A 144,179-nucleotide genomic window follows, 5' to 3' on the forward strand; every position below is an offset into this window, starting at 1 on the left:
ACCATGGGTTATTAATTGTTATTTGGGTAGTTGTCAGAGATCCTGAAAGCAGCACAGGCTATTGTTGCTCCTGTGGTGCAGTATGATGGCTCCCAATGATTGAAGCCATAAATCATTGTAGCAACATATGGGAAAATCAATTTGGACTTGAGCTGAAAATGTCTTAGCTTGTGGCTAATTTTTGTAGAGACTATGAATGCTACTGAAACTTTGTACCAAAGAGAAGCATCAATCAGTTTACTCAGATCTGAGAACTGAGACTCTCTTGACAAAAATCTAGGCAATATGTGTCAACTTGTGCTGTAGTACAAGGACCATTGTTTACATGAAAATACTTTCTCTGATTAAATATTAGGACAAATTCATAGGAGGGAATGCCTGTGTGGTCCTATAAATTCAGTCAAAATGTATTAGTTGGGAGTTAATAGACCCTATTGCAGAAGTTAGAACTTTTATTTAGCTAAATTAACAGAGCACCGACCTATCTTCTAGATATATATGCAAATATAAAGCCAGTCTCAGGATTATTTGCAAAAGCCTTTCATTGCAGTGAATAATTCCACTTAGAGAAAGAAGTCAGTTTATAGGATTGGGAGTAAGTAATTGTTGATGGCTCAGCCTGAAAGAAGACACTAATACCACCTCTTTTAACTTTCAGAGAATGTTGAATGATATGGAGTGAAAGAGTTTCAGAAACTAGGAAATAGAGATGAGAGTTTCAAAATTCCCATTTTGTCTTGAGTAGGAAAGTGGCAAAAGAAGACATAGATACTTGAACAACCTGTTTGAGGGCTGGCAGGATATTGTGTTTACATTTGTGTTCTGACATTACTCAGTTGATTAAAGCCCACTGATGAGCAATTAGTATTTTGGGCTATCTTAACAATGTATAATTCTGAGGCTGAAATATGGGGACTATTCCATGTATCTCTGGGGTTTTCTAGTTTCTGTTAACTTGACACAAAACTTATGGCTCTTAGAACAAGTCTATACTAAGGAATAAATTTAATCAGTGTGGCCTATTAGAATATCTGTAGGGATATTCTCTTGACTGTTAATTGATGAAGTACGGACTAGATTATCAAGGATTGTAATATGTTTTGGCAATAGCCCATGGATATCTAAGAAATGTAGGAAGGAAGGCAACAGAAGCAAATGATTACAAAATTGTCCCCCATCTTCAGCTCTTGCCTTGGCTTCCCTAAGTGATAGAATATAACCTCTGTAATAATTTGAATGCAAACAGTCCCATAGGCTCTTATGTTTGAAGTCTTTTTTTAAAATTTTAACTATTTATTTTTCCCTCTTTATTAAATTGGGTATTTATTATTTACATCTCAAATGTTATTCCCTTTCCCGGTTTACAGGTCAACATTCCCCTAGCCCCTCCCTCTCCCCTTCTATATGGGTGTTCCCCTCCCAAACCTCCCGCCATTACCGCCCTTCCCCCAAGAAACCCGTTTACTGGGGGTCCAGCCTTGGCAGGACCAAGGACTTCTCCCGTCCACTGATGCCCTTACTAGGCTATTCATTGTTACCTATGCAGTTGGAGCCGAGGGTCAAGTCTTATTTACCAGATGTGGACTTATTTGAAAGGAACAGAATTGTTACATTGTATGGTCTTGTTGGTTTAGCTGTGTCTTCTTCCAGGATATGTATAATTTGTAGTGGTCTTGACCAGTTTTCTTTCACTGCTGAGGATCAGGTGTAGCATTTAAGCTACTGCTCCAGCTCCAGTGTGAATGCTGACATGTTCCCCATTACAATGTTAATGGAAAAAGCCTTTGAAGCTGTAAACAAGACAACAATTAAATGTTATTATTTATAAGTGTTCTCTTGGTTATAGAGTCACTTTGCAATAACATAACTTTGACTAAAATGTAGTTGGTCTCAGCGGTTGGCATAGTGATATGTTAGGTATGATCATGATATTGTGTGGAGGAACAGAGAAAACTTTTGAGTATTTGGTGGCTTGAAAATTGTTTGAATGTTTGAATGGGGCTTATGGAGCTATATTAGTAGGAGAATAGAATATGAATATGCTGAGGGTGAGGTGTACTGTCAGGTGTTTTGGAAGGGAAGAATATTAACAAATGTCCTAGACACTTCTTTTTTATTTTAATGATTTAAGTGTCAAATGGCATCCCACTTCCTATATCCCCTCCGCAACCCCCCTTTCCCATCCCACCTCCTCCCTGCTTCTAAAAGGTTGCTCCTCATCACCCACTCACTCCCACCTCACCACTATAGCATTCCCCTACCTAGGGGAATCAAGCTTTTGAATGACCAAGGGCCTCCCCTCAAACTGATTCCAGATTAGGCAATCCTCTGCTATATACGCAGCTGAAGCCATGTGTAATCTTTTGTTGGTGATTTAGTCCCTGGGAGATGTGGGTGGTGTCGTTGGTTGATATGGTTATTCCTATGGGACCACAAAACACTTCAACTCTTTTATTCCTTCCCTTAACTCCTTCATTGGGGTCCCTGTGCTCAGCTTGATGGTTGGCTGCAAGCACCCACATCTGTAGTGGTCTGAGAGGATCTAGCAGAGCCTCTGAGAAGATAGCTATATTAGGCTCCTGTCAGCAGACGCTTCTTGGCATCAACAATAGTGACTTGATTTGGTGGCTGCATATGGGATGGATCCCAGGTGGGGCAGTCTCTGGATGGCCTTTCTTTCAGTCTCGACTCCACTCTTTGTCCCTGTATTTCCATTAGACAGGAGCAACTCTGGGTTAAAATTTTTGAGATGGGTAAGTGGACCCATGCCTCAACCAAGGGACTTGCCTCACCTCTGGATATGGTCTCTACAGGTTTTCTCTCCCCTTTGCTGGATATTTCAGCTAATGTCATCCCTGTGGGGTCCTGTGAGCATCTTGCTTTCCTGGGATCTAGGACTTTCTGCTAGCTACCCCCAGGCCCCCATCCCCTTTGCTACACACTTCTGCTCAATTTCCTGATCCACTGAAGATCTTCTCCATCTCCTACCATGCCTGGTATTGCCCCCCTTTTCCATCCCTTTCTTCTCTTCCTCCCTATTGTCTCCCACACTCTGCCTCCCATGGTTATTTTGTTTCCCCTTCTAAGTGGGACTGATACATCCCCACTTTGGTCTTTTTCCTGAACTTCATATGGTCTGTGAGATGTATCATAGGTGTTCTGAATTTTTTCCCCTAATATAGACTTAACAGTGGGTAACTATCATGTGTGCTCTTTTGTGACTGGCTTACTAAACTGAGGATGGAATTTTCTAGGTACATCCATTTGTTTCTGAATTTCATGTAGTCTTTGCTTTTAATTTCTGAGTAGTATTCCAATGTATAAATGTATCACATTTTCTGTATCACTTCCTCTGTTGAAGGACACCGGGGTTATTTCCAGCTTCTGTCTCTTATGAATAAGGCTGTTATGAACATAGTGAAGAATGCTTTTTTGTTATATTTTGAAGCATCTTTTGGGAATAAGCCCAGAAGGGGAATAGCTGGATCCTCTGGTAGTAATATGTCCACTTTTCTGAGGAACTGCCAGACTGATTTCCAGAGTGGTTGCATAAGCTTGCAATCCCACTAGCAAGAGAAGAGTGTTCCTCTTTCTCCACAACCTTGCCTGCATCTGTTGCCACTTGAGCATTTGATCTTTGCCATTCTGATGGGTGTGAGGTGGAATCTCAGGGTTGTTTTGATTTGCATTTCCCTGATGTCTAAGGATGTTGAACATTTCTTTAAGATCTTCTCAGCCATTCTAGATTCCTAAGTTGAGCATTCTTTTTTTTTAATTAACTTGAGTATTTTATATTTAAATTTCGAATGTTAGTCCCTTTCCCAGTTTCCGAGCCAAAATCCCCCTAACCCGCCCACTCCCCTTCTATATGGGTGTTCCCCAACCCATCCTCCCCCCAATACCGCCCTCCCCCAAACAATCATGTTCACTTGGAGTTCAGTCTTAGCAGGACCAACCGCTTCCCCTTCCACTGGTGCTCTTACTAGGCTATTGATTGCTACCTATGAGGTTAGAGTCCAGGGTCAGTCCACGTGTAGTCTTTGGGTAGTGGCTTAGTCCCTGCAAGCTCTGGTTGCTTGGCATTGTTGTTCATATGGGGTCTCAAACTCCTTCAAGCTCTTCCAGTTCTTTCTCTGTTTCCTTCAACAGGGGTCCCGTTCTCAGTTCAGTGGTTTGCTGCTGGCATTCGCCTCTGTATTTTCTGTATTCTGGCTGTGTCTCTCAGGAGAGATCTACATCCGATTCCTGTTGGCCTGCACTTCTTTGCTTCAACCATCTTGTCTGATTGGGTGGCTGTATATGTATGAGCCACATGTGGGGCAGGCTCTGAATGGGTGTTCCTTCTGCCTCTGTTTTAATCTTTGCCTCCCTATTCCCTGCCAAGGGTATTCTTGTTCCCCTTTTAAAGAACGAGTGAAGCATTCACATTTTGATCATCCGTCTTGAGTTTCCTTTGTTCTAGGCATCTAGGGTAATTCAAGCATTTGGGCTAATAGCCACTTATCAATGAGTGCATACCATGTGTGCTTTTCTGTGATTGGGTTACCTCACTCAGGATGATATTTTCCAGTTCCATCCTTTTGCCTATGAATTTCATAAAGTCATTGTTTTTTGATAGCTGAATAATATTCCATTGTGTAGATGTACCGCATTTTCTGTATCCATTCCTCTGTTGAAGTGCACCTGGGTTCTTTCCACCTTCTGGCTATTATAAATAAGGCTGCTATGAACATAGTGGAGCACATGTCTTTGTTATATGTTGGAGCATTTTTGGGTATATGCCTAAGAGAGGTATAGCTGGATCCTCAGGTAGTTCAATGTCCAATTTTCTGAGGAACCTCCAGACTGATTTACAGAATGGTTGTACCAGTTCTCAATCCCCCCAACAATGGGGGAGTGTTCCTCTTTCTCCACATCCTCGCCACCATTTGCTGTCACCTGAGTTTTTGATCTTAGCCATTCTCACTGGTGTGAGGTGAAATCTCATGGTTATTTTGATTTGCATTTCCCTTATGATTAAAGATGTTGAACATTTCTTTAGGTGTTTCTCAGCCATTCGGCATTCCTCAGCTGTGAATTCTTTGTTTAGCTCTGAACCCCATTTTTTAATAGGGTTATTTGTCTCCCTGTGGTCTAACTTCTTGAGTTCTTTGTATATTTTGGATATAAGCCATCTATCTGTTGTGGGATTGGTAAAAATATTTTCCCAATCTGTTGGTTGCCATTTTGTCCTAACCACAGTATCCTTTGCCTTACAGAAGCTTTGCAGTTTTATGAGATTCCATTTGTCCATTCTTCATTTTAGAGCATAAGCCATTGGTGTTTTATTCAGGAAATTTTCTCCAGTGCCCATGTGTTCAAGATGCTTCTCCACTTTTTCTTCTATTAGTTTGAGTGTACCTGATTTGATGTGGAGGTCCTTGATCCACTTGGACTTAAGCTTTGTACAGGATAATAAGCATGGATCAATCTGCATTCTTGTACATGTTGACCTCCAGTTGAATCAGCACCATTTGCTGAAAATGCTCTTTTTCCATTGGATGCTTTTGGCTCCTTTGTCAAAAATCAAGTGACCATAGGTGTGTGGGTTCATTTCTGGGTCTTCAATTCTATTCCATTTTTATATCTGTCTGTCTCTGTACCAATACCATGCAGACTTTTATCACTATTGCTCTGTAATACTGCTTGAGTTCACAGATAGTGATTCCCCCTGAAGTCCTTTTGTTGTTGAGGATATTCTTAGCTATCTTGGATTTTTGTTATTCCAGATGAATTTGCAAATTGTTCTGTCTACCTCTTTGAAGAATTGGATTGGTAATTTGATGGGGATTTCATTGAATCTGTAGATTGTTTTTGGTAAAATGGCCATTTTTACTGTATTAATCCTGCCAATCCATGAGCATAGGAGATCTTTCCATCTTCTGAGGTCTTCTTAAATTTCTTTCTTCAGAGGCTTGAAGTTCTTATTGTACAGATCTTTTACTTGCTTGGTGAAAGTCACACCGAGGTACTTTATATTATTTGGGACTATTATGAAGGGTGTCGTTTCCCTAATTTCTTTCTTGGCTTGTTTCTCTTTTTGTAGAGGAAGGCAACTGATTTATTTGAGTTAATTTTATACCCAGCCACTTTGCTGAAGTTGTTTATCAGCTTTAGTAGTTCTCTGGTGGAACTTTTGGGATCACTTAAATATACTATCATATCGTCTGCAAAAAGTGATATTTTGACTTTTTCTTTTCCGATCTGTATCCCCTTGACCTCCTTTTGTTGTCTGATTGCTCTGGCTAGAACTTCAAGAACTATATTGAATAAGTAGGGAGAGAGTGGGCAACCTTGTCTAGTCCCTGATTTTAGTGGGATTGCTTCAAGTTCCTCTCCATTTAGTTTAATGTTAGCAACTGGTTTGCTGTATATGGCTTTTACTATGTTTAGGTATGGGCCTTGAATTCCTATTCTTTCCAGGACTTTTATCGTGAAGGGGTGTTGAATTTTGTCAAATGCTTTCTCAGTATCTAATGAAATGATCATGTGGTTTTGTTCTTTCAGTTTGTTTATATAATGGACCACTTTGATGGTTTTCTGTATATTATACCATCCCTGCATGCCTTGGATGTAGCCTATCGATGAATCCTACTTGATCATGGTGGATGATTGTTTTGATGTGCTCTTGGATTTGTTTTGCCAGAATTTTATTGAGTATTTTTGTGTCGATATTCATAAGGGCAATTGGTCTGATGTTCTCTTTCTTTGCTGGGTCTGTGTGCGGTTTAGGTATAAGTGTAATTGTGGCTTCATAGAAGGAATTCGGTAGTGCTCCATCTGTTTCAATTTTGTGGAATAGTTTGGATAATATTGGTATGAGGTCTTCTATGAACGTCTGATAGAATTCTTCACTAAACCCCTCTGGACTTGGACTCTTTGTGGTTGGGAGACCTTTAATTACTTCTTCTATTTTTAGGAGCTATGGGGTTGTTTAACTGGTTTATCTGTTCCTGATTTAACTTCGGTACCTGATATCAGTCTAGGAAATTGTCCATTTCCTGCAGATTTTCATGTTTTGTTGAATATAGGCTTTTGTATTAGGATCTGATGATTTTTTGAATTTCCTCCGATTCTGTAATTATGTCTCCCATTTCATTTCTGATTTTGTTAATTTGGACACACTCTCTGTGTCTTCTTGCTTCTTCCGACCATTTGCTTGGAAAGTTGTTTTCCAGCCTTTCACTCTGAGGTAGTGTCTGTCTTTGTCTCTGAGGTGTGTTTCCTGTAGGCAGCAGAATGCAGGGTCCTCATTGTGTATCCAGTTTGTTAATCTATGTCTTTTTATTGGAGAGTCGAGACCATTGATGTTGAGAGATATTAAGGAATAGTGATTATTGCTTCCTCTTATATTCATATTTGGATGTGAAGTTATGTTCGTTTGCTTTTCTTCGCTTTAGTTTGTTGCCAAGATTATTAGTTTCTTGCTTTTTCTAGAGTATACCTCGACTCTTTATGTTGGGCTTTACCATTTATTATCCTTTGTAGTGCTGGATTTGTAGAAAGATATTGTGTAAATTTGGTTTTGTCTTGGAATATCTTGGTTTCTCCAAATACGTTAATTGAGAGTTTTGCGGGACACAGTAACCTGGGCTGGCATTTGTGTTCTATTTGGGTCTGTATGACATCTGTCCAGATCTTCTGGCTTTTTAGTCTCTGGCGAGAAGTCTGGTATGATTCTGATAGATCTGCCTTTATATGTTACTTGACCTTTTTCCCTTACTGCTTTCAATATTCTTTCTTTATTTTGTGCATTTTGTGTTTTGACTATTATGTGACAGGAGGCGTTTCTTTTCTGGTCCAATGTATTTGGAGTTTTGTAGGTTTCTTGTATGCTTATGGGCATCTCTTTAAGTTAGGGAAGTTTTCTTCTATGATTTTGCTGAAGATATTTACTGGTCCTTTGAGTTGGGAGTCTTCACTCTCTTCTATACCTATTATCCTTAGTTTTGGTCTTCTCATTGAGTCCTGGATTTCCTGTATGTTTTGGACCAGTAGCTTTTTCTGTTTTGCATTATCTTTGACTGTTGTGTTGATGATTTCTATGGAATCTTCTGCTCCTGAGATTCTCTCTTCTATCTCTTGTATTCTGTTTATGATACTTGTATCTACGGCTCCTTGTCTCTTCCTGTGTTTTCTGTATCCAGGGTTGTTTCCCTGTGTTCTTTCTTCATTGCTTCTATTTCCATTTTTAATTCCTTCAACTGTTTGATTGTGTTTTCCTGGAATTCTTTCAGGGATTTTTGTGATTCCTCTCTATAGGCTTCTACTTGTTTATGTATGTTTCTCTAACGAAGTTCTTCATGTCTTTCTTGAAGTCCTCCAGCATCATGATCAAATATGATTTTAAATCTAGATCTTGCTTTTCTGGTGTGTTTGGATATTCAGTGTTTGCTTTGGTGGGAGAATTGGGCTCTGATGATGCCTTGTAGTCTTGGTTTCTGTTGCTTGGGTTTCCTTGCTTGCCTCTCGCCATGAGATTATCTCTGGTGTTAATTTGTTTTGCTATTTTTTACAGTGGCTAGACTGTCCTATAGACCTGTGTGTCAGGATTGCTGTAGACCTGTTTTCCTGTTTTCTTTCAGCCAGTTATGGGAACAGAGTGTTCTGCTTTCGGTTGTGTAGATTTTTCTGTCTACAGGTCTTCAGCTGTTCCTGTGGGCCTGTGTCCTGAGTTCACCAGGCAGGTCACTTGGAGCAGAAAAGTTGGTCTTACTTGTGGTACTGAGGCTCAAATTTGCTCATGGGGTGTTACTTATGAGCTCTCCGCGAGGGCAGCAACCAGGAGGACCTGCGCCGCCTTTTCTGTGTGCCCCCATGCACCAGGGTCTCAGATGGCTTTTGGTGTTTTCCTCTGGAATCAGAAATGTGGGCAAAGTATAGTCACTTCTGGCTTCCCATGTGTGTCTGCCTCTCTGAATGTTAAGCTCTCCCTCCCACAGGATTTGGGTCCAGAGAACTGTTGAACCCTTCAGGTTCTGGTGATGTCTTGGCACAGGGGACCTGCAGCTCCAGTGCCCCTATCTTCCGGTTCCCAGAGGCCGTATACAGTTTCCTCTTGGGCCAGGGATCTGGGCATGGGTGGGCAGTATTGGTGGTCTCTACTGATCTGCAGTCTCAGGGGTGCCCACCTGTCTGGATGTGAGCTCTCTCTCCTACGGGGTTTGGGAGCAGTGAGCTGCGGGCGGGGATTAGCAAGGTTGGGAATCCAGCTAAAAACCTGAAGTGTCCGGTCCTATAGGAATTTTGCCTCTGTGTGTACTAAGACCACCAGTCAGGTCGATTGGAGCAGAAAATTTGGTCTTACCTGCAGTCATGCAGCTCAAGTTTGCTCGTGGGTGTTGCTTTTGAGCTCTCTGCGAGGGCAGCAACCAGGAGGACCTGCGCTGCCTTTTCCGGGAGTCCCCGTGCACCAGGGTCCCAGATGACGTTTGGTGTTTTCCTCTGGAGTCAGAGATGTGGGCAGAGTGTAGTCTCTTCTGGCTTCTTAGGCGTGTCTGCCTCTCAGAAGGTTTAGCTCACCCTCCCACAGGATTTGGGTGCAGAGAACTGTTGATCTGGTCCCTTCAGGTTCCAGCAATGTCTGGGGCACAGAGGACCTGCAGCTCCAGTGCCCCATTCACCGGTTCCAATGTATCCTTTCTTATCTCTCTTGATATCTTTTTGTTTGATTTTTTTCAATATTAGAATGGCTACTCCAGCTTGTTTCATGGGACCATTCACTTGGAATTTTTTTCCAGCCTTTTAATCTGAGGTGGTATCTGTCACTGAGGTGTGTTTGTTGTATGCAGCAAATTTTGGGTCCTGTTTATATATCCAGTTTGTTAGTCTATATCTTTTTGTGGGGTTTGATACCATTGATGATAAGAGATATTAAGGAAGAGTCATTTTTAATTTCTGTTATTTTTGTTGTTAGAGATGGAATTATGTTTGTCTGGCTATCTTCTTTTGTGTTTTCTCTAAAAGGATTACTGTGCTGCTTTTTCTACGATGTTGTTTTCCTAGTGTTGGAATTTTCCATCTATTATTCTTGTAGAGCTGAATTTTTGGAAAGATATTGTGTAAATTTGTTTTTTATGGAATATCTTGATTTCTCCAGCTGTGTGAATTGAGAGTTTTTCTGGATATAGTAGCTTGGGCTGACATTCGTGTTCTCTTAGTGTCTGTATGACATCTGCCCAGAATCTTCTGACTCTCATAGTCTCTGGTGAGAAGTCTGGTGTGATTGTGACTTTGAAGTGTCATGTGATTTTGTGCATTTGGATCTTCTGATTATTATCTGACTCGGTGTGTGATTTGTATTCTGTCCCAATGTAGTTTGGGTTCTTTTGGCTTACTGCATATTTATGGACATCACTTTCTTGAACTTAGGGAAGATTTCTTCTATTATTTTGTTGACTATATATACTTTCTTTTTAAGTTGGTACTCTTTCCTTCTTTTATATTTATTATACTAATGTTTGTTCCTCTCATTGTATCCTAGATTTCCTCAATGTTTTCATTTAGTGTTTAGCATTTAGCATTTTGCATTTTCTTTGATGGTTGTGTCAATGTGTTCTATGATATTTTCTGCACCTGAGATTCTCTGTTCTTTCTCCTGCATTCTGGTGGTGATGCTTGCATCTTTGGCTCATGATCTCTTTCCTTGCTTTTCTATCTCCAGGGTTGTCTACCTTTGTGATTTCCTTATGATTTCTATTTGTTTTTAGATCCTGGATGGTTTTGTTCTATTCTTTCACCTGTTTGGTTGTGTTTTTCTGTAAATTTTTAATGGATATTTGTGTTTCCTCTTTAAGGGCTTCTACCTGTTTATCTGCGTTCTCCTGTATTTCTTTAAGAGAGTTATTAATATACCACTCATAGAGCTTTATCATCAACATCAGATATGATTTTTAAATCTTATCCTGCTTTTCCTGTGTGTTGGAGTATTCAGGAATTCTTGTAGTGGCAGAACTGGGTTCTGATGATGCTAAGTAGCATTGATTTCTGTTGCTTAGGTTCTTGTGCTTACTGTTTACCATCTGGTTATCTCTGATGTTAGTTGGTCTTTCTATCTCTGACTGCTGCCTGTCCCTCCTGTGAGCTTGTGAATCTGTGATCTTAGGTATGTCATCACTCTTGGGATACCAGTTCCCTCTGAGTGGGATTTGAGTGTGGACGGCTGTGTCACAGGGTTTGCTATGGGGTGCCGAATGAAGCCAGAAGGATCCTGTCCCCAGCTGTTCTGAGTTTCCTGTGCTCTGTGGGCTATTGTTGGGTCCCCCTTTGGCCATTTATTGAGGAAAGGTGGTGAACTTGTGATCTTAGGAGGGACAGCATTCCTGGGGTTCCAGCTCTCTACAAGTGGGAATTGGGTAAAGAGAACTGTGCCACTGGATTATCCCTACAGCCCAGATAGAGATATGAGGGATTCTGAAATGTTTTATATTGTGTGGATATTAGCCCAAAAGCTCAGAGTGCCCATGGTGCAACCCATAAACGGTTTGGAGCTTAAGAATAAGGAAGACCATAGTGTGGATGCTTCAATCCTACATAGAAAGGGGAACCAAATACTCAAAAGAGATAGAGGTCAGGAGGGCCCTGTGAAGGAGAGAGGAGGGGGAGTGAAGAGAAGGAGGGGCATCATCAGGTATTGGAAGGGACAGGAAAGAAGTACAAAAGGTTAGGGAATCTGATAGAAATACGAAGCAGTGGTTGATGGGGAACTGGGGGTAGATGCCAGAAAGTCCTAGACACCAGGGAAGCAAGAGGATACCAGGATCCAACGGGTATGGCTTTAGCTGAAATACACAACAGATGTGAAATAGATCCTATAGAGATTACTCATCCCCACTAGACATGAATGGCCCCCAGTTGAGGGATGGGCTTCACACTCAACTCAAAATATTTAATCCAGAAATGTTCCTGTCCAAAGTAAAGTCCAGGACAAAAAATGAACAGAGACTAAACCACTAACCAAAGAGTATACATGGAGATTCCATGGCTCCAGATGCATATGTAACAAGGATGGCCTTATCTGATATCAAAGGAAGGGGAAACCTTTGGTCCTGTGCAGGTTTGATGCCCCAGCATAGAGAGAAGCTATAACAGTGAATCAGGAGTTGGATAGTGGGCAGACAAGCACCTTCATATAGGCAAAGAGGAAGGGGGAGATGTAATATGGAGGGTTGTGGTTGGGTAACCAAGAAGGGGATATCATTTGAAATTTAAACAAAAAATTATCAATAATAAAACAAAACAGTTGCCTTGGTCTTGGTGATCGAATGATCACAGCAGTTAAACCTCAACTAAGACAGAAAATGTTATCAGGATTTGCTGTGATAGGCCTGACCATGCTTTTGTCTAGAAGAATGTCTATTTTGGGAGTTAGAATTTGGAAAGAAGTGGAATGCTTTAAGCTGTATTAATGGGTTATCCAAGTAAAAATATGAAAGACTTTGTTGCTGAGATTGATTTGAAATGTGCAGACTTGGCCCAAGAGGGTTCAGGTGAGAAGAATTTTGGTATATGGCCTAGAGACTGTTTATGGTATTTTGTTGAAGAATGTGGCTGCTTTCTGCCCAGGTCTGAAGAGATTACTGAGACAAAAGTATATTAATTGCATTGACAAAGAAAATCTCAAAAAGTCCTAGCAGAACTTTGTTCCCTGGTTCAGTCTCAGGAAGAGCATTGTGAACAAGCATAGCAAGATTCAAAAGGAAAAACATAAAATATATGGTTCAAGTATTAAAAGGGTGCCAGGAAGTGAAATGGAGCCAAATCTTATGTTCAAGGATATTGAATTGAATTAAAGGAATGGTGACCTTGGGTAAAGATTCCACTCATTTATGTTTAGGAGCAGGCATTGTAGTATATGCCTTTAATTCTAGGGTACTTGGGAAAGCAGATCTGAGTTAAAGGTCTGCCTGGGATAAAGGAAGTCTTAGATCCAGGTGTAGTGGTACGCATCTTTAATCACAGCACTTAGAAGGCAGTGGTTAGGGGTTGGGGATTTAGCTCAGTGGTAGAGCGCTTGCCTAGGAAGTGCAAGGCCCTGGGTTCGGTCCCCAGCTCCGAAAAAAAGAACCAAAAAAAAAAAAAAAGAAGGCAGTGGTTAGTTCAAAGTCAGTCTACAAAGCAAATTCCAGGAAAGCTAAGCTGAAGCAGTGAAGAAGTTGGAAAACAGAAAGCTAATGATAATGTAATATAACAAGGTGTTCCAGCACCAGGAAGCAGCAGAACTCAGCAGCTTTGTTCATTTGGCTCTGGCTTTATAGTCAAGAGGAGACTACTGGGACATTGATGCTGGTGAACTGGAGCTAAGAAATTAGTAATGATTAAGAAGAGACCAGCATCACTAATGTATGTGGATCCCATAAGTTGAAACTAGAAGCTTTAACTTTGTAGTTGCATTGGAGAATTCAAGACATTAGAGATGCCAGAGATCTGGGGTATCTTCTGAAGAAAATTGTTAACAGGGAATGGAACCATCCAAGGAGAAAGACGTTTGTTGCAGTCAACAAAAATGAAAAAGGAGTTGGAGTCTTGAAGACTGCTTTGACAAAAGATATAGAGATGCAGAGTTTGGAGTTAACACAGATTGTTTTTTGTCTTGATTTGGAGATTACAGTGAATGGATGAATCTCAGAAGAGACTTTGAACTTTGGACTTTTAACATCGTTGAGACTGCTTAAGGCTATGGTTACTTTTGAAGATAGACTAAATGTATTTTGCATTATGCTATATTTATGTATGGGCTCCATAGACTCATATGTTTGAATAAGTCAATGGGGTCAGGGTGTAGAATATTATGGCTTATACATGCTTGGACCAGTGGGTGGCACTATTAAGTTTGGTGGCTTTGTTGGAGTAGGTGTGCCACTGTAGGTTTGGGCTTTAATATCACAGTCCTAACTGCCTGGAAAGCAATATTTTGCTAGCAAGCTTCAGATGAAAATGTAGAACTCTAAGCTTTGCCTGCGCCATGCCTTCCTAGATGCTGCCATGCCCCTGCGTTAATGATAATGGACTGAACCTCTGAACTGTAATCCAGCACCTGTCAAATGTTGTTATAAGAGTTGCATTGGACTTGGTGTCTGTTTACAGCAGTGTAACTGAAACTTAGACAATAACACTTATCAAATTTAAATCAGGATCAGATAAACCATCTAAATATACTCATAACTTGTAAGAAAATTGGAGCATTCATCAAGGTCATATACTCAAGAAAATCACAGGGCATATGGTTTTAGCACAAAATGCCACAAGACTTTCAAGGAAACCCTAATACTGTACTCCACAAATGAGTTCATAAAATAGAAATCAAAGGATTGTTGCCAAAATAATTTTATGAGAGCATCATTACCCTGATAACTAAATAACGCAACAACTCAAGAATAAAAGGAGGATTTCAGATCAATTTTACTCATGAATATTGATGTAAAATACTCAATAAAAATTGACAAACTGAATCTACGAACATCACACCAGAGATGCAGGTTAAAAAATTCTTTCAATGTAATCCACCATATAAACAATCTGGAGAATATTACTATCACTTTAGATTCTGAAAAAGATTTTGAGAAAATTAAATCCACTTAATGATACATTTCATGGAGATATCAGGGATAAAACATACAAACCTAATCTGAGTAAAGGCAATATAAACAAGTCAATAGCTAATATCAAATAAAAGGGAGAAAAACTTAAAGGAACTCCATCAAAATTAGGGATAAGCCAAGATACTTTTTTACTCTATGTGTATTCAGTATAGAACTTAGGTTGTAGTTACAGCCATACAGCAAGGAGGATACAAATTGGAATAAAATCGGTCAAGGTATAGCAATTTTCAGATGTTATAATAATATAAATAAGCAAAACCTAAAATTCAACCAGTGACCTCCCACATCTGAAAAACATTTTCAGTGTAGTATACTGATAAAAGTTATCTCCAAATTATTAGTAGCCCTCCTTTGTACAAATGATTAATGTGCTATAAAAGAAATCAATGATACAACACAATTTACAGTAGCCAAAAATAATATAAAAAATATATTCTTGTAACTTTAACCAAGGAAGTGTAAGTCCAGTGTGACAAGATCTCAAGTCACTGAAGAAAGTAAACATATCAGATGATGGAAAGGTCCTCCTGTTATTGTTTGACAGGATTAACAGTAACAATTGCCATCCTACTAAAAGCAATCTACATAGTCAAACCAATTATCATGAAAATTCCAGCAGAATTTATTATATACCTTGAAAAAAATCTCAGTGTCATATTTAAAAACAAATAACTCAGAACAGCTACAATAATCATGCATAATAAGAAAACTTCTAGAGAGATCACCTTGCTGATATCAAGGTGTTCTACAGAGCAATAATAAAAAATTATATGGTATTGCTATAGAAATAGATGTACTGATCAATGACATCTAATCGAAGATCCAGAAATAAACCCATATACCTAGGGATACTTGATTTTTGTCAAAGAAGCCGTAAATATACAATGAAGAAAAGAAAGCATCTATAACAAATGGTGTTGGTCTAATTGGATCTCTGCATGTTGGAGAATGAATAGAGATCCATATTCATCACCCTGCAAAAAACAAGTCCAAGTGGATCAAAAACATCAAGATAAAATATGATAAAATAAATCTGATTGAAGAGAAATTGGAGAACAACCATGTTGGTATGGGAGACAACTTCCTAACAAAACATAAACAGCTCAGTCTGAAAGATTAACAATTAATAAATAGGACCACATAAACTCAAAATATTTTATAAGGCAAGATACAATGTCAACAGTCCAACAAGCAAACTATATAATGGGAAAAGTTATTCCTTTTTTTCTTGTTTTATTTATTTATGCATTTGTTTGTTTAAATTATTCAATTTACATTCCACTCAGTGTCCCTTCCAGGTAACCTCCTCTGACAATCCTCCCCATGACAAATTTTTCTTCTCTTCTGAGCATGAGTTGGCTTCTCTTGGTATTCCACAACCCTAGCATATCAAGTCTGCGAGGTTATATCCATCTTCTATTCTGTAGACCAGACAATTTAGCCTAGTTAGAAGAACATATTTTACAATAGACCAAAGCTTTTGGGATATCCCTTCCTCCGATTATTCAGGATAGATAAGAAGACTGCACATGTACTATAAATATGCAGAGAGGCCAAGGTCTGGACCATGTATCCTCTTTCCTTGGTGGTTCAGTCTCTGAGCACTCCAAGGGACCAAGTTATTTGACTTTATTGGTCTTCCTATGGAGTTCCTATCTTTTTGGAGGCCTCCAATCCTTCCTCCTCTTCATCTATAAGCATTCCCAAACTCCATCTACTGTTTGTCTGTGGGTTTCTGCATCTGTCTGACTCAGCTTCTGTGTGGAGACTCTTACATGACAGTGAAGCTAGACTTTTGTCTACAAACAGCAGAGTGTCATTAACAGTATCATCTATTTGTGCTTGCCTATAGGATAGGGGTATCAATTTGGGCAGGTTATTGATTCACTGTTCCTTAATTCTCTGCACCACTCCCCATCTCTGTATTTCTTGCAGACAGAATATATTTAGGGACAAAATTTTGCATGTTATATATGATGAAAAGACCTAATCTATGAGTATTAGGAATAGATGAAGAGTCCAAGCTCCAAGGCCCAAAATATTAAAAAAAAAGTCAGTGAAGAAAACTTCTCCAACCTACAGAAAAAAAAATTCTATAGACATTGTCTTCTAGAAGACCAATTAGGTTGGACTAGAAAGACAATCTCCTACAACATAAAAATTACAACACCAAATCTAATGAGCAAAAAAATATTAAAAGAGGCATGGGAAAAAGTTTAGGTAACATACAAAGTCAGATTTATCAGAATTACACATGAATTTTCAACAGACTCCAAAATTTAGAAGGACCCGAATAGATACCTTGAAACCTCTAATAAACCACATGTGTTATACTACACTACTATACCCAGAAAAATTCTCAATCAACAAAGATGGAGAAAACATGATATTTCAAGACAAATCCAAATTCAAACAATATCTATCAATTTTGGCACCGCAGAAATACTCAAAGGAAAACTCCAAACCAACAAGGAAAACTACATCTATGAAAATACATGAGATAAGTAAATCCATACCAGCAAAATCAAGGGAAACATGCCTGGTCATATGCACACACACACACACACACACACACACACACTTGAATAGATAGTAGCTGCTCGTTAATATCTCTGAACATCAATGGAGTCTATTCCCCGCAGCATGTGTGTCTGGACACAGCCACGTTCCCACTTTGGTGCTAATGAACAGAACCTCTGAAACAGTATGCTTGCCCCAATCAAATCTTCTCATTAGAAATGTTTGCTCATGATGTCTGTTCATATCCACATAAGATATCCACATTGCAGAAGTTATAAAACAGTTTTTCATTTACTGTCCAACAGTATATATCTATAGATATCTCTATGTTTTATTTTTCCATAGTACCTAAGGATAATATTAACTCTAATGATAATTCAAAGAGAAGGTTTCCTGAAATATGTAAGAAACATGGAAAAGGCACCATGAATGTAGTTCATCAGAGAAATATGAGGAAATTTCTTACCATTACAGACCAGACTGGGGGCCTTTATCTGGATCTTGCAAATATGAAATTAGCTATTTGTTTCCATGACAGACATGGGTAGATTATTCTAGAGAACTAATTGAAAAATTAATTCCTGATATGACATACTAACTTGCTTTATACTTAACTACACTTAACCCCTTTAACAGGGGTAGAACAAAACTAATGAGTAGAAAAAGAGATTTTAAAGTATTGGTAAGAACTTACTTTGGCAAACTATAAATGCTGTAGCTGCTATAAATGATCTGGGTCCAAAGTTAATATTATAATTAGATGCAATTTGTATTGATGGCCTAGTAAATACCAGGTCAGACGTAGTGATAGTTTCACAAGACACTTGGAATTCAACTTGGCCACCTCAAAAAGTATTTATACTTCTGCTGGGAACTGGTACATTGTCTCAGATTTAAAAAATGGATGACTAAATGGAGAGACTAAAATGGATGAAATGTATTGTATCAAAAGGCCAGATATTGAAATGAAAGCTATATGTGGGATATATGGCCTTGGGATCATGTGGAATGAATCTATTATAATAGTGAAAAATACAGACAAATATTTCTTCAAATTCATGAAGAAGCTACAAAGTAGGACATGGTCTGGGGCCACCAGGCCTGCTTATGCTTTTCTTTGCCTGAGCTAGGTGTTTTTCACTTCAAGGGCCCTTGTTTTCAAGTAGCATACACGGCGGTTACCACCAGTCAAGAATACTGGAGACTTCCTGGTAGCTTGTTTCTGCACAAGAATGAGTTTCACTCTATTGTTAGATAGAAACTTTAGGAAATTGAAACTTATTGTAAGTAAGAAGTTTTTGGGAAATCAAATCTTATGCCATTGGTTTCTGATGCGACATATATTTATTGTTACCCTGACTACCAGTTTGTATTGTGGGATTTTTCTGCTTATAAGCAAGGGCTTTTTGCTAGATTAAATGAGACTTGATCAGAATACTTTCTTGTCTCCATTTCTCACGCCTCTTGTCCCATCCATCCCACTCCTCTCTCCAGAGTCTCCACTGATTTTCCAGCAGGCTGGGAAAGGGCATGCTCCTAAAAATGATTGAAAAATGTTATAAAAAACAATTTAATACAGACCACTAGCAGGAAAATAGCATGTATTCACTCTCTTAAATGCATAAAGTGTGTCACTGCCCTCTGCCATTAAAATGGTTGTGTAGAGGATCCTCCTGGTTTCTTCTTGAACATGGAGTTGACCCAGTCCCACAACTCTCTGTACCCAAATCTTATGGGTGAGGTAGTTGGACTCTGTGAAGTGCTGACAATCCTGAGAGCTCAGGGAGACCAATACTCCTGCTCATATACCAGGCCCAAGAGGAAACTGACTAGAGCCCTTTGTACACAGGAACCCAGGAGCAGTCAAGGAGAGGATCCTTCCAGTCTTTGCCTGTGCACAGAGCTGAAAGTCAGTTGCCAGGAGCACTGACACACTTGAGAGCAGATGCAAGACCAAGTCTTCAGCTTCAGCCAACATGCCTGGAGCCCTTAGTGACATACAAACCCAGGGGCAGTCTGGAACCAGATCCTTCCAGTTTCTGAATGTGCCCAGAGCTGACGAGGTCTCACAGTTCTCTGTACTCAGATCCCACTGGGAGAAAACAGTTCTATAGCAGTGCTGACACACAGGCTTACAGGAGGGTCAAGATACTGTCAGAGTCAGAAAGAATAGCTAACACCAAAGACAAGCTGATGGCCAGAAGCAAGCAGAGGAATCTAAGCAACAGAAACGAAGACTACTTGGCATCATCAGAGCTCAGTTTTCACAGCAAATCAAGTACTGGATATTGCAACACACCAGAAAAATAAGATTGGACTTAAAATTACATATCATGGTTATGATAGAGGACTTTAAGAAGGGCATAAATACCTCCCTTAAAAAATACAGGACAACACAGGTAAAAAAAAGTAGACGTCATTAAAGAGGAAACACAAAAAGTCCATTAAAGAATTATAGGAAAACACAACCAAAAAGGTGAAGGTATTGTACAAAACCATTCAGGATCTAAAAATTGAAACAGAAACAGTAAATAATCACAGAGGGAGACAACCCTGGAGATAGAAAACCTAAGAAAGAGATCAAGAGTCATAGTTGCAAGCATTACCAACAGAATACAATAGATAGAAGAGAGAATGCCAAGGCAAAAGATACCATGGAAAACATTGACACAGCCATCAAAGAAAATGTAAAATGCGAAAAGCTCCTAATACAAAGCATCCTGGAAATCCAGGACTCAATGAGAAGATCAAACCTAAGGATAATAGATATAGAAGAAAGCAAAGACTCCCAACTTAAAGGGCCAGTAAATATATTTGACAAAATTATAGAAGAAAACTTCCCTAACCTAAAGAAAGAGATGCCCACAAACAAACAAGAAGCCTACAGAACTCCAAATAGTTTGAACCAGAAAAGAGATTCCTCCCATCACATAATAGTCAAAACACAAAATGCACAGAACAAAGAATATTAAAAGCAGTAAGGTAAACAGGTAAAGTAACAGATGAAAGCAGACCTATCAGAATCACACAAGACTTCTCACCAGAGACTATGAAAGCCAGAAGATCCTGGGCAGATGTCGTGCAGACCCTAAGAGAACACAAACTGCAGCCTAGGCTACTATGTTCAGCAAAACTCTCAATTAACATAGACGGAGAAAAAAAGACATTCCATGACAAAATCCAATTTACACAGCATATTTCTACAAACCCAGCCCTACAAAGGATAATAGATGGAAAACCCCAACACAAAGAGGGAAACAAGAAAAAGCAAGAAAGTAATCTTCGTGCAACAATCCCAAAAGAAGAGAGCCACAAAAGCATAATTCTACCTCTAACAACAAAATAACAGAAATAGCAACAATCATCAATATTCCTTAATATCTCCTAACATCGATCAACTTAATTCCCCAATTAAAAGACATAAACTAACAGACTAGATATGTAAAGAGGACCGAGTATTTTGCTGCTTATAGGAAACGTACCTCAGTGACCAAAACAGACACTAACTCAGAGTAAAAGACTGGAAAACAATTTTTCAAGCAATAGTCCCAAGAAACAAGCTGGAGTAGCCACTCTACTATTTAATAAAATCAACTTTCAACCAAAAATTATCAAAAAAAGTAAGGAAGGACACTTCAAATTCATCTAAGGAAAAATCCACCAATATGATCTCTCAATCCTGAATATCTATGCTCCCAATGCAAGGGTACCTACATTCACAAAAGAAACTTTACTAAAGCTCAACACACACATTACAAACTCAAACAATAATAGTGGGGGATTTCAACAAACCACTCTTGTCAGTGGACAGATCATAGAAACAGAAACTAAACAGAGACATAGAGAAACTAACAGCAGTTATGAACCAAATGGATTTAACAGATATTTATAGAACATTTCATCCTAAAACAAAAGAATATACCTTCTTCTCAGAGTCTCATGGTACTTTCTTCAAAACTGACCATATATAATCAGTCACAAAACAGGCATCAACAGATACTAGAGGATTGAAATAATCCCATGCATCCTATCAAATCACCTTGTACTAAGACTGGTCTTCAATAACAACAAAAACAGCAGAAAGCCCACAAACACATGGAAGTTGAAGAATGCTAGACTAAATGATATCTTGGTTAAAGGAAAAGAAAGAAAGAAAGTTAAGACTTTTTAGAATTTAATAGAAATGAAGGCACAACATACCCAAATTTATGGGACACAATGAAAGCAGTGCTAAGAAGAAAACTCATAGCTCTGAGTGTTTCCAAAAACAAACAAACAAAAAAAAAGCAGTGAACGTACATTAGAACTTGACAGATCATCTAAAAGCTCTAGAACAAAAGGAAGCAAGCACACACAAGAGGAGGAAAGGGCAGGAAACAATTAAATTCAGGTCTGAAATCAACTTAGAAGAAACAGAAAGAACTGTAGAAAGAATCAACAAAACCAGAAGGTGGTTCTTTAGGAAAAATCAAGGAGATAGAAAAACCCTTAGTCAGACAAACCAGAGGGCACACATTTAGTATCCAAGCTAACAAAATCAGAAAGAAAAGAGATACATAACAAAAGAATTTGAGGAAAATAAAAAACTTTGCAGATATTTCCACAAAAGCCTATATTCAACAAAAGTGGAAAATCTGGATGAAATGAAAATTTTCTAGACAGATACTAGGAAACAAAGCTCAATCAGGATCAGACAAAACATTTAAATAGTTCCATAACTCCTAAAGAAAAAGAAGTATAGAAATAGTCATTAATAATCTCCCAACCAAAAAAAATAATAATACAGAATAAAAAAGCCCAGGACTAGATGATTTCAGTGCAGAATTCTATCAGTCAAAGAAGACCTAATACCAATACTCTTCAAATTATTCTTCAAAATAAAACAGAAGGATCACTAATGAAATTATTCTTTGAAGCCACAATTATGCTTATAAGTAATCCACACAAAGACCCTACAAAGAAAGAGAACTTCAACCTGAATTCCCTTATGAATATGCACAAATACTCATAAAATTAAAAAAAACTGAATCTAAGAACTCATCAAACAAGTGATCATCAATCATAATCAAAAAGGTTTTATCCCAGGGATGCAGGGATGGTTCAATATTCAGAAATCCGTCAATGTAATTCACTACATAAACTCAAAGAAGAAAACCACTTGATCATCTAACTGGATGCTAAAAAAACATTTGTCAAAATTCAACCATTCATGGTAAAATTCTTGGAAAGATCAGGAATCTTAGTCCCATACCTAAACATAGCAAAAGCAATATACATCAAACCAGTAGCCAACATCAAACTAAATGGATGGAAACTTGAAGCAATCTCACTAAAATCAGGGACTAGACAAGGCTGCCCACTCTCTCCATACCTTTGAATATACACTTGAAGTCCTAGACAGAGAAATCAGACAACAAAAGGAGGTCAAAATATCTGGAAAGGAAGAAGTCAAAATATCACTATTGGCAGATAATGTGATAGTATACTTAAGTGACTTAAATAAAAATTCCTGGAGACAATTCCTTCAGTCACAACTTCAGGAAAGTGGTTGGATACAAAATAGTCACATTTGGATGTATGGAGACAAAAGTGTGGAGCATAGACTGAAGTAAAGTTCATCCAGAGATTGCCACATATGAGGATCCATCCCATATACATTCACCAAGTCCTTACTGACAGGAGCCTGATATACCTTATCTGCTTTCTGTGAGGCTCTGCCAGAGCCTGAGAAATACAGAGGCAGATGCTAGCAGCCAAGCATTGGAATGAGCACGGGGTTCCCAATTGAGGAGATAGAGAAAGGACTGATGTAACTGAGGGGTTTTGCAACTACATAGGGAAGAACAACAACATCAACCAACCAGATAACCTAGAGCTTCCAGGAACCAAACCTCCAACCAATGAGTTTACATGGAGAGACCCATGGTTCCAGCCGCATATGTAGCAGAGAATGGGCCTTGTTGGGCATTAATATGAGGAAGGCAATTGGCCTTAGAAGGCTTCATGCCCAATGTAGGGGAATGCCAGGGCAGGGAGGTGAGAGGGAGTAGGTGGATGAGCACGCTCATGGAGACAGGGCATGAGGGGATGGAATGGGAGGTTTCCAGAAAAGAAAGTGGGAGAGGGGATAGCATTTGAAATGTAAATAAAAATATTTTGTAAATTCTGTAACAATTATAGAGGTGGGTTTTCCTCAGGGTTGGGTAATGCCAGAATGCTGAGGTAGGAGTTGGAGTGCCTTCACAGAAGCAGGGGTGGGCTGGAGGGGAAATAGAAGATGGGGGTAAAGGAGATAAAAATTTTCAATTTAAATACATAAAGTATCTTATATATAAAAATAAAATTTTATATAAAAATAAAAAGTTAAAAAAGAGAAAAACAGGAAAAACAACCAACAACTAATGGTTCTAAACCATTTTGTCTTCATGCAATTAAAGGATAAACCATTCCTAGAAGAAGCATACAGATACCTACATTGGAAATGGAAAGGCAGGAGGTCACCCACTGCAATGCTTCAAAGGACCCTGCACTGAAAACTGCCCTCCTCCAAAGTATATTGTAAATAAAGAAAATATCTAAGAAAAGAAAAGAAAAATAGAAAAAAGAAAAGAACTCTTTGCTGGGCCCGCATGCAACAATAAAATATCCTCCAGGGGTTGGGGATTTAGCTCAGTGGTAGAGCGCTTGCCTAGGAAGCGCAAGGCCCTGGGTTCGGTCCCCAGCTCCGAAAAAAAGAACCAAAAAAAAATCCTCCAAAAAGATATCAATGAAATGATATGCATAAGGAATTTTAAAGAGCCTCTCATTTTTCAATAATTTTTAAAACAGACATCCGTAAAAATAGTAAAGTTTTTCTGATCTATAACATGTCATGAAATGGATGTTATACTATTGACTAATCCCAGTACTGACACTTTAAAATAATTGCTAATTGAAATAAAACAATTTTGCCTTTCTTGAGGTTACAAATGATTTCTGAAAAAATACAAAGAGAAGATTTTATTAACTTTTTAGGATTTAAAATAGGTATGTGGAAAACTCAGTAACATAGAGTACAGATTAGAAGAGATCAGTTACAAACTGTTAATTATTTTACAAAATTACTGGTAGATATTAATTGGTTTTGGCTTACCACTGATTTAAATCCTCAAGATTTGTTGACAGCTATAATGGGAATACATTTACACATTAAAACTGATAATACTCTGGCTATGAATATAGTAAAATGAAACAATTTTTACATATTATAACATAAAACATGCTCTGTGTATTCTGTACAATCCTACAGATCAAACAATTGTGGAAAAATCAAACTGTACTATAAACAATATAATAAAACTGAAGGAGAATATGAGATCTCCTAGAGATGGATTACATTAATGCTTTACTAACTTAAAAATTTTTGAAAGTGAGTGAGTCAGTCTTAAAAATCTTGACTCCTGACAAGAAGCGTACAAAGAAGGAGACCCTGAAGACAGCAAAGCAGATGAAAATGTGAAAGTTGATCTCCTCACATGGGAACAACTGAAAAGAAAGAAAGGTGAAAAACCTGAGTGCTTAAAACCTCTTCCTTGTTATGGCATTATGGTTCCTATCCATGTAACAATGGTCAACCTTTTTTCCTGAACACTTGTGACTATCAGTGGGACAGGGGGAAGAGACATAAATGTCTCTATAGTAGCTAATGAATCTTTCTAGCAATCCGAGTTTTCTTGATTTATTGCTACATGTCATCCATTCATATAGCATAATTGGGGATATGACCCACTGTTATGGTTTCTTTATGCAGTGCAACGGGGCTTACAAAGATGGGTTGATACCATTCACCTACTCATACATAGAGCAGAGCCTACATTAGCAGCTTGGTGCACATCACACCATTAATCCATACAATATTAATACAAAAATGTTTGTATGATGTTACTTTTAAATGTTTGAGCATTTTTAGAGCAAAACTACTAGAAACCAACAAAGTTAATATCAACCTGACAACATTCACCTTGAAGATTGAAAAATCAGCATCTCTTCCAGAGTCTTCCCTGGTAGAGGTGTTTCATCAAAATCTGCATTCAAGCATCTTCCAAGAGGCTAGCTCAATGTGTTCCAGCCTCACAGATTGCATCAGGTCGATCTGCAGTTCCCTATTCATGTGTGGTCCCAAAGAGTGAAAGAGCCAGGTCTCCTAGGATGTGGCCAGGATTTTCACTAGGTCTCCAACCATGTTATTGCCCCCACACAAAAGAAAACTTTCTATAGAGAACAAGTCTCTCTTTCCTTTGAGAGGTGGGGTTCCTGTTGTCAGTTTTGGTAATACAGAGAGGTTGGTTGCAGTTTGCTAATGGTCAAGGATGAAAGAAAAATATATATTCTCGGATCTCTTTCTCTCTCTGTCCTCTATCATTTCTCTTCTGTTTAGTGTTAGGGTGTGAAACTGGGGATAAATATATAGTGAAGAGGAAAAGAAGGGTAGAATATTTTATCTCCTCTTAGAATAAGAAAATAGCAAAACTCTGAAATATCTTAGATTGGTAAGGATTTTGGGAAGATGTTTGAAAAATTTAATGTTATAATGATATAATTAGATCAACAATAATTAAGATGTATGTCTAAATAATTATGTCTTTGCTGTTTATTCCCAAGCTACTGAATACTTTAGATAAGTAACAACATGTTTGTTGGTCCTCTAAGAAATTCTTCTCACAAGGTCAGTGTCTTAGACAATAGCCCCAATCCATCAGAAGGTTGAAGAATGGTCTGCTTGCTAAAAAGTGGAGTAATTCTCCTTATCTCTGAGAAGAGGAACTTGTGTCCCTTCCATTAATATAGGACTGGTACCTATTGCCATGTAAAAGTTAATGCTGGATACTAGTAGTTCTCCATGATTTTCTAGAAGACAGTTTTATCAAATTATAATTACCCTTTTCTATTTAACCCATGGAGTTTCTTTGGTTTCTTCATTGTGCCTACTCTTATGGTCAGTTAAGTGGCCTGTCTCCGTATGGACTACGTCCCTGATTAAACATTTAATTTGTTAATGAAAGTACTTTAATTTAAAAATCATATTTTAAATTTCTTGACATATAAAAGCTACTCTTGTTAACTGTTAGTAATAAGAAATTTATGTTGGAAATCAGTAACTATAAATTATCAAAAACTTCAATGCATTTAGAATAGTTATTAGTTATACTCAGAATTGATGTACATAATTATATGACTAAGCCTAATATTGTGAGCTGTATGTGTTTTGCAGCTTAAGTTTCAAACATTTAACAAGAAACAAGAAGCACACTTTTTCTATTTATATAAACTTTAGATAGGTAGTTCTTACCCGCTTCAGAGATTTTCATAATGTACATTTAGAATAATTTAATGAAAAATAAAGCATTTTGTGGTAGAGTGATACATCAAGTAAAGGCAGCACTCTGAATTTCCTTAAAGAAGATGATTGGCAAAAAATCAATCTTCACTTTGAGTTTGTTATAAATGTGTCAAAACTGGCCACTAGGCTATTAAGTGTCCTTTGCCTTGACTAATGACAGTGCAAAGCCCAAACATTTGACAGACAAGTTACTGCATAGTCAATTGCCCGATGTTTCCTAGACAAGGTAGGACATTCCTCCAAACTTTCTGCTTCAAATCAGGTCTCTCAGAACTCCTGGGCCTTACTCACAAAGATGGATGTTCCCACTGCTATAGACAAACTGTCTAATAGCTAGTAAATCTCTGCCATTTTATTTAACACAGAAGCTCCTTGGTCTACATATCATCTTGCTTACTCAGGTGAAATTTATCACTCTCAGGTCTTTGATGCATTTGAGAACTAGACTAATGATAGAGTTCATAAGTCCAGAACTTAATATTAATCAGTGAAGCTCTTTAGATATCATCATAGTCTCAAGCACCAAAACTGAAACTTCATTTGGCTTCTAATTATAAACTTTCAATGTACTTTTCCTTGTGTTCATTGAAGATAACCAATCTATAGAACTTTGGACTCAACAAGATATGATAGAGTTTAGAAGTCCTTTGTTGAAAAGTTTTTAAATACAAATGAAGTGGACATTGTAACAATAATTCTAACCCTGAAAGTTTTCATAATTTTTGTATTGTATAAAATTTACAGATATTAGCGTTAAAGCCTCTTTCTTAGACTCTAAGTAGGAAATGTTGGGATATCCTACAACCATGCATATTGTATAAAATGCCTTGGAAGTTGTTACCCCTAATTCACACTTTGTAGTTGTCACCAAAAGCTCTTCAATATATTAATTTGAGTGGATATACCCACAATGCATTCTTTTTAATCTTTTCCTCTTTCACTTAGTTGATCTCTTCTGGTGTAACCTGTGGGGATCAGCCTAAACTGTTGTTTTATATTAAAAGTTTCTTGCTTCATATGGTTAGCCAATTTATGCCAGGAGAATATCAACACTGAGCTCTTGCTGATTGTAATCTTTGCTGAAGTCATAGTGCCATTGGCTAGTGAAGAATATGAACAAACATATTTCCCAATTTGTTTTTCACTTGAACAGAGGGTATCAGCAGCAGAGTCTAAGGGAAGGGATAGGTTCAAAATTCCCAATGGCATTTTTAATCCCTTGGAATAATTGGTGTGACAGACTGAGTCATCAACAAATTCAAAACATACATGGTCACAAAAACATAAACCTAGCATATATGTACTGGATACTGTGTGTTCTTCATCAAGCAGACCTATGTACTAATATGATGTTCTCCTGGATTTTTATCTTCTGGCTCTTGCAGATTCTCAAATTTGTCTCTGCTATTGTCTTTAATATCAGTAGGTGTTATTACATAATCACTGAAGAATTTCACCATGAAGGAGATATTGTGATTGGTGCATTTTTCCCACTTCATACTTTCTATACTGGGAAGAAAATGCCAGACCCAACTCTACCATATCAATATTTGGACAACTACATACAGTGAGTACAATTATTTATTTTTTGAGTTCGGAATTCTTATGGTTTAGATGGTGTAGTCATTAAAATTTACATATTGTTTATTTTTTATTTTAACAGATTTACTCTTAGAGATTCTAAAATCTTTTCATCAATTTTATTTTCCTTTTAGATTATTTTCCTTACTCAGGGGGAAATTAAATAGTAACTTTGACTGCATTCACTTTAGTTTCCTCATTTGACTGATAACCATAACCTCTTATTTGCAATTCTTGTTATGCCACAATGTCTGAATAGTTTTTCCTGTCATGATTTCAAGGAACGATGATTTATCCCAAACCTGACCTTGTTGTTCATAGCATTTAAATGTTCTGATGGTGCCTGTGATATTAGAGGATGTACAAAGTGCAGTAGCCTGTGAGTGAGTGTTTTAATGGTTGAGTGAAGAGCCCGTGTGTGCTAAATGCAGCTGATTTGATTCCAGAGTTAAGAATGTCACAAATAGAAGTTGTGAACACTTCTCTGTGCTCCAAAGATATTTCATCTATCTCATACTTTATTATGTGTTTGTTTGATAATTTAGTTTTTATTCTCAGACAGCTTTCTTGTATTTATCTCTTCACTTCATTGGTTTGCAATATTTAATCTTGTTTTTATATATGTGTCTACCAAGACATAGTGACTATGAAAGTTTCATGATGGTGCTGTTTCTTAGCTTGTCTTAAATAATCCCGGTTAATGGATAGTGTCTGACAGGTATTGCTGAGTTAGACAGAAATATTCATGTGTTTTTCTTAGTAAAGGAAATAATATGTTTTAATTTCAATTAGATCTTCCTATCCCAAGATGACCTTCTTATATCTGTATGAAAATAGGCAGTATGGCAAGAAAGTAGAACAATAACATGTGAACTTTATGTGAATACATGAAGAACTGTGTTGGAAACCAACAATTGGAAACTAGACACAAGGAAATCCATGAAAGATTTTAGAATCTCTAAAACTGAAATTGTCAAAATTATAATTAAATCAAAACAAAAAAGGTGTCAAGGTGAATTATGTTCTATGAGACAATATTCTGTGCTTGGTAAAATCTTTTGAAGTATTAAGACATTAAAGAAAGACAGTGGAGGAGAAAGATGTTTAGATATAAATTAATACTTCATGCTTTATTTCTTTGACAAATACAATTTTGAATTTTAAAAACACATCAAATATGGGTATATAAAATTTGTTGTTTGTATAAAATATTTCACAGTATTTCTAATTTTTAGGGAATCATATTTTGACTCAAAGTTAAATACTTTCTCATATGCATAGTAAATGGGGTAATATTTGGTTGTTGGGTGGGGCCTATTCTATTTCATTACATTTATAAACCAACTTTTCTGGTGGTTTTTCCTCTCAGCAGTTGAGGTACCAATGTGTACGGGTATGTGTTTCTCTTTTTTTAAGCAGCAACAAGCTCTTCACTGCAAAGACTCTATTTCCAGATATGTGAGCAATTAATTTCTGGTCCGTTCATTACAAATAACAGGACTGATTCCTGAAAAAAACATTGAACTTGCATGAAATCAGAAAAAATAAGCTAAGTTAATGACAAAATTCAGTTACTTTTACTATAATATATTAAGAATATTTGTTATATATAATTATCCTTATGATTGTGGAATAAATTTAAGAGAAAAGTGGCTTGTTTTATTGTTATATTCATGGTACAGTCTTTTCAACTTTGTTATCAAATTTATTATTTGTATGTGTTTACATACTTTTGATGTAGCCCACATTTTCTGGTGAAGGCAAAACTGTTCAAGCAAATGTTCTCCTCGTCCAATGTGTGTGCTAAGATCAAGCTCAAGTCCTCAAGTCCAGCACTAGGATCCTGCCATGAATAAACTGTATTATTGTCCAATATGTTCAATCCTTTGGTTGACTTATCTTGAATCTTTCCAAGTCAGACTAAGAATTTTCTCTAGGGGTTTATGATAGTGAATTATTTTTCTTCACATCAAGTAAAATATGTGTTTAAGCATATATATCAAATTTAATTTCATCAAATATATATATATGCATTTTTGCTCTTCATAGTTGATGAATCACAAGAATTAAACTTTATGCAATTTCGTTTTTAATAGACTTTATCATTTTACTGAAGTTATGCACCATTGTGTATACTTTTATATATTAAAAGACAAGCCATTTGTCTAGGACATTTTTCAAGTAGATAGTGCCGTTTTGATCCTTTGTACCAAGTTTTCCCTTATTTATATTAGCAGTGAATATGGCTCCATTCCTAACTATATTATGATTCTGAATTGGCTTTATAATTGATCTCACTTTCTTGTAATTTTAAACATGCAGTTTTTCAGTATAAAAACAATGACTGGCTCTTGAATGCAATCATAATTCCTTCATGGCCTTATTTTTATTTGTATTTACTGCAAAAGTTCTTCCTTGGTGTTTACCCCATTGTAACCACTGGCCTTTATTAGTCCCATTTGCACTTTTCATTGGCAGTGAGATCTTGTTTGTGAGCTCTCCCTTTGTGTGTATTCTCAGGAAGTCATAATCTGCAGAGGTATATTCAATTAAAATTAAAAATACAAACAAAAGCAGTTCATAGCATATAGTGCAGGCTTTGTGGCCTTTTCAAGTTCTCACTCTGGTGATGACTGGTGGCCTGTTTTTCAGCAGTGGATGCGTGCATCCGACTAAAGCATTCACATTCCATAACTAATAAGACAGTTGTAGACTGATTCTATGGAAAATCTTTCTAGGGGAAGATTACAATCTTTCCTGTGGAAGAATATTATACATTGGATAAACTATTTCACAGCATTCCTTACTTACATTCAATTATATGTTTGTGTGTGTGTGTGTGTGTGTGCGCGCGCATAGGCATGCTTGTGTGTGTGTGTGTGTGTGTGTGTTTGTGTGTCTTGTGTAAATTTACATCCTCATGGGCAATAAAGAAAGTTGTATCAAGAAATTAAATGAGAAAGGATGTGCATAAGAATTTTTTAGAGAGAATGGAAGGGGGAATAAAATATCTACATTTATAAGCAATTCAGTGCATTGTTCATATTCTCCAAAGCCCCCACCTAGTTCAGTATCTACCCTCTCCACCTATATCTTTGATCCCCAACTTTAAGTTTTGTCAGGATCCATCAGAAGACAAGCTGATATCTAGCAAGTAATTTTCCAGAAATGACTACAGTTTACATTATGTCTCTGTTGAAGCTCCAAATGCCAAGTCCTAGGAATAAATAACTTTAGGAAAGATTACTGCTTTTAATATGCTTTTCATGTTATTATTAAACATATATAACAATAACTAAGTATTTGCCCACCCCTTTGAGCAGATCTCTGAAGATCCAGGAAGATCGTGTAATGATGTTATACAGACAAATAGATGACTTCTTAATTCTTAATGATGATTTTATAAGAATCCCTAAAATTATATTGGTGTTTATTAAGCCTATTTTATAGCTGGACTCGTAGTAGGTCTTTTTTTGATAGTCTCAATGAGAACTCTGCCAATCTCACACGTGTTTCCAGTAATTACTTCTAGATAGTATCCAGAATTCCTACTACCCAGAGCACATTCCAAGAGCTTGTAAGACAATTAAGCAAGGTCATAAAAGGGAACTGTGATTTATCACAGCTGCTATGACAGAAGATAATATTGACTGAATTTATCTATACAAAACTTCACTAATAACTTAGTTATGGTTTTTAATTTTCAATGAATCTGTGGACCTGTGACAGGTGATGAAAGTTTAGCCAGATAATTACTCTTAATAGACATACATGCAAACATTTTTTTGTTGTAAGCTTTTATTTCAATTTATGATTTGATCTTATGGGTGAACTTGTGAAGAACTTTTTAATATGTAACCATGTATTCTAAAAGATGTATAAGTGCTTAAGAAAAAGAGAAGCATCTGAGGAACTGACCTGAAGAGAACTTTTTTGGACAGAACATTTAGACAAAGAGAAGAGAGAAAATTTTCCCTTGCACCATTTAGGATTTTTCTGCTTTTCCCATTTTTCTTAGATAGCTTTCATCAGAAATGTTTTACAAGTTAGAAGTAAATGGTATAATGACTTTTCAAAGTCTCCCCTTTTTTCCTGCAACTTCCAAGTAGCAGACTGAAATAGCCACACAGTCTCTGCTGAGATAAATCAAAGGCCACTTACTTAATCCATAGCTGCATGGCTACAGATATCAATCTCCTAAACCAGCAGCTTTTTTTTTTTTTATTAACTTGAGTATTTCTTATATACATTTCGAGTGTTATTCCCTTTCCCGGTTTCCGGGCAAACATCCCCCTCCCCCCTCCCCTTCCTTATGGGTGTTCCCCTCCCAACCCTCCCCCCATTGCCGCCCTCCCCCCATAGACTAGTTCACTGGGGGTTCAGTCTTAGCAGGACCCAGGGCTTCCCCTTCCACTGGTGCTCTTACTAGGATATTCATTGCTACCTATGAGGTCAGAGTCCAGGGTCAGTCCATGTATAGTCTTTAGGTAGTGGCTTAGTCCCTGGAAGCTCTGGTTGCTTGGCATTGTTGTACTTTTGGGGTCTCGAGCCCCTTCAAGCTCTTCCAGTTCTTTCTCTGATTCCTTCAATAGGGGACCTATTCTCAGTTCAGTGGTTTGCTGCTGGCATTCGCCTCTGTATTTGCTGTATTCTGGCTGTGTCTCTCAGGAGAGATCTACATCCGGCTCCTGTCGGCTTTTTACACTCAGAAAGAACAAGAAAGTTTTTAGAGTTTTAGAAGTTGTGATCAGTATTTCAGTATAGTTAGAGAGCTAGAATATCTGGAAACCCTCAGACTTTAAAGCCACACTAGAATCCTACTCCATGGCACCTCTACCCTTTCCAGTGTGGGAAGCTTCCAGCATCTAAATTGGTGCCTTGGAACAGGGACTTTTTAAGGTAAGTCCACACAGATAGGACTCTCAACTGGACCTTGAAAACCCCTTGGCCAGGGAGTGCCTGTTTATGGAGGGTGAGAAATGGGAATTGCTATGGCCAACAGCCATCAGCAGAGGCTGATACTGGATACCATTAGCACCTGGATTATGCCAGGAGCCATGACCTCTTTCTTGAAATTGCCTGCTGCAAACTGCAGAGGCAGATAGTTGGTGCCATCAGAAAGTGGTTGGGTTGGCTGAGTAACATCAATGCCCAGTGTATACCAGGAGTCATTAGCTCTGGGTATAATTGTCTGCTGTCACCAGGTAATTCTCTCATCAATTCTGTTGGGAGCTATCTGGACCAATCTTAGGTCAGGAGATATCATTTCTGGGTTGTGTGCATTTCATGTATTTCTCAGGAAGAGACAGAGTGAATCTACTGACAGAGAGTTATTTACAGACATTATTAAGCATACTCTTAAAGAAAAATAACATTTAGGTTAGCACTAGCCAGCTGACTGAGTTTCATCAGTTCATACAAATGGTCAGTCCTTGATTTCCAGGAAGGAGAACTTTAGATATGGATATATGGTAGAAAGCCAGGTTAGATATTAAAAACTGGTTTAAGAGAATGGAGGAGTAGGTGTGCCCTTACAGAAACTGCTATTTGGAATGTGCTTAGGAAGGCATTGGCAGATAACGAAACAATAAAAGCCGTATGTGCTCAGGAGACATTAAATTCACCTCCTTGTGAGGGGATTCCATTATTACTGCCTCTCTCAGGATCTAAGAAAAATGTTCATTCCTTTACAGAAAAGTCTGAAAAATAGCTCAGGAGAGGGTAGTGATAAATCAAAATAGGAACAATCAACCACAGAGAAGGAAACTGACTCAGAAAAAAATTAACAAAATATCATAAACATAAGTGGCCTACAAGTCACTCCAAAAGACTCCCTGAAAAAATATAAAAAGAAACTAAAGAGGTCCATTGTCTCTGCCTCTAGTGTACTCCAAGCATAACAAAGGTGAATTGTTAGGCTCTTTTTCAGTGAATATGGAGAATAACAAAGAGAATAAGGATCCTTTATAGGAAACCTTTCCATTTAAATTATTTATGACTTCTCATGATTAGTTTAAAATAGCCAGAGTCTGCCTGACTATAGATGAATTTTCACTGTGGATGAATATGTATCTGTAAGAACTTGGTTCAAATAGTTATTTAAGATGTCTGAAAAAACAAAAGGAAAATTGAGCATTTAACATGTGAAATGTTTATGGGTATGGGGGAATGGTTTGAAGAAGCAACTCACAAAAAAAAAAACCCAAAAAACAAAACAAAATACAAAAATCGACAAAGGAAGTTCTAGTAAAAATAGCAGCTTCAGTTCTGGAAGCATGGACATGCTTCCCCAATAGATAAAAATATCAAAAGACTTGTTAATATAATACAGAAACCAAGAAAATATTTTGAGGACTCTGTTGCTCGGTAGAGTCTCTGAATCCCAAGATATATTTTTAAAACATCTGTCCTCTGAGAATGCTACACCCACTTGTCAATCTCTTCTAAAGACAATTAAAAAAATCTGGAAACTTATTTAAAGCGTGTGCTGAGATTTTTACTTCATATTTTCAAGGTATACCCATTACAATAACCTCACAAAACCAGAACACCATCCAAAATCTTACAAATCAAGTATAGAAAATATTTATTAAATCAGGCATAACTCACAAAATTATTCAAATAACCAGCCTATACATAGCAACAAACAATATCCCACTAAGGCAGAAGATGCCATAAATTTTAATGCTCTTGTTCCCACTCAAAGCAGAAATCCAAACATGTATCCTCCTTGTCTGAAATGGTTCCACTGGCTTAAAGAGTATCAAACTAGGTGGTTTTTTTTTTAATAGCACTGCCTTATCTGGAACTACTGTAATCCACAATATTTTGATCATAGTGAGTGGCACTATTAGGATGTTTGTCATTGTTGCAGTAGGCATGGGCATGTTAGAGGAAGTGTGCCATTCTGGTTGTGGGGACACATGTCTAAGAAGAACAAGTCTAGGTAGTATGTCCCAGTTTCTACTTTCGTTGCTTGTGGATTAAGATGTAAAACACTCAGATAAATTTAGAAGATTATTTCTGCTTGTTAACTGCCATGGTTTCCACCATGAAAATAATAGGCTAAAACTCTGAAATTGTATGACAGCTCCATTTAAATCTTTTCTTTATGAGAATAGGCATGCACATTGCGCCTCCTCATAGTAATAAAACCCAAACTAAGAAGAATTCCCTCTTAAATAGGGGTTGGACTACCTGTTGACTTCCATTTTCCTTGCTGGTGTTTTGATTCACCTGAACATTCACAGGTCATTGCCTGTTATCATATTTAATATTTAATGTGAGATCATAAATATAACGTCCATCTTGTCTTGAGAATTCATTGTTTCCCTGAGGTTATTAATAACTTCTGGTTCTTAGTTGATTTCCTCTGCTTTTGAGCTAAACCTTTTTTTAAAAATTTTTATTAGATACATTTCTTTACTTACATTTCAAACGTTATTCCCATTCCCGGTTTCCTGTCCATAAGCCCCCCTCCCCTCTCCGCCCCCTCCCCCATACAGGTATTCCCACTATACATCCCCCTTACTCACCCCCCATATTTCCCTGCACTGGGGGTCCAACCTTAGCAGGACCAAGGCCTTCCCCTTCCCCTGGTGCCCCAACAAGGCTATTCTCTGCTACACATGCAGTTGGAGCCCTGGGTCAGTCCATGTACAGTTTTTCGGTAGTGGTTTAGATCCTGGAAGCTCTGGTTGGTTGGCATTGTCATTTTTATAGGGTTGCAACCTCCTTCAACTCTTTCAATCTTTCCTCTAAGTCCCCCCAAGGGCGTCCTATTCTCAGTTTGGTGGTTTGCTGCTAGCATTGACCTCTGCATTGGACATGCTCTGGATGTGTCTCTCAGGAGAGTTCTATATCCAGTTCCTTTCAGCATGCATTTTCTAGCTTTATCAATCTTATCTAGTTTTGGTGGCTGTATATATATGGGCCACATGTGGACCAGGCTCTGAATGGCCATTCCTTGAGTCGCTGCTCTAAACTTTGCTTCCATATCCCCTCCTATGGATATTTTTCCCCTTTTAAGAAGGAGTGGGAGCAGCCACATTTTGGTCATCCTTCTTTAGTTTCCTCTGGTCTGTGAATTGCATCTTGGGTAATTCGAGCTTTTTGGCTAATATCCACTTATCAATGTGTGCATACCAAGTGTGTTTTTTTATGATTGGTAATCTCACTCAGGATGATATTTTCTAGTTCATAAAGGAAACCTTAATGAAGTTTTATTTCTGTCATCAACTCACTTTGACAGAGAAACTAAATGATACTCTTCTGTCAGTGTGAAATATTGTTTTTTTAACTTATTATAAAACATGTGAAGAGATGATCCAGAGAGTGGATTATTCCAAGTTTGAGGAAATATTTTCATACTTCACAAAAGAATATGAGTACAAACCTGTAATCTAGTGATTAGGTGGAGGGTAGGAGAGAGAAACAGAGAAACTGGAGAAGTTTGCTGTATTGGGGTCTAGGTATACATGATAAGAAAATTAATAAATCCAGCAGGCAGATATGCTGGTGCAAGACTTGATTGCCAAAAGTCTATAGAAAGAGACAGGTGGGTATTTCTGAGTTTAAGATCAGTCTGATATATAAAACAACTGACAGTCAAGTCATAGACTCCGTGTTACTGAGTAAAATAAGCAAGCAACTGAGACAAAAATGAATAAAATGCATGAATTCACAAATAAGTATATAAATATAAATAAATACATAAATATATATAGAAATGAATCAGCTCTGACTGTGCCCAGGCTGAAAGCCAGTAGGCAGGAGCAGTGACACACATGAGAACAGAGGTAAGACCATCACTTCTGCTCCCACAGACCTACCTGGAGCCCTCAGGACACACAAACCCAGGAGCAGTCTGGGCCAGGATCCTTCCGGTTTCTGTTTCACCCTGACCGGACCTGGTCCAATTATTCTGTGCACCCAAATACAGTGCAAAAGAGCTGGATTCTCAGAAGTGTGGACAATCCTGAGATGTCAGAGAAAAGCACCACTACTACTCACATTATTGGCCCAAGAGGAATCGGCTTAGAGCCCTCTGGTCACAGGAAAGCTGAAAGAGTCAGGGAGAGGATCCTTCCTTTCTCTGCCTGTGTTCAGAGCTAAAAGCTAGTCAGCAGGAGAGCTGACACACTTGAGAGCAGAGGTAAGACTATAACTTCTGCTCTGAGGGATGCACCTGGAGCTCTCAGGACACACAATCCCAAGAGCAGTCTGGAACAGGACTCTACTGTGTCTGCCTGCAACGTGAACTGACCCAGTTCCAAAGTCCAGCTACCAAAATCCCTTGGTGGAGAGAGCTGGACACTCAAAGTGTAGACAATCCTGAGAGCTCAGGGGAGAACACCATTTTTGCTCATATTCTAGGCCCAAGATGAATCCTACTAAGCATGGTGCAGGAACCTTCTGGTTTCTGCCTGTGCTCAGAATGCCACAGTACTCTGTAACCAAATTTCGTGGAGGAGAGACATGGACTCTCAGAAGTGCAGACAATACTGAGAATTCAGGGGAGACTATCACTTCGGATCACATGCCTGGCCCAAGAGGAACTCGCCATGAGCCCTTTGGATGCAGGAGCAGTCAGGGAGAGGATCTTTACGGTCTTGCCCTGCACCCACAGCTGGAATCTAGTGGCCAGTAGTGCTGACGCACCTGAGAGCAGAAGTAAGACTACCACTTCTTCTCTGAGGGACACTCCTGAAGCACTCAGGACACACAATCCACGGGTCAATCTGGGACAGGATCCTTCTGATTTCTGATATGACCCAGTCCCATAGCACTCTGTACCCAAATTTCATGGAGGAAAGACATGGATTCTCAGAAGTGCAAACAATACTGAGAGCTCAGGGGAGACCACCACTTCTGCTCCCATTCCTGAACCAAGAAAAGCCTGCACATTGCCCTCTGGATACAGAAACCTAAGAGCAGTCAGGGAGAGGATATTTCTAATCGCGGCCTGTGCCCAGAGCTAAAAGCCAGTCCCCAGGAGCGCTGATACTCCTAAGAGCAGATATAAAACCACAATATTGTATTTTTAAAAGTTGTTGGGTTGAAAATAGAATAGTGAATTTTTATAAGTGAAGACCCCAGAAGGTTAAATATCTAGATTTTAACAAATCTGTTATGGAAGAAATACTATTCCTGATTTGTAAACAGAATATATAAAGAACCAACTTCTAAAATATAAATAATATATGATTTGAGGATCTGTAACTAATGAGTTATAGTGGTAAAAGATATTACCTAATCCTAACACATTTACCTAACCTAGTACATCAATTCATAATGAAGACATTAAATTACATGTTTTATAGAATCAAAATTGAACTGTAACATTTAGTGTACTAAATATGTGAATGTGTGTGGTATATATGATTATAATCTTGTGTGTTTTTATGTCACTTACACAGGTATAACTTTAGAAACTATCAGTATATTCTGGCTCTGCTATTTGCCATTGAGGAGATCAATGGGAACCCCAATCTTTTACCCAACATATCTCTTGGATTTGATTTCTACAATGTCAGATTCACTGAAAAGGAAACACTTATGAATGCTGTTATTTGGCTCACTGCTCATGTGCAGAGAAAGGTTTTACCTAATTACAATTGTAAAAAGAAAAAATTTTCTGCTGCACTCACAGGAACATCATGGACTACATCTGCCCAAATTGGGACATTGCTTCAACTCTTTAAATTTCCACAGGTGAGAAAATTTGGATTGTGCAAACTGAGAGTCAATTCTCTTTGTTCATATTATAGGTGTCTTTAAACTGAAAGAGCAATTGATCAATTATCCAAACATCAAGGACATACCCAGACACATGGAGTTCAATCAGACTTTTTTGCTTATATGAGAAAGGTTGGGTGTCATAAATGAAACCAGGTAAATTCTTGAAAGTTACAGGCTTAACAGAAATTTCTGTAAAATGTAGTAAATGGAATATTCTTTTAAAATGTTCTTCTATTTTCATCTATTGCTTCAGGAATGAAATTTTATTTGATGTTAATATTCTTCATCTTCTTTCCAATTTGGTTCAGATTACTTTTGGACCTTATGATCCTCTCTTGAGTGACCATGGTCAGTATTCTTCTCTCTACCAGATGGCCCCCAAGGACACATCTCTTTCCCTTGCCATTGTTTCTTTAATGGTATATTTTAGATGGTCATGGGTCGGTCTCATCCTCCCTGATGACCACAAAGGAAATAAAATTCTATCAGATTATAGAGAGGAAATGGAGCGACAAAGAGTCTGCATTGCTTTTGTAAAAATGATCCCAGCCACATGGACTTCATATTTTCCAAGGTTCTGGGAAAATATGAATGAGACAAATGTAATAATTATTCATGGTGACATTGATTCTCTAGAAAGTCTATTGCGGAATATTGGGCAAAGATTACTGACAAGGAATGTCTGGGTTATGAACATTGAACGCCATGTTACTGAATTTAGTGATTATTTCATGTTAGACTCATTCCATGGAAGCCTAATTTTTAAGCACAATTATAGAGAGAAGTTTGAGTTTACCAAATTCATTCAAACAGTTAATCCTAATCGATACCCAGAAGACATTTATCTTCCGAAGTTGTGGAATTTGTTATTCAAGTGCTCATTTTCTGATCGTAATTGTCAAGTTTTGGACAATTGCCAAACCAATGCTTCTTTGGATATATTACCTAGTCACATATTTGATGTAGCTATGAGTGAAGAGAGCATTAGTATTTACAATGGTGTGTATGCTGTGGCTCACAGCCTCCATGATATGAGACTTCATCAAGTTCAAATGCGACCATATGAAAATGGCGAAGGAATGATCTTCATTCCATGGCAGGTATAAACTTTCCTACTGATTTTATTGTCTGCACACTGCCATATGAGGTTTGAAACAACACTAATTCAGATAATGTAAACTTTGGTTTATCTTGTTCACAATTACAGAATTTTTTGTTTTTCTAATTTTACCAAGAGGATACCATACCAAGTTAGTATCAAGTGTATGATGTTTTGTAATGGTGTACAATATACATGAGCAAATATGCTTAGTCAAAATCAGGTTCATGCATTAATATATTGTGTAGGATCTTTTTTTTTAGTTAATTCTCAGCCATTTTATATTCCTTGCTGAGAATTCTGTTTTAGCTATGAGCCCCATTTTTAATGGGGTTATTTGACCCTTTGGAAGCTAATTTCTCGAGGTCTTTGTATATATTGGATATTATCTCTCAGTGGGATGTAGAATTGGTAAAGATCTTTTCCCAACCTGTCAGTGGCCATTTTATCCTAATGATAGTGACCTTTGTCTTACAGAAGCTTTGCAATCTTATGAGGTCCAGTATGTTGATTTTTGATCTTAGAGCATAAGCCATGGATGTCCTGGTTAGGAAGTTTTCCCCAGTGCCCATGTGATTGAGGCTTTTCCTTACTTTTTCTTCTATTAGTTTTTGTGTGTTTTTTTTTTTTTTGGAGGTACTTGGTTCACCACTTAGTGTTAACCTTTGTACAGGTCGATAAGAATGGGTCAATTTGCATTCTTCTACATGCTCACCTCCATTTGAACCAGCACCAATTTTTGAAAATGCTATCTTTTTTCCACTGGATGGTTTTAGCTCCTTTGTTAAAGATCAAGTGACCATAGTGTGTGGGTTCATTTCTGGGTCTTCAATTTTCTTCCACTGATCGAACTGCCTATCTCTGTACCAATACCATATGTTTTTATTATCATTATTATTCTTTAATACTGCTTGAGGACAGGAATGTTGATTCCATGAGAAGGTCCTTTATTGTTGAGCATAGTTTTTGGCTATCTGTTTTTTTTATTCCAAATGAACTTTCATATTGCTCTTTTTAACTGAAGAATTGAATTCGAATTTTTTTTGGAGATTTTGGAATTTTTTTTGGAACCTATAGATTGCTTTGGACAAAATGGCCATTTTTACTATATTAATTCTGCCAATCCATGAGCATGGGAGGTCTTTCCTTCTTTTGAGATCTTCTTCAATTTCTTTTTTTAGAGACTAGAAGTTCTTGCCATACAGATCTTTCACTTGCTTCGATAGAGTCATACCATGTTATGCTATTTGTGACCATTGTGAAGGATGTCATTTCCATAATTTCTTTCTCAGCCTGTTTATTCTTTGAGGAGAAGTCTACTGGATTAAGTTAATTTTATACACAGGCACTTTGCTGAAGTTGGTTATCAGGCTTAGAAGTTCTGTGGTGGAACTTTTGGGGTCACTTAAGTATACTATCATATCATCTGCAAATAGTGATATTTGGACTTCTTCCATTTCAATTTGTATCCATTTGACCTCCTTTTGTTATCTGATTGCTCTGGCTGGGACTTCAAGTACTATATTGAATAAGTAGGGAGAGAGTTGGCAGCCTTGATTTTAGTGAGATTGCTTCAAGTTTCTCTCCATTTAGTTTAATGTTAGCTACTGTTTTGCTGTATATTGCTTTTACTATGTTTATGTATGTGATTGAATTCTTGATCTTTGCAAGACTTTTATCATGAAGGGATGTTGGATTTTGTCAAATGCTTTCTCAACATGTAATGAAATGATCATGTGTTTTTTCTTTGAGTTTGTTTACATAGTGGATTATGTTGATGGATTTCTCTATATTTAACCATCCCTGCATGCCTGGGATGAAACCTACTTGATCATGTTGCATGATCATTTTGGTGAGTTCTTGGATTTGGTTTGAGAGAATATTACTGAGTATTTTTGGGGAAACATTTATTATTTTTTTTTATTAACTTGAGTATTTCTTATATACATTTCGAGTGTTATTCCCTTTCCCGGTTTCCGGGCAAACATCCCCCTCCCCCCTCCCCTTCCTTATGGGTGTTCCCCTCCCAACCCTCCCCCCATTGCCGCCCTCCCCCCATAGACTAGTTCACTGGGGGTTCAGTCTTAGCAGGACCCAGGGCTTCCCCTTCCACTGGTGCTCTTACTAGGATATTCATTGCTACCTATGGGGTCAGAGTCCAGGGTCAGTCCATGTATAGTCTTTAGGTAGTGGCTTAGTCCCTGGAAGCTCTGGTTGCTTGGCATTGTTGTACTTTTGGGGTCTCGAGCCCCTTCAAGCTCTTCCAGTTCTTTCTCTGATTCCTTCAATAGGGGACCTATTCTCAGTTCAGTGGTTTGCTGCTGGCATTCGCCTCTATATTTGCTGTATTCTGGCTGTGTCTCTCAGGAGCGATCTACATCCGGCTCCTGTCGGTCTGCACTTCTTTGCTTCATCCATCTTGTCTAATTGGGTGGCTGTATATGTATGGGCCACCTGTGGGGCAGGCTCTGAATGGGTGTTCCTTCAGTCTCTGTTTTAATCTTTGCCTCTCCCTTCCCTGCCAAGGGTATTCTTTTTCCTCATTTAAAGAAGGAGTGAAGCATTCACATTTTGATCATCCGTCTTGAGTTTCGTTTGTTCTAGGGATCTAGGGTAATTCAAGCATTTGGGCTAATAGCCACTTATCAATGAGTGCATACCATGTATGTCTTTCTGTGATTGGGTTAGCTCACTCAGGATGATATTTTCCAGTTCCAACCATTTGCCTACGAATTTCATAAACTCGTTGTTTTTGATAGCTGAGTAATATTCCATTGTGTAGATGTACCACATTTTCTGTATCCATTCCTCTGTTGAAGGGCATCTGGGTTCTTTCCAGCTTCTGGCTATTATAAATAAGGCTGCGATGAACATAGTGGAGCACGTGTCTCTTTTATATGTTGAGGCATCTTTTGGGTATATGCCCAAGAGAGGTATAGCTGGATCCTCAGGCAGTTCAATGTCCAATTTTCTGAGGAACCTCCAGACTGATTTCCAGAATGGTTTCACCGGTCTGCAATCCCACCAACAATGGAGGAGTGTTCCTCTTTCTCCACATCCTCGCCAGCATCTGCTGTCACCTGAGTTTTTGATCTTAGCCAATCGCACTGGTGTGAGGTGAAATCTCAGGGTTGTTTTGATTTGCATTTCCCTTATGACTAAAGATGTTGAACATTTCTTTAGGTGTTTCTCAGCCATTCGGCATTCCTCAGCTGTGAATTCTTTGTTTAGCTCTGAACCCCATTTTTTAATAGGGTTATTTGTTTCCCTGCGGTCTAACTTCTTGAGTTCTTTGTATATTTTGGAAATAAGGCCTCTATCTGTTGTAGGATTGGTAAAGATCTTTTCCCAATCTGTTGGTTGCCGTTTTGTCCTAACCACAGTGTCCTTTGCCTTACAGAAGCTTTGCAGTTTTATGAGATCCCATTTGTCGATTCTTGATCTTAGAGCATAAGCCATTGGTGTTTTGTTCAGGAAATTTTTTCCAGTGCCCATGTGTTCCAGATGCTTCCCTAGTTTTTCTTCTATTAGTTTGAGTGTGTCTGGTTTGATGTGGAGGTCCTTGATCCACTTGGACTTAAGCTTTGTACAGGGTGATAAGGATGGATCCATCTGCATTCTTCTACATGTTGCCCTCCAATTGAACCAGCACCATTTGCTGAAAATGCTATCTTTTTTCCATTGGATGGTTTTGGCTCCTTTGTCAAAAATCAAGTGACCATAGGTGTGTGGGTTCATTTCTGGGGAAACATTTATAAGGGAAATTGATCTGAAGTTCTGTTTCTTTATTGGGTCTTTGTGTAGTTTAGATATTAGCATATTTGTGGCCTCATAGAAGGAATTGGGTAGTGCTCCTTCTCTTTCTATTTTGTGGAACAGTTTGGACAGTATTGGTATGTCTTCTATGAAGCTCTGATAGCTTTCTTCACTAAACCCACCTGCTCTTGGCCTCTTTTTGGTTGGGAGACTTTTAATAATTACTTCTATTTCTTTCAGCATTACTGACTTGTTTAGATGGCTTATCTGATCCTGATTTAACTTTGGTACTTAGTATTTGTCTAGAAAATTATCTACTTCATCAAGATTTTCCAGTTTTGTTGAATATACTCTTTTGTAGTCAAAATTGATGATTTTTTTTAATTTCCTCAGATTCTGTTTCTATTTCTCCCTTTTCATTTCTGATTTTGTTAATTTGATTACACTATCTGTGTCCACTGATCAGTCTGTTTAAGGAATTTTCTATCTTGTTGATTTTCTCAAAGAACCGCTCCTGGTTTTGTTGATTCTTTTTATAATCCTTTTTATTTCTACTGTGTTGTTTTCAGCCCTGAATTTGATTATTTACTGCCTTGTCTTTCTCTTGGGCATATTTGCTTCTTTTTGTTCTAGAGCTTTTACATGTGCTGTCAAGCTGCTAAAGTTTGCTGTCTCTTGTTTCTTTGTAGAGGCAGTCAGAGCTATGAATTTTCCTCTTCGCACAGCTTCACTGTGTTCCATGAGTTTGGGTACACTGTGCCTTTATTTACATTAAATTCTAAAAGTCTTTAATTTCTTTCTTTATTTCTTCCTTGACCAAGTTATCACTGAGTAGAACATTGTTCAACACCCATGTATATTTGGGGTTTCTTACATTATTTTTCTTACTGAAGACCAGTCCATTGTGATCTGATAGGATGCATGGGATCATTTCTATCTTCCTGTATATGTTGAGGCCTGTTTTGTGACCCATTATATGGTCACTTTTGGACAAAGTACCATGAAGTGCTGAAAAGAAGGTGTATTATTTTGTTTTTGAATGAAATGTTCTATAGATATCTGTTAAATTCATTTTGTTCATAACTTCTGTTAGTTTCTCTGTGTCTCTGTTTAGTTTCTTTTCCCATGTTCTGTCCATTGTTGAGAGTGGGGTGTTGAAATCTTCTACTAGTATTATGTGAGGTGATTTGAGCATTAGTAACATGTCTTTTATGAATGTAGTTTCCCTTGCATTTGGAGAAAATATATTTAAAATTGATAGTTCAGCATGATGGATTATTCTTTTGATGAATATGAAGTGTCCTCCTTTATCTCGTTTGATAACTTTGGTTGAAAGTCAATTTTACTCTATATTAGAATGGCTACTCCAGCCTGTTTCTTTGGATGGTTTGTTTGGAAAATTGTTTTCCAGCCTTTTACTTTGAGGTAGTGTCTCTCTTTGTTCCTGTGGTGTGTTTCCTCTATGCAGCCAAGTATTGGGTCCTCTTTTGTATCCAGTGTAGTACTTTATGTTTTTTTATTGGGGAATTGTGTCCATTGATCTTGAGATATTAAGGAATAGTGATTGTTGTCTCCTGTTACTTTTGTTGTTAGAGTTGGAATTATGTTTGTGTGTCTCTTCTTTTGGTTTCTTTGCAAGGAGATTACTTTTTTGCTTTTTCTAGGGTGTAGTTTTCCTCCTTGTGTTAGAGTTTTCCACCTATTATCCTTTGTAGGACTGGATTTGTAGAAAGATACTGTGTAAATTTGGTTTTGTTATGGAATATCTTGGTTTCTCCATCTATGGTAATTGAGAGGTTTGCTTGATATAGTAGTCTGGGCTGGCATTTCTGTTGTCTATGGTCTGTGTGACACTTGCCTAGGATCTTCTGGCTTTTCTTGTCTCTGAAGAGAAGTCTTGTGTCATTCTGATAGGACTGCTTTTATATGTTACTTGGATTTTCCCCTTACTACTTTTAATATTCTTTCTTTTTTGTTTTGTATGCTTTGTGTTTTGAATATTATGTGATGGGAGGAAATTCTTTTCTGGTGCAATCTGTTTGGAGTTCTGTAGACTTTTTGTATGTTCATGGGTAACACTTTCTTTAGGTTAGGGAACTTTTGTTTTATAATCCTGTTGAAGATATTTATTGACCGTTTAATTTGGGAGTCTTCAGTATCTTTTATCCCTACTATCCTTAGGTTTGATATTCTCATTGTGTCCTGGATTTCCTTTTTCTTTATGTTTTGGGCCAGTACGTTTTTCTGTTTTACATTATATTTGACAGCTGTATCCATGCTTTCTATGGTTTTCTTCTGCCCCTGAGATTCTTTTATCTCTTGTATTCTGTTGCTGATGCTTGCATCTATGACTTCTCATCTCTTTCCTAGCATTTCTATCTCTAGCATTGTCATTGTCTCCCTTTGTACTTTCTTTATTGTTTCTATTTCCATTCTTAAATTTTGGTTGGTTTTGTTCAAATTCTTCACCTGTTTACTTTTGTTTTCCTGTAATTCTCTACGGGATTTTTGTGTTACCTTGTTAAGGTCTTCTACTTGTTTACCTGCGTTGTCCTGTATTTCTTTTTTTTATTTTTTTATTTTTTTTTATTAACTTGAGTATTTCTTATATACATTTCAAGTGTTATTCCCTTTCCCGGTATCCGGGCAAACATCCCCCTCCCCCCTCCCCTTCATTATGGGTGTTCCCCTCCCAACCCTCCCCCCATTGCCGCCCTCCCCCCACCAGTCTAGTTCACTGGGGGTTCAGTCTTAGCATGTCCTGTATTTCTTTAAGTGAGTTATTTATGTCCTTCTTAAGGACCTCTATTATCATCTTCAGATATGATTTTTAAATCCAAATCTTGCTTTTCTGGCATGTTTGGATTACCTGTGTTTGATTTCATGGGAGAACTGGTCTCTGATGATGCCAAGTAGTCTTGGTTTCTGTCACTTTGTTTCCTGAACTTGGCTCTCACTCTCAGGTTTTCTGTGATGTTAGCTTGTCTTGCTGATTCTGAAAGTGGCTTGACCCTCCTGTAGGCCTCTGTGTCAGCACTCCTTTAGACCTGTATTCCTTCTGCCGGTTCTGGGAATAGAGAGCTTCTCTTGGGTTTGTGTGTCCTTCAGCCTCCAGGTGGATTGTTTGGCACAGAAGAGTTTGTCTTATCTCTGTTCTCAAGTGTGTAGGCACTCCTGCAGACTTGCTTTCATTTCTGGACACAGGCAGAAACCCAAAGTGTCCTGCCTCTGACTGCTTCTTGATCCCTTTGCACAGAGGGCACAGAGGGCAGTAGGTGGGTTTCTCTTGGAATGTGCACAGGAGTACTTGTATCCTCTGAGCTCTCAGGATTGTCTGCACTTCTGTTAGTCCAGCTCTCTCACCCACAGGATTTGGGTGTGGGAGCTGTAGGACAAGTTCAGTTCAGTTCTGGACACAGACAGAAATCAGAAGTTCCTACCATTGACTGATTTTATATTCATGTATCCCATGGCCACTATGCAGGTTCCTCTTGAACAAGGAATGTGAGCAGAAGTGGTGGTCTCCCCTGAGCTCTCAGGATTGCCCACAGTTCTGAGAATCCAGCTCTCTCCCTCATCGGATTTGGGTGCAGGGTTCTGTGGGACCAGTTCAGCTCCAGGCACAGACAGAAACCCTTTCTGTGTAATCTTTTTGGGGTAATTATTGTAATTAAAAATTCAATGCTCTATATATTTGTTACAAGAGAAATTAAAACAGGGACATTTAAGTGAAACAATGATGGTTAGTTTATATATAAATGATGCCTTCTAATTAATTTCCATACATTAGCACCCTCATTTTAGGCACTTAGCTACTGAAGACTTTCTGAAAGCAAATGGGTCTGGCAAGGTTTCAAAAAAATACTTGATCTTTTCATGAATCAATAGATAGTTATTGACTGCTTACATGAGTTTGGTTCAAAGTTTCATTTGAACAATAATAATTCAGAAGCAGAATGGCATTCTGATCACTCAGGTTTTCATACTAAGACAATCTTCATTAATCTTGATATTCATATCAGAAATTAAAAACAATAGGAGACATTCTAAAATCCAGATTTTGTTCTGCACCTTGGGCACAATGGAATATAAAATTGTATTTCCCTTTCAGCTTAACACTTTCCTGAAGGACCTTGAGGTGAGAGACAACAGGAGTTTAAATTGGATACAGACAATAGATGCAGAATATGACATTCTTAACCTTTGGAATTTACCAAAGGGTCTTGGACTAAAAGTGAAAATAGGATCCTTTTCTGCAAATGCTCCCAAGGGTCAACAGTTGTCTTTATCTGAACAGATTATTCAATGGCCAGAAATATTTTCAAAGGTATGTAATGCATTATCTAAATGCTTTGTGCTTATATTACTAGCACAATTATGTTTTCTGATATAATGATGCTTCATTCAAGTTCCATTACATTTCCAGTATCAATATAAAATACCATAAAGTATTACTAGTATACTGGCTGTTCAGTTTCCTTGATTCAAGTCAATTTAAATATATAGTGTTCAATAAGTCCCCTACTCTTAACGCAAAGGAGGATTAGGTTTCCTCCATTTGTCACAAATAAAAGTTGGTACATGTGATAAGAGGAAATTTTTATCTCCAAATTACTCATATGTTAATGTGCTGGAAAAAATCTCTAATTTGGGATTAATATTATGAAAAATATTGACAAATTTTTATTTTTGTGTGGTCAAATATCATGGCCAAAAATGAATTTTAGAATAAAGATTATATTTTGCTTCATTGTTCCAGAAGTATCAGAGTCCACCAAGGATAGAAGCATGGCAACAAATGGTAATACTGGAGAAAGACATAGGAAATAGAAAGAAAATATTTATAACATTAATAAAAATTAGAAAGCTGGAATTGAGGACACATTACAATGTTTCAATTCCCAACCATTGTGACATAATTTCACCAGCAAGTCTGAATCCCCAAAAGTTTCAATAACTACCTGTAAATATTCACCAAAAAGGAAATAAGCACTGAAATGCTTTAGTCACTATGAATATACTTTTCTTTCAAAATACCATATAATAACTTCATTAGCATGGCTTAACTGTCCTTCATGTCTCAATTTGCCCTTTCTCATCCAATGTTTAAGGATAACTTGAAATATTTTATAGAAAGTTTAAGGGTGTGGGACATTATATTTAAAAAATGCATGATTTTCAAATATAATGTGGTGTTGATCATAATATCCTCTGAATGCAGGAAGTAATGAAAACTGTAGCTCCCTTTTATCGCCTCTAAAATTGAGACATGTGTACAACAAATTATGAAATTTCTAATTTAACTGACCTTTTTCAACTGAGCAAAATTTATCTATATATTTCATCCTACAGATATACATTTTTGCCTCGATGATAATTATAAATCCTCTCAAACTGACAGTCACGACTCACAATAATGGTGGAAGTTATGATGCTCAACACAGATGTAAGAAAGTACAGAGATAGTGATAGACTATCTATAATGATAGCAAACCTCCTATCCATTCCCCGCTTCCCCTGCCTCTATGAGGGTTCAGTTCCTTTCTATATCCCCAACCCTGCACTCCTGCCTTCCAGCCCAGGTATTCCCATAGGGGCATCAAGCCTTCACAGGACCAAAGGCCTCTCCTCCCATTGATTCCAGATAAGGCCACCTTATGCTATGCATATGGCTAGAGCCATGGATCCCTCCATGTGTCATCTTTGATTGGTGGTTTAGGCCCTGGGAGCTCTGGGTTGTCTAGTTGGTTGATATTTTTGTCCTTCCTGTGGGGTTGAAATCCCCTTCAGCTTCTTCAGTCCTTCCCCTAACTCTTTTATCGTGTTCTCCATGCTCAGTCAGATGGTTGGCTGTATTGATAAGGCTCTAGTAGAGTCTCTCAGGAGACCGATATATCAGGTTCTTGTCAGCAAGCACTTCTTGGCATCAGCAATAGGGTCTGGGTTTGGTGGCTGCTTGTGGGATGCATCTCTAGGTGGAGAAGTTTCTGGATGTCATTTGTTTTTATCCTCTGTTCTATTCTTTGTCTCTGTATTCCCTTTTGACAGGAGCAATTCTGTATTAATATTTTCAAAATGGGTGGGTGGACCCATTCCTTAAATGGGAGCCCTTCCAACCCTTGGATATGATGTCTATAATTTCTTTCTTCCCTTTGCTGAGTATTTCAGCTAATGTAATCCCTGTTGGGTCATGGGAGTCTCTTGCTTTCTTGGTATTTGGATTTTCTGGTGGCTGCCCCCAGCTCCTCATCGTGAGTTAGTACACATAATCTTTTAAATTACTCTAGGTGTTAATAACATTATATCCCCCTTCACTACATAACACTCAAAAACTGATTTATGATGTTTCTATAAAACCCTAAACATTAGATAACAATATTTCATTCTTCTCAGGTCCCCCAGTCTGTGTGCAGTGAGAGTTGTGGGCCTGGATTCAGGAAAGTAACCCTAGAGGGCAAGCCCATCTGCTGCTACAAGTGCACTCCTTGTGCAGAAAATGAGATTTCTAATGAGACAGGTAAATGTGGTTTTCTGGAAAACATTTTTATTTCCCCGTAGGATTCAACGATATGCTAGCAAATAACAAAGATATGAGAAGAAGTCAGATACAAATATTTTATTTCTCTTTTAGGGAATTTAAATAACACAGTCCATCACCATCCCCTTGAAATAGTTCACTACAGCCATTACAAGTCATACTTGACTTAACATCTTTCACCTAGTGCCAATATTGGTATTGGAAGATTAATTTTCCACTGTACTTCTCACTGTTTTCTGTTTCACTTTGCTATTTAACATGTATTAATAAAGTATTAAAGATTGTTTTCCCAAATGTATTTCAATGATTTTTTCTTGTTTTTCCTTTTTCCCCCATCTTTATTAACTTGGGTATTTCTTATTTACATTTCAAATATTATTCCCTTTCCCAGTTTCCAGGCCAACACCTCCCTAACCCTTCCCCTCCCCTCCTACGTGGGTGTTTCCCTCCCCATCCTCCCCCCACAACTACCCTCCCCCCAAGAATCCTGATCACTGGGGGTCCAGTCTTGGCAGGACCAAGGGCTTCCTCTTCCATTGGTGCCCTTACTAGGCTACTCATTGCTACCTATGCAGTTGGAGCCCAGGGTCAGTCCTTGTATAGTCTTTGGGAAGTGGCTTAGTTCCTTAGTGGTTCCTTAGTGGTTGGCATTGTTGTTCATATAGGGTAACAAGTCCCTTCAGCTCTTTAAGTCCTTTCTCTGATTCTTTCAATGGGGGTCCTGTTCTCAGTTCCGTGGTTTGCTGCTGGCATTCACCTATGTATTTGCCATATTCTGGCTGTGTCTCTCAGGAGAAATCTATATCCAGTTCCTGTCAGCCTGCACTTCTTTGTTTCATCCATCTTATCTAATTTGGTGGCTCTATATGTATGGGCCACATGTGTGGCAGGCTCTGAATGTGTGTTCTTTCAGCCTCTGTTCTAAACTTTGCCTCCCTACCCCCTCCTAAGGGTATTTTTGTTCCCCTTTTAAAGGAGTGAAGCATCACCCTGTACAAAGCTTAAGTTCAATGATTTTTTAAGAACTATATAAGGCTCAGATCTTTTGCATCTTCATAGGGATTAATTACAGTTCATTTTCCATTTTTAGTTATTTGATAATTTCATACAGTGGGATTTTATCACATTCACCACTCACACTCTTCCCATATTTAATTCCCCTTCCCTATATGCCAAAATTTGTAATTAAACTATCTAATACAGTTCATGATACTCATCTATACTTACTTGTGTGCATGTCACTTAAAGGTTGAAAACCAACCATGTACTGCACACTGAAAAAGAAAACCAATTTTCCTCCCAGTAGTCATATACTGCTAGTAGCTCATTTTCTGGTGGGAGGGGTGTCTTAATAGCTACGTCCAATGTCTAAGCTCAAACTTGGTCTTGCCAGCATGCATCTTCCACATTGCTGTTGTGTTATGAATTTATGGAATTAACTTCTCTGTGTTGAGAAAACTCTTATTTTTTTGGTCTTCTATACGCTGAAGTCTTGCTAACTTTTTGGCTTCTCTTGGACTAGAGTTTTACAGAACTTTTTATTTTGTTACTGAGACAATAGGAAAGATTAGATGTTCTGATATTTAGGGTCTGGCTTTAGGTTTTAAAATCCATGAGACATCTGGTCTTTATTTTTTCTGCTGCTGCCTTCAAATCAGGATTTAAGCATTCAACTTGTGTTCCCATGTGACCTATACCTGGCTGCTTGTATACTGACTGTTATTATGAAAATTAACAAGTACTCTAAATCTATAAGTACACACCACAATTAATGAAGTTATTTATTTATTTACAATCTTGTCATGGTCCCCACTCAGTGGTCCCCTACCATAGTTCTTTATTCCATTCATTTACCCCATCTTTCTCTGAGAGGAAACTCCCCACCACCAGAACTTCTCCCTCCCTGGGTTCTCAAGTATCTCAAGAATGAGAATTAGGCACATGTCCCACTGACGTCAGAGCAGGCAGTTCTCTGCTCTGCTATATATGTATCTAGGGTTCTGGAACTAGCTCCAGTATGCTACATGGTTGGTGTCTCAGAATCTAGAGGCTCCCAGGGTTCTGAGTTAGTTGAGATTGCTGGTTTGTCTATGGGGTACCCTCATCTTCTGCTTCCTTTCTTCCCCTAATTTAACCATAGGGGTTTCTAAGTGAATTCCAGTGGTTGGGTTTAAGTATCTCTATCTGTTCCAGTCAGCTATTGGATGAGCCTCTCAGATATGTCCATGTTCGGGTGCTGTCCTTAAGAACATCCTAGCATCAGTAATAATGTCAAACCTTGGTATCTCCCCGTGAGCTAGATCCCCAGTTGGGCCAGTCACTGGGCTGCCTTTCTTCAGTCTCTTTTCCATTTTTGATACTACAGTTCTTCCTGACAGGAACACTTCTGGGCCAGAAATTTTGATTGCGTGTGGGTCACATGATCCTTTCTCTTGAGGCTATGTATATCTACTTAAGGTAGATTTTCATGTTCCCTCTCCTCACTGTTAGTCATTTCATCTAAGGTCACTCCCATTGTGTCCAGACAGTCCCTCACCTCCCGGGTCTCTGGTACTTTCAAGGGCATCTCCTCACCTCACAGAATTTGAGGTCCTTTCATTCCGCAGGTCCTCTGCACTTCTCTTCTGCTCCCAGCTCCATACCTGATCCTGTTTCCCTTTTTCTCTCTCATCTTCTGCCCAACTCCCTCCCTTTTTCTGCCTCTCATGATTGTTTTCTTCCCCCAATAAGTGGAATTGAAGAATCCTCCCTTGACCTTTCTGCTTCTAAAAGTTCTTAAACTCTGTGGGTTGTATCTTAGGCATTCTGTGCTTTTTGGCTAATATCAACTTGTTAGTGAGTAGATAAGATGGTATGTCTTTTAGGGTCTGGGTTACGTCACTCAGGATGATGTTTTGTAGTTTTATTTTATTTCAAAACTCTTGATGCCCAAGTTTTTAATAACTGAGTAATATTTATTGGGTAATTATAAAACATTTTATGTATTCATTCTTCTATTGTGGGGCATCTGGGTTTCTTCCAGCTTATAGCTCTAACAAATAAGGCCACTAGGAACATAGTCTAGCCTGTGTCCCTATGATATGGTGACACATCTTTTGGGTATATGTCCAAGAGTTTTATAGCTGTGTCTTTAGGTAGGTCTATTTCCAATTTTCAGAGGACTTTCAAACTGATTTCAAGAGTAGTTGTACCAGATTGCAATCCCAAATGCAATAGAGGAGTGTTCCACTTTCTCCATATTCTTGCCACCATGTACTCTCACCTGAGTTTTTGATCTTAGCCATTCTAAACGGTTTGAGGTAGAATCTCAGGTTTGTTTTGATTTGCTTTTAACTGACTACTAATGATTTTAGTTCTTAAGTGCTTTTTAGCCTCTGTTGTGAATCCTCTGGTTTATGCTGAGTTCCTCGATCCTTTTGGTCTTGAGTTTTGTGTAAAGTGATAAATATGAATCTATTTTCATTTTTCTAAATACAGACTGTTAATTATATCAGCACCATTCATTGAATATACTTTCTTTATTTAATTGTATGATTTTGTCATCTTTGTCAAAGATAAAATGTCCGTAGACATGTGGGCTTATTTCTGTATCTTCAATTCTATTCCATTGAATGACTTGTCTATCTCTGTAGCAATACAATTGTTTTTGTTATTGCTCATGCACAGTGGTACAGTTGTATGTTAGAGCTGGTAATGCCTCCAGAGGTTCTTTTCCAGTTAAGAATTGTTTTTGCTATCCTGGGTTTTTTGTTGTTCCATTTGAAATTGAGAATTACTCTTTCAATATTTCTGAAGAACTGTGTTGGAATCTTGAAGGTGTTTGCTTTGAATCTGTGGATTGCTTTTGGTAGGATGACCATTTTTACTGTATTAATCAAACTAGTCTATGAGCAAGAGAAATCTCCCCTTTTTATGAGGACTTCTTCAACTTTTTAATTTTCGCATTTTTACTGGATATTTTCTTTTTTTCCAGCTCCCCCTTTTTCCTCTCCCCTTCCTATATTCCTTCCAAGTCCCACTGATCCTCTACATACTGTGATTATGTTATTTCCACTTCTAAGTAGGACTGATATTCCACACTGTGATTTTCACCGTTCTTGACCTTTATATGGTCTGTAAATTGCGTCATAAGTATCTGAACTTTTTCCTATATCCACTTACCAGTGAGTACATACTATGCTTGTTCTTTTGTGACTATGTTTCCTCACTCAGGATATTTTCTTTTATTTTTATAACTTATTAAGTGTATTGTCAAATTGCAGTATTTTCTTCATATATCTTTACTTCTTGATTTGAAGAATTATGTTTCTTGTAATTTAAGTAAACTTGACTTTTATATATCCTTTTCTGACGTATTGAAAATAGTCTGTGTTTTACTTGATCTTAGTAAGCACTGCTGCAGTGTTATAAGTTAGTGTGGAGGCTTTGCACATATTTGTTTCTCTTCTGAAAAGAACAGAATGATGACAGCCATCTTCAATTGTCATAATAATGATTTAGGATGTTGCCTATTTATTAAACTGAGGGACGTTCCTTCTGCTCTCACAATAACTAGAACTCTCATCATGCTCTACTGTCATATTTTGCTCCAGGCATCTTATAAGTATATTGACATGGTTGTGAGCCTTCTCTCACTGTATGTATTTTGAGACTTGACTTGTTTTGTATGTGCCTGTTGAAACAATTTTGCATCTCTGGCAAGAAATCAGGTTGAGTTCATTTCTGCATCTATGAGAGAGAATCTTTACTCAATGGACATCATTGAACCTTCGCTGTTACTTTTGTTGTTGTACATATTTTATGGTCATTTACTTTTGGATACAGATGAAACCAATTTTGTATGGTAACTGTACAACATCCTTTTCTTTCTGTATTCTGCAATATCCTCTGAACATGATTATTGTGGGATTTTCTAAAGAAATTTGTAAATTCTGTGGTGCATCTGTTTAGTCCTCAGACAGTATTAGAAGAAACACTGAGGGCTTGGGTTTCAGCACTTGCTTATTTTCAGGCCTAGTGTAATGATAAAGAAAGCTTAGTTTTTTACTTGTATCTAGGAAATTATTATTTTTCTTTATAATTCTCATTAATTTTATATGCCTTTCCATGGCAGTCCATCTATCTGTTATTTCCCAGTGTCAATATAAGCTATTGAAGCAGGGCCATAGAAAATGACCATTCATATATCTGTTAAATGCTTTGAAAAATATTTGAAATGACAGAAATATGAAGTTAATGTAATACACGAAATCACTTCATATTTGCTGATACTATTATTATGACAAGTTTGTTTACTATTAGTATCTTGACATTTAGAATGAGTTCTTATGCTTTTATTCATACATGAACATATGTATGTATATGAGTGTTGTGTGCATATATGTCTATATATTGGTATTTATGCCAGGAGACCCATATCATACATTCATATTTTCATGTAGATCTCCAACATAGCTAATGGATAAAATTGTTGTCTGTATTTCCTGACAACAGGACACACTTGGAAAATAGATATACAGTATCTTCTACGTAGAGTTAAGGGAAACTTCATCACAGGCTTATATATAGTACTGTAGGGCGATTTTTAATGAAATTCATTCAAGGCTAGGTATCAGGCTTGGTACCCACTAGCCATTGTCTTAGATTTTAGTCCAGGAAGATAAGTTTTCAGTAATAACCTTGAGTATTAGTGTTCTGTATCAGGGATACAGGAGCTCTGTGTTTTGTGTTTGGGGACTGTTGAGGTTAAAAATATGCTTCAGGTTATACTCACATATTTTATTAGTCAAAATATACTATTTCATAATCTCATGTCTGTAGAAATATTATCAAAATCTTTTGTGTCATTTTGATTCTAATATTTTTATTTCATGTGGTCTAGTATTGTCTAAAATGGAATTGTACTTATTTCATGTTTGAATTGTTCAATCCTTGATGTGACAGTTCCTTTTTTTTCCCCTTTCCTCCATCTTTATTAAATTGGGTATTTATTATTTGCATTTCAATTGGTATTCACTTTCCTGGTTTCCAGGTCAACATCCCCTAACGCCTACAAATCCCCTTCCACATGGGTGATTCCCTCCCCATCCTCCCCCCATTACCACCCTCCCTCCAACAATCCCGTTCACTGGGGGTTCAGTCTTGGCAGGATCAAGGGCTTCCCCTTCCACTGGTGCCCTTACTAGGCTACTCATTGCTACCTATGACGTTGGAGCCCAGGGTCAGTCCATGTATAGTCTTTGGATAGTGGCTTTGTCCCTGGAAGCTCTGGTTAGTTGGCATCGTTGTTCATATGGGACTCAAACCGCTTTAAGCTCTTTCAGTCCTTTCTCTGATTCCTTCAACGGGGGTCCCGTTCTCAGTTCCTTCATTTGCTGCTGGCATTCACCTATGTATTTGCCGTATTATGGCTGTGTCTCTCAGGAGAGATCTACATCCAGTTCCTGTCAGCCTGCAATTCTTTGCTTCATCCATCCTATCTAGTATGGTGGCTGTATATGTATGGGCCACATGTTGGGCAGGCTCTGAATGGGACTTCCTTCAGTCTCTGTTCTAACCTTTGCATCCCTATCCCCTCCCAAGGGTATTCTTGTTCCCCTTTTAAAGAAGTAGTAAAGCAGCTGCATTTTGGTCATCCTTCTTGAGTTTTCTGTGTTCTGTGCATTTAGGGTAATTCGAGCATTGGGGCTAATATCCACTTATCAATGAGTGCATACCAAGTGTGTTTCTCTGTGATTGAGTTACCTCACTCAGCATGATATTTTCTAGTTCATTCCATTTGCCTGTGAGTTTCATAAAGTCATTGTTTTTGATACTGAGTAGATGTACCACATTTTCTGTACCCATTCCTCTATGGAAGGGCATCTGGGTTCTTTTCAGCTTCTGGCTAATATAAATTAGGCTACTGTGAACATACGGGAGCATGTGTCTTTGTTATATGTTGGAGCATGTTTTGAGTATATGCCCAATAGAGGTATAGCTGGGTCCTCAGATAGTTCAATGTCCAATTTTCTCAGTAACCTCCAGATTGATTTCCAGAATAGTTGTACCAGTCTGCAATCCAACGAACATTGGAGTAGTGTTCCTCTTTCTCCACATCCTTACCAGCATTTGCTGTCACCTGAGTTTGTGATCTTAGCCATTCTGACTAGTGTGAGGTGGAATCTCAGGGTTGTTTTGATTTGCATTTCCCTTATGACTAAAGATGTTGAACATTTCTTTAGGTGCTTCTTAGCCATTCAGCATTCCTCAGCTGTGAATTGTTTGTTTAATTCTGAATCCCATTTTTTATATTTATTTTTTATCTTTATTAACTTGAGTATTTTTTATTTACATTTCAATTATAATTCCCCTTCCCAGTCTCCGGGCCCAAATCCCACCAACCCCTCAACCTCCCCTACTATATGGGCTACCCCTCGCCATCCTCCTCCCATTACCACCCTCCCCCCAACAATCATCTTCACTGGGGGTTCAGTCTTGGCAGGACCAAGGGCTTCCCCTTCCACTGGTGATCTTACCAGGCTATTCATTGCTACCTATGAGGTTGGAGCCCAGGGTCAGTCCATGTATAGTCTTTGGGTAGTGGCTTAGTCCCTGCAAGCTCTGGTTGGTTCGCATTGTTGTTCAAATGGGGTATCGAGCCCCTTCAAGCTCTTCCAGTCCTTTCTCTGATTCCTTCAACGGGGGTCCCATTCTCAATTCAGTGGTTTGCTGCTGGCATTCACCTATGTATTTGCTGTATTCTGGGTGTATCTCTCAGGAGAGTTCTACATCTGGTTCCTGTCGGCCTGCACTTCTTTGCTTCATCCACCTTATCAAGTTTGGTGGCTGTATATGTATGGGCCACATGTGGGGCAGGCTCTGAATGGGAGTTCCTTCTGCCTCTGTTCTAAACTTTGCCCCCTATTCCTTGCCAAGGGTATTCTTGTGCCCCTTTTAAAGAAGGAATGAAGCATTCACATTTTGGTCATCCCTCTTGAGTTTCATGTGTTCTGTGCATCTAGGGTAATTCAAGCATATGGGCTAATATCCACTTATCAATGAGTGCATACCATGTATGTTTTTCTGTGATTGGGTTACCTCACTCAGGATGATATTTTCCAGTTCCATCCATTTGCATATGAATTTCATAAAGTCATTGTTTTTGATAGCTGAGTAATATTTCATTGTATAGATGTACCACATTTTCTGTATCCATTCCTCTGTTGAAGGGCATTTGGGTTCTTTCCAGCTTCTGACTATTATAAAAAAGGCTGCTGTGAACATAGTGGAGCATGTGTCTTTGTTATGTATTAGGGCATCTTTTGGTATATGCCCAAGAGAAGTATAGCTTGGTCCTCAAGTAGTTCAATGTCCAATTTTCTGAGGAACTTACAGGCTGATTTCCAGAATGGTTGTATCAGTCTGCAATCCCACCAACAATGGAGGAGTGTTCCTCTTTGTCCACATCCTCCGCAGCATTTGCTGTCACCTGAGTTTTTGATCTTAGCCATTCTCACTGGTGTGAGGTGAAATCTCAGGGTTGTTTTGATTTGCATTTCCCTTATGACTAAAGATGTTGAACATTTCTTTAGGTGTTTCTCAGCCATTCGGCATTCCTCAGCTGTGAATTCTTTGTTTAGTTCTGAACCCCACTTTTTAATAGGGTTATTTGTCTTCCAGCGGTCTAACTTCTTGAGTTCTTTGTATATTTTGGATATAAGCCCTCTGTCTGTTGAAGGATTGGTAAAGATCTTTTCCCAATCTGTTGGTTGTTGTTTTGTCCTAACCACAGTGTCCTTTGTCTTACGGAAGCTTTGCAGTTTTATGAGATCCCATTTGTTGATTCTTGATCTTAGAGCATAAGCCATTGGTGTTTTGTTCAGGAAATTTTCTTCAGTGCCCATGTGTTCGAGATGGTGCCCTAGTTTTTGTTCTATGAGTTTGAGTGTATCTGGTTTGATGTGTTTGGAGGTCCTTGATCCAATTGGACTTAAGCTTTGTACAGGGTGATAAGCATGGATTGATTTGCATTCTTCTACATGTTGACATCCAGTTGAACCAGCACCATTTGCTGAAAATGCTATCTTTTTTCCATTGGATGGTTTTGGCTCCTTTGTCAAAAATCAAGTGCCCATAGGTGTGTGGGTTCATTTCTGGGTCTTCAATTCTGTTCTGTCTATCTATCTGTCTGTCTCTGTACCAATACCATGTAGTTTTTGAGGTCTTCTTCAATTTCTTTCTTCAGAGTCTTGAAGTTCTCATGGTACAGATCTTTTACTTGCTTGGTTAAAGTCACACCGAGGTAGTTTATATTGTTTGGGTCTATTATGAAGGGTGTCATTTCCCTAATTTCTTTCTCGGCTTGTTTCTCTTTTGTGTAGAGGAAGGCTACTGATTTATTTGAGTTAATTTTATACCCAGCCACTTTGCTGAAGTTGTTTATCAGCTTTAGTAGTTCTCTGGTGGAACTTTTGGGATCACTTAAATATACTATCATATCATCTGCAAATAGTGATATTTTGACTTCTTCTTTTCCAATCTGTATCCCCTTTATTTCCTTTAATTGTCTGATTGCTCTGGCTAGAATTTCAAGAACTATATTGAATAAGTAGGGAGAGAGTGGGCAGCCTTGTTTAGTCCCTGATCTTAGTGGGATTGCTTCAAGTTTCTCTCCATTTAGTTTAATGTTAGAAACTGTTTTGCTGTATATAGCTTTTACTATGTTTAGGTATGGGCCTTGAATTCCTATTCTTTCCAGAACTTTTATCATGAAGGGGTGTTGAATTTTGTCAAATGCTTTCTCGGCATCTAATGAAATGATCATGTGGTTTTGTTCTTTCAGTTTGTTTATATAATAGATCACGTTGATGGTTTTCTGTATATTAAACCATCCCTGCATGCCTGGGATGAAGCCTACTTGATCATGGTGGATGATCGTTTTGATGTGCTCTTGGATTCGGTTTGCCAGAATTGTAATGAGTATTTTTGCATCGTTATTCATAAGGGAAATTGGTCTGAAGTTCTCTTTCTTTTTTGGGTCTTTGTGTGGTTTAGGTATAAGAGTATTTGTGGCTTCATAGAAGGAATTCGGTAGTGCTCCATCTGTTTCAATTTTGTGGAACAGTTTTGATTGTATTTGTATAAGGTCTTCTATGAAGGTCTGATAGAATTCTGCTCTGAACCTGTCTGGACCTGGGCTCTTTTTTGTTGGGAGACCTTTAATGACTGCTTCTATTTCTTTAGGTGTTATGTATGAACCCCGGTTTTTAATAGTTATTTGTCTCCCTGCAGTCTAACTTCATGCATTCTTTTTCTATTTTTTATATGAGCCCTCTATCAGTTGTAGGGTTGGCAACGATCTTTTCTCAATCTGTTGGTTTCTGTTTTTTCCTAACAGTGTCCTTTGTCTTACAGAACCTTTATAGTTTTATGAGACCCCATTTGTCGATTCTTTTTTTTTATAGCAATAAACTTTATTTTTTTCTCCATTTTATTAACTTGGGTATTTCTTATTTACATTCCTTTTTTATTTTTATTAACTTCAGCATTTCTTATTTACATTTCAATTGTTATTCCCTTTCCTGGTTTCCAGGCCAACATCCCCCTAGCCCCTCTACCTACCCTTCTATTTGGGTGTTCCCCTCCCCATTCTCACCACATTACCGCCCTCCCCACAACAATCACATTCACTGGGGATTCAGTCTTGGCAGGACTAAGGGCTTCCCCTTTCACTGGTGCTCTTGCTAGGCTTTTCATTGATAAGTATGAGGTTGGAGCCCAAGGTCAATCCATGTATGGACTTTGGGTAGTGGCTTAGTCCCTGGAAGTTCTGGTTGTTTGGCATTGTTTTTCGTATGGGTTCTCAAGCCCCTTCAAGCTCTTTCAGTCCTTTCTCTGATTCCTTCAACGGGGGTCCCATTCTCAGTTCAATGGTTTGCTGCTTGCATTTGCCTGTGTATTTACCATATTCTGGTTGTGTCTCTCAGGAGATATCTACATCTGGTTCCTGTCACTCTGCACTTCTTTGCTTCATCCATCTTATCTACTTTAATAGCTTCATATGTATGGGACACATGTGGGCCATGCTATGAACGCGTTTTTTTTATGCATCTGTTCTAAACTTTGCTTCCCTATTCCATCCCAAGGGTATTATTGTTCCCTTTTTTTTTATTTATTTATTTATTTATTTATTTATTTATTTATTTATTTATTTATTTTTATTAACTTGAGTATTTCTTTTTTTTTTTATTAACTTGAGTATTTCTTATATATATTTCAAGTGTTATTCCCTTTCCCGGTTTCCGGGCAAACATCCCCCTCCCCCCTCCCCTTCCTTATGGGTGTTTCCCTCCCAACCCTCCCCCCATTGCTGCCCTCCCCCCATAGTCTAGTTCACTGGGGGTTCAGTCTTAGCAGGACCCAGAGCTTCCCCTTCCACTGGTGCTCTTACTAGGATATTCATTGCTACCTATGGGGTCAGAGTCCAGGGTCAGTCCATGTATAGTCTTTAGGTAGTGGCTTAGTCCCTGGAAGCTCTGGTTGCTTGACATTGTTGTACTTTTGGGGTCTCGAGCCCCTTCAAGCTCTTCCAGTTCTTTCTCTGATTCCTTCAACGGGGGACCTATTCTCAGTTCAGTGGTTTGCTGCTGGCATTCGCCTCTGTATTTGCTGTATTCTGGCTGTGTCTCTCAGGAGCGATCTACATCCGGCTCCTGTCAGTCTGCACTTCTTTGCTTCATCCATCTTGTCTAATTGGGTGGCTGTATATGTATGGGCCACATTTGGGGCAGGCTCTGAATGGGTGTTCCTTCAGTCTCTGTTTCAATCTTTGCCTCTCCCTTCCCTGCCAAGGGTATTCTTTTTCCTCATTTAAAGAAGGAGTGAAGCATTCACATTTTGATCATCCGTCTTGAGTTTCGTTTGTTCTAGGGATCTAGGGTAATTCAAGCATTTGGGCTAATAGCCACTTATCAATGAGTGCATACCATGTATGTCTTTCTGTGATTGGGTTAGCTCACTCAGGATGATATTTTCCAGTTCCAACCATTTGCCTACGAATTTCATAAACTCATTGTTTTTGATAGCTGAGTAATATTCCATTGTGTAGATGTACCACATTTTCTGTATCCATTCCTCTGTTGAAGGGCATCTGGGTTCTTTCCAGTTTCTGGCTATTATAAATAAGGCTGCGATGAACATAGTGGAGCACGTGTCTCTTTTATATGTTGAGGCATCTTTTGGGTATATGCCCAAGAGAGGTATAGCTGGATCCTCAGGCAGTTCAATGTCCAATTTTCTGAGGAACCTCCAGACTGATTTCCAGAATGGTTTTACCAGTCTGCAATCCCACCAACAATGGAGGAGTGTTCCTCTTTCTCCACATCCTCGCCAGCATCTGCTGTCACCTGAGGTTTTGATCTTAGCCATTCTCACTGGTGTGAGGTGAAATCTCAGGGTTGTTTTGATTTGCATTTTCCTTATGACTAAAGATGTTGAACATTTCTTTAGGTGTTTCTCATCCATTCAGCATTCCTCAGCTGTGAATTCTTTGTTTAGCTCTGAACCCCATTTTTTAATAGGGTTATTTGTTTCCCTGCGGTCTAACTTCTTGAGTTCTCTGTATATTTTGGATATAAGGCCTCTATCTGTTGTAGGATTGGTAAAGATCTTTTCCCAATCTGTTGGTTGCCGTTTTGTCCTAACCACAGTGTCCTTTGCCTTACAGAAGCTTTGCAGTTTTATGAGATCCCATTTGTCGATTCTTGATCTTAGAGCGTAAGCCATTGGTGTTTTGTTCAGGAAATTTTTTCCAGTGCCCATGTGTTCCAGATGCTTCCCTAGTTTTTCTTCTATTAGTTTGAGTGTGTCTGGTTTGATGTGGAGGTCCTTGATCCACTTTGACTTAAGCGTTGTACAGGGTGATAAGGATGGATCGATCTGCATTCTTCTACATGTTGCCCTCCAGTTGAACCAGCACCATTTGCTGAAAATGCTATCTTTTTTCCATTGGATGGTTTTGGCTCCTTTGTCAAAAATCAAGTGACCATAGGTGTGTGGGTTCATTTCTGGGTCTTCAATTCTATTCCATTGGTCTATCTGTCTGTCTCTGTACCAATACCATGCAGTTTTTATCACTATTGCTCTGTAATACTGCTTGAGTTCAGGGATAGTGATTCCACCTGAAGTCCTTTTATTGTTGAGGATAGCTTTAGCTATCCTGGGTTTTTTGTTATTCCAGATGAATTTGCAAATTGTTCTGTCTAACTCTTTGAAGAATTGGATTGGTATTTTGATGGGGATTGCATTGAATCTGTAGATTGCTTTCGGTAAAATGGCCATTTTTACTATATTAATCCTGCCAATCCATGACCATGGGAGATCTTTCCATCTTCTGAGGTCTTCTTCAATTTCTTTCCTCAGTGTCTTGACGTTCTTATTGTACAGATCTTTTACTTGCTTGGCTAAAGTCACACCGAGGTACTTTATATTATTTGGGTCTATTATGAAGGGTGTCGTTTCCCTAATTTCTTTCTCGGCTTGTTTCTCTTTTGTATAGAGGAAGGCAACTGATTTATTTGAGGTAATTTTATACCCAGCCACTTTGCTGAAGTTGTTTATCAGCTTTAGTAGTTCTCTGGTGGAACTTTTGGGATCACTTAAATATACTATCATATCATCTGCAAATAGTGATATTTTGACCTCTTCTTTTCCGATCTGTATCCCCTTGATCTCCTTTTGTTGTCTGATTGCTCTGGCTAGAACTTCAAGAACTATATTGAATAAGTAGGGAGAGAGTGGGCAGCCTTGTCTAGTCCCTGATTTTAGTGGGATTGCTTCAAGTTTCTCTCCATTTAGTTTAATGTTAGCAACTGGTTTGCTGTATATGGCTTTTACTATGTTTAGGTATGGGCCTTGAATTCCTATTCTTTCCAGAACTTTTATCATGAAGGGGTGTTGAATTTTGTCAAATGCTTTCTCAGCATCTAATGAAATGATCATGTGGTTTTGTTCTTTCAGTTTGTTTATATGAGGGATCACGTTGATGGTTTTCCATATATTCAACCATCCCTGCATGCCTGGGATGTAGCCTACTTGATCATCGTGGATGATTGTTTTGATGTGCTCTTGAATTCGGTTTGCCAGAATTTTATTGAGTATTTTTGCGTCGATATTCATAAGGGAAATTGGTCTGAAGTTCTCTTTCTTTGTTGTGTCTTTGTGTGGTTTAGGTATAAGTGTAATTGTGGCTTCGTAGAAGGAATTCGGTAGTGCTCCATCTGTTTCAATTTTGTGGAATATTTTGGATAATATTGGTATGAGGTCTTCTATGAAGGTTTGATAGAATTCTGCACTAAACCCGTCTGGACCTGGGCTCTTTTTGGTTGGGAGACCTTTAATGACTGCTTCTATTTCCTTAGGAGTTATGGGGTTTTTTAACTGGTTTATCTGTTCCTGATTTAACTTCGATACCTGGTATCTCTCTAGGAAATTGTCCATTTCCTGAAGATTTTCAAGTTTTGTTGAATATAGGTTTTTATAGTAAGATCTGATGATTTTTTGAATTTCCTCTGAATCTGTAGTTATGTCTCCCTTTTCATTTCTGATTTCTTTAATTTGGACGCACTCTCTGTGTCCTCTCGTTAGTCTGGCTAAGGGATTGTCTATCTTGTTGATTTTCTCAAAGAACCAACTTTTGGTTATGTTGATTCTTTCTATGGTCCTTTTTGTTTCTACTTGGTTGATTTCAGCTCTGAGTTTGATTATTTCCTGCCTTCTACTCCTCCTGGGTGTATTTGCTTGTTTTTGTTCTAGAGCCTTTAGGTGTGCTGTCAAGCTGCTGACATATGCTCTTTCCTGTTTCTTTCAGCAGGCACTCAGCGCTATGAGTTTTCCTCTTAGCACAGCTTTCATTGTGTCCCATAAGTTTGGGTATGTTGTACCTTCATTTTCATTAAATTCTAAAAAGTCTTTAATTTCTTTCTTTATTTCTTCCTTGACCAGGTTATCATTGAGTAGAGCATTGTTCAATTTCCACGTATATGTGGGCATTCTTCCCTTATTGAAGACCAGTTTTTGGCCGTGGTGGTCCGATAGCACGCATGGGATTATTTCTATCTTTCTGTACCTGTTGAGGCCCGTTTTTTGACCAATTATATGGTCAATTTTGGAGAAAGTACCATGAGGAGCTGAGAAGAAGGTATATCCTTTTGCTTTAGGATAGAATGTTCTATAAATATCCGTTAAGTCCATTTGGCTCATGACTTCTCTTAGTCTGTCTACATCTCCATTTAATTTCTGTTTCCATGATCTGTCCATTGATGAGAGTGGGGTGTTGAAATCTCCCACTATTATTGTGTGAGGTGCAATGTGTGTTTTGAGCTTTAGTAAGGTTTCTTTTACATATGTAGGTCCCCTTGTATTTGGGGCATAGATATTTAGGATTGAGACTTCATCTTGGTGGATTTTTCCTTTGATGAATATGAAGTGTCCTTCCTTATCTTTTTTGATGACTTTTAGTTGAAAATTGATTTTATTTGATATTACAATGGCTACTCCAGCTTGCTTCTTCTGACCATTTGCTTGGAAAGTTGTTTTCCTGCCTTTCACTCTGAGGTAGTGTCTGTGTTTGTCTCTGAGGTGTGTTTCCTGTAGGCAGCAGAATGCAGGGTCCTCGTTGCGTATCCAGTTTGTTAATCTATGTCTTTTTATTGGGGAGTTGAGGCCATTGATATTGAGAGATATTAAGGAATAGTGATTATTGCTTCCCGTTATATTCATATTTGGATGTGAGGTTATGTTTGTGTGCTTTCATTCTCTTTGTTTTGTTGCCAAGACGATTAGTTTCTTGCTTCTTCTAGGGTATAGCTTGCCTCCTTCTGTTGGGCTTTACCATTTATTATCCTTTGTAGTGCTGGATTTGTAGAAAGATATTATATAAATTTGGTTTTGTCATGGAATATCTTGGTTTCTCCATCAATTTCAATTGAGAGTTTTGCTGGATACAGTAACCTGGGCTGGCATTTCTGTTCTCTTAGGGTCTGTATGACATCAGTCCAGGATCTTCTGGCCTTCATAGTTTCTGGTTAGAAGTCTGGTGTGATTCTGATAGGTCTGCCTTTATATGTTACTTGACCTTTTTCCCTTACTGCTTTTAATATTCTTTTTTTATTTTATGCGTTTGGTGTTTTGACAATTATGTGACAGGAGGTGTTTCTTTTCTGGTCCAATCTATTTGGAGTTCTGTAGGCTTCTTGTATGTCTATGGGTATCACTTTTTTTAGGTTAGGGAAGTTTTCTTCTATGATTTTGTTGAAGATATTTACTGGTCCTTTGAGCTGGGAGTCTTCACTCTCTTCTATACCTATTATCCTTAGGTTTGATCTTCTCATTGAGTCCTGGATTTCCTGTATGTTTTTGACCAGTAGCTTTTTCCGCTTTACATTATCTTTGACAGTTGAGTCAATGATTTCTATGGAATCTTCTGCTCCTGAGATTCTCTCTTCCATCTCTTGTATTCTGTTGGTGAAGCTTGTATCTACAGCTCCTTGTCTCTTCTTTTGGTTTTCTATATCCAGGGTTGTTTCCATGTGTTCTTTCTTGATTGCTTCTATTTCCATTTTTAATTCCTTCAACTGTTTGATTGTGTTTTCCTGGAATTCTTTCAGGGATTTTTGTGTCTCCTCTCTATGGGCTTCTACTTGTTTATTTATGTTTTCCTGGAATTCTTTCAGGGATTTTTGTGTCTCCTCTCTATGGGCTTCTACTTGTTTATTTATGTTTTCCTGGAATTCTTTCAGGCATTTTTGTGATTCCTCTCTGTAGGCTTCTACTTGTTCTCTAAGGGAGTTCTTCACGTCTTTCTTGAAGTCCTTCAGCATCATGATCAAAAATGATTTTGAAACTAGATCTTGCTTTTCTGGTGTGTTTGGATATTCCCTGTTTGTTTTGATGGGAGAATTGGGCTCCGATGGTGCCATGTAGTCTTGGTTTCTGTTGCTTGGGTTCCTGCGCTTGCTTCTCGCCATCAGATTATCTCTAGTGTTACTTTGTTCTGCTATTTCTGACAGTGGCTAGACTGTCCTATAAGCCTGTGTGTCAGGAGTGCTGTAGACCTGTTTTCCTCTCTTTCAGTCAGTTATGGGGACAGAGTGTTCTGCTTTCGTGCATGTAGTTTTTCCTCTCTACAGGTCTTCAGCTGTTCCTGTGGGCCTGTGTCTTGAGTTCACCAGGCAGGTCACTTGCAGCAGAAAAGTTGGTCTTACCTATGGTCCCAAGGCTCAAGTTCGCTCGTGGGGTGCTGCCCACGGGCTCTCTGCAGCGGCAGCAACCAGGAAGACCTGTGCCGCCCCTTCCGGGAGCTTCAGTGCACCAGGGTTCCAGATGGTCTTTGGCTTTTTCCTATGGCGTCCGAGATGTGTGTGCAGAGAGCAGTCTCTTCTGGTTTCCCAGGCTTGTCTGCCTCTCTGAAGGTTTAGCCCTCCCTCCCACAGGATTTGGGTGCAGAGAACTGTTTATCCGGTCTGTTTCCTTCAGGTTTCAGCGGTGTCTCAGGCAGGGGTCCTGCTGCTCCTGGGCCCTCCCCCACGGGAGCCCAGAGGCCTTATACAGATTCCTCTTGGGCCAGGGATGTGGGCAGGGGTGAGCAGTGTTGGTGGTCTCTTCTGCTCTGCAGCCTCAGGAGTGCCCACATGACCAGGCGGTTGGGTCTCTCTCTCTCAAGGGGTCTGGGAGCAGAGAGCTGCTGCGGGCCGGGATCCTCGGGTGTGGGACTTCGTTTTATATTATCTTTGACAGTTGTTTTGATGTTTTCTATTTTATCTTCGGCCCCTTAGATTCTCTCTTCTATTTCTTGTATTCTGTTGCTCTTGATTGCATCTATGATTCCTGATCTCTTTCCTAGTTTTTCTGTCTCCAGTGTTGTCTCCTTTTGTGCTTCCTTTATTATTTCTATTTCTATTTTTAAATCCTGTATTGTTTTGTTCAATTCCTTCACCTGTTTACTTGTGTTTTCCTCTAATTCTTTAAGGGATTTTTGTGTTACCTCATTAAAGGCCCCTTCTTGTTTACCTTTCTTGTCCTGTATTTCTTTAAGGGATTTATTTATGTCCTTCTTAACGACATCTATCATCATCATGATATGTGATTTTTAATCTAAATATTGCTTTTCTGGTGTGTTTTGATATCCAGTATTTGATTTGGTGGGAGAACTGGTCTCTGATGATGTCAGGTAGTCTTGCTTTCTGTGGCTTAGTTTCCTGTGCTTGCCTCTTGCCATCAGGTTGTCTCTGGTGTTAGATTGTTTTGTTGATTCTGACAGTGTTTTGACCATCCTGTAGGCCTGTGTCAGCACTCTTGTAGACCTGTTTTCTTTCAGCTGGATCTTGGAGCAGAGAGCTACTCCTGGATTTGTGTGACCTGAAGCCTCCAGGTGGGTTCCTTGGTAAGGAAATTTTGGTCGTACCTCTGCTCTTAGATGTGTAGGTGCTCATGGCAACTGGCTTTCATCTCTCAGCACAGGGAGAAACCCGACAGGTCCTGCCCATGACTGTTCCTAGGTCTCTGTGCCCAGAGAGTTCAGAATGCACTAGGTGGGATTCTCTTGTGTCAGGAATGTGAGAAAAGTGGTGATCTCCCTTGAGGTCTCAGGATCCTTAGCATTTCTGAGGGTCTAGCTCAGATTTGGGTGCAGGGAGATGTGGGCCTGCTTCAGCCCCAAGCACAGTCAGAAATGGGAAATGTCCTGTCCAAGATGACTTCTCCCTTTGTGTGCCCTGAGGCCACCAGGTGGCTCCCTTGGAGCAGAAAAGTTGGTCTTAGCTTTGCTTTCAGGTGTGTAGGTGCTCCTGGTGACTGGCTTTCAGCTCTGGGCTCAGATAGAAACCTGACCCTCACTGCTCCTAGGTTCCTGTATACAGAGGGAACTAGGAAGGTTCCTCTTGGGTCAGAAATATGGACTGAAATAGTTGTCTCTCTTGAGGTCTCAGGATTGTCCAAGCTTCCAAGAGATTTGGGTGCTGGGAGCTATTGGGCTGTTTCAGTTCAGTTCTGGTCATGGGCAGAAACCAGTTCACCTTCTGAGATCTTTGATTTCTTTCTTCAGAGATGTGAAGTTCTTGTCATACAGATCTTTCATTTGCTTGGTTGGAGTAACACCAAATTATTTGTTTTGTTTGTGAATATTTTGAAGGGCGTCATTCAGTTTCTTTCATGAAAATTTTGAAGTTCTTTTCATTCAGAACTTTAACTTGCTTGGTAAGAGTTACACCAAGATATTTTGTATTATTTGTGCCTATTGTGAAGGGTGATGTTTATCTGATCTTTTTATCATCTGTTTATACTTTGTGTAGAGGAAGGCTACTAATTTATTTGAGTTAAATTATTATCCCGCCATTTTGCTTAAGTTGCTTATTAGATGTAGAAGGGCACTGGTAGATTTTTTTTTGAGGTCACCTTTTTAAACTATTGTATCATCCACAAATAGTGATACCTTGACTATTTTGTTTCAAATTTATGTCCCCATTCTATTATTATTATCTTATTGCTACATCTAGAACTTTGATTAATATATGTAGGAGAGATGGAGAGAGTGGGCATCCTTGTCTTTTCCCTTAACTTAGTGGGGTCACCTCAAGTATCTCTCCATTTAGTTTAATATTGGCTGATGGTTTGTTGTATATTGCTTTACTCTGTTTCGGTAAGGGCCTTAAATTCCTGATCTCTCCAAAACTTTAACATGAAGGGGTGTTATATTTTCTGAAATACTTTTTCAGCTTCCAATGAGATGATTATGTGATTTTTTCATTGAGTTTGTTTATATAGTGGGTTACATTAATAGATTTTTGTATATTGAACCATCTTTGCATCCCCAAAAATTATACAAGAGAATTTTTACAGCAGATATAACCATTCAAGTAGGTGGCTGAATATAAAATTAACTCAAGGAAACAGTAACCTGAATAAAATATTTGATAGTGATGATAAGGAAACAATACCATTCACAAAAAAACACAAATAACATCAACTTCATGTAGCTCTAAGCAAGTAAGTGGAAGATCTGTATAACACAAATTTCAGGTCCCTGAAGAGAGAAACTGAGGAAGATATCAGAAGTTGGAACTATCTCCCTTGCTTTTGGATGAGTAGACATAACATACTGGAAATGTCTATCTAACCAAAAGCAATGCCCAGATTTATTGCAATCCCTATAAAAACTCCACACAATTTTTTCCATATTTGAAACAACAATTTTCAACTTCATTTGGAAACTTCTGATTCTCATGAATTATCTATACTATCTTTATTTTAATACAAACCTTATATAATAATAAAATTTACTGTCACAATTTCACCCAATGAAATCCTTGCACACACACACACACACACACACACACACGAATATATAAAGTGAATTTTTCAATGTATCCTGTGCACAATGATAATAGTTCACACACTAAGAACAAACTTGTGCAGTTCATGTTAATTATATTGTACAACAGGATGCAGCTCAAAGAAATGCTAAATTTTATAAATTTGAAAATATTATAGATAGAATGTTTAACAGTAAGGTAATATACTGTTTTTTATATGTTAAGATACCAATTGAATAATATTAATGAAATAAAACTGATATCTTGTTATCAATTCTATTTTAAGAAATATAGAATTAGTTCATACCCCCCTGTGTCTGTTAGGGTTTTACTGCTATGAACAAATACCATGACAAAGGCAACTTTTTATAAGGATAACATTTAATTGGAGGCTGGTATACCAGTTCAGAGGTTCAGACAGCTATCATCAAGGTGTGAACATGGCATCATCCAGTCAGGCATGATGCAGCAGGAGATGAGATTCTACATCTTCTGAAGGCTGCTAGGAAGAGACTATCTTCATGGTAGGTAGGACAAAGGTCTTAAAACCTATGCACATAGGACATATTTCTTCCATCAAGGCCATTCCTACAGATAGTGACACTCCCTAGTCCAAGTTTATTCAAACAAGGACATTCCACTCCTTGGTTTCCATAGGCTTATTTAAACAGTTGAGTCTATGGAAGCAATACCTAGGCATAGCAGTATAAAAAAGTACATTTTATCCAATTTATAACATCCATATCATCTATAACAGTTTCACTAATGTGAGAAGTGCAAGGTCAAAGTCTCTCCTGAGATTCATTTAAACTCTTAACTGTAATGCCCAAAGCAAGACACAAGGCAAACTCCAAACTCTGGATCTCCAGGTCTGATATCAAGGAAGTCTTCATACCTCCACACTTTTTTTCATCTTTGTTGACTGCAACAAACGTCTTTTCTTCTTATCTGGTTCCAATCCCTGTTAGCAGCTTTCCTCAGCATATATCCTATGGCTCTGTTTTTTGGTGTTTCCAAGGCATCTTCAGCATTATAGCTTCTCATTCCAATGTCTGGGATCCATATATGATCTTATAGGCTCCTCTGAAGGGCTTGTATTACTTCTATAGCTCTGCCCTCCGTAGCACTCCAGGCTCTGGTTGACTCCACTCTACTCTTACTGGTGTTCTTGGTGATAATACCATGCTTCTGGCATCTCCAGAACATTTGGGTCTCCCATTGCCGCTAGGCTTCACCAATTAATTTCCTTTCATAGGCTCTGTTCATGCTGCTAAGCCTCAATGTCTTTGTACGACACCTGCAGGCCTGGGCTAACAACTGCCACTGATGCTTTATCTTCACCAATGGCTTTTCTGGCCTTCCATAGTGCCAAGTCTCAGCTACTCTCCATGACTCCTTCATACTTTCAAAATCAGTATCACTTGTGTGACTCTAACATCAAGTCCAGCTGCAGCACTAGGTAAAACTTTGGGTATACAGCTTCTATGTTCTCACAGAAAACACTTCCCAGATGAATTCACCGCAGTGATGATGCTCTTTTCTTAACTGTTGCTAATTTTTGAGCTCCAGCTAACCAGCCTCAATTGTTCCAGTAATCTCCTTCTCTTATTAACCCATAGGCCAGAGCCCCAGGGCCAATGCTGCCAAGTTTGTCTGCTTACTAGTACTGGAATATGGCTCTCCATTTCTATTACCAGGTTTTGTTTTACAATTTTCTAGCTGCATAAGCTTGGCTGTACTGGGGCTTGATCTGTAGATTGATCTTTAACTCAGAGGTCTGCCACGGCTCTGTTTCCAGATTGCTAAAATATGCTATCATACTTACATTTTCTCTACTTGGATTTGAGTCTGTCACAGGCTGGACTTAAACTCAAATACCTGCTTTTCTTTGTCACCATGCCTTGGTCTATGTTTTTTCATAGCTACTGTTCACCACATGTGGGTCAAAGGCCTGTGTCTTCGAGTTTGCCCTGTATTTCAGGATTGTACTCCATTCCTTTTTCAATTGAAAATACAAACAATAAGTTTTGTTGGGTGGGATCTTACCTGGAGATCTATTCTCTTAATACAGTCATTCTCTCTTTGAACATAGGACTCAACTTTATTTCATTTTTTGGTGCCCTTTTATTTTTACTGGAACCATGTGTTTTATATATTTTTTTCTAATCTTGCTATGCTTGCATGAAAATGTTCTTCTTGAGACTTAACTAGAGATCAAAGCATATGTTCAGCTCTTTGGAGCTTCCTTTTCCAATCCAGTTAATATAATTCTTTTTATCTTAGCCTCAGCTAGGCTCTTTAGACAAGGGAAAAAGGAAGACACATACTTCATCAAAATATCACAAGAGCAGTCCCATCTAAATATTATTTTCCTCTGTTACTTCTAGAACTAAGCTTCTGCAGTTCAAATCACCCTCAGCAACAAAGTCTTCCATATTCCTACAAGGATGGCCCATTAAGCCGTACTTAAAGCATTGTATTGCTTTCCAAATCAAAATCTCAAGTTTCACATTCTTATAACCAAAAACACAGTCAATCTTATTTCAACAATACCTCACAAATGGGGTATTGCCTATGTTGTAGTTTGGTTTTTACTGCTGTGAACAAAAACTTTGACAAAGTCAACTTTTAAAAGAACAACATTTAATTAGAACTATCTTACAAATTTTCAGTAAGTTATCCTCAAGTCAAGAGCATGACAACATCCAGGCAGTCAAACACAGGAGTAGGTGAGGGTTCTACATTGTCAGGTGAAAGATTCTAAGAAAAGACTGACTTCCAGGCACCTAAGATGAGGGTTTTAAAATCCACACTCACAGTGACATACTTTTTTCAACAAGACCACATTTCCAAATAGTGGTACTCTCTGGACCGAGTATGTTCAAACTAACATACCCAGATAATACAATTTATAAATATAGTAACATCTATTTTGTGTTAATCATAATATTTCCAAAAATATTTAAAAAGATTCACAGCAGAGGATTATAATGTTTTTGAAAATCCGTCACATCTTCTGGGAATAATCTATTTATGAGAAAATATATTCTTGCTTCAAATGGTAAGAAAACATATTATTGACTGATATTTGAGTACTACCTAATGTAGTAGCGTGTATTTCATAAGCTCCAGCAGAGAATATACAGAATTTGAGAGCACAAAGAGTTTTGAGGAAAAAAAGTAAATTTAGGATTCACATAGAAGAAAACATTATCTGAAAAGTTTTGTAACGAATACGTCCTCTTATCTAGAGTTTCTATGTTTAAGTTAAAAGGGATATGTGACTTATGAGTACTATCAGGGCCCAGGTAGCTTTTTGCAGTATAATTTATTATTTCAGTTACTTTCACAAGAGGTATAGCATTGTCACTAAAGGTAAAAAAATAGTACAAAAGAGAACAAAATCATTAAGTTAGTAAAATTTAAATTACAATTAAGAACATCATTAAGGAATTTACTAGAAGGTGATCAGTACCTGAAAAGATAACAATACTATTCTTTACAAAGTTAGAGCTTGAAAGTCTACATATTTTCCCACTGAAACCATTCCAGTTGTACATACACCAGCTCTAGTAAATGGATTGAGTAGTTATTAAAATGTAAAAAGTAGAGATACAGAGCACATTGAGTAGTGAGTAAAAAGTTAGGGAAGGAAATGAGTGTGATGATAGTAATTAAAGAAGGATTGGATCAAATCCTATTACATGTGAATATAAAAATGGAAAGAAATAAGGAACAAGGTGTCCTTTATAAAATTAGAATTATGCATACCAGTATTTAATTAATTTGTCCCCGAGAAAACAAAGTACAGTGACTTCTGTGACAATCCCTGTATTTAGAAATGTCTCATAATAAAATCTTAGCCTGGACTCATGGCCTCATGATAACATATATTTCCGAACAGATTCTGACCAGTGTGTGAGGTGTCCAGAAAGTCATTATCCAAATACAGAGAAGAGCAACTGCTACCAAAAAACTTCGAGCTTTCTGGCCTTTGAAGAACCCTTGGGGATGGCACTAGCCAGCATAGCTTTGTGTTTATCTGCACTTACAGCTTTTGTTATAGGGATCTTTGTGAAATACAGAGACACTCCCATTGTCAAGGCCAATAATCAAGCTCTGAGTTACATTTTGCTCATCACACTCAAATTCTGTTTTCTATGTTCTTTGAATTTCATTGGTCAGCCCAACACAGCTGCCTGCATCCTTCAGCAGACCACTTTTGGAGTTGCATTCACTGTGGCTCTTGCCACTGTGTTAGCCAAAGCTATTACTGTGGTTCTTGCCTTTAAGGTCAGTTTTCCAGGAAGAATGGTAAGGTGGCTAATGATATCAAGGGGTCCATACTACATTGTTCCTATCTGCACCCTGATCCAACTTCTTCTTTGTGGAATATGGATGACAATGTCACCACCATTCATTGACCAAGATCCTCATACTGAACATGGACACATCATCATTTTGTGCAACAAGGGTTCATCTCTTGCTTTCCACGCTGTACTGGGATACCTCTGTCTCTTGGCCCTGGGAAGTTATACCATGGCCTTTTTGTCTAGAAATTTGCCTGATACATTCAATGAATCGAAATTTCTGTCATTAAGTATGCTAGTGTTCTTCTGTGTCTGGGTCACCTTTCTTCCTGTCTACTACAGCACTAAAGGGAAGGTCATGGTGGCTATGGAAGTATTCTCTATCTTGGCTTCCAGTACAGCACTCCTTGCCTTCATATTTGGTCCCAAGTGTTACATTATCTTGTTGAGACCAGACAAGAATTCTTTTAATCATGTAAGGAAAAAAGCACATTTTAGACGGAAGAATTCTCCTAAAATATAGTTGAAAAAAAGAAGTGTAGCTTTTATGTTAACAACTTCATAGTAATCATTAATAGATCATTCTAAAATATGTTATACAGTTATAATATGAGTGCAATTATAACAGGGTTTATTTATTTACCTAACTATATTATAATATTATAGTATAAAAGCCATTTACTTTTCATGCTTTTGGTCATTCAACTTTTCTGAGTCTAAGATCTGATGGCTCTATTCCTGGATCATTTCAAATGTTTGTATCCTTTCTTGAAATAAACTCTTCCTTTTTATTTATTGTTTCAACTTTATTTTGAACTTCATAAATTTTCTTCCTTCTGCTTGAAATAGCAAAACATTTAGTTTGGAAAGTCCATTGGAATATATTTTCTTAATGTCCATTAATTAATCATACTAAAAACTTAATTTCCACATAAATAGCATATAAAATTATCATGTATTTAATTTTCAATATATCATGTTAGAATATGAACAAGATATATGTAAAGCTCTCAAGGTATTTAATTAATTTATAATGGTCTGTTTGAATTTATGTTTTTATATTGAAAAGCAACAGCTATCTGTCATAATTTAAATGTTATCTTTTATAATATAATGGCTTTCTAGTCAAGTGAGTTATTTAAATCTGTCTAAAGGAGTTACAATGTGTAATGGAATGCTTCAAGATAGAACTTTCTGAGTCATGAAGAACATCTCTCCAGGAAGAAAATGTTTTAGTTTGGAAGGCTATGCCTACCCTATATCCAAAGTCCTCTGTGTTTTGTAAACAGTCCTTACACTTTTGAAAGTTCACAGTCATCCCAAGGAGTGGAAGATTTCCACAGTATATAATATTCCACAGTATCACCTGGGAATAACCATCAGTTCTAAGAAGAATGTGTTCCTCTTAAAATATAGAATTTAAGAGTTTAAGTTTCCAAAGTATTTACAGATATGGAAAATGGTTTTTTTGATATCTTTACTTGTTTCAATCATCATTTGAAACTTTTGAGCCAGTTGCAGAACCACCACCAGATAGCTTTGTGAGGAAGATAACTTCATATTTTCTCTTATGTTGCATTCCCTTTTAAAAAACTTGGTATTGATGCATCCTAAATTTAAAATCAGGCACACAAAATTCCATTCATCTCCCTATCCAGTTGTACAACCATCTCCCTTGTGACATTCTCCCTCAAAATGAAAAACAAACAAACAAAGATAAACAAAAATGTCTATGAGGAAAGAATAGACTGCCAGTATGTCCCACTGCATAACATTTGCCCACATTTCTTTACCTACACATATTCATTGTATTGATTCATGTATTGACTCTGAGTTCTATGACTTGTACTATACTATCTATATGGGCTACCTACCAGGACTGCTCTGCAATATCATATTCTTCCCATATGTAATTGACATTCTGAAGCTCTGAATCTGTAAGTTTGGGTCTTTCATGTACTCCAGAAGATCATAAAGCAAACGTGTGTGAGGACAAACTAAAAGTTCTGGATCTATCTATGACTGGATAGTTGCTAATCCACACCCACATCATCAGAAAGAGCTCCCCAGCTATGTCTTAGATACCTTACTTAATGCTGAAACCAGTAAGAGGCAGAGCAAACACTCCTGCTCTCATGTCCTAAGGGTTATCTGTTCTTTAATATGCAGAGCCACGACCAACTGTAGTGTGCTAACAAAGAGAGATGCTGGCCATGATCTTCCAAGTGTTGTATCCAGGAAGAGATAGTGACAGTTTTCTTGCTCTCATTACTTCATGTCAGCAATCTGCCATGCCATAGTTGATGGGAAGGAAATACCTTATTGACGTCTATCCATAGCCCATACCAATGCATAATAAACAAATTACAGGGCCAGAAATGATACAATCACACCATCACAGGTTACTTACCTTTGTCCACACTGCCAACCTTATCTCTACTGTGCTACTCATGTGAAGTACGGGCTCTTCTTTTCAGAGTGGCACAGTGGGTGAGGGTTAGGAAATGCTCTGCTATTCTCATGAGCACAGAAATAGGTTCCCAGCTGAATGAATGTAGTGAACAATTGTCCTTTTCTTTTGTACTGTTTGTTTTGTTACAAATGCCTTTTCATGTAAATTATTAAAACAGTGATTTGGAAAAATATACTTGAAGCAATGATATTGTTATATAGAGTTATTCTCTTCCTTTTTTGATATTATATTTTATTGGTTAAATTATATAACATTTACATTCTGATCACAGTCTCCCTTCCCTCCTCTACTCTTCGTCCCCATATCTTACCTCCTGTCCTACACTGAACATGCCTGGTGTGTACATAGTTGTTCACTGGCCTCTATGTGTGACTTGTGCATAATCCCACATAGTTTATTATGGAGACTTATACTTATGAAATTTTGAGTGTGACTTAGGTTTTTGCCCACTTCAGTGACTTTGCCTAAGAAATAACATATAGTCTGTCCACTAGCAGCCAGAGAAGTAGTCAATATTCTAGATTTTGTACTTGTCTTCCTAAAAGATCTTATTACTGCTTTCTAATCGATTTCCAGATGTCTCACCTGGACATAAGCTTCATATAGCAAGCAAAGATCATTTGTTTCCATCGACTTCTCAAATGATCTACTCAAAGCCTTGCTTAAGGTTTTCAATGGCTCCTGCCAATTTTTTCCCATTCTTTTCTAGCTTTGGTTATTGTGATGGTTTCTATATGCTTGGCCCAGAGAGTGGCACTTTTAGAAGGAGCCACCTTGTTTGTAAAGGTGTGTTACTATGGCTGTGGTCTCTTAGACCCTCAACCATAGATGCTTGGAAATGAGTCTTCCACTAGAAGCCTTCAGATGAAGATGTATAGCTCTCAGTTCTGCCAGCACCTTGCCTGCCTGTATGTTGCCATGTTTCCACTTTATGATAATGGACTGAACCTCTAACCCTATAAGCCAGCCATAATTAAATGGAGTCATTATAAAATTTTCCTTGGTCATGGTGTCTATTCACAGTAGTAAAACCCCAAATAAGACAGTTATGTTAGGAATAATATGGATTCTGAAACTAATCATCCTTGCTCTAAGTGATTTGTTCCCTCTTCTCTTAAACTTATTTAACACTGTATCTGTTTTCTGGAATACATCTTCTAAAAGGTCCATGTGGCTCAGAGTCCCAAATAGAGATTTATGCCTGTCCATGAATGCCCCTTCTAGACAAAACTCTCCAAATAATCATTAACTTAGTACAAACATTTGCTTTTGCTCTGAGTTCATTTTGATATATTCTTATGAGATACAGCTTTCTATACATCTGGGGTTTTTTCCTTCTCTACATGTACAAAGTTTCACATTCATCAATGTTATACCTCCTGTACCACACCAGGGAAGTTGTAATTATCCCAAGTTTCAGTGAGAGACCCTTTTTCAAAATTCACAAGAGCTACAGTTTCCACTTTTTTTTTGAAGAAATGAAAATCGTAGCTTGGTGACAATATTCTTTGGTCAAGAATCACTGACAAAACTATTCCTCTCCCTACAGAATGATATTACCTGTTTAACTTTTACCCAGTGCATAGGTAAATTCAAATACAACTAGAACTATTCACTCCATGTCTGAAAGAATGAAATTTCCATAAGGAAACAGAGAGAATGTACTTGAAGATTCAGATACAAACTCTCTGAAAAAGATTTTAGCAAGTAGTGCTAAAATCATCTTCAAAACACCAACAAAAGAGATTTCATAAAATTAGTTTATCCACCACAAAAGAAACTGTTTCTATAGAGACAAAGCAGCCTATGGAATGAGAGAAAATAATTTCAAAGTATATATCTCAGAGTGTTTCATATCTATAATATACAATGAAATGACAAAGACAAATACTTAGAACACAGACTTGTTCATCAATAAGTACTGTAATTGAATAAAAAGACAGCTGTAAAATAAGGAAACATAAAGCCCAATAAATATTTCTTTGCAATATTCAACTTTATTAACTATCAGAGAAAACTAAAATATACTAACTTTCTATTCCATTTCATCACTGTAGAAATGGCTACTTCAAAGACATTAAAGAGATCATATTGAGTGTAGCATTTTGAAATATCAGAATACTTATCCAGCCTTGACCGACTTAATGATTACAGAGTTATTATGGAAACATTAGTGAAAATTTTTAAAAGCTTTACCACAACACCATTTCTAAGCAAAAAAGCCAAAGTAGTCTTTATCCAACATAGGAATACTAACTTATCTATGTTCTTTGCTAAAATATTTCTATGCATCAGTGCCCAACTGATATTCATAAAAAAGTGAATAGATAAGAAAACTATAATAGATATACACAAAAATTGTTAAAGTGTTAAAAATGACTGTAATCATGACTCGATATTCCATCCCAAATATCAAAGTATTTGCTGGAGACCATGCCAGCACCACAGACCCAATTAATAATCCTGTTATATGCCACACCTCCCATTAAAGTACACCCAATAGAATTATCCTCTATACCAAAACCTGGGCCCCATATTCTGGCACAAAAATTTTTCAGATGACTTCTGCATTTCAGGAGACCACACTCAATTTAAGGTTCTCAGGGGCAACATGCCAGGGTCAATGTAGGCCAAATCAAAACAAAACAAATGCAAAATGAATCCAGTGGAGACACACTTACTGGACCTGAGTATTTACTGATTATACAAACCATCAGGTATGAAGATCAGAGAAGAAGAGAAGAAACAGAAAGTAATAAAGATAGACATTATTACAGCAAACTGGAAACAAGCTAGTTATCCCTCAACTTAAGAATAGAAAAAGAGGACTGCACCCAGAAATGAGGGAATGCCACAGCTCTCTGTACCCAGATTTCACTGGGACAGAGCTGGTCTCCCAGTGGTTCTGACACACAGGCTTATAGGAGGGACAAACCACAGTTAGAGACAGCAAAACCAGATAACACCAGAGATAAGCCGATGGCTAGAGGCAAGGGCAAGGACCTAAGAAAGAGAAACCAAGGACACTTAGCATCATCAAAACCCAGTTCCCACACAAACCAGAAAAGCAAGATTTTGATTTAAAATCACCAAAATGCGAATGCTTCACTCCTTCTTTAAAAGGGGAACAAGAATACCCTTGGGAGGGAATAGGGAGGCAAAGTTTAGAAAAGAGGAAGAAGGAACAGCCAGCCATTCAGAGCCTGCCCCACATGTGGCCCATATATGTATAGACACCAAACTAGATAAGATTGATGAAGCCAAGAAGTGCAGGCTGACAGGATCCGGATGTAGATCTCTCCTGAGAGACACAGCTGGAATACAGCAAGTACATAGGCGAATGCCATCATTAAACCACTGAACTGAGAACGGGACCCCCGTTGAAGGAATCAGCGAAAGGACTGAAAGAGCTTGAATGGGATTGAGACCCCATATGAACAACAATGCCAACCAAGCAGAGCTTGCAGGGACTAAGCCACTACCCAAAGACTATACATGGACTGACCCTGGGCTCAAAACTCATAGGTAGCAATAAATAGCCTAGTAAGAGCACCAGTTGGAGGGGAAGCCCTTGATCCTGCCAAGACTGAATCCCCAGTGAACATGATTGTTGGGGGGAGGGCGGTAATGGGGGGAGGATGGGAAAAGGAACACCCATAGAGTAGGGGTGGGGGAAGGGTTAGGGGATATTGGCCTGGAAACCAGGAAAGGGAATTACAATTGAAATGTAAATAAGAAATACCCAAGTTAATAAAGATGAAAAAAAATCACAAGTCATGATGATGTTAGAAGTCTTTAAGAAGGACACAAATAACTCCCTTAAAGAAACAATGATAACATAGCTCAACAGACAGAAGCCATTAAAGAGGAAACACAAAAATCCCTTAAAGAAATTACAGGAAAACACAACCAAACAGGTAAAGAAATTGTGCAAAACCATCCAGGATCTAAAAGTAGAAATAGAAACAATAAAGAAATCAAAAAGAGAGACAACCATGGAGATAGAAAACCTAGTAAAAACATCAGGAGACATACATGCAAGCATTACCAACAGAATACAAGAGAGATTAGAGAATCTCAGGACAGAAGAGACCACAGAAAACATTGACAAAACCGTCAAAGAAAATGTAAAACTCAAAAAGTCCCTAGTCCAAAACAACCAGGAAATCTAGGACACAATGAAAAGATCAAACCTAAGGATAATTAGGCCCATCTGACAGAGGGCTAATATCCAATATATACAAAGAACTCAGGAAGTTAGATTCCAGAGAATCAAATAACACTATTAAAAAATGGGGAGCAGAACTAAACAATGCATTCTCGGTTGAGAAATATCGACTGGCTAAGAAGTACCTAAAGAAAATTTCAGTATCCTTAGTCATCAGGGAAATGTAAATCAAAACAATTCTGAGATTCCACTTCATAGCAGTCAGAATGGCTAAGATCAAAAACTCTGGTGACAAAAGATGCTAGCGAGGATGTGGAGAAAGAACTCCTCCACTGTTGCTAGGATTGCAAGCTGCTACAACCAGTCAGGAAATCAGTCTGCTGGTTCCTCAGAAAATTGTACTTGGTACTTGATGATGCAGTTATACCACTAGTGGGATGATACTCAAAAGATGCTCTAACATATAACAAGGACACATGTTCCACTATGTTCATAGCAGCCTTATTTACAATAGTTAGAAGCTGGAAACAACCCAGATGTCGCTCAACAGAGAAATGCATATAGAAAATGTGGTGCATTTACACAATGTAGTTCTACTCAGCTATCAAAAACAATGACTCTCAGCTTTGCCTGCACCATGCCTGCCTAGATTCTGCCATGTTTCTGCCTTGATGATAATGAACTCAAACTCTGAACTTACAAGTCAACCTGAATTAAATATTAATTTACGAGTTTCTTTAGGCTAACATCAGCAGCTTGGGTTACCTCACTGTGATAATTTGTATATGCTAGGCAAAGGGAGTGGCACTATTAGAAGGTATGACTGTGTTGGTGTAGGTGTTTCACTGTGATTCCAGCTATAAGACCCTCATGCTGGCTGACTGGAAGCTGGTATTCTGTTGGCAGTCCTCAGATGAAGCTGTCAAACTCTCAGCTCCTCAAGTAACATGCCTGCCTGGATGCTTACATGTTCTGTCCTTGATGTTTATGGACTGAACCTCATATCCTGTAAGCCAGACCCAAGTAAATGTTGTTTTTATAAGAATTGCTTGGTCATGGTGTCTATTCCCGGCACAAAGACCCAAACTAAGACAGAAGTTCCTATCAGGGATTGGGGTATTGCTCTGATAGAACTGGTCATGCTTTTGTCTGCAAAAATGTAGATTTGGGGACTTTGAATTTGGAAAGCAGTGGAATGCTTAAATGAGGTTTAATGAACTATCCTAGTAAGAATATTAAAGACTTTGTTGCTGAATTTGAATTGAACTGTGCAGACAGGAACCCCAAAAGGGTTCAGTGGAGAAGAATTTCAGTATGTGGCCTAGAGACTGCTTTGTGATATTTAGTTGAAGAATGTGGCTGCTTTCTGCCCTTGGCTAAAGAATTTACCTGAGACTATGGTAATAGATTTATATTAATTGCATTGTCAAAAATTTTCAAAAAAAGCCCAACTGAAATTTTCTTCTCTGGTAAGTTTCATGAAATACATTTTGAACAAACATAGCAACCTCAGAAAGGAAAAATATAAAATATATGATTCAGTAATTAAAAGGGCACTGGGAAGTGAAACAGAGATGAATTCTGTACTCAGTGATTTTAAATTAAGGGAGTGGGTGACCTTGGGCAAGATCACACAAAGCTAAGTTTAGGACCGGACATGGGAGTATATGTCTTTAATTCTAGGAGACTGAGGAAAGCAGAGGTCTGCATGCAGCAAGTTTTAGATCTAGGCATAGTGGGACACACTTTAATCACAGCACTCAGAAGACTGGCAAGCTCTTTACCCTATTTTTAATAGAGTCATTTGATTCTCTGGAATCTAACTTTGAGGTTTTTGTATATATTGGATATTAGCCCTGTATCAGATATAGGATTGGTAAATATCTTTTCCCAATCTATTGGTTGCATTTTTTGCCCTATTGACAGTGTCCTTTGCCTTACAGAAGCTTCACGATTTTATGAAGTCCCATTTGTCGATTCTTGATCTTAGAACATAAGCCATTGGTATTCTGTTCAGGAAATTTTTCTCTTTGCCCATGTGTTTGAGGCTCTTCCTCACTTCCTCTTCTATTAGTTTCAGTGTATTTGTTTTTTTGTGTGAAGGTCCTTGATCCATTTTTAATTGAGCTTTGTACTTGAGCTTGGTCCTAGAAAAGCATGTACTGATTTGCATTCTTCTGACCACCAGGTGAACCAGCATTAGTTATTAAAAATGCTGTCTTTTTTCCCACTGGATTGTATTAGCTCCTTTGTCAAAGATCAAGTGGCTGTACATATATGGATTCATTTCTGGGTTTTCAATTCTATTCCATTGATCTACCATTCTTAACTGACAAATATTAAATGGCTGATAAAAACTAAATAAAGTTTCAACATCTGTAGTCATCAGGGAAATGCAAATAAAACAATTTTGAGATTCTAATTCTCCACAGTCAGAATATCTAAAATCAAAAAGTCAGGTGACAGCAGGTGCTGGCAAGAATGTGGAGAAAGAGTAACTGCTCTTCATTTTTGGTAGGATTGAAAGCTGGTACGACTACTCTGGAAATGAATCTGGAGTTTCCTCAGAAAATTGGACATTGTACTACTTGAGAACCCATGTATTCCAATCCTGGGCATGTAACCAAAGGATGCTCCTAAATATAGCAAGGATCCACACTCCATTATATTCCTAGCAGCCTTGTTTATAATAGCCAGCAACTGCAAATAAGCCACATGCCCTTCACCAGAAGACTGGAAAGAGACAATGTGTACATGTACACAATAGAGTACTACTCAGCTATTAAAAACAATGACTATGTAAAATTCTTAGGCAAATGGCTGGAACTAGAAAATATTGAGCTGAGTGAGGTAACCTAATCACAATGGAACACATGTGGTATGCACTCACTGATAAGTGGATATTAATTGGAAAGCCCAGAATATCCAAGATACAGTTCACAGACCACATGAATCTCAAGAAAAAGGAAGGCAAAAGTGTGGATGATTCAGTCCTTCTTAGAAGGGGGGATAAAATACTCATAAGAGGAAATAAGGTGACAAAGTTTGGAATAGACTGATGGTAAGGCCATCCAGAGATTTCCACACATGGGGATCCATCCTATATACAATCCCCAAACCCAGACACTATTACAGATGCCATGAAGTGCTTGCTGACAGAAGCTTTATATAGCTGTCTTCTGAGAGACTCTGCCACAGCCTAACAAATACACAGGCCAATGTTAGCAGCTAACCATGTGAATAAGAATGAGGTCCAAAATAGAGGAGTTACAAAAAGAACTGAAGGAGCTGAAGGGTTTTTCAACCCCATAGTAAGAACAGCAATAGCAATCAACCAGATCTCCGGAGCTCCCAGATATTAATTCATCACCCAAAGAGTACACATGAGCCCTTCCTTCTGGACTTGTACCTTGAGCATACCTTGGGTACTGGTCCCATACTCATTCCCACAACACCCCGAGGAAGCCTGTCACCCAAGTTCTCTAACACACCCAGGATCACAGGTGAGGTTGGCATAACATCTGCCCCAACAGTTGGAGAAACTGGGTCCCTCGGGATCCAGTGATGCAAGAATCCTCACCTAGCTACTGGGGTTGGTCCCTTCTGATCTGAACTTGTGCCCTGAGCAGTCCTTAGGAGCTGAGTCTGCATCCACTTCCACAACACCTGAAGAAGCCTGTCACCCAGGTGCCATAAGAAGCCCAGGATCACAGGAAAACAGGATCACAGGATCACAGGGGTGATAACAGGCCCAGGATCAGAAGAGCACAGAATCACAGAAGAAGCTCATCTCCCAGGAGATCCAACACATCCATCAGCACTGGAGTTCTGAGAAGCTCAAGGTCACATTTGAGGCCCCAACTTCTTCCCAACACCCAACGTAATTGGGGCCCACTTAGAAACCTGGGAAACACAAACTCCCACTTACCTAGAGGCACAGGTTCCTTACAAGTATTATCTGTGCTTTAAGAAAACTCGGGGATCTGGCCTTTCCCCTTCTACTCCTGCAATACTCCCAGGAGCTCTCACTCAACAGGAATTCAGGAGCTTGTTCACAACAGGACTTCAGTATCTCAGTCTAAGCTTGATTTCCAGGAGCTCTGAAACACTCAGGATCCCAGGATCCCAGGATCTCAGGACCACAGAATCACAAAGATATCTGGACTCTGGGTAGTTCTGACACCACCAGGATCAGAAGGACAGACTCCAGTCAGAGACAGCTAGGGCAGGCACAAGAGATAACCAGATTGAGAGAGGCAAGCCCAAGAACATAAACAAAAGAAACTAAGGCTACTTGGCATCATAAGAATCTAGTTCATTCACTACAGCAAGCCCTGATAGCCCATCCCACCTGAAAAGCAAGATTCAGACTTAAAATTATATCTCATGATGATAATAGAGGACTTTAAGACGGACATGAATAACTGTCTTCAAGAAATACAGGAGAACACAACAGACAAGTTTAAGCAATTGAACAAAATCATTCAGGATTCAAAAAGCAAAATAGAAACAATAAAGAAATCTCAAAAGGAAATAACCCTGGAGATAGAAAACTTAAAAAAGAGATCAAGAATCATAGACGCACACATCAACAACAGAATACACAAGCCAGAAGAGAGAATCTCTGGTACAGAAGATACCACAGATAATGACGTCACAACCATCAAAGAAAATGCAAAATGCAAAAAGGTCTTAACCCAAAATATCCAGGAAATCTAGGACACAATGAGAAGACCAAACATATGAATAATAAGTATAGAAGAGAGCAAATATTCCCAACTTAAAGGGCCAGTAAATATCTTCAATAAAATTATAGAAAACTTCCCTAACCTAAAGAAAGCAATGCTCAGGAACATACAAGAAACCTAGAGAACTCCAAATAGACTGGGCTAGGAAAGAAATTCCTCCTGTCACATAACAGTCAAAATACCAAATGCACAAAACAAAGAAAGAATATTAAAAGCAGTAAGGGGAAAAGGTCAAGTAACATATAAAGGCAGACCTATCAGAATTACATCAGACTTTTCAACGGAGACCATGAAAGCTAAAAGATACTGGACAGATGCCATTCAGATTCTAAGAGAACACAAATGCCAGCCCAGGTGAAAATGCCCAGAAAACCTTTAAATTAACATAGATGGATAAACCAAAATATGCTTTGACAAAAAACAATTTACACAATATTTTCTACAAATCTGACCCTACAGAGGATAATAGATGGAAATCTCCAACACAAGGAGGGAAACTACACCCTAGTACAGCAGGAAAATAATTTTGCAAACCCAAAGGAGGAGAGCCATAGAAATATAATTCTACCCCTAACAACAAAAATAACAGGAAATAACAGTCACTACTCTTTAATGTCTCTTAACATCAATGGACTGAGTTCCCCAATGAAAAGACACAGACTAACAGACTGGATACTGAAAGAGGACCCAGCATTTTACTTCTTATAGGAAATGCACCTCAGTGACAAAGACAGAGACTACTTCAGGATGGAAAACAATTTCCACGCAAACGGTCCCAAGAAACAAGCTGGAGTAGCCATTATAATATCGAATAAAATTGACTTTCAAGCAAAAGTTATCAAAAAGGATTAAGAAGAGCACTTCATGCTCACCAGAGGAAAAATCCACCAAGATGAACTCTCAATTCTGAATATCTATACTCCAAATGCAAGGGAAACTACGTTCATAAAAGAAACTTTAATAAAGCTCAAAGCATACATTGTACCACACACAGTAATAGTGGGAGACTTCAATACCCCATTCTCATCAATGGACAGATCATGGAAATAGAAAGTCAACACAGACACAGTGGAGCTAACAGAAGTTATGAACCAAATGGATTTGACAGATATCTATAGGACATTTTATCCTAAAACAAAAAGAATATATCATCTTCTCAGCGTCATGATACCTTCTGCCAAACTGATCATATAATCAGTCAGAAAACAGGCCTCAACAAATATAAGAAAATTGAAATAATCCCATGCACCCTATCAGATTACCATGGTCTAAGGCTGGTCTTCAATAACAAAAATAATGTCAGAAAGCCCACAAACACATGGAAGCTGAACAGTGTTCTACTCAATGATAACTTGGAGAAGGAAGAAATAAAGAAATAAATTAAAAACTTTACAGAATTTAATGAAAATGAAGGCACAACAAACCCAAACTTATGGGACACAATGAAAGCTGTGCTAAGAGGAAAACTCATAGCTCTGAGTACCTGCAGAAAGAAATAGGAAAGAACATATATCAGCACCTTGACAGCACACCTAAAAGCTCTCAAACAATAAGAAGTAAATACACCCAGGAGGAGTAGAAGGCAGGAAATAATAAAACTCAGGGCCGAAATCATCTAAGTAGAAACAAAAAGGACTATACAAAGAATCAACAAAATCAGGATCTGGTTCTTTGAAAAAATTCAACAAAATAGATAAAACCTTAGCCAGACCAAACACAGAAAGTGTATCCAAATTAATAAAATCAGAAATGAATAGGGAGATAAAACAACAGAAACTGGGGAAATTCAAAAAATCACCAGAAAAGCCTATACTCAACAAAACTGGAAAATCTGGATGAAGAGGATGATTTTCTAGACAGACACCAAGTTCCACAGTTAAATCAGGATAAACCATCTAAACAGTCCCATAACTCCTAAAGAAATAGAAGCAGTCAATAAAAGCCCAGGACCAGATGGGTGTAGTGGAGAATTCTATCAGATCTTCATAGAAGATCTAATACCAATACTGTGCAAACTATTCCACAAAATACAAACAGAAGGAACACAACTCAATTCCTTCTATGAAGCCACAATTACGCTTATACTTAAACCACACAAAGATCCAACAAAGAGAGATTTAATTTCCCTTATGAGTATTAATGTAAAAATACTCAATAAAATTCTTGCAAACCGAATCCAATAACATGTCAAAATGATAATCATGATCAAGTAGGCTTCATCTTAGTGATGCAGGGATGGTTCAATGTGTGGAAATCCATCAACTTAATCCACTATTAAAACAAAGTAAAAAACCCCACATTTTCATCTTATAAGATGGGGAGAATGCATTTGACACAATTCCACCCCTTCTTCATGATAAATAAAAGTCTTTGAAAGATCAGGAATTCAAGGCTCATACCTAAACATAGTAAAAGCATCATACTGCAAACAGTAGCCAACATCTAACTTAATGGAGAGAAACTTGAAGCAATCTCACTAAAATCAGGGACTAGACAAGGCTGCCCACTCTCTCCCTACCTATTCAATACAGTACTTGCATTCCTTCCCAGAGCAATTAGACAACAAAAAGAGGTCAAAGGTATAAAAATTGGAAAGGAAGAGGTAAAAAAATCACTATTTGCAGATGTTATGATAGTATATTTAAGTGACTACAAAAATTCTTCCAGAGAACTCCTAAATCTGAAAAATAACTTAAGCAAGTTGTCCAAATACAGAATTAACTCAAAGAAATCAGTAGTTTCCTCTACTCAAAGGATAAACAGGCTGAAAAGGAAATTAGGAAAGTGCCACCCTTCACAATAGTCACAAACAATATAAAATATCTTGGGGTGACTCTAAACCAGAAAGTAAAGATTTGTATGACAAAAACTTCAAGTCTCTGAAGAAAGAAATCAAAGATCTCAGAAAATGGAAAGATCTCTCATGCACTTGGATTGGCAGGATTAACATAGTAAAAATAGCCATCCTACCAAAGGCAATCTACAGATTCAATGCAATCAGCATCAAAATCCAACTCAATTATTCATAGGGTTGGAAAGAACAATTTGTAAATTCATTTGGAATAACAAAATCCCAGGATATCAAAAACTATTCTTAATGCGCACGCACATGCGCATGCACGCACACACACACACACACAAACACACACACACACAAACACAAACACACACACACACACACACACACACACAACCAAAAAAACCCCAAAATGTTGGAGGAATCACCATCCCTAACCTCAAGATGTATTACAGAGCAATAGTCATAAAAATTGTATGGTATTGGTAGAGAGACAGGAAGGTAGATCAATGGAACAGTTTTGAAGGCCTAGAAATGAACCCACACACCTATGATCTTTGATCTTTGACCAAGGAGCTAAAACCATCCAGTAAAAAAAAAGACAGCATTTTCAACAAATGGTGCTTGTTCAACTGGAGGTCAGCATGTAGAAGAAATCAAATCTACCCATTCTTATCACTTTGTACAAAAAATCACATCCAAGTGAATCAAGGACCTCCACATAAAAACAGATACACATAAACTAACAGAGGAGAAAGTGGAAAGAGCCTCAGACACATACTCACAGGACAAAATTTCCTGAACAGAACACCAATGGCATATTCTCTAAGATCAAGAATTGATAAATGGGACCTTATAAAATTGCAAAGCTTCTGTAAGGCAAAGGACCTTGTCAATAGGAAAAACTGGCAACCAACAGATTGGGAAAAGATCTTTACATATCCTACATCTGATAGAAGGCTAATATCCAATATATACAAAGAACTCAAGAAGTTAGACTCCAGAGAACCGAATAACCCTATTAAAAATAGGATACAGAGCTAAACAAAGACTTCTTAACTGAAGAATATTGAATGGCCGAGAAGTACCTAAAGAAATGTTCAACATCCTTAGTCATCAGGGAAATGCAAATCAAAACAACGCTGAGATTCCACCTCACACCAGTCAGAATGGCTAAGATCAAAAAACTCAGGTGACAACAGATGCTGGAAAGGATGTGGAGAAAGAGGAACACTCCTCATTGTTGGTGGGATTGCAGACTGGTACAACCACTCTTGAATTCAGTCTGGAGGTTCCTCAGGAAATTTGACATAGTACTACCTTAGGACCCAACTATATCACTCCTTGACATATATCCAAAAGATGCTCCAAAATATAACAAGGACACATGTTTCACTGTGTTCATTATAGCCTTATCTATAATATCCAAACGCTGAGAGGAACCCAGATTTCATTCACCAGAGGAATGAATACAGAAAAAGTGGTACATTTACACAATGGAATACTAATCAGCTATTAAAAACAATGACTTCATGAAATGCTTAGGCAAATGGATAGAACTAGAAAATATTATCCTGAGTAAGGTAACTCAATCACAAAACAACACACATGGTATTCACCCACTAATAAGTGGCTATTTGCCCAAAAGCTCGAATTATCCAACATACAATCCACAGACCACATGACGCTCAAGAAGTTGGAAGACCAAATAGTGGATGTTTCAGTGCTTCAAGGGAGAACAAAATATTCACAGGAGGAAATACAGAGACAAAGTTTGTTGCAGAGATGGACGAAAGGTCATCAAGGGATGGCCCTACCCAGTGATCTATCACATATACTGTCACAAAATCCAGAGTATATTCTGGATGCTAACAAGTGCATGCTGCCAGGAGCCTGACATAACTGTCTCCTGAGATGCTCTGCCAGAACCTGACAAATACAGATGCAGGTACTTGAACTGAGAATGGGGTCTCCAATGGAGGAGGTAGAGAATGGACTGAAGGAGCTGAAGGGGTTTTCAACACCATAGGAAGAACAACAATATCATCTAACTAGAACCCCAGAGCTCCCAGAGACTAAAAGAAAGAACACAGGTAAAGGAACCCAGGGCTCCAGTCACATGTGTAGCAGAGGATGGCTTTATTGGGCATCAATAAAAAGAAATGCCCTTGGTCCTTTGAAGGCTCAATTCTCCAGTGTATGGGAATGCCAGGGAAGGGCAGTGCGAGTGGGTGGGTGGGTGGCTGGGTAGGGGAGCACTTTCATAGAAGAAGGGGGAGGGGGATGAATAAGGCATTTCCAGGGAGGAAATCAGGAAAGTGGTAATGTTTGAAATGTAAATACAGAATGTATCCAATAAAAAATAAGAAAGGAAAATTTTAAAATAAATCATTGTTTATTGTGAACAACAATAAACACTTGCTAATTTTATTGATGTGTCAGTCATTCCAAGACTGACATTTTTCAAAGAACAGAGTCACTCCAAAGCAAACCTGCCTATATAGATTTCTCACTTTAAATTCCCAAAGACCAGTTGGAAGAGTTTCATAAAAAACAGCTTGTACCAATGGAGTTCATGACTCTTTTTCACCATAGGATTAGGCTATAGAAAGAACTGAGGAGCAAACTGCTGAGGGATAGGGAATTGTCAGGTATGTGAGGTGTCTGCAGGTGTCAGACAGAGAAGCAAACTGTGAATAGATGAGAATGAAACTCAGTTCAGATTGACTTATCAACCTAGTCAAAAATTTTAAAGTGTCTGATATTAGGTGGTTTATTCCCAACAAATTTATGCACAGTACAATTTGGAAAAAAAGTTTGCTGGTCTAATACAATCCTATATACACAAAGAATTGTAATTACATCATAACTGGACTCAGGTTTGTTTCCTCCAAGAAGATGGGCTCTAGAGACAGGCTACATGTACTAGCTTAAGGGCCTAAGTATATGGCTTGATCTCAGTCATACAAAGAATGCAGATGTCATTTTGGCAATTAGCTACATCTGGTGTTGGTTGTGGAAGCCTGTGGATTGCCTGGCTGTACTTGTCATTTAAATTACTTGCTACCTCTGGTCATGGTTATAAGCACTTGATATGGCCTGGCCCAACACAGATTGCTAGGTTTCCAATTTTCAGCTTTCTGGATGGAAGAACTGGTTTATTGTTCATTTGTTTTCATTTTTCCCACTGAAAAGACAATCAGGAACAAAACAAATCTTCATGGTTTCTCTGGAGATCTGTGGGTACAGGGATCTGTACACAATGCCCTCAGTAGTCTGGCAGTTCAGAAAAGCTATGATGTGCTCTTGGATAGAGAAAGACAGGACATAGGCAAAAGTACGGAAATGGTGTATGCTCAGTGCCTGCTTCTTTGTTTTCCATGTTCTTTGGTTCCATAGAAACAGTGGTCTTTTTCATTTACCTCAGGTAACTAATGTTTCTTTATCCACCCACAAAGAATATTCTTCCCTTAAAAGGGGAAATAGTTTTATTCACTCTAAATAGCTAAGTATGTTTCTTTATTGTCTGTCTTATTTCTGTAGCACTGGCAAAAAAAAAACAGATTGCATGATAAGATTCAGTGTAAAAAACTGATCATGCTAACCTCTCTGCCTTTTCTATCTGCCTGTTTGTTATATGACTAGAGAAGTTGTCAGCTGCTTACACATAATTATCAAAAAACTTAATTGTACTGCAAGCATGCATATAATAGTCATAAAAACATTATATCTACCCAAAACCTGTATATAGATGTCTATTGCTATATTATATTTAACAGTCAGAGATAGAAGGAAACTGAATTATCTACTAACTCAAGAGTAAGTAAATAAAATATTATCTTATTTTGAATATTATTTGGGAATGGCACACTGATACAAATAAATATTGAAACCTGGTAATTGAAAATGCTCAGTTTAGAAGTCAAAATGTTGTTGTTCATTTACTTAGGAGGACAGGAGCAGAAGAGGCAAATATATGGGGACAAATCAGATCCATCACTGTCTGACCTCAGGATAGTTCATAGAAAGTGAGCTGTTTCTGCAAATGGCAATGATTTCTTTTAGGAATGTTGACGAAGTATCAATACTGATGCTACTTAGTATTACTGGAAATATGTTAAAAAAACTGATTCTAGAACTTTCAGTGAACTGTATGGTGTGGGAATTATATTTCAGGGAAGTTCTTCTCTACAAATGAAAGAAGTGGGAAAGACATCACCTAGCATCCAGGGAAGAATTGCTTGTTTTTGGTCCTTGAGGTTCACCATAAGCACAGCAACTTCAAAGAGGTGGGTCCCTGTTGTTGTAAAAATATAAAAAACAATAATAATAAAAGTCGGTTGTCTTTTACCCCGCTAGGTCTGTACCGTGTGCCCCAAGATATCTGCTAGATATCTTGGCAGAATCACATTCCAACTCCACGGAGGCCCGTTGTCTCCTTTCATTGCACACTTTCCTACACTCAAACCATCACATAAAAGAACACACAACACAATAATCTTCGACCCAATTGGTAAGATATAATTGCCCACTCAAAGATACAAAGCCCAGTACCATCCATCCCCTAGGAATATTGATAACAACCTGTAAATACACAGAGCAGAATCTTAACATCACCTGCCATGGCTTCTCACCTTCTTCTCTCTCCAGTGTCCTCTTTCCTCTAGTCTACTCCTCTTCCTTCAAACTTCTCTCCCGCCGCCCATCCTTCCTTCTCCTCCAATGAAAGGCCTCCTTCTATCCTGTACCTGCCCCTCAACTGTACTTTACAAATTCAATGGGGAGGTGGTTCTGGTGAAGTCACCTGGGTTCTGAGTAGGTGACTAGGCAGCTATCCTTGGGGCAGTGGAATTAGCATCAAAATACAGATAACTTCAGGGCAAACCACAACAGGTCCTCACTGTTTGGATTTAGTAAAAATGAGGAATGAACTAACAAATGTAGTGACTATTTATAACTTCATATGATAAAGAGAAAATAAAGTACTTTTTGATTCTTTTAAAAAATAATAAAGAAATTAAAAATAATTCATTGTATTTTTTTCAGAATCCCATGGATTAAAGCTAGACTTCAACAACAACAAAAGCACCAGAAAACTTAAACACTCATTGGAAAATATTTTCGTGAACTATACATCTGACAAAGTAATGATTTATAAAATTATAAAGAACTCAAGAAATTAGACACCAACAAACCAAATAACCCAAATTATAAATGGAAAAATTTCAGTGAAGGACTCTCTAATGGCCAAAAGCATAGACTGGGTCAAAGGACAGAGGGAATGGAAATGACAAAACTGAATTTTTTGAAAACTATCAGAAAACTACCTCATTCTTTAAAGCTACCAAAAATTATCTAAAAATGACAGGGATGGCCAGAAGAAGTCTCAGCTGAGTTAGAGCACTTGCTTCTAGTATAGTAATACCAGCACTTACCTGCTATCTTTAAGAAAATTCTATAGGATCTGAAGCTTTTTATTTTTTAACATGTTCTGGTACTGGATGCCCATGGTACACTTACATTTATCTTGTAATATATTTATGCAAATGAAATAAATATGTAATTTTTTTCAAAAAGAAAATAATATTTGAGCAAGGTAAGGTGGCTAATGAGTTAAAATCATTTTCCGGTAAGACTGAGCACAAACTATTGTTAACCAAGATCCACCCATGGGGGAGTACTCTCAAAGAATCAGGGGAAGTGGGAAGGGATAGAGAGTTTGCAGAGGGGAAATCGGGAAAGGGGATAACTTTTGAAATGTAAATAAATAAAATATCCAATAATAATAATACAAAAAACAAAGACTCACAGAAGTATAGAATTGCCTCCAACTAATTGCCCTATGATTTTGGCAACAATAAACACACACACACACACACACACACACACACACACACACACACACACTTTAAAGCAAATGAAGTAATTTTATTTATAATTAGTCTACATGAATAATTGCCCCTCTTTTTATACACTTGATCTTAGCCAAAAGGCCAAGAAGCAATGCCCCTCTTTTTATAAAACAGAGAAAATCACACAATAAAGTACTCAAAACAAAGTACTCCTCCCTAGAAAACCCAAACAAACCAACAAACTGAAACTGTAGAGCCATTGAGAAAGATATCTATCATTAATGCTTGACTTATATACAAATGCAAGAACAGTATTCATATATGTACATAAATATAAAATAAAATGAAAGAAAACTGGGCAAGGGGCATATTTCATATTGTGCCACAACTTCTAAAAATGTTTGTAAATTTCGGAAAATATGGGAGAGAAATCTTTGTTGGTCCTCTTTTCTTAAGACAAGTCTTTCTCTTTCTTTCCCTTATGGGCACTCATGCCTGTTTACTTGTCCATTTTGAGTGGTGAAGTAAAAGTGAGTAATTATGGATGATATGTTATCCTTGATTATTTTGTGTAAAAGAGTAAGATCTTTACACACTTATCTAAGATTACCTTGATAGGGTGGTGTCACATTTTTGTTGCTATAAAAAAATTAACCAAGCAGGATCGGGGTAACAGTGTTTATTTTTTCATGTTATTCATTGGGAATATGACCCATTATTACATTTTCTTTAAGATTACATGGCATCATCAGAGCCCAGTACTCCAACCAAAGAAAATACTGGATATCCAAACACACCAGAAAAGCAAGATTAAGTTTAAAATCATGTTTTTTGATAATGATGGAGGACATTAAGAAAGACATAAAGAACTTCCTTAAAGAAATGCAGGAAAACATGAGTAAACAAGTAGAAGCCCTTAGAGATGAAACACAAAAATCTCTGAAAGAATTACAGTAAAATACAATGAAATGTGTGAAGGAATTGAAAATGGAAATAAAAACAATAAAGGAAGCACAAAGGGAGACAAACCTGGATATAGAAAACCTAAGGAAGAGACAAGGAGCTGTAGATACAAGCATCACAAATAGAATATAAGAGATAGAAGAGAGAATCTCAGGGGCAGAAGATACCACAGAAAACATTGACACAACTGTCAAAGACAATGTAAAATGCAAAACGTTCCTACCCCAAGAACATGCAGGAAGTCCAGGACATAATGAGAAGATCAAACCTAAGGATAATAGGTATAGAAGAAAGTGAAGACTTAAAGGGCCAGTGAATATATTCAACAAACTTATAGAAGAAAACTTCCCTAACCTAAAGAAAGAGATGCCCATAAACATACAAGAAACCTACAGAACTCCAAATAGATTAGACCAGAAGAGAAAGTCTTCCTGTCACATAATAGTTAAAACACCAAATGCACAAAATAAAGAAAGGATATTAAAAGCAGTAAGAGAAAAAGGTCAAAGACAGGCCTACAAGAATTACACCAGACTTCTCACCAGAGACTATGAAAGCCAGAAGATACTGGATAGATGTCGTAGGGTCATACAGACCCTAAAAGAACACAAAGGCCAGCCCAAGTTCCTGTATCCAGCAAAATTCTCAATTAACATAGATGGAGAAACCAAGATATTCCAAGACAAAAACAAATTTACGCAACATCTTTCTACAAATCCAGCCCTACAGAGGATAATAGATGGAAAACTCCAACACAGGAGAGAAACTACACTGTACAGAAAGCAAGAATATAATTTCCTTGTAAAAATATACAAAGAACTCAAGAAGTTAGACTGCAAGGAGACAAATAACCCTATTAAAAATGGTGTTCAGAGCTAAACAAAGAATTCACAGCTGAGGAATGCTGAATGGCTGAGAAACACCTAAAGAAATGTTCAACATCTTTAGTCATAAGGGAAATGCAAATCAAAACAACCCTGATATTTCACCTCACACCAGTGAGAATGGCTAAGATCAAAAATGCGGGTGACAGCAGATGCTGGCAGAGATGTGGAGAAAGAGGAAAACTCCTCCATTGTTGGTGGGATTGCGGACTGGTACAACCCTTCTGGAAATCAGTCTGGAGGTTCCTCAGAACATTGGACATTACACTACCTGAGGACACAGCTATACCTCTCTTGGACATATACCCAAAAGATACCCCAACATATAACAAAGACACATGCTCCACTATGTTCATAGCCAGAAGCTGGAAAGAACCCAGATGCCCTTCAACAGAGGAATGGATACAGAAAATGTGGTACATCTACACAATGGAATATTACTCAGCTATCAAAAACAATGACTTTATGAAATTGATAGGCAAATGGATGAAACTGAAAAATATCATCCTGAGTGAGGTAACCCAATCACAGAAAAACACACAGAGTATGCACTCATTGATAAGTGGATAATAGCTCAAATGCTCGAATTACTCTCGATGCACAGAACACATGAAACTCAAGAAGGATGACTTCTTAATTCTTAATGGTGATTCTAAAATTGTTTTGGTGTTTATTAAGATTTTAAAATTAATTAATTAATTAGTTAATTAATTACAGCACCAGTGAGATTCCTTTTAGGGCCTTTTCTGATAGCTAAAACTGCAGTGAGATCTTGATACTGTCAAGGCTGGACCCCCCAAGTGTAGGGGAATGTAAGCAGATGGGAAGGCGTTTTGGTTGAGCAGAGGAACACCATTGTAGAAGAAGGGGAGGGTTATGGGGGAGGGGTCTTATGTCTGGGAAACCAGGAAAGGGATTAACATTTGAAATATAAATAAAGATATTCAATAAAAAAGAAAAGTATATAAATTATACTTACTATGCTGTTAGGATTTTTATTTTGTTTGTTTTTACTAGTATAACTAAAAGCATGTCATCCAAACTCACAAAAACAAAACAAAACAAAACAAAACAAAAACCTCTGCAATGAGAACTCTGCCAGTCTCCCATGTGTTACCAGTTAATTGGTTATAGATACTAACCAGACTTTCTACCACTCAGAGAACATTCCAAGAGGTTGTAAAACAATTAAGCAAAGGTCATAAAAAGGGAACTACACTTTACTATAGATGCTAAGACAGAAGACTGAGTTTATACAAAACTTCATGAATAACTTAGCTATGTTTTTTAACCTGTGAAACTGTGAGTGATGATGAATGTTTTGCCATATAATTACTCCTAATCAATATGCATGTAAACATTTTTGTTTTAAACTTCTATTTCAACTTATGATTTGATTATATGTGTGAACTTATGATAAATTTTTTAACATGTGATCATGTTACTGAAAGATGTATAAGTACTAAGGATAAAGAGAAGAGGGCTTAGACAAAGAGAAGTGAGAAAAAAATGTCCTTGACTCGCTTTGGATTGTTCTGCTTTTCCTGCTTTCTTAGATAGATTTCATTTGAAACATTTTACAACTTAGATATAAAGTCTATAATCATTTTTCTTATTTTTTCTTTTATTGGATATTTTTATTTGCATTTCAAATGTTATTCCCATTTCCGGTTTCAACTTCTACAACCTTGTATCCCATTCTCCCTCCCCCTGATTCTATGAGGGTGCTCCTCCACTCAACCACTCCCTCCCTCCCTCCTCCATACCCTGGCATTCCCCTACACTGGGGCATAGAGCCTTCACAGGAACAAGGGCCTCTCTTCCTGTTGATTCCAGATAAGTCCATCCACTGATACTTATGCAGCTGCAGCCATAGATCCATCCATTGTTGCTCGTTTAGTCCCTGGGATTTCTGATGAGACTGGTTAGTTGATATTGCTTTTCTTCCTATAGGGTTGTAAATTCCTTCAGCTTCTTCAGTCCTTTCTCTAACTACTCCATTGGAGTCCCTGTGCTCAGTCCAATAGTTTGCTGTGAGCATCCACCTTTGTATTTCTTATGCTTTGGCAGAGCCTCTCAGGAGACAGCTATATCGGGGTCCTGTCAGCATGCACTTCTTTGCATCTTGAATATTGTTTGGGTTTGGTGTCTGCATGTGGGATGGATCTGCAGGTGAGGCAGTCTCTGGATGGCCTTTTCTTCAGTCTTTGCTCTATATTTTGTGTATTTCTCCTGTGAGTATTTTGTTCCCCCTTCTAAGAAGGACTGAAACATCCACACTTTGGTCTTACTTCTTGAGCTTCATGTAGTTTGTGAATTACAATTCACAAAAGGTACACCTTGGGCATTCTGAGCTTTTGGGCTAATATCCACTTATCAGTGAGTGCATATCATGTATGTTCTTCTGTGATTGGATTACTTAACTCAGGATGTAATTTCTAGTTCCATTTATTTCCCTAAGAGTTTCATGAAGTCATTGTTTTTAATAGCTGAGTAGTACTCCATTGTGTAAATGTACCACATTTTCTGTATCCATTCCTTCTTTTTTTTCTTCCTGTGACTTCCAACTAGCAGACTAAAAATTAGAGCAAAGCAGTTTCTGGTGAGATAGATCAAAGGCCACATTACTTACTTCCTTGCTGCCAGGCTACAGATGTCAATCTCCTAAACGATCAGCTTTTTGCACTCAGAAAGAGCAAGAAAGTTTTAAGACTTTTTCAAAGTTATTGTCAGCATGTCAGTATAGTTAGTGAACTAGAATGTCTGGAAACCCTCAGACTTCAAAGCCACACTAGAGTCCTATTCTGTGCCCTGTCTCTAACTTCTCCATGTCAGGAGGCTCCCAGCATCTAAATTGGCACCTTGAAAAAGGCAGGGACTTTGAAGAAGGTAAGTCCACACAGATTGGACTCTCAATTAGACCTTTCAAACCTGTTTATAGAGGGTGAGAAATAGGAGTTGATATTGCCAACTGCCATCAGCAAAGGCTGAAATTATGTACCATAAGTACCTGAGTTATGCCAGGAGCCATCATCTCTGGCTGTAAAATGACTGCTGCCATCTGCAGAGGCAGATAGTAGGTGTCATCAGAACCTGGTTGGGTTGGTTGAGTACCATCAATGCCCAGGGTACATAAGGAACCATCAGCTCTGGCTTCAATTTTCTGCTGCACCAGGCAGTTCTCAAAGCATTTCTTTTGGGAGCTATCAGCACCAATCTTAGGTCTGGAACCATCAGTTTCAGGTTGTGTGCACTTCTTGTATCTCTCAGGATGGGACAAACTGGACCTATTGACAGAGAGTTCTTTACAGATGTTATTAAGCATACCCTTAAAGAAAAAAGGGATTAAGGTTAGCTCTAGCTAGCTGACTGACTTTCTTCAGTTTGTATAAATGGTCAGTCCTCAGTTTCTAGGAAGGAGAATTTTAGATATGGATACATGGGAGAAAACAGGGTTAGAGATTAAAAACTGGTTTACAGATAACAGGATTAGGTGTGTCCCTTATAGCATTTGCAATTTGGAATGTGCTTAGGAAGGCATTGGCTGATAACCAAAAAAAAAAAAGCCACATGTGTTCAGGAGACAATAGATTCACCTCCTTGTGGGGGAACATCTTTTACTACTGTGTCACTCAGGATCTAAGGACACTGTTTATTCTTCAACAGAAAAGTCTGAGAAAAGTAGCTCAGAAGAAGGTAGTGATAAATCAAAAAGCAAACATCAACCTCTGAGAAGCAAGCTAACACAAAAAAGAAATTAATATGCATATGTATATATATATATATGGAATTTTATGTAGTCTTTGTTTTTAGTATCTGAGTAGTGCTCCATGTTGTAAAAGTACCACATGTTCTTTATCCATTCCTCTGTTGAAAGGCATCTGGGTTCTTTCCAGCTTCTCCCTATTATAAATAAGGCTGCTATGAACATAGTGGAGTATGTGTCCTTGTTATGTGTTGGAGTATATTTTGAGTGTATGCCAAGGAGTGGTATAGCTGGGTCCTTAGTACTATGTCCAATTTTCTGAGAAACCACCAGACCAATTTCCAGAGTGGTTCTACCAGCTTGCAATCCCACCATCAATGGAGGAGTGTTCCTATTTCTCCACATCAATGAATAGAACTAGAAAATATCATCTTGAGTGAGGTAACCCAGTCACACATGGTGTGCACTCACTGATAAATGGATATTAGCCCAAAAGCTTGGAGTATTTAAAAAAATCACAGATCATATGAAGCCCAAGATGAGGGAAGACCAAAATGTGGATGCTTCATTCCTTCTTTGACAGGAGAACTAAATACTCATGAGAGGAAATACAGGGACAACGTGTGGAGCAGGAACTGAAGAAAAGGTCATCCAGAGAATGCCCCACCTGGGGATTCATCCCACATGCAGCCACCAAAGCCAGTCACTATTATGCTTGCTAACATGAGCCAGATATGGGTGTCTCCTGAGAAGCTCTTCCAGAGCCCTACTGATACAGATGAGGATGATTGCAGTTAATCATTGGACTGAACAAGGGAATGCCAATTTTGGAGTTAGACTAAAGACTGAAGGATCTGGCGAGATTTGCAACACCATAGGAAAAACAACAATATCAACCACCCAAACCCAACCAGAGTTCCCAGGGTCTAAATCACCAACCAATGAGTACACATGGAAGGACCGATGACTGCAGCCACATATGTAACACAGGATGGCATTGTCCAGCATCAATAGGAGGAAAAGCCCTTGGTCACATGAAGGCACGTTTCCCCAATGTAGGGGAAAGCCAGGCCATTGAGTCGAGCATGGGTGGGTGGAAATGAGAGCCTCCTCATAAAAGCATGGTGTTATCGAAAGGGAGGGGAAAGAGGATAAAATTTGAAATATAAATCCATAAATTATTCAAGAAAAATAAAATTAAAAAAGAAAAAAGTAAACATATGAAATGTTTATGGGTATGGGGAAAAAGTTTGAAGAAACAACTCCCCCAAAAATGACAAAGGAATTTCTAGTAAAAATAGTAGCTGCAGCTCTAAGAGCATGGAGATGCTTGTCTAACAGAGATACAAATACTAAAAGGTTTGTTAATATGATACAGAAACCAGAAAAAATTTGAAAACTCTGTTGCCCAGATGATAGAGGTTTTAAAGCTGAAGATATTATTTTAAAACATCTTGCCTATACCCACTTGCTAATCTCTCCTAAAGATAATTTAAAAATCTGGTAATTTATTTAAAGAGAATGCTGAGGTTGTTACTCCATAATTTTGGTGTGTACCCCTAACAACAACCTCACAAGGCCAGAACACTATCCAAAAATCTTACTAATCAAGGACAGAAAATATTTATTAAATCAGGCTTTGCTCAAAAAAATTATTCAATTAACCAGCCTGGACGTATCATCAAATAATGTCCCAGTAAGGCAGGAGGTACCATAAATTTTAATGCTTCTTGCTCCAATCAAAGCAGAAACTCAAACTAGTTACCCTCCTTGACTGAAAGGGTACCACTGGCTAAAAGAGTTCCAAACTAGCTTTCAAAAAAATTACATTCGAAATATCCAATAAAAAAAAGAAATTAAAAAAAAGGCACTCCCTTATCTGGTGCTGTAAGACCCAATAATACAGTAATCTTATTAAATCAGAAATCTTTGTGAGAATCCTACCTCAGGCCCCTCAAACAACAGAAGTAATTCAAGAGCCTCAGGCAACCAATTCATTTGTCAATGGAGAACTATCTAACAGTTCCTGCAGGCAAACTCTGGCAGTACAGGACTGAACCTCCCCAACAATATTTACTCATGACTCCTCCTCAAACAGCTTACCTCAATTATTAACATCTTAAAATAATTTTTCTCACAAGAAACCTTTGGATAACAAAAAATGTAATGACAATATTTATTGTCTTTTAAATAGTACAGATAATACCGTTGTTTTAAAAACCTATGTCACGAGATCTTCCTGGTTGCTGCCACCACAGAGAGCTCTTGGGCAGCACCCCACGAGCAAACTTGAGCCTCAGGACCATAGGTAAGACCAACTTTTCTGCTGCAAGAGACCTGCCTGATGAACTTGGGACACACAGAGGCAGAATTCCTCTGGGACCGGGCACTTCCTGTGTTTACCGGTAGTCCCACACTCGCGGATCCCGGCCCGCAGCAGCTCTCTGCTCCCAGACCCCGTGGGAGAGAGACCTCGCTGCCTGGTCAGGTGGGCACTCCTGAGGCTGCAGAGCGGAAGAGACCACCAACACTGCCCACCCCTGCCCACATCCCTGGCCCAAGAGGAAACTGTACACGGCCTCTGGGTTCCCGTGGGGGAGGGCCCAGGGCAACAGGACCGCTGTGTCTGAGACACCGCTGGAACCTGAAGGAAACAGACCAGATAAGCAGTTCTCTGCACCCAAATCCCGTGGGAAGGAGAGCTAAACCTTCAGAGAGGCAGACACGCCTGGGAAACCAGAAGAGACTGCACTCTGCACACACATCTCAGATGCCAGAGGAAAACACCAAACGCCATCTGGAACCCTGGTGCACTGAGGCTCCCGGAAATGGCGGCGCAGATCTTCCTGGTTGCTGCCGCCGCGGAGAGCTCATGGGCAGCACTCTGCCAGCGAACTTGAGCCTCGGGACCACAGGTAAGACCAACTTTTCTGCTGCAAGTGACCTGCCTGGTGAACTCAAGACACAGACCCACAGGAACAGCTGAAGACCTGTAGAGAGGAAAAACTACACGCCCGAAAGCAGAACACTCTGTCCCCATAACTGGCTGAAAGAAAACAGGAAAACAGGTCTACAGCACTCCTGACACACAGGCTTATAGGACAGTCTAGCCACTGTCAGAAATAGAACAAAGTAACACTAGAGATAATCTGATGGCGAGAGGCAAGCACAGGAACCCGAGCAACAGAAACCAAGACTACTGGCACCATCGGAGCCCAATTCTCCCATCAAAACAAACATGGAATATCCAAACACACCAGAAAAGCAAGATCTAGTTTCAAAATCATATTTGATCATGATGCTGGAGGACTTCAAGAAAGACGTGAAGAACTCCGTTAGAGAACAAGTAGAAGCCTACAGAGAGGAATCGCAAAAATGCCTGAAAGAATTCCAGGAAAACATAATTAAACAAGTAGAAGCCCATAGAGAGGAGTCACAAAAATCCCTGAAGGAATTCCAGGAAATCATAAATAAACAAGTAGAAGCCCATAGAGAGGAGACACAAAAATCCCTGAAAGAATTCCAGGAAAACACAATCAAACAGTTGAAGGAATTAAAAATGGAAATAGAAGCAATCAGGAGAGAACACATGGAAACAACCCTGGATATAGAAAACCAAAAGAAGAGACAAGGAGCTGTAGATACAAGCTTCACCAACAGAATACAAGAGATGGAAGAGAGAATCTCAGGAGCAGAAGATTCCATAGAAATCATTGACTCAACTGTCAAAGATAATGTAAAGCAAAAAAGCTCCCGGTCCAAAACATACAGGAAACCCAGGAATCAATAAGAAGATCAAACCTAAGGATAATAGGTATAGAAGAGAGTGAAGACTCCCAGCTCAAAGGACCAGTAAATATCTTCAACAGAATCATAGAAGAAAACTTCCCTAACCTAAAAAAAGAGATACCCATAGGCATACAAGAAGCCTACAGAACTCCCAATAAATCGGACCAGAAAAGTAACACTTCCCGTCACATAAGAGTCAAAACACCAAACGCACAAAATAAAGAAAGAATATTAAAAGCAGTAAGGGAAAACGGTCAAGTAACATATAAAGGCAGACCTATCAGAATCACACCAGATTTTTCGCCAGAAACTATGAAGGCCAGAAGATCCTGGACTGATGTCATACAGACCCTAAGAGAACACAAATGCCAGCCCAGGTTACTGTATCCTACAAAACCCTCAATTAACATAGATGGAGAAACCAAGATATTCCATGACAAATCAAAATTTACACAATATCTTTCTACAAATCCAGCACTACAAAGGATAATAAATAGTAAAGCCTAACAGAAGGAGGCAAGCTATACCCTAGAAGAAGCAAGAAACTAATTGTCTTGGCAACAAAACAAAGAGAAGAAAAGCACACAAACATAACCTCACATCCAAATATGAGTATAACAGGAAGCAATAATCACTATTCCTTAATATCTCTCAACATCAATGGCCTCAACTCCCCAATAAAAAGACATACATTAACAAACTGGATATGCAACAAGGACCCTGCATTCTGCTGTCTACAGGAAACACACCTCAGAGACAAAGACAGACACTACCTCAGAGTGAAAGGCTGGAAAACAAGTTTCCAAGCAAATGGTCGGAAGAAGCAAGCTGGAGTAGCCATTCTAATATCAAATAAAATCAATTTTCAACTAAAAGTCATCAAAAAAGATAAGGAATGACACTTTATATACATCAAAGGAAAAATCCACCAAGATGAACTCTCAATCCTAAATATCTATGCCCCAAATACAAGGGCACCTACATAAGTAAAAGAAACCTTACTAAAGCTCAAAACACACATTGCACCTCACACAATAATAGTAGGAGATTTCAACACCCCACTCTCATCAATGGACAGATCATGGAAACAGAAATTAAACAGAGACGTAGACAGACTAAGAGAAGTCATGAGCCAAATGGACTTAACAGATATTTATAGAACATTCTATCCTAAAGCAAAAGGATATACCTTCTTCTCAGCTCCTCATGGTACTTTCTCCAAAATTGACCATATAATTGGTCAAAAAACGGGCCTCAACAGGTACAGAAAAATAGAAATAATCCGATGCGTGCTATCGGACCACCACGGCCTAAAACTGGTCTTCAATAACAATAAGGGAAGAATGCCCACATATACGTGGAAATTGAACAATGCTCTACTCGATGATAACCTGGTCAAGGAAAATATAAAGAAAGAAATTAAAGACTTTTTAGAATTTAATGAAAATGAAGGTACAACATACCCAAACTTATGGGACACAATGAAAGCTGTGCTAAGAGGAAAACACATAGCGCTGAGTGCCTGCAGAAAGAAACAGGAAAGAGCATATGTCAGCAGCTTGACAGCACACCTAAAAGCTCTAGAACAAAAAGAAGCAAATACACCCAGGAGGAGTAGAAGGCAGGAAATAATCAAACTCAGAGCTGAAATCAACCAAGTAGAAACAAAAAGGACCATAGAAAGAATCAACAGAACCAAAAGTTGGTTCTTTGAGAAAATCAACAAGATAGATAAACCCTTAGCCAGACTAACGAGAGGACACAGAGAGTGTGTCCAAATTAACAAAATCAGAAATGAAAAGGGAGACATAACTACAGATTCAGAGGAAATTCAAATAATCATCAGATCTTACTATAAAAGCCTATATTCAACAAAACTTGAAAATCTGCAGGAAGTGGACAATTTCCTAGACAGATACCAGGTACCGAAGTTAAATCAGGAACAGAAAAACCAGTTAAAAAACCCCATAACTCCTAAGGAAATAGAAGCAGTCATTAAATGTCTCCCAACCAAAAAGAGCCCAGGTCCAGACGGGTTTAGTGCAGAATTCTATCAGACCTTCATAGAAGACCTCATACCAATATTATCCAAACTATTCCACAAAATTGAAACAGATGGAGCACTACCGAGTTCCTTCTATGAAGCCACAATTACTCTTATACCTAAACCACACAAAGACCCAAGAAAGAAAGAGAACTTCAGACCAATTTCCCTTATGAATATCAACGCAAAAATACTCAATAAAATTCTGGCAAACCGAATTCAAGAGCACATCAAAACAATCATCCACCAGGATCAAGTAGGCTTCATCCCAGGCATGCAGGGATGGTTTAATATATGGAAAACCATCAACGTGATCCATTATATAAACAAACTGAAAGAACAAAACCACATGATCATGTCATTAGATGCTGAGAAAGCATTTGACAAAATTCAACACCCCTTCATGATAAATGTCCTGGAAAGAATAGGAATTCAAGGCCCATACCTAAACATAATAAAAGCCATATACAGCAAACCAGTTGCTAACATTAAACTAAATGGAGAGAAACTTGAAGCAATCCCACTAAAATCAGGGACTAGACAAGGCTGCCCACGCTCTCCCTACTTATTCAATATAGTTCTTGAAGTTCTAGCCAGAGCAATCAGACAACAAAAGGAGGTCAAAGGGATACAGATCGGAAAATAGTCAAAATATCACTATTTGGAGATGATATGATAGTATATTTAAGTGATCCCAAAAGTTCCACCAGAGAACTACTAAAGCTGATAAACAACTTCAGCAAAGTGGCTGGGTATAAAATTAACTCAAATAAGTCAGTAGCCTTCCTCTACACAAAAGAGAAACAAGCCGAGAAAGAAATTAGGGAAACGACACCCTTCATAATAGACCCAAATAATATAAAGTACCTCGCTGTGTCTTTAACCAAGCACGTAAAAGATCTGTACAATAAGAACTTCAAGACACTGAAGAAAGAAATTGAAGAAGACCTCAGAAGATGGAAAGATCTCCCATGGTCATGGATTGGCAGGATTAATATAGTAAAAATGACCATTTTACCAAAAGCAATCTACAGATTCAATGCAATCCCCATCAAAATACCAATCCAATTCTTCAAAGAGTTAGACAGAACAATTTGCAAATTCATCTGGAATAACAAAAAACCCAGGATAGCTAAAACTATCCTCAACAATAAAAGGACTTCAGGGGGAATCACTATCCCTGAACTCAAGCAGTATTACAGAGCAATAGTGATAAAAACTGCATGGTATTGGTACAGAGACAGACAGATAGACCATGGAATAGAATTGAAGACCCAGAAATGAACCCACACACCTATGGTCACTTGATTTTTGACAAAGGAGCCAAAACCATCCAATGGAAAAAAAATAGCATTTTCAGCAAATGGTGCTGGTTCAACTGGAGGGCAACATGTAGAAGAATGCAGATCGATCCATGCTTATCACCCTGTACAAAGCTTAGGTCCAAGTGGATCAAGGACCTCCACATCAAACCAGACACACTCAAACTAATAGAAGAAAAACTAGGGAAGCATCTGGAACACATGGGCACTGGAAAAAATTTCCTGAACAAAACACCAATGGCTTATGCTCTAAGATCAAGAATCGCCAAATGGGATCCCATAAAACTGCAGAGCTTCTGTTAGGCAAAGGACACTGTGGTTAGGACAAAATGGCAGCCAACAGATTGGGAAAAGATCTTTACCAATCCTAGATAGAGGCCTTATATCCAAAATATACAAAGAACTCAAGAAGTTAGACTGCAAGGAGACAAATAACCCTATTAAAAATGGTGTTCAGAGCTAAACAAAGAATTCACAGCTGAGGAATGCCGAATGGCTGAGAAACACCTAAAGAAATGTTCAACATCTTTAGTCATAAGGGAAATGCAAATCAAAACAACCCTGATATTTCACCTCACACCAGTGAGAATGGCTAAGATCAAAAACTCAGGTGACAGCAGATGCTGGCGAGGATGCGGAGAAAGAGGAACACTCCTCCATTGTTGGTGGGATTGCAGACTGGTACAACCATTCTGGAAATCAGTCTGTAGGTTCCTCAGAAAATTGGACGTTGAACTGCCTGTGGATCCAGCTATACCTCTCTTGGGCATATACCCAAAGGATGCCCCAACATATAAAAAAGACACGTGCTCCACTATGTTCATCGCAGCCTTATTTATCATAGCCAGAAGCTGGAAACAACACAGATGCCCTTCAACAGAGAAATGGATACAGAAAATGTGGTACATCTACACAATGGAATATTACTCAGCTATCAAAAACAACGACTTTATGAAATTCGTAGGCAAATGTTTGGAACTGGAAAATATCATCCTGAGTGAGCTAACCCAATCACAGAAAGACATACATGATATGCACTCATTGATAAGTGGCTATTAGCCCAAATGCTTGAATTACCCTAGATGCCTAGAACAAATGAAACTCAAGACGGATGATCAAAATGTGAATGCTTCACTCCTTCTTTAAAAGGGGAACAAGAATACCCTTGGCAGGGAAGAGAGAGGCAAAGATTAAAACAGAGACTGAAGGAACACACATTCAGAACCTGCCACACATGTGGCCCATACATATACAGCCACCCAATTAGACAAGATGGGTGAAGCCAAAAGGGCAGACCGACAGGAGCCTGATGTAGATCGCTCCTGAGAGACACAGCCAGAATACAGCAAATACAGAGGCGAATGCCAGCAGCAAACCACTGAACTGAGAATAGGTCCCTCGTTGAAGGAATCAGAGAAAGAACTGGAAGAGCTTGAAGGGGCTCGAGACCACATATGTACAACAATGCCGAGCAACCAGAGCTTCCAGGGACTAAGCCACTACCTAAAGACTATACATGGACTGACCCTGGACTCTCACCTCATAGGTAGCAATGAATATCCTATTAAGAGCACCAGTGCAATGGGAAGCCCTGGATCCTGCTAAGACTGAACCCCCAGTGAACTAGACTTTTGGGGGGAGGGCGGCAATGGGGGGAGGGTTTGGAGGGGAACACGTATAAGGGAGGGGAGGGGGAGGGGGATGTTTGCCTGGAAACTGGGAAAGGGAATAACACTCGAAATGTACATAAGAAATACTCGTTAAAAAAAAAAAAACAAACCTATGTCACTGTTTTATACCTATTTCACAAGTTTAGCCCCAATATTCAGAATTACAATTCTTGGTCCAGTTTAGAAATTGCCTTTCTCTATTGGACATGTTCACACTTATTCTGATTTCTCATCCTTTGCATGAAGATAATGAAAAATTTAATTCATTGACAAAACTTAGCAAAATCATGCAACATCATCAAATCACCTCTCCACTCAGGGAAATTGCTCCTGACAAAGTTTAATACACTTCTCAATTAAGTTCATATTGTGTTGCACTAATAATTTTGAGGGTGGGGCCATCCCAGAATAGTACTTGTGAGAAAAAGAACCACATTATTGAAGAAACCTGACACTTCTTCTACAAGTAATCAAATAGCAATATTTTTGTGCTTTTAGTAGAATTGAACCCCACAGCCTTATTTGTGTGAATGCCTGGCTCATACTGAGTGGACTTGGAGTAAATTTGGCCTTGCTAGAGTTAGTATTTCCTTAAGCAGGAATGGTTTAGAACTCTAAATAGTTCAATTTTGCCCAGTGTCTTTACTTCTGCTGCTTGTCGATAAAAATATAGAACTTTCAGCTCCTTGTCCAATACCATTTCTGCCTCCATACGGCAATGTTTCCCAGCATCATGAAATGGACAAAATCTCTCAAACTGTAAGTTAGCTGCAGTCAAATATTTTCCTTCTTAAGATTTGTTATGGTCATTGTGTGTCTTCACATTCAGTAAACCCAAGGAAGATAGGCTTGTTTTTAAGTGTTTGGAGGAATATTGACATTGGAACTTTCTTTTAGGAAAACAGTGAAATCCTTTAAATGTTGCTTAATGAGCCATCCATAGAAGTATATGAAACAAAATGTTGCTGAGTATGATTTGATCTTTGAGTTCCTGGATCAAGTGGACACAAGGGAGATTGCAATTAGTATGTTACATAGAAATTGCTGCTTAGATATCTTGGATAAGAATGATGCTGCATTTTTGACATAGTTTAAGATATGTGCCTCAGGCTAAAGTGTAGAGCTATAGGTTTATTACCTTTGCAGAGGAAATGTCAACATAGCCTCTTATTGACCATTGTCTGCAGTTATTAGTGCTTAATTATATGAAGGCATATAAAGAAAAGTAAGAAGCTGAGAATGAAATGTAAGTGTGAAGAACTGATTTTATACCTCTCAAAAGAATATGAGTATATACTTGTAATCTAGTGATTATGTGGAAAGCAAGAGAGAGAAACAAGAGAATCTCTGTAAGTTTGCTTTATAGCAGTCTATAAAGCACCTATACCTATAGGTGATTAGAAAATAAAGAAACCCAGCGGGCAGATATGCTGATGCAAAACTTTATTCCCAATAGTCTACAGAAAGAGATAGGTGGGTATTTCTGAGTTCAAGACCAGCATGATATACACAACAACATACAGTAAAATCATATCTCTGTGTTATTAAATAAACCAAGCAAGCAACTGAGCACTAAATGAATGAAATGTATAGATTCATGAATGCATAATTAAATATATGTATACATACATAAATAAATTGAACTCTTTATAAATAAGGTGAATAGCTAGGAATCAACCTGAGAATGGTTTGTCTTGAATTCATACATCCTGAAATCCATACAACTGTATATATTAAGAGATGAACATGCACACAGTCACACACACAAACAACATAATACTCATAATGATAAAAATATAAAGTGTATGGTGCTGTATTCTTTTTAACTTTATCTATTCAGACACAGAAGCAGGATTTTCTATGCTTGTTCTATGACACTAGTAATTCCATGCTGCCATAATCAAAAATTATATCAGAGAAATAGCTACAATGGCCACATATGCAATGAGATTAACTTTGGAATATTATTTAATTAAGATATTGTTTTTTAAAAGTTGTTGGGTTGACAATAGAATAGTGGATTTTCATAAGTGAAGACCTGAGAAGGCTAAAGATCTAGATTTCAACAAATCTGCTATTGGGAGAAATACGATTCCTGATTTGTAAACAGAATGTGTAAAGAATCAACTTATAAAATATAAATAATATATGATCATATATAAATAATATATGATCTATAACTAATGAGATATTACCTAATCCTAACACATTTACCTAACCTAGTTCATCAATTCTTAATGAAGACATTAAATTACATGTTCTATAGAATCAAAGTTGAACTATAACATTTAGTGTACTAAATATGTGAATGTGTGTAGTATATATGATTATCCTCTTGTTTTTTGTCACTTACACAGGTATGACATTAAGAACTACCAGTATATTCTGTCTCTGCAATTTGTCATTGAGGAGGTCAATGGGAACACCAGTCTTTTACCCAACATATCTCTTGGATTTGATTTCTACAATGTCAGATTCACTGAGAAGGAAACACTTATGAATGCTGTTATTTGGCTCACTGCTCATATGCAGAGAAAGGCTTTACTTAGTTACAATTGTAAAAATAAAAAAATTCTGCTGCACTCACAGGAACATCATGGACTACATCTGCTCAAATTGGGATGTTGCTTCAACCCTTTAAATTTCCCCAGGTGAGAAAATTTGGATTGTGCAAACTGAGAGTCAATTCTCTTTGTTCATATTATAGGTGTCTTTAAACTGAAAGAGCAACTGATCAATTATCCAAACACCAAGGACATACCCAGACACATAGAGTTCAATTCAGATATTTTGCTTATATGAGAAAGGTTGGGTGTCGTAAATGAAACCAGGTAAATTCTTGAAAGTTACAGGCTTAACAGAAATTTCTGTAAAATGTAGTAAATGCAACTATGTGAAAATGGAGAAGGGATGTTTTTGCCCCAGGGCAGGTAATAACTGCCATGTATTGTATTGACACTACACTAACATATGAGATTTGCAATGACACTAACTTATATCTTAAAAAAATCAGTTTATGTTGTCCACAATTACAGAAAATTTTGTGTTTCTAACCTTATTTAGACATTAATGCAGGTTCAATTATACATTGCTGTGAAAAAATGTGTAAGATACCAGGAGCAAATCTTCTCATTCAACACCAAGTTCATTTCATCAATATATAGCTCTATAATCTACTCATGATAATAGTTGCAATAAAAACAACACTTTATATGTTTATTACAAGTAAAATAAAAACAGGGACATTTATATGCAACACTAATTGTGGATTTACACTTAAATGATGCCTTTAATTAATTTCTAAATATCACCACTCTCATTTTAGACACTGACCCTCTGAAGTTATTCTGAAAGCCAATGTTTGTCGGTAGGTTTCAAGAAATTTGAGCTTTTCATCGGTCATTTGTCACCAATTGCCTACTTGAGCTTGGTTCAAAATTTTCACCTAAAGATCAATAATCAAGAAGCAAAATGATATTCTATACACTTAGGTTGTCACTTACTAAACTATACTTGAAGCTTCATTATTGTTGATGGTCACATGAGAAGTTAAAAACAGTAAGGCACATTCCAAAACCCACATCTTGTTCTGCCCCTTGGTCACAATGTAATATAAAATTATGTTTGTCTTTCAGCTTAACAATTTCCTGAAGGACCTTGACGTGGGAGACAATAGGAGTTTAGATTGGAGATAGACAATAGATGCAGAATATAATATTCTTAACCTTTGGAATTTATCAAAGGGTCTTGGACTAAAAGTGAAAATAGGATCCTTTTCTGCAAATGCTCCCAAGGATCAACAGTTGTCTTTATCTGAACAGATGATTCAATGGCCGGAATACTTTCAAAGATATGTTATGCATTATTTAAATGCTTTGTGCTTATACTATTAACACAATTATGTTTTCTGATATAATGATACTTGACTCAAGTCCTTTCCAATTTCAGTATCAGTATAAAATACCATACTAGTATACTGGCTATTCAGTTTCCTTGATTCAGATCAATGGAAGTATATAGTGGTCAATAAGTTCCCCACTGTTAACTCATATGAGGATTATGTTTCCTTTATTTGTCACAAATTAGGGATGGGACAGGTGATAAGAAATTTCCATCTCCAAATGACTCATGTATTAATTTGCTGGAGAAAAATCTCTCATGTGGGATTAATATGAAACAATATTGAAATTTATTTTTTCTCCTTCTTTATTAAATTGGGTATTTTTATTTACATTTCAAAAGATATTACCTTTCCCCGTTTACAGGCAAGCATCTCCCTAACCCCTCCCCTCCCCTTCTATGTGGGTGTTCCCATCCCCATCCTCAGCCCATTACCACCCTCCCCACAACAATCCCATTCACTGAGGGTCCAGCCTGGGCAGGGCCAAGGGCTTCGCCTTTCATTGGTGCCCGTTCTAGGCTATTCATTGCTACCTATGAATTTGGAGCCCAGGTCAGTTCACGTATAGTCTTTGGGTAGTAGCTTAGTCCCTAGAAGCTTTGGTTGGTTGGCATTGTTGTTTATATGGGGTCTCAAGCCACTACAGCTCTTTCAGTCCTTTTGCAGTTTCCTTCAACAGGGGTCCCATTCTCAGTTCAATGGTTTGTTGCTGGCATTCGCCTATGTATCTGCCATATTCTGGCTGTGTCTCTCGGGAGAGATATACATCGAGTTCTGTCAGCCTGCACTTCTTTGCTTTATCCATCTTATCTAGTTTGGTGGCTGTATATGTAGGGCCACATGTGGGGCAGGCTCTAAATGGGTGTTCCTTCAGTCTCTGTTCTAAACTTTGCCTCCCTATCCCGTCCAAAGTGTATTCTTGTTTCCCTTTTAAAGGAGGAGTGAAGCATCTGCATTTACGTCATCCTTCTTGAGTTTCATGCGTTCTATGCACCCTGGATAATTTGAACATTTGTGTTAATATTCACTTGCCCATGAGTGCATACCATGTGTGTTTTTCTGTGATTGGGTTACCTCACTCAGGATTATATTTTCCAATTCCATTTTGCCTATGAATTTCATGAAGTCATTGTTTTTGATAGTTGAATAGTATTCCATTGTGTAGATGTACCACATTTTCTGTATCCATTCCTCTATTGAAGTGCATCTGGGTTCTTTCCAGCTTCTGGCCATTATAAATAAGGCTGCTATGAACATTGTGGATGATATGTTTTTGTTATATGTTGGAGAATTTTTTGGGTATATACCCAAGAGAGGTATAGTTGTGTCCTCAGGTAGTGTAATGTCCAATTTTCTGAGGAACCTCCAGACTGATTTCCAGAATGGTTCTACCAGTCTGCAATCCCACCAAAAATGAAGAAGTGTTCCCCTTTCTCCACATCCACACCAGCATCTGCTGTTGCCAGGGATTTTTATCTTAGCCATTCTGACTGGTGTGAGGTGCAATCTCAGGGTTGTTTTGATTTGCATTTCCCTTATGACTAAAGATGTTGAACATTTCTTTAGGTGCTTCTCAGCCATTCCATATTCATCAGCTGTGAATTCTTTGTTTAGCTCTGAACCCAATTTTTAATAGGGTTATTTGTCTCCCTACAGTCTAACTTCATGGGGTCTTTGTATATTTTGGATATAAGCCCTCTATCAGTTGAACTATTGGGAAAGAACTTTTCCCAATCTGTTGAATGCCATTTTGTCTTAACGACAGTGTCCTTTGCCTTACAGAAGCTTTGTAGCTTTATGAGATCCCATTTGTCAATTCTTGATCTTAGAGCATAAGCCATTAGTGTTTGTTCAGGAAATTTTCTCCAGTGCCCATGTGTTCAGGATGTTCACTTTCTCTTCTATTAGTTTGAGTGTATCTGGTTTGATGTGGAGATCCTTAATATGCTTGGACTTAAGCTTTGTACAGGGTGATATGAATGGATCAATCTGCATTCTTCTGCATGCTGACCTCCAGGTAAGCCCGCACCATTTGCTGAAAATGCTATCCTTTTCACATTGGATGGTTTTGGCTCCTTTGTCAAAAAACAAGAGACCTAATTGTGTGGGTTTATTTCTGGGTCTTCACTTCTCTGCCTGTCTGTGTACCAATACCATACAGTTTTTATCACTATTGCTCTGTAATACTGCTTGAGTTCAGGGATAGTGATTCCCCCAAGAAGTGCTTTTATTGTTGAGGATAGTTTTAGCTATCCTGGGATTTTTGTTATTCCAGATGAATTTGCAAATTGATCTGTCTAACTCTTTAAGAATTCGATTGGAATTTTGAGGGGTATTGCATTGAATCTGTAGATAGCTTTTCGTAAAATGGCCAATTTTGCCATATTAATCCTGCCAATCTATGAACATGGGAGATCTTTCCATATTCTGAGATCTTCAATTTCTTTCTTCAGAGACTTGGAGTTCTTATCATACAGATCTTTCCCTGCTTGGATAAAGTCACACTGTGGTATTTTATATTATTTGGGACAATTATGAAGGGTGTCATTTCTTTAATTTCATTCTCAACTTGCTTATCTTTTGTATAAAGTAAGGCTACTGATTTATTTGAGTTAATTTTATACCAGCCACTTTGCTGAAGGTGTTTTTAGGTTAGTAGTTCTTTGCTGGAACTTTTGGGGTCACTTAAATATACAATCTTATCATCTGCAAATAGTGATATTTTGACTTCTTCCTTTCTAATCTGTATCCCTTTTATCTCCTTTCTCTGTCTGATTGCTCTGGCTAGGATTTTGAGAACTATATTGAATAAGTAGGGAGAGAGTGGGCAGCCTTGTCTAGTCCCTGATTTTAGTGGGATCGCTTCAAGTTTCTTTCCATTTAGTCTAATGTTATAGCTAATGGTTTGCTGCATATGGCTTTTACTATGTTTAGGTATGGGCCTTGAATTCCTATTCTTTCCAGGACTTTTATCATGAAGGGGTGTTGAATTTTGTCAAATGCTTTCTCAGCATTGAATGAAATGATCATGTGGTTTTATCTTTCAGTTTGTTTATATAGTGGATCACGTTGATGGTTTTCCGTATATTAAAACATTCCTGCATGCCTGGGATGAAGCCTACTTGATCATGATGGACTATTGTTTTGATGTGTTCTTGGATTTGTTTTGCAAGAATTTTATTGAGTATTTTTGCATCAATATTCATAAGGGGAATATGGTCTGAAGTTCTCTTTCTTTGTTGGGTCTTTGTGTGGTTTAGATATAAAAGTAATTGTGGCTTTATAGAATTAATTTGGTACTGCTCCATCTGTTTTAATTCTGTGGACTTGTTTGGATAGTATTGGTATGAGGTCTTCTATGAAGGTCTGATAGATTTCTTTACTGAACCCATCTGGACCTGGGTTCTTTTTGGTTGGGAGACTTTTAATGATGGCTTTTATTTCTTTAGGAGTTATGGGATTGTTTAAATGGTTTATCTCTTCCTGATTTAACTTTGGTACCTGGTATTTGTCTAGGAAATTGTCCATTTACTCCAGATTTTCAAGTTTTGTTGAATATAGACTTTTGGAGTAGGAGCTGATGATATTTTGAATTTCCTCTGATTCTCTTTGTATGTCTCCCTTTTCATTTATGATTTTGTTAATTTGGATACACTCTCTGTGTCCTCTGGTTAGTGTGGCTAAGGGTTTATCTATCTTGCTGATTTTCTCAAAGAACCAGCTTTTGGTTCTGTTGGTTCTTTGTATAGTCCTTTTTGTTTCTACCTGATTTCAGCTCTGAGTTTGATTATTTCCTGCCTTCTACTCCTCCTGGGTGCATTTGCTTCTTTTTGTTCTAGAGCTTTTAGGTATGCTGTCAAGCTGCTGATATATGCTCTCTCCTGTTTCTTTCTGCAGGCAATCAGAGCTTTGTGTTTTCCTCTTAGCACAGCTTTCCTTGTGTCCCATAAGTTTGGGTATGTTGTACCTTCATTTTCATTAAATTCTAAGAAGTCTTTAATTTCTTTCTTTATTTCTTCCTTGACCAGGTTATCATTGAGTACAGCATTGTTCAACTTCCATGTATTTGTGGGCATTCTTTCCTTATTGTTACTGAAAACCAGCTTTAGCCCATGGTGGTCTGATAGGACGCATGGGATTTTTTTCTGTGTTTCTATATCTTTGAGGCCAGTTTTGTGACCGAGTATATGGTCAATTTTGGAGAAAGTACCATGAGGTGGTGAGGAAAATGTATATCCTTTTGTTTTAGGATAGAATGTTCTATAAATAACTGTTAAGTCCATTTGGTTGACAACCTCTGTTCATCTGTCTATGTCTCTGTTTAATTTCTGTTTCCATGATCCCTCCATTGATGAGAGTGTGGTGTTGAAATCTCCTACTTTTATTGTGTGAGGTGCAATGTATGCTTTGAGCTTTAGTAAAGTTTCTTTTATGTACATAGGTGCCCTTGTATTTGCAGCATAGATATCTAGGGTTGAGAGTTCATCTTGGTGTATTTTTCCTTCGATGAACATGAAGTGTCCTTGTATATTTTTTTGATGACTTTTGGTTGAAAATTGACTTCATTTGATATTAGAATGGCTACTCCAGCTTGCCTTTTCCAGATCATTTGCATGGAAAGTTGTTTTCCAGCCTTTTCTTCTGAGATAGCGTCTGTCTTTGTCTCTTAGCTGTGTTTCCTGTATGCAGCAAAATGCTGGGTCCTCATTATGTACCCAGTTTGTTAATCCCTGTGTTTTTATTTGGGAATTGTGTCCATTGATGTTGAGAGATATTAAAGAATAGTGATTTTTGCTTCCTGTGTATCCTCGTATTTGAAGGGGAGATTATGTTTGTGTGCTTCTCTTCTCTTTGTTTTCTTGCAAAAAGATTAGTTTCTTGCTTTTCTAGGGTGTAGCTTGCTTCCTTGTTTTGGGATTTACCATTGTAAGGTTGGATTTGTATAAAGATACTGTGCAAATTTTGTTTTGTCATCAAATATATTGGTTTCTCCATCTATGTTAATTGAGAGTTTTGCTGAATACAGTAACCTGGGCTGACATTTTTTTCTCTTAGGGTCTGTATGACATCTGTCCAGGATCTTCTGGCTTTCACAGTCTCTGGTGAGAAATCTGGTGTAATTCTAGTAGGTCTGCCTTTATATGTTACTTGACATTTTTCTCTTACTGTTTTTAATATTCTTTCCTTATTTTGTGCATTTGGTGTTTTGACTCTTATGTGATGGGAGGATTTTCTTTTATGGTCCAATTTATTTGGAGTTCTGTAGGCTTCTTGTATGTTTATGGGCATCTCTTTCTTTAGGTTAGGGAAGTTTTCTTCTATGATTTTGTTGAAGATATTTACTGGTCCTTTGAGCTGGGAGTCTTCACTCTCTTCTATATCTATTATCCTTAGGTTTGATCTTCTCATTGAGTCCTGGATTTCCTGTATGATTGGGACCAGTAGCTTTTTCTGCTTTACATTATCTTTGACAGTTGAGTCGATGATTTCTATGGAATCTTCTGCTCCTGAGATTCTCTCTTCCATCTCCTGTGCTCTGTTAGTGAAGCTCATATCTACAGCTCCTTGTCTCTTCTTTTGGTTTTCTATATCCAGGGGTGTTTCCATGTGTTCTTTCTTGATTGCTTCTATTTCCATTTCTAATTCCTTCAACTGTTTGATTGTGTCTTCCTGGAATTCTTTCAGGGATTTTTGTGACTCCTGTCTATGGACTTCTACTTGTTTATTTATGTTTTCCTGGAATTCTTTCAGGGATTTTTGCGATTCCTCTCTGTAGGCTTCTATTTGTTCTCTAAGGGAGCTCTTCACATCTTTCTTGAAGTCCTCCAGCATCATGATCAAATATGATTTTCAAACTAGAGCTTGCTTTTCTGGTGTGTTTGGATATTCCGTGTTTGCTTTGGTGTGAGAATTGGGCTACGATGATGCCATGTAGTCTTGGTTTCTGTTGCTTAGGTTCCTGCACTTGCCTCTCGCCATCAGATTATCTCTAGTGTTACTTTGTTCTGCTATTTCTGACAGTGGCTAGACTGCCCTATAAGCCTGTGTGTCAGGAGTGCTGTAGACCTGTTTTCCTGTTTTCTTTCAGCCAGTTATGGGGACAGAGTGTTCTGCTTTCGGGCGTGTAGTTTTTCCTATCTACAGGCCTTCAGCTGTTCCTGTGGGCCTGTGTCTGGTGTTCACCAGGCAGGTCACTTGCAGCAGAAAAGTTGGTCTTACCTGTGGTCCCGAGGCTCAAGTTTGCTAGTGGGGTGCTGCCTTCGAGCTCTCTGAGGTGGCAGCAACCAGGAAGATCTGCCCAGCCCTTTCCGGGAGCTTCCATGCACCAGGGTTCCAGATGGCATTTGGTATTTTCCTCTGGCGTCAGAGATGTGTGCAGAGTGCAGTCTCTTCTGGTTTCCCAGGTGTCTGCCTCTCTGAAGTTTTAGCTCTCCCTCCCACGGGATTTGGGTGCAGAGAACTCTTTATCAGGTCGGTCCCTTCCAGTTCTGGTGGTATCTCAGATGCAGTGGATCTGCCGTATACAGTTTCCTCTTGGGCCAGGGATGTGATCAGGGGTGGGCAGTGCTGGTGGTCTCTTCTGCTCTGCAGCCTCAGGAGTGCCCACCTGACCAGGTGGTGAGGTCTCTCTCCCACAGGGTTTGGGAGCAGAGAGCTGCTGCAGGCAGGGATCCGCCGGTTTGGGACTCCCCCCCACACACACTAAATACTGGAAGTGCCCGGTCCTAGAGGAATTTTGCCTCTGTGTTTTTCTGAGTTCACCAGGCAGGTCGCTTGTAGCAGAAAAGTTGGTCTTACCTGTGGTCCCGAGGCTCAAGTTTGCTCGTGGGGTGCTGCTTACAAACTCTCAGCGGCAGCAACCAGGAAGATCTGCGCCACCCTTTCCGGGAGCTTCAGTGCACCAGGGTTCCAGATGGCGTTTGGTGTTTTCCTCTGGCGTCAGAGATGTGTGCAGTGTGCAGTCTCTTCTGGTTTCCCAGGCGTGTCTGCCTCTCTGAAGGTTTAGCTCTCCCTCCCATGGGATTTGGGTGCAGAGAACTGTTTATCAGGTCGATCCCTTCCAGTTCTGGTGGTATCTCAGATGCAGTGGATCTGCTGCTCCTGGGCCCTCCTCTACGGGGACCCAGGGGCCGTATACAGTTTCCTCTTGGGCCAGGGATGTGAGCAGGGGTGGGCAGTGCTGGTGGTTTCTTCTGCTCTGCAGCCTCAGGAGTGCCCACCAGACCAGGCAGTGAGGTCTCTCACCATTTTCTTTTAATATCAAATTTATGTAATAAATATATAATTTATAAAATAAATTTTCCTGTCACAGTTTTACCACACACACACACACACACACACACACACACACACACACACACGAGTATATCCTGTATATGTATAATAACAGTGGTCCACGCTAAGAACATATCTGGCCAGTGTATTTTAATTAATTATATTGTACAACAGGATGCAACTCAAGGAAGTGCTGAACTGTAAATTTGGAAATTTTGCTAATAGAAAGTTGAACAGTAAGATAATACTTTTACCTGTTACAATATCAATTCAATATTATTAATGAAATAAAATTGACATTGTAATTACAATTATATTTTTATTAATATAGAAATATTATGTAATCCACTGTCTTAGTTAGGGTTTTACTGCTGTGAACAAACACTATGACAAAGGCAGCTCCTATAAAGACAAAACTTAATTGGGGACAACTTATCAGTTCAGAGGCCCAGTCAGTTATCATCAAGTTGGGAGCTTGACATCATTAAGTCAGGCAGAAAATTCTACATCTTCTTCTGAAAAATTGCCAGAAAAAGACTAGCTTCTAGGCAAGTAGGACAAGGGTCTTAAAAACACATGCTCACCATGACATATTTCCTCCAACAAGGCCAAACTTAAAAATAGTGTCACTTTCTGGACCAAACATATTGAACCTAGGACTTTCCACTCCCTGGTACCCATAGGCATGTTTAAACTCTTGAGCCTATGGAGGGAATACTTATCCATAGTATTATAAAAAAGTACATTTTGTCCAAATTGCAACATCCACATTGTCTATAACAGTTTCTACAATGTTAAAAATGCAAAGTTCAAAGTCTCTTCTGAGAATCATTCAGACTCTTAATTGTAATCCCCAAAGCAAGACACAAACCACCTGTGCAAACCACAAACTCTAGATCTCCTTGTTTGATGTCAAGGAGGTCTTCAGATATTCATTCTTTTTTCATCTTTGTTGACTGTAACAAACTTCTTTTCCTTGGCTGGTTCATGACTCTGGAATCTTAAACATTTTGGTGTTTCCAAGGAATCTTCATCACTATAGCTTCTTGTTCTAATATCTAGTATCCATACATTATATTCTAGGATCCTCTAAAAGACTTGCATTACTTCTCCAGCTCTGCCCTCTGTAACACTGTAAGCTCTGGTTGACACCACTCTACTGCTGCTGGTGTTCTTGGGAATCATCCTGTGGTACTGGCATTTCCAGTATATTTGGGTCTTTCACTGCAGCTGTGCTTCATCAATAGCCTCTCATAGGCTCTTTTCATAGTGATAAATCTCAAATTCTTTGCATGATAACTCCAGTCCTGGGCCATCAACTGCAATTGAGGCTTTACATTCATCAATGACCTTTTCTCACCTCTCATAGTGCTAAGCCTCAGATATTCTCCAGGACCCCTTCACACTTTCAAAATCAGTACCACCTGGGTAATTTAATATCATGTCCAGTTGGAGCACTATATAGAACCTTGTCTATCTCTGGAACACAGATTCTTTGTTCTCTTAGAAAATATTTCCCAGATGATTTCACCTCAGTGATGCTTGCCTATTCTTAATTACTGCTAATTTCTTAGCTCCAGAGGTAGCATCAATTGTTCCAGTAATCTCCTTCCCTTATTGCCTTATAAACCAGAGCAACATCGCCAATACTGCCGAGTTCATTTGATTCCTGGGTCTGGAATATGGCTTCTCTTATTCTATTACCAAAAAGTCTATTCAAAGAGACTTGGAACTTTGCATTACTCTTTTGTTTTTTTGTAAGTCTTTAACTGTGTAAGCATGGCTGTCCTGGGACTTTTATAGATAGACCATGAACTCAGAGATCTAAATGCCTCTGTCTCCTGAATGTTAAAATGAAATACATATATTATAACAACTGGATTTAAGCTTTTCTATACTTGGAACTTGCTCTGAACAAGCTTGTCTTAATCTCTGAGATCTGCTTGTCATTGTCTCCTGAGGTTAAAGGAGTGTACCATCATGCACTGGCCTAAGCTTTTCCTGGCCACTGTTCCCCATGATCTGGGTCAAAAGTCTGTGTCTACCAACCTCACGACTTGGATCACAAGTTTGTCCTGTATTTTTGGATTGTAGTTGATTCCAGATTAAAACTCCAAAGTATTCCTTTTCCAACTGAAAACACAAACAGTAAGTTTGGTTGGGTGGGATTTTGTCCAGAGATCACCATGCTCTTAATTCTTTCTCTCTGTGAACATAGTTTTCGGCTTCATTTCATTTCCTGTTGCCCCTTTATTTGTACTTGAACCATGTATTTTATAGTTTTCCTTTCTAAGCTTGCTATGCTTGTATGAAAATATTCTACATGAGACTTAAACAGAGATCAAAGTCTCTGTTAAACTTTTTGAAATTCCTTTGTCAATTCAATTAATATAAATCACTTTCTCTTAGCCTCAGTTAGGCTCCTTAAACAAGAGCAAAAGGCAGACATAGTTCACAAAAGTATAACAAGAACAGCCCCATGTAAAAGTTCCTTTCCTCTGGCACCTCCAGAACAAGGCTTTCACAGCCCAAATCACCCTCAGCAACAGAGTTTTCCATATTCCTAGAAGGATGGTTCATTAACTCCCACTCAAATCATTCTACTACTTTCCAAATTCTGAAATCTAAAATATACATTCTTCAAACCAAAAACATGGCCAAGCCTATCACAACAATGCTCCACTCCTACTAACTTACAACTTAGTGTTTTACTTCTATAAACACTTTGACAAAGTCAACTTTTTTTTTTCGGAGCTGAGGACTGAACCCAGGGCCTTGTACTTGCTAGGCAAGCATTCTACCACTGAGCTAAATCCCCAACCCCAACAAAGTCAACTTTTATAAGAACAATATTTATTTGGGACTGACATAAAAGTTGAGAGTTTCAGTAAGTTATCCCTCAAGTCAGGAGCATGACAGCATACAGGTAGGTATGGCACAGGAGAAGTTGAGAGTTCTACATTTCAAGTGAAAGCTTTTAAGAAAAGACTGACATCTAGGATGAGGGTCTTAAAGTCCACACCACAGTGACATACTTCCTTTAATAAGGCTACACTTGCAAAAAGTGCCACTCTTTGGGCCAAGCATATTCAAATTATTACATCCAGCAATGTAATTTATGAATGTTAGAGCATATATTTTTGTTAATCATAATATTTACAAATAACTAAAACATATCCAGAGCAGAGTATTATATTTTTTCAAATATTCCTGATATCTTCTAATACTACTCTATTTATGTGAAAATATGTTTGCTTTAAATGGTTTGAAAACCCTATCAATTGATTTTTGAACATAACCTAATGTAATAGACTCTATTCCATAAACTACCATAGAGAATGAACAGAATTTGAGAACACAATTAATTTTAAGGAGAATAGTAAATTTAGGATTCACATATAAGAAAGCACTGTCTGAAAAGTTTTACAAAAAATACTTTCTATATTCTAGATTTCCCATGTCCAAACGAAAAAGGACATGTGAATTATGAATATTACCAGGTTGATGGTAGGTTTTGGCAATGTAATTTAGTATTCTAGTTTTCTTCAAAAGCGGTAAGGCATTGTCACTAAAGAAATATTGTATGAAAAGGGAACAAAGGCATTTATCTATTACAATTTAAATTACAATTAATATTGTTAAGGAATTTATTGGAAATTTATGGATACCTGAAAAGATATAATACTATTCTTTACAAAGGTAGAGCTTGAAAGGCTACGTATTTTCCTACTGAAGACATTCCCAGTAGTACATACACAGGTTCTACTGAATGAACTGTTTATTAAAATGTAAAAGGTGAGAGAGAGAGAGAGAGAGAGAGAGAGAGAGAGAGAGAGAGAGAGAGACTATTGAGTTGTGAGTGAAAACTAGGAAAAGGGAAAGAATGTGGTGCTAATAATTAAAGAAAAAGTGGATCAAAACCTATTATATGTTAACATAAATACAGGAAGAGATATGTAAGTAACAAGGTGTAGTTTATAAATCTACAATTATGCATACCAGTATAATATTTGCCATGTCTCTGAGAAAACAAAGTTCAGTGACTTCTGTAACAGTCTCTGTAGTTTGAAATGTCACAGAAAAAAAGAATCACTTAGCCTGGACTCATGATCTCATGATAAACTACATTTATGACCAGCTGTAGACAAGTGTGTGAAGTGCCCAGGGAGTCATTATACAAATAAAGGGAAGAACCACTGCTTCCATAAATCTGTGAGCTTTCTGGACTATGAGGACCCTTGGGGATGGTACTAGCCAGCACATCAATATGCTTATCTGCACTCACTGCCTTTGTTATAGGGATCTTTGTGAAACACAGAGACACTCCTATTGTCAAGGCCAATAATCGAGCTCTGAGTTATATTTTGCTCATCACACTCGAGTTCTCTTTTCTATGTTCTCTGACCTTCATTGTTCAGCCCCACACAGCTACTTGCATTCTTCAGCAGACTGCCTTTGGAGTTGCTTTCACAATGGCTCTTGCCACTGTGTTAGCCAAAGCTATTACTGTGGTCCTTGCCTTTAAGGTCAGTTTTCCAGGGAGAATGGTAAGGTGGCTAATGATATCAAAAGCTCCAAACTACATCATTCCTATCTGCACCTCAATCCAACTTCTTCTTTGTGGAATATGTCACCACCATTCATTGACCAAGATGCTTACACTGAACATGGACACATCATCATTTTGTGCAACAAGGGTTCAGTTCTTGTTTTCCATGCTGTACTGGGATACCTCTGTTTCTTGGCCCTTTGGAGTTATACCATGGCCATTTTGTCTAGAAATTTGCCTGATACATTCAATGAATCCAAATTTCTATCATTCAGTATGCTGGTGTTTTTTGTGTCTGGGTCACCTTTCTTCCTGTCTACCACAGCACTACAGGGAAGGTAATGGTGGCTATGGAAGTATTGTCTCTCTTGGCTTCTAGCACAGCACTCCTTGCCTTCATAGTTGTTCCCAAGTGTTACATTATCTTGTTGAGACCAGACAAGAATTCATTTAAACATATCAAGAAGAAAGCACATTCTAGATGGAAGAATTCTCCTAAAATATAGTTGAAAAAGTTCATTTAGCTTGTATGTTAACAACACCATAAAAGGAGTCATTCATATATCATTCTGAAATATGTTATACAATTATAGTATGAATGCAATTATATTAGGTTTTTTCTTTACCCAACCATATTATAGTGCCTATTATTAGTATTATTATTAGAATTAGTAGGAAAGCCGTTTATTTTCCATGTTTGAAAAGCATATTTGTTCTGGTCATTCTACTTATCTGAGTGTAAGACCTGATCACTCCATTCCTGGATCATTTCAAATGTTTGTATACTTTCTTGATATAAACTCTTCCGTTTTATTTAATGTTTTAATTTTTTGAAGTTCATAAGTATTCTTTCTTCTACCTGAAAAAGCAAAATATTATTTGGAAAGTCCATTGGAATATAGTTATTTAATGTCCATTAATTAATATACTAGAAACTTAACTGCCATTCAAATAGTATGTAAATTTATTATATATGTATATTTCAAAGTACCATGTTTGAAAAGGAATGACACAGTATATGTAAAGCTCTCAAGGCATTTAGCTAATTTATAATGGTTTGTTTGAATTTATGTGTTATATTTTTAATGTAATAGCATTCTAGTCATGTGAGTTGTTTAACTCTGTGCATAAAGAAGTTACTACGTGTATTGGAATGTTCAAGGTAGAACTTTCTGAGTCATGAAGAACATCTCTCCAGTATGAAAATATTTTAGTTTGGAAGTCTAGGCTTATCCTATATCCCAAGTCCTCTGTGTTCTCTAAACATTCCTTAGACCTTTGAAACTACACAGTCTTTCATTCCAAGGAGTGGAACATTTCATATAATACTCGACACTGTGTACCTGGGAATAAACATCAGTTGTAAGAACAATGTGTTTCTCCTAAAATATAGGAATTAAGATGGTGTAGAATTCTGTTGCCAAAGTATTAACAGACATGAAAAATGCTTTTAGATTTCTTCACTTGTTTCCATCACTATTTGAAACTTTTGAGCCAATTAAAGAGCCACTACCAGATAACCTTGATAGAAAGATAATTTACTTTATGTATTCTGTGCTCTTGTATTCCCTTAAAAAAACTTTTTATTGGATTTTTTTACTTACATCTCACATGCTATCCCCTCTCCCAGTTTCCTATGCATATCCCCTATCATCTACCCCTCCCCCTGCTTTTATGAGGGTGTCCCCCCATCCACCCAACCATACTTTCCCACCTCTCTGCCCAGACATTTCTGTAAACTGGGGAGTTGAGCCTTAGCAGAACCAAGGGCTTCTCCTTCCATCAAAGCGCCGAAGGACATCCTTTGCTACATATGCATTTGGAGCCATTGGTCTGTCCATGTGTACTTTTTGGATGGTGGTTTAGTCTCTGAGAGCTCTGGTTGGTTCGTATTGTTTTCTTTGGGGGGAGCAGGGGTTGCAAACCTCTTCAGATCCTTAAACTTCTTATTGATTTATCCCCAATTTAAAATCAGGCACCCCAATTCTATTTATTTCCCTGTCCATTTCTATCACCCTTGACCTTGTAACACTCCCCCCACTAATGGAAAAAAATATTTGTAGAAGAAATAGTCTATATGTCCCACTGCATACAATATTGCCTACATTTTTTTACTTACACATGTTCAATGTATTGACTCATTTATTGGCTCTGAGTACAATGGCTTGTACTATAACAACCATATGGGTTACTTACCAGTACTGTTCTTCAATATCATGTTCTTGCCCTGTGTCACTGACATCATGCAGCTTTGGATCTGTAGGTCTGGGCCTTTCATTTACTCCAGCAGATCATAAAGTAAATGTGTGGGAGGACCAACCAAAAGTTCTGGATCTATCTATGACTGGGTACTTGCTGAACCATACCCACACCACCAGGAAGTGCTCCCCCACTCTGTCTTAGATACCTTAGTTAATGCTGAAACCAGTAAGAGGCAGAGCAAACACTCCTGCTCTCATGTCATAAGGGCTATCTATTCCTTAATATGCAGAGTCATGACCAACTCTACTGTGCTCACAAGAGGGATGCTGGCCATACTATTCCAAGTATTGTAGCTAGAGAGAGATAGAGATAGTTTTCTTGATTTCATTACTTCCAGCCACCCTTCTTGTCTGCCACAGTTGGTGGAAAGGAATAGCTTATTGCCGTCTATCCATAGTCAACACCAATGCATAATAAACAAACTACAGGTCCATAAAGTATACAATCACAGTGTCACAGGTTACTCACCTTTGCCTACACCAACAGCGTCATGTCTACTGTGCTACTCATGTGAAGTACCGGCTCTTCTTTCCAGAGTACTGCAGTCAGAGAGGGTTAAGGAATGCTCTGCTATTTTCATGAGCAAAGAAATAGCTCTCCAGCTTAATGGAAATAGTGAATAATTGTTCTTTTTTGTACTTTTTTTGTTGTAAATGCATTTTAATTTATCAAGAGATTCAGAAAATTATTTTTGAAGCAATGATATTGTTATATAAGGTTATTCTCTTTCTTTTTCCATGTTATATTTTATTGGTTAAATTATATAACATTTATATCCTGATCACAGATTTCCTTCTCTCCTCTACTCTCAGTCCCCACATCTTACCTCCTCTTCTCCATTGACCATGGCTGCTACATCCTCAGAAATGGGGAGGCCTTCCATGCATTTGAATTAGCCTTGGCATCTCATAGTGCAGTTTGATAAGCCACATCTTTCTCTATTGAGGATAAAATCACCTTTTGAACTAGGGGAAGATTATCCAAAGGAAAGCAATATAGACTAATTTTTTGTAATGTTATTAATTGCTGTCACATTAAATTATTTTTCAAAAACATTTTTGCAACTCTCAAATTTCGTAGTCTCCTTTTTCATTGATTTCTGTGTTTATACAATATATGATAACTAGATTGCTTTGTCTGTAGTCTTGAATCATAACAGTGAGAAGTACATATTAGCTGACTAAGGTGCCTGTTTTGTAAATTGTTTGCTAAGTTCAGTGTAATTCAGTTTACTAGGAAAGGGCCAGAATATAATGGAACCAATGAAAAGATGTAATAGGAATGCCATGACTGTTTCATTAGGTGAGGTTCTGAGTGTGAAACCTTAGAAAAATGTATTTTCCTTCAAAGAACCGATATAAGCATGTAAAGAGTGACTGGTGGCTACATAGTTGTTCACAAGCCTCTATGTGTGACATGTGTATACACCCACACAGTTCATTATGGAGACTTACACATAAAAATTTTAAGTGTGACTTAGATGGAGGCTTTTTGGCACTACTTCAATCAATTTACTTAAGAAATAACATAAAGTATGTCCACTACCAGTCAGAGAATTAATGTAACTTCCAGATTTTGCACTTGTCTTTCATGAAAGATCTTATCACTGCTTGTTAGTGGATCTCCAGATGTCTCACCTGGACATAAACTTCTTGTGGGAAGCCGACATCATTTATTTCCAGTGATTTCTCACCGTATACTCAAAACCTTGCTTAAAATCTTCATTTTCTACTCTCTATTTTTTCCTGTTCTTTTATAGCTTTGGTTATTTTGATGGTTTCTATATGCTTGGCCCAGGGAGTGGCACTTTTAGAAGAGGTGGCCCTGTTTCCGTTTGTATGTTAATGTGACTGTGGTTTATAAGACCCTCATCCATAGGTGCCCAGAAATGAGTCTTCCACTAGATGCCTTCAGATGAAGATGTATAACTCTCAGCTCTGCTTGCAACATTCCTGCCTGGATGATGCCATGCTTCCTTCCGCCTTGATGATGCTGTATGGAACCTCTAAACCTGTAAGCCTGCTCTATTTAAATGCTGTCCTTATAAGACTTGCCTTGGTTAAAACTCCCCAAATAATTATTAGCCTAGTACAAACATTTGCTTTTGCTCTGAGCCTAATTTGATATATTCTTATGAGATACAGGATTGTATACATCTAGGAATTTGTTTCTTCTCTCCAAAGCCAAAGTTTCACATTCAGTAAAGTTGTACTTTGTGCCCACCAGACAAGTTCTAATTAGCCCAAATTTCAGTGCGAGACATTTTCTCAAAATTCATATGAAGAGCTACAGTTTCCCACTTTTTTGAATAAATGAAAAACATAACTTGGTGACAATACTCTTTGCTCAAGAATCACTGATAAAACTCTCCATCTCCCTGCAGAATGATATTACCTGCTTATCTTTTACCTAGTGCATAGATAAATTCAAATAAGGGTAGTGCTATTCACTCCATGTCTGAAACATTGAAATGTCCATAAGAAAATAGGGAGAATGTGCTTGATGCTTGAGATACAACTCTGTGAAAGAAATTTTAGTAAGTAGTGCTAAGATCATCTTCAAAACACCAACAAAGGAGACTTCATAAAATTAGTTTATCCACAGCAAAAGAAACTGTTCCTATAGAGACAAAGCAGCCTTTGCAATTATCTTCTCTCATTCCATAGATATTATCAACATAAGAATGGATAAATAATGTGTAATTCATCTACACAATGGAACACTATTCAGCGATTAAAAACAAAAACATAGTGAAATTTTTACTCAAATCAGTAGAACTTGAGTATATCATTCTGAGTGAAGTAACACAGATCCAAAATGATATGCATGGTGCGTACTCACTAATAATTGATTCATAGTCATAATATACACAGTAACCATGCCCCAATCCACAGATATAAAAAGCTAAGCAAGAATGCTTGTTCAACCAAGGACGCTTGAAATATCACTAAGAAGGGGGAGTAAAATAGCCTTGGGAGGCAGAAGGTTGGAGTCAACTGGGCAGTTGAATAGATGGCACAGAAATGATGGTGCTTTCAGGATTAGGCGAGGAAAGAGACAGAATATTGTCAGATATCAATGAGACTAAATGGAAAGGTGGACCTTGCCAGGATGTGGGGGTGGGAGGAGTTTAAAGGATGTGCCAGAGATGTGGGATAGTGGAGGCTACCAAGAAGTAGTGGGGGTGACCTTATCTGAGACTCACAACAGAAGGGATATGGACTATGAAAAAATTACCTTCTATAGCTAGGCAGGAGCTCCAGTGGAACAATAGGGATACCAACTCCCCCAGAAGACTTTTGATACAAAATGCTTTCTGTCTACAGGAAAGGCTGGGATAGGGATGGAACAGTGACTGGGGTAATGCTCATGACATATGAAGTCCAACTAGAGACTTATCCCATGGCTAAATATTAATCTCAGACACTAATAATCAGGCTCTCTTATTCTTTCAGATAAGAGTCTAGCATGGTTCTCCTCTGAGAGGCTCCACCCAGCAGCTAAGAAACATATGCAGAAACCCAAGTAAAACATTGGATGGAGGTTCAGGGAAGTATTGAGGCCAGAAGACATGGATAATTTCAATAAAGCTAAAGAACATGAAAATGACATTAAAACCAATGATATGAAGATAATAGGGGTAATTAAAAAGGAAATGAATAAGACTTTAAAAATTCACCCATAAGAATATAATAAACAGGGGGCACTCAAGCTGCAGGTCCCCGGCGGTCCAGGACACTGGCCAGATCTGAAGGGACCCGGTCAAACAGTTCCCTGCACCCAAATCCTGTGGGAGGGAGAGCTAAACCTTCAGAGGGGCAGACATGCCTCAGAAGACAGAAGAGACTACACTCTGCCCACATTTCTGACTAGAGGAAAATGTATAGCACGATCTGGGACCCCTGTGCACAGGGACCTGAGAAAAGGCGGGGCAGGCCCCTCTGCTTGCTGGCCTCACAGACAGCTGAAACACAGGCCCCAAAGAGCAACTTCAGGCCCGGGACCAGAGGTAAGACAAACTTTTCTGCTCCAAGTGACCTGGCTGGTGGACTGAGGACACAAGCCCACAGGAACAGCTGTAGACAAGTAGACAGGAAAGACTACACGCCTGAAAGCAGAATACTCTGTTCCCGTAACTGACTGAAAGAAAAACAGGAAAATAGGTCTACAGCACTCCTGACACAAGGCCTATAGGACATTCTAGCTACTGTCAGAAATAGCAGAACAAGGTAACAGCAGATACAACCTGATGGTGAGAGGCAAGCGCAGGAACCCAAGCAACAGAAACAAAGACTACATGGCACCATTGGAGCCCAATTCTCCCACCAAAGCAAACACTGAATATCCAAACACACCAGAGAAACAAGATCTAGATTTTAAATCACATTTGATCATGATGATTGAGGACTTCAAGAAAGACATAAAGAACTCCCTTAGAGAAACTTAGGGAACCATAAATAAACAAGTAGAAGCCTGTAGGGAGGAATCACAAAATCCCTGAAAGAATTACAGGAAAATACAATCAAACAGGTGAAGGAATTAAAAATGGAAATAGAAGGAATAAAGGAATCACAAAGGGAGACAACACTGCATATAGAAAACCAAAGGAAAAGACAAGGAGCCGTATATACAAGTATCACCAACAGAATACAAGAGATAGAAGAGAGAATCTCAGGAGCAGAAGATTCCATAGAAATCATAGACACAACTGTGAAAGATAATGTTGAATGGAAAAAGGTACTGGCCCAAAACTTACAGGAAATGCAGGATACAATGAGAAAGTCAAACTGTAGGATAATAGGTATGGAAGAGAGTGAAGATCCCCATCTCAAAGGACCAGAAAATATCTTCAGCAAAATCATAGAAGAAAACTTCCCTCAACCTAAAGAAAGAGATGCCCATAAACATACAAGAAGCCTACAGAACTCCAAATAGATTGAACCAGAAAAAAACTCCTCCCATCACATAATAGTGAAAACACTAAATGCATAAAACAAAGAAAGAATATTAAAAGCAGTAAGGGAAAAACATCAAGAAACATATAAAGGCAGACATATCAGAATTACACCAGACTTCTCACCAGAGACTATGAAAGCCAGAAGATCCTGGACAGATGTCATACAGACCTGAAGAGAACACAAATGCCAGCCCAAGTTACTGTATCCAGCAAAAGTCTCAATTAATGTAGATGGAGAAACCAAGATATTCCATGACAAAACCAAATTTACACAAGATCTTTCTACAAATCCTGCCCTACAAAGGATAATAAATGGTAAAGCCCAACATAAGGAGGCAAGCTACACCCTAGAAAAACAAGAACCTAATCATCTCATAAGAAAACAAAGAGAATACAAGCACAGAAGCATAATCTCACATCCAATTCCAAAGATAACAGGAAGCAACCATCACTATGCCTTATTATCTCTCAACATCAATGGACTCAATTCCCCAATAAAAAGACACAGATTAACAAACTGGATATGCAATGAGGACCCAGCATTCTGGTGCCACAGGAAACATACCTCAGAGAAAAAGACAGACACTATCTCGCAGTAAAAGGCTGGAAAACAACTTTCCAAGCAAATGATCTGAAGAACTAAGCTGGAGCAGCCATTCTAATACTGAATCAGTTCGATTTTCAACCAAAAGTCATCAAAAAAGATAAGGAAGGACACTTCATTTTCATCAAAGGAAAAAAAATCTACCAAGATGAACTCTCAATCCTAAATATCTATGCTCCAAATACAAGGGCACCTACATATATAAAAGAACCTTACTAAAGCTCAAAGCACACATTGCACCTCTAACAATAATAGTAGGAGATTTCAACACCCCACTCTCATCAGTGGACATGTCATGGAAACAGAAATTAAACAGAGACATAGACAGACTAAGAGAAATCATGAACCAAATGGACTTAACAGATATTTATAGAGCATTCTATCCTAAAACAAAAGGACATACCTTCTTCTCACCACCTCATGGTACTTTCTCCAAAATTGATCATAAAATCAGTCATAAAACAGGTCACAACAGATACAGAAAGATAGAAATAATCCCATGCATCCTATCAGACCACCATGGGCTAAATAAAGCTGGTCTTCAATAACAAAAAGGAAAGAATGCCAATGCCCACATATACATGGATGTTGAACAATGCTCTACTCAATGATCACCTGGTCAAGGAAGAAATAAAGAAAGAAATTAAAGACTTCTTAGAATTTAATGAAAATTAAGGTACAAGAAACCCACATTATGGGACACAATGAAAGCTGTGCTAAGAAGGAAACTAATAGCTGTGAGTGCCTGCAGGAAGAAACAGGAGAGAGCATATGTCAGCAGCTTGAGAACACACCAAAAAGCTCTAGAAGAAGAAGAAGCAAATACACCCAGGAAGAATAGAAGGCAGAAAATAATCAAACTCAGAGCTGAAATCAACCAAGTAGAAACAAAAAGGACTATAGAAAGAATCAACAGAATCAAAAGCTTGTTCTTTGAGAAAATCAACAAGATAGATAAACCCTTAGCCAGCCTATCCAGAGGACACTGAGAGTGCGTCCAAATAAACAAAATCGGAAATGAAAATGGAGACATAACTACAGAATTAGAGGAAATTCAAAAAATCCTCAGATCCTACTACAAAAGCCTATATTCAACAAAATTTGAAAATCTGGAGAAAATGGACAATTACCTAGACAGATACCAGGTACTGAAATTAAATCAGGAACAGATAAGTTAAACAATTGCATAACTCCTAAAGAAATAGAAGCAGGCATTAAAAGTCTCCCAAACAAAACCAGCCCAGGTCCAGATGGGTTAAATGCAGAATTCTGTCAGACCTTCATAGAAGACCTCATACCATTATTGTTCAAATTATTCCACAAAATGAAACAAATGGAGTGCTACTGAATTCCCTTTATGAAGCCACAATTACTCTTATACCTAAACCACATAAAGACCCAACAAAGAAAGAGGACTTCAGACCAATTTCCCTTATGAATATCGACGGAAAAATACTCAATAAAATTCTTGCAAACTGAATCCAAGAGCACATCAAAACAATCATCCATCATGATCAAGTAGGCTTCATTCCAGGGATGCAGGGATGTTTCAATATACGGAAAATCCTCAACGTAATCCACTATATAAACTAACTGAAGTATAAAAACCACATGATCATTTCATTAGATGCTGTGAAAGCATTTGACAAAATTCAACACTCCTCCACGATAAAATTCCTGGAAAAAAATCGGAATTCAAGGCACATACCTAAACATAGTAAAAGCCATATGCAGCAAAGCAGTAGGTAATATTAAACTAAATGGAGAGAAACTTGAAGCAATCCCACTAAAATTAGGGACTAGACAAGGTTGCCCACTCTCTCCCTACTTATGCAATATAGTTCTCGAAGTTCTGGCCAGAGCAATCAGACAACAAAAGGAGTTCAAAGGGATACAGATTGGAAAGGAAGAAGTCAAAATATCACTATTTGCAGATGACATGACAGTACATTTAAGTGATCCCAAAAGTTCCACCTGATCCCAAACATTAAAACCTGATAAACACCGTCAGCAAAATGGCTGGGTATAAAATTAACTCAAATAAATCAATAACCTTCCTCTACACAAAAGAGAAACAAGCTGAGAAAGAAATAGGGAAAGGATACCCTTCATAATGTCCCAAATAATATAAAATACCTCGGTGTGACTTTAACCAAGCAAGTGAAATATTTGTATGATAAGAACTTCAACCCTTTGAAGAAAGAAACTGGAGAAGATCTCAGAAGATGGAAAGATCTTTCATACTCATGGATTGGCAGGGTTAATATAGGAAAAATGGCCATTTTAACAAAAGTGTTCTACAGATTCAATGCAATCCCCTTAACATTCTAATCCAATTCTTCAGAGAGTTAGACAGAACAATTTTCAAATTCATTTGGAATAACAAAAAACCCAGGATAGCTAAAAGTATAATAGGACTTCCGGGAAATCACTCTCCCTGACCTCAAGCAGTATTACAGAGCAATAGTGATCAAAAGTGTATGGTATTGGTACAGGGACAGGCAGATAGACCAGTGGAATAAAATTGAATACCCAGAAATGAACCCACACACGTATGGTCACTTGATTTTTGACAAAGGAGCCAAATCATCCAATGAAAAAAAGATAGCATTTTCAACAAATTGTCCTGGTTCAACTGGAGGTCATCATGTAGAAGAATGCAGATCAATCCATGCTTATCATCCTGTACAAAGCTGATTAAGGACCTCCATATCAAACCAGATACACTCAAAGTAATAGAAAAAAAAACTGGGGAAGCATCTCTAACACATGGGCACTGGAGAAAATTTCCTGAACTAAACACCAATGGCTTATGTTCTAAGATCAAGAACCCACAAATTACCCTAGAGGCACAGAACAGGTGAATCTCAGGAAGAATGATCAAAATGTGAATGCTTCACTCCTTCTTTAAAAGGGGAACAAGAATACCCTTGGCAGGGAATAGGGAGGCAAAGTTTAGAAAACAGGCTGAAGGAATGCCTATTCAGAGCCTGCCCCACATGTGGCCCATGCATATCCAGCCACCAAACTAGATAAGATGGATGAAGCAAAGAAGTGTAGGCTGACAGGAACAAGATGTAGATCTCTCCTGAGAGACACAGTCAGAATATGGCAAATACATTAGCGAATGCCAGCAGCAAACCACTGTACTGAAAACAGGACCCCCATTGAAGGAATCAGAGGAAGGACTGAAAGAGCTTGAAGGCTCTTGAGACCCCATATGAACAACAATGCCAACCAACCAGAGCTTCCAGGAACTAAGCCACTCCCCAAAGACTATACATGGACTGACTCAGCTCCAACTGCATAGGTAGCAATGAAGAGCCTAGTGATGGCACCCGTGGAAGAGGAAGCCCTTGGTCCTGCAACGACTGAACCCCCAGTGAACAGGATTGTTGTGGGGAGGTAATGGGAGGAGGATGGGTAGGGGAACACCCATATAGAAAGGGAGGGTGTAGGGTTAGGGGGATGTTTGCCTGGAAACTGGGAAGGGTAGTAACAATTGAATTGTAAATAAGAAATACCCAATTTAATAAAGATGGAGAAAAAAAGAAGACTATAATAAACAGATAACTGAAATAAGTGAAACTACTAAAGACATGAAAATAGAAATAGAAATTATAAAGAAAGCATAAAAAGAGAATCTGGAGGTCGCAAATATAAGTAAGTATACAGAAGTATGAGACAAAATCCTCATCAATTAAATACAAGCTATGGAAGAGATAATGTCAGGTGTAAATGTTACAATGGAAAAATTGATACACTGGTCAAAGAAAAAGATAAATATAAAAAGGTCCTGAAAGAAAAGGAAAACATTGAGAAAATCTGGGACACTATGAAAAGATAAAGTCAAAGAGGAATGCAATCACAAGAACAGAGGAGTCCTAGATCTATGACACAGAAAGTATTCTCAACAAAACCATAGAATACAAATTTCTTTAACATAAAGAGATGTGTATATGCCTACAAGAAGATTAGAGAGTATGGAATTTCCAAATAGCATATAAAGCAGACCTTTTAAATTTACTCCTGATTTCTCAAGAGAGAATCTAAAATACAAAAGGGCCTTTATAGCTGTCTTGAAGTATGAAGGAGACACAGACACCAGGCATGACTCACCCAGTAACATTTTATATCAGAATGGGCTGAGATATCAAGGCATTCCATGCCAAAATGAAATTTATACAATATATGTTCACAAATTCATCCCTACAGTAGATATTAGAAGGAAAACTGCAAAAAAAGAAGGGTAACTAAAATAAATAATGGTAAATAAATAATTTCCCACTAGTAAAACCAAAGGAAATGATACACACACACACACACACACACACAAACACATACACACACACCACCACCACCACCATAAGTACTACCACAACCACCACCCTCAATATAACAAGAATTAACCATTATTTTTCATTTATTCATCTCAACTTAGTCTCAATTCTTAACTTATAAACACAAACTAAAATATTAACATGAAAACTGGATCAATCACTCTGCTGCATAAAAGAAACAAAGTTATACATTAATGCCAGTCATTTCCTCTGAAATACGTTTTGGAAATGACTTTTCTAGCAAATAAATGCAAGAAATAATTCCTAACAATGTAGTTGTTCAACCAAAATTAATCAAAGTAGAAGGAAAAGACATTTCACTTCATCAAATGTAATATTCACCAAGATGACTTCTTAATTCTGAATATCTATGTTCCAAGTGAAAGTGAATACAAAGAAAGCCCATTAAATTTTAATGCACACAATAACACCTTCTCATTAATAATAGGACACTTGACTACTCCACATTAATAAATGGAGTGGTTGTATTGAGGGAAATGATAAAATAAATAATGGGACTAAGAAACAAACTTTTGAATCAAATGGACCAAATGGACACTATCAGAAAATTTTAATGAAATATAATATGCTATGTCTTCTTCTCAGAATCTCAAATAACAGTCCAAAACTGTCCATGCACTCAGTTACAACAAAACTCTAATCACATACAAGAAATTTGACATCATACCCTGTAACTTAACAGAGCACCTTGAATTAATGCTGTACTTCAACAACAACAAGCAACAGAAGGTCAAGCAACACATCGTTTCTGAACAATGCTCTTATCAATGAAAAAAAGACAGAAAGTACTGACTTCAAAATTAAGTGAAAGTGAATGAGCAGCATGCCCAAACTCAGGGCACACCATGATAGCAGTGATAAGATCAAAGTTCAAAGCATTAATGACCTTCATAAAAAACAACAACAACAACAAAAACACTGAGAGATCTATACTAGCAATTAGCGGTATCCCTAAAAGCTATAGAATGGAAAAAGGCAGGCAATCTCCAGAGACATAGATGGCAGGAAATAATCAAAGTCAGGACTAAAGTAAATAAAATGGAAAGAAAAAGAACAATATGAAGAACCCACAAAACCCACAAGGTTGGTTCTTCTTGAAAAGCAACAAGATACAGCAATCCTTACACAAATTAACTAAAAGTAATAGAGAGGAAATCAAAACTAACAAGATCAGCAATGAAACTGGTAACAGAACAAGTGAAATCAAGGAAATCCTAAGAAACTTTGGGTACTACTTCAAAAACATGTAGTTCACACATTTGGAAAATATCTAAAAATTGGGCAATGTTTTTTTAGATAATTCTGACAGTTTGTATATACATGGCCCAGGGATGAGTGGCCTTATTGGAGTAGGTATGTCACTGTGGGAATGGTCTTTACCCTAGTCCTAGATACTTGAAAGGCAGTATTCTGCAAGTAGCCTTCATATGAAGAAGTAGAACTCTCTCAGCTTTGCCTGCACCCTGCCTGCCTAGATTATGCCATGTTCCTGCCTTGATCACAATGGACTAAACCTCTGAACCTGTAAGACAATCCCAATTAAATGTTAATTTTATGAGTTGCTTTGGGCTAATATCCATTAATCAGTGAGTAGATACCATGTGTGTTTTTTGTATCTGGGTTACCTCGCTGTGATGATTCGTATATGCTAGGCACAGGCAGTGGCACTATTTGAAGGTGTGGCTGTGTTGGAGTAGGTGTTTCATTATGGGTCTGGCTATAAGACACTCATCCTAGCTTTTGGAAGCTGGTATTCTGCTAGCAGCCTTCAGATGAAGATGTAGAACTCTCAAGTACATGCCTTCCTGGATGCTGCCATGTTCCAGCTTCGAAGATTATGGACTGAACCTCTGAACCTGTAAGCCAGGCCCAGTTAAATGTTGTTTTTGTCAGAGTTGCCTTGGCCATGGTGTCTGTTCACAGCACTAAAAACCCAAACTAAGACAAAAGTTGATATCTGGCATTGGGGTATTTTTGTGATAGGCCTGGGAATCCTTCTGTCTGAAAAAAAATGTGGATTTGGGAACTTTGGATTTGGAAAACAGTGGAATACTTTAAGGGATGCTTAGTGTGTTGTCCTCGTAAGATTATGAACGACTTTGTTGCTGAGATTGATTTGACCTGTGCAGACCTGGCTCAAGAGGGTACAGTGGAGAAGAATTTCAGTATGTGGCCTATAGACTTTTTGTGGTATTTACTTAAAGAATGTGGCTGCTTTCTGCCTTTGTTTGAAGAGTAAGCTTTATAGTATAAAGAGTATAAGTGTTAGAGTATAAAGAGTATAAGTTTATATTAATTGCATTGACAAAATGTCCAGGCAGAAACTGTGTTCTCTGGTTCAGCCTCTTGAAGAGCATTTTGAATAAGCATAACAAGTTAGAAAGGAAAAAAATATAAAACATATGGTTTGAGTATTAAAAGAGCACTAGGAAACAAAATGGTGTTGAATCCTGTACTCAGGGATATTAAATTAAATTATGGGAGTGGTGACCTTTGAGCAAATTACCACTCAGTTAAGTTTATGACCAATCATGTCAGAATTATTAGTAGTTCTCTTTATATTAATTATTATTGGGCTTTAAAAGAAATCAATAAAACAGCACCCCTCACAGTAACCACAAGTAATATAAAAAATATTTTGTTGTAATTCTAGGAAGTCCAGTGTGACAAGATCTTCAAGTCAGTGAAGAAAGAAAGTAAAGATATCAGAAGGTTGAAAGATCCCCCTGTTGTGGTTTGACAGGATTAACAGTAAAAATTGCTATCCTACTAAAAGCAATCTACAGATTTGATTCAATTTCCATCAAAATTCCAGCACAATTTTTTATATACCTTGAAAGAAAAGTTATCAGTGTCATATTGAAAAACAACTAAGTCAGGACAGCGCAACAATCATGCACAATTAAAGAACTTCTAGTGTTATCACCCTGCAGATATCAAGGTGTTCTACAGAGAAATAATAAAAAAATTACATGGTATTGGTATAGAAATAGACATACTGATTAATAAAACTGAATTGAAGATCCACTTGATTTTTGATGAAGAAGCCATAAATATACAATGAAGAAAAAAGCATCTTCAACAATTGTTACTAGTCTAATTGGATCTCTGCATGTTGAAGAATGAATCGAGATTCATATTTATAACCCTGCAGAAAACTCAAGTCCAAGTGTGTGGGATGATGTCACAGGTGAGGCAGGCACAAGATAAAATGAGGTCTATCATTGGAGGAGAAGAAAGGATGGATGGGAGAAGTTTGAAGGAAGGGGAGGAGACTGGAATGGAAAGAAGGAAGAGACAGGGTGCTGCAGAGAAGCTGTGGCAGAGAGAAAATGCAAGCTGATGTTAAGATTCTACTCTGTGTATTTATAAGTTGTTATGAATGTTCTTAAGGGATGGATGTGTACTGGACATTGTATATTTAGGTGGGCAATTATATCTTATCAATTGGATCTAAGGTTGTTGTGTTGTGTGTTCTTTCATGGGGCGATTTGACTTTAAGAAAGTGTGTGGCAGCTAGAGACACTGGGCCGCTGCGGAATTGGGATGAGTGCTTTTGGTAAAATATCTACCAGATACCTTGGGCACTGCAGTGCTGGAACTAGTAGGGGATAAAAGACAGTATTTTATTTTTTATATTTTTATAACAACACAAGTGGATCAAAGGCAACAAGATAAAACATGATACAATAAATTTGATTGAAGAGAAATTGGGAAGAGTCATGAATACATTGGTATAGGAGACAACATCCTAACAGAATACAAAGGGCACATTCAATAAGATCAACAAATAATAAACAGAACCTCATAAACTCAAAATCTTTTATTAGGCAATAGACCATGTCAAGAGTCCAAAAGGGCAGCCTATATAATGTGCAAAGATATTCTTTTCTTTTTTTCTTGAGTTTTGTTTGTTTGTTTGTTTGCTTGTTTAACTTATTCACTTTACATCCCACTCAGTGTCCCCTCCAGGTAACCTTCTCCAAAAATCCTTCTCCTCCTGCCAACTTCTTCTTCTCCTGTGACAATGAGATTTCCCCCTTGGTATCCCACGGCCTTGGCATATCAAGACTTTGATGTTATATACATCTACTCCCATTGAAGCCAGACAAGTTAGCTCAGTTAGAAGAACATTTCCCACAACAGGCAAAATCTTTGGGATATGACTCACTCCAATTATTCAGGACTCCCAAGAAGACTGCGCTGCATATGTACTATAAGTTTGCACACAGGCCAAGGTCTGGACCATGTATCTTCTTTGGTTGTTGGTTCAGTCTCTGAGAGCCCCAAGAGTCCAGATTATTTGACTTTATTGGTCTTTCTCTGGAGTTCTTATCTAGTCCAGACAAACAATCTATAATGTCAAAAACAAAACAAAACAAAGCAAACCTCAACAAATACAAGATTTTTTATTGGATATTTTATGTATTTATATTTTAAATGTTATCCCCTTTCCTGGTTTCCCTTCCAGAAACCACATATCCCATCATCATGCCCCCCCCACTCCAATTCTAGTAGGATGCTCCCACTCTCACCAACTCACTCCCACCTCACTGCTCTAGTATCCCGTACATTGGGAAGTTGAGACTTCACAGGACTCAGGTTCTTGCTTACCATTGATGACAGACAATGCCATCCTCTGATACATATGCAGCTGGAGCCATGAGTCCTACATGTTTACTCTTTGGTTGGTGATTTAGTCTTTGGGAGTTCTGGAGGTCTGGTTGGTTCATATTGTTGTTCTTCTTATGGTGTTGCAAATGCCTTCAGCTCCTTCAATCCATTCTCTAAGTTCTCCAATGAGGTCTTCATGCTCAGTCCAATGGTTGGCTGTGAACATCTGCCTCTGCACTTGTCAGTCTCTGGTGGATCCTCTCAAGAGACAGCTATAATAGGCTCCTGTCAGCATGCACTTCTTGGTGTCTGCAATAGGGTCTGGGTTTTGTGTCTGTATATGGGATGGATCCCCAGGTTGGGCAGTCTCTGAATGGTCTTTCCTCCTGTCTCTGCTCCATACTTTGTCTCCATATTTCCTTTAGACAGAAGTTTACATTCTGGGTTAAGCATTAGGAGTTTAGTGTGTGGCTCCATCCCTCAACCAGGAGAAGTGCCTCACCTCTGGATATGGTCTCTAGAGGTTTTCCATCCATGTGTTGGGCATTTCAGCTAGTCTCATGCCTGTTGGGTCCTGGGAGTCTCTTGTGTATTGGCATCTGGAACTTTCTGGTGGCTACCACTGGTTCACTATCCCCCATTGAGGCACAACTCTTCAAAATCCTGACCCTCTGTATATTATCCCTGTCTTCTTCCTTAACTGATCCACATGTCCCCCCTTTTGCCCCTCCCCCTTTAACTTTCTGCCCAAGTCCTTCCCATCCTCAAACTCCTGTGATTATTTTGTTGCCCCTTCTAAGAAGGACTGAAGCATCCACATTTGATCTTTCTTCTTCTTGAACTTCATATAGTCTAGGCATAGGATGTTGGGTATTCCAAGCTTTTGCACTAATATCTACTTATCAGTGAGTGCATACCACATGTGTTCTTTTGTGACTGCTTACCTCCCTCAGGTTTTCCACTTCCATCCAGTTGCCAAAGAATTTCATGAAAACATGCTGAGTACTACTCCATTATGTAAATGTACCCCCATTTTCTGCATTTACTTTTCTGTTGAAGGACATCTGAGTTCCTTCCAGTTTCTCACTATTATAAATTATAAGACTGGTATGAACGTAGAGGAGCATGTGTACTTTTCCAAGGAATATCCAGAGTGATTTTCAGAGTGTCTGAACTAGTTTGCAATCTCACCAACAATGGAGCAATCCTCTTCTGCATTTGTTGTCACCTGAGTTTTCTTTTTCTCAGTCTTAACCATTCTGACTCATTTGAGGTAGAATCTTAGGATTGTTTTAATGTCCTCATTCTTTTTTTTAATCTTTATTAGCTTAAGTATTTCTTATTTACATTTTGATGGTTATTCCCCGCCCCGGTCTCCTGGCCAAAATCCCTCTAACACCTCCCCATCCTTCCCTCATTACCGCCCTCCCCTCAACAATCACGTTTACTGGGGGTTCAGTCTTACCAGGACCACTGGCTTCCCCTTCCACTGGTGCTCTTTTTTTTTTTTTTTATTAACTTGAGTATTTCTTATATACATTTCGAGTGTTATTCCCTTTCCCGGTTTCCGGGCAAACATCCCCCTCCCCCCTCCCCTTCCTTATGGGTGTTCCCCTCCCAACCCTCCCACCATTGCCGCCCTCCCCCCATAGACTAGTTCACTGGGGGTTCAGTCTTAGCAGGACCCAGGGCTTCCCCTTCCACTGGTGCTCTTACTAGGATATTCATTGCTACCTATGGGGTCAGAGTCCAGGGTCAGTCCATGTATAGTCTTTAGGTAGTGGCTTAGTCCCTGGAAGCTCTGGTTGCTTGACATCGTTGTACTTTTGGGGTCTCGAGCCCCTTCAAGCTCTTCCAGTTCTTTCTCTGATTCCTTCAACGGGGGACCTATTCTCAGTTCAGTGGTTTGCTGCTGGCATTCGCCTCTGTATTTGCTGTATTCTGGCTGTGTCTCTCAGGAGCGATCTACATCCGGCTCCTGTCGGTCTGCACTTCTTTGCTTCATCCATCTTGTCTAATTGGGTGGCTGTATTTGTATGGGCCACATGTGGGGAAGGCTCTGAATGGGTGTTCCTTCAGTCTCTGTTTTAATCTTTGCCTCTCCCTTCCCTTCCAAGGGTATTCTTTTTCCTCATTTAAAGAAGGAGTGAAGCATTCACATTTTGATCATCCGTCTTGAGTTTCATTTGTTCTAGGGATCTAGGGTAATTCAAGCATTTGGGCTAATAGCCACTTATCAATGAGTGCATACCATGTATGTCTTTCTATGAATGGGTTAGCCCACTCAGGATGATATTTTCCAGTTCCAACCACTTGCCTACGAATTTCAT

The 144,179-nt window shown here is 38.2% G+C and overlaps 1 protein-coding gene across 1 annotated transcript; it reads left to right on the forward strand.

The window, feature by feature from the left end:
* The first annotated feature begins 27,884 nt into the window (after positions 1-27,884).
* Vom2r10 (vomeronasal 2 receptor, 10) lies at positions 27,885-75,433 on the forward strand. Its single transcript, NM_001099469.1, has 6 exons — positions 27,885-28,105; positions 38,538-38,832; positions 39,168-39,959; positions 47,826-48,041; positions 50,108-50,231; positions 74,505-75,433. Exons 1-6 carry the CDS (start codon positions 27,885-27,887, stop codon positions 75,431-75,433), a joined length of 2,577 nt encoding a protein of 858 aa, NP_001092939.1.
* Positions 75,434-144,179: the final 68,746 nt, after the last annotated feature.

Source organism: Rattus norvegicus, chromosome 1, assembly GCF_021556685.1.
Source record: "Rattus norvegicus strain SHRSP/BbbUtx chromosome 1, alternate assembly SHRSP_T2T, whole genome shotgun sequence".
Lineage (NCBI taxonomy): Eukaryota > Metazoa > Chordata > Mammalia > Rodentia > Muridae > Rattus > Rattus norvegicus.

What these genes read in the sequence shown, in the direction of transcription:
- Vom2r10 (NM_001099469.1), top strand. Translation starts at nt 27,885, where the DNA reads ATGATGTTCTCCTGGATTTTTATCTTCTGGCTCTTGCAGATTCTCAAA. An exon ending in TATTTGGACAACTACATACA is followed by an intron (nt 28,106 to 38,537) that starts GTGAGTACAATT and finishes TCACTTACACAG; the next exon opens with GTATAACTTTAGAAACTATC. An exon ending in TGATCTTCATTCCATGGCAG is followed by an intron (nt 39,960 to 47,825) that starts GTATAAACTTTC and finishes TTTCCCTTTCAG; the next exon opens with CTTAACACTTTCCTGAAGGA.